This window comes from Rhinopithecus roxellana, chromosome 19 (genome assembly GCF_007565055.1).
Source record: "Rhinopithecus roxellana isolate Shanxi Qingling chromosome 19, ASM756505v1, whole genome shotgun sequence".
Lineage (NCBI taxonomy): Eukaryota > Metazoa > Chordata > Mammalia > Primates > Cercopithecidae > Rhinopithecus > Rhinopithecus roxellana.
The window spans coordinates 19,222,919-19,357,400 of NC_044567.1; the positions used below are offsets into that span (position 1 = coordinate 19,222,919).

General features: G+C 44.1%; 2 protein-coding genes across 2 annotated transcripts; one reads left to right on the forward strand and one right to left on the reverse strand.

Annotated features, from left to right (window-relative positions):
- Positions 1-58,857: 58,857 nt before the first annotated feature.
- CRYBA1 (crystallin beta A1) lies at positions 58,858-68,238 on the forward strand. Its single transcript, XM_030924082.1, has 7 exons — positions 58,858-58,972; positions 61,146-61,316; positions 62,566-62,630; positions 63,955-64,073; positions 65,824-65,965; positions 67,400-67,542; positions 67,959-68,238. Exons 1-7 carry the CDS (start codon positions 58,858-58,860, stop codon positions 68,104-68,106), a joined length of 903 nt encoding a protein of 300 aa, XP_030779942.1. The 3' UTR covers positions 68,107-68,238.
- A 1,348-nt stretch (positions 68,239-69,586) lies between these two features.
- Positions 69,587-108,705, reverse strand: NUFIP2 (nuclear FMR1 interacting protein 2). The gene is made up of 4 exons (XM_010378343.2): positions 108,197-108,705; positions 99,875-101,602; positions 81,668-81,700; positions 69,587-78,325 (listed from the first exon to the last, which is right to left on the reverse strand). Exons 1-4 carry the CDS (start codon positions 108,471-108,473, stop codon positions 78,273-78,275), a joined length of 2,091 nt encoding a protein of 696 aa, XP_010376645.1. The 5' UTR covers positions 108,474-108,705; the 3' UTR covers positions 69,587-78,272.
- Positions 108,706-134,482: the final 25,777 nt, after the last annotated feature.

Sequence of the window (134,482 nt, forward strand, 5' to 3'; positions counted from 1 at the left end):
ATTAGCCGGGCATTGTGGTGGGTGCCTGTAGTCCCAGCTACTTGGGAGGCTGAGGCAGGAGAATGGCATGAACCTGGGAGGCACAGCTTGCAGTGAGCCAAGTTCCCGCCACTGCACTCCAGCCTGGGGAACAGAGCGAGACTCTGTCTCAAAAAAAAATAAAAATAATATTAATATTGCCTACCTTGTAAGAGTGTGAGAGAATAAAATAAGCAAATTCATTTAAAGCAATTAGCCCAGTGCTCAAAACATAGTAAGTGGTTAACACGTGTTAGAAATTATTAATCTCTCTGAACCTCTATTTCTTCATCTGTAAAACAGAGGCTGATAATAATATGTAGAGTTACTGTGAGGCTTAGAAGAAATAGCAAATGTAAAGTGTGTAAGATGATGCCTGTCATGTGATAAGTTACCATGATATGACTCTCCAAAAAGAATTGAAAATAAGCAAGTCTGCTTTTTTAAAAGTCCACAGAATTGCAAATATGCCTGATAGCTGGTGTTGTTCAAACGTCAAAAGCACACTTTTAAATGTTGTTCCTCAAACATTTATTAGCTTATTGCATTTATTAGCTTAAGATCCTTTACCCTTTGTGCAGAAACTTGGAGTGTGGGTGGAAAATGCTCTCCAGGAAACTTAAAGCTAAATTCTTAGAGTATCGGCTGAAGATCAGTCCAAAATGAAGAAACACGTCTCTGAAATGAAGTAAAAAAGCTACTAACAGGAAGTCAAACACATACATAAGTAAACAAAATAATACAATAAACTCCCAAGTAGCCAGCATACAACTTCAATAGTTATCAACTCACAGAGTTGTTTAAGTATCACAGAGTTGTTTAAGTATCACAGAGTTGTTTAAATACTGTTTCAAGTATCTTTCTACCCACTCCCCAACCCCCACACTGAGTATAATTTTGAGCCTAATGCCAGATATCAAATAATTTTATATAAAAATATTTCAGGCTGGGCCGGGCGCGGTGGCTCAAGCCTGTAATCCCAGCACTTTGGGAGGCCGAGATGGGCGGATCACGAGGTCAGGAGATCGAGACTATCCTGGCTAACACGGTGAAACCCCGTCTCTACTAAAAATGTATAAAATTAGCCGGGCATGGTGGCAGGGGCCTGTAGTCCCAGCTACTCAGGAGGCTAAGGCAGGAGAATGGCGTGAACCTGGGAGGCGGAGCTTGCAGTGAGCCGAGATCATGCCACTGCACTCCAGCCTGGGCGACAGAGCAAGACTCTGTCTCAAAAAACTAAAAAATTTAAAAATTAAATAAATAAAATATTTCAGGCCGGTTGTGGTGGATCATACCTGTAGTCCCAGCACTTTGGGAAGCTGAGGCATGCAGATTACTTGAGGCCAGGAGTTCGAGACCAGCCTGGCTGACATGGTGAAACCCTGTTTCTACTAAAAATACAAAAAAACACAAAACAAAAAAATTAGCCTGGCATGAAGTGTGTCTGTAGTCCCAGCTACTTGGGAGACTGAGGCAGGAGGATCACTTGAGCCAGGGACACGGAGGTTGCAGTGAGCCAAGATCACACCACTGTATTCCAGCTTGAGCAACAGAGTGAGACCCTGTATCAAAATAAGATGACAGGCTGGGCACGGTGGCTCATGCCTGTAATCCCAGCACTTTGGGAGGCTGAGGCGGGTGGATCACTTGAGGTCAGGAGTTTGAGACCAGTCTGACCGACATGGTGGAACCCTGTCTGTTAAAAAAAAAAAAATACAAAAATTAGCCAGGCATGGTGGCACACACCTGTAATCTCAGCTATTTGGGAGACTGAGGCAGGAGAATCCTGTGAACCCGGGAGGTGGAGGTTGCAGTGAGCTGAGATCGTACCACTGAACTCCAGCCTAGGCAACAGAGAGACTCTGTCAAGAAAGAAAGAAAGGAAAGAAAGGGAAAGAAAGAATTTCATTGTGTATCTCTAAAAGATAAGGGTTTGTTTTTGTTTTTTGTTTTTCTTGAGACAATGTCTGGCTCTATCACCAAGGCTGGAGTGCAGTGGCATGATCTTGGCTCACTGCAACCTCTGCCTCTGAGGCTTAAGTGATTCTCCTGCCTCTGCTTCCCAAGTAATTGGGACTACAGGTGCACACCACCATGCCCAGGTAAATTTTTGCTTGTTTGTTTTTTTGTTTTGTAGAAACAGGGTTTCACCACGTTGCCCAGTCTGGTCTCCAACTCATGAGCTCAAGCAAACCGTCCACCTCAACCTCCCAAAGTGCTGGGGTCACAGACATGAGCCACCGCCCCGGCCAGGATAATTTTTTAAACAAAACCACAATACAATGGTCATACCAATTTTTAAACAATTTTTTTTTTTTTTTTTTGAGGCAGAGTCTCACTCTGTCGCCAGGGCTGGAGTGCAGTGACCGGATCTCAGCTCACTGCAAGCTCCGCCTCCCGGGTTTACGCTATTCTCCTGTCTCAGCCTCCCGAGTAGCTGGGACTACAGGCGCCCGCCACTTCGCCCGGCTAGTTTTTGTATTTTTAGTAGAGACGGGGTTTCACCGTGTTAGCCAGGATGGTCTCGATCTCCTGACCTCGTGATCCGCCCGTCTCGGCCTCCCAAAGTGCTGGGATTACAGGCTTGAGCCACCGCGCCCAGCCTTTTTTGAGATGGAGTTTCACTCTTGTTGCCCAGGCTGGAGTGCAATGGTGCAATCTCAGTTCACTGCAACCTCTGCCTCCCAGGTTCAAGTGATTCTCCTGCCTCAGCCTCCCAAGTAGCTGGAATTACAGGCATGCGCCACCACGCCCGGTTAATTTTGTATTTTTAGCAGAGATAGGGTTTCTCCATGTTGGTCAGGCTGGTCTCTAACTCCCAACTTCAGGTGATCCACTCGCCTCAGCCTCCCAAAGTGCTGGGATTACAGGCATGAGCCACCATGCCCGGCCTTAAACAATAATTTTTTAATATCATCAAACATTCCGTTATCTCCATTATGGAATGATCTCCATTGTCTCCATAAATGTCTTTTTTAAAAAATGTGTGTTTGAATCAAGATCCACACATTGCAGTGAGTTGACATGACTTTTAAGTATCTTTTAATCGACAGGTTTCCCTTCTATCTTTTTCTGTTTTCCCCCTGCAACTTCTTTGTTGAAGAAACATGGTCATTTATCCTATAGATTTTCTCACAGTCAGGATTTTTCTTATTGCATCCATGTAGTGTAATTTGATATCCTATCATTGGTAGATAGATCTAGAGGCTTGATCAGCTTTGAGTCTGATTTTTTTTCTTTTTTGGCAAGAATATTTCTTATATCTGGAAGCACACAGAATCTAGTTGTCTCTGAAATTATACTCTATCAGAAATGTATGATTGTCTTCACTTGAAATATAAGAATATAAAAAGAGTCTATCCAGCAACAGATAAATGGATAAACAAAACATGGCATATACATACAACGTATGCACTTTTTTATTCAGCCATAAAAAGGAATGAAATTTTAATACAGGCTGCAACATGGATGGCCCTTTAAAATGTTGTGCTAAGTGAAAGAACAGACCCAGAAGAACAAATATTGTTTGATTCTCCTTATATGAGCTACCTAGAATATGTAAATTCATAGAGACAGAAAATAGAATAGAAGTTACCATGGACTAGGGGCGGGGGGAATTGGGAGTCATTGTTTAATGGGTATGGAGTTTCTACTGGGGATTATTTAAAGTTCTGGAAATGGATAGTGGTGATGGTTATACAATATTTTGAATCTACTTAATGCCACTGAATTGTACACATAAAATAGCTAAAATATGGGGATTAACTATTTTATACATAAAATAATTAAGCCCAGGAGTTCGAGGCTGCAGTGGGCTGTGAGCACATCACTGCACTCCAGCCTGGGTGACAGAGCAAGACCCTGTCTTTAAAAAAGAAAAGGTAAATTTTAGGTTATGCATATTTTACCACAAGAAAAATTTGTTTAAGAGCTGGCTATTGCATAGAATATGGCCCCTCTTACAAACCCCTGGTGGCATAAGTTTATGTAGTGGCCTTTCTATGAACCTACAGCCTTACTCTTGCACTGATCTGCACATAGCTGTGGGGCTTCTTCTACACTTCCAAGAATTTCCTGACCTCTGCCTAATTCTAGAGTGAGCAGCGGATCCATAGCCCTGCCAGTCAGGAGCCCAGCACCCCAGACTATGGACATCTACAACCAGGAGGCAGCCAGGCAAATGCTTCTGGAGTCAAAAGGCTGAGGTTGAGCCCTGCCTTTGCCACTTACACGGCACAGGTACTTCATCAAATGCCAACCTCTCCATCTCCACTCCTGCGCAATTGCAGCTACAAACTTCTACCTCGCAGGGTTATCGTAAGGATCAAATGAGGTCATACAATGGTCAAGTGCCGTACAAAAAGAGCTTTTTGTTATTACGGTTGGAGTGATTCAGAAAGGATCAACCTAGTCACTTGAGCCCTGGAGTTTGAGACCAGCCTGGGCAACATAGTGAGATACCATCTCTACAAAAAATCGAAATGAACCAGGTGTGCCTGTAGTCCCAGCTACTGGGGAGGCTGAGGTGAAAGGATTGCTTGAGAGTGGGAGGTCAAGGCTGCAGTGAGGTGTGATTGCGCCACTGCACTCCAGCCTGGGCGACAGAACAAGACTCTGTCTCAAAAAAAAAAAGTTCAACTTAGGACTTAGGTCATCGGCTTAATGGAAAATCGATACCTTCAGAAGCTAGCTCTTTGCAAGCTAAACTTTTCTTGACATCACTCATGGCAAGGTCAGCAGTAGGATGACCAACTCTACTAGTTTGCCCGAGACTCAGGGCATTCCCAGGATGGGAGTTTTCAGTGCTAAAACTGAGAAAGTTCCAGGTATGAGTTGGTCACCCAAGCAGTAACTGCCCAATTGCTAATTCTAGGGCCTGCCTCCCTGGCCTGCTAATCAATGCCTATTCGACCTGCCTTCCTCTAGAACTTGGCCTCCAGAAGTACTTGTGGATCGCCTGGCTAGATATACTTGCTCTGTTTGACTTTCATTGCTGACACTTCTCAGTATTTCTTCCTTTGCCTTTTGCTCTTATGATCCTACACTCCCTCCTTGGTAGATCTTGTTCATTCTCAGGACACCCAAACACCTCCCACACAATGGATAACTCCCAAATCTCCACGCAGACATTACTCTAGAGGCCAGCCTGGTATTTCCACCATCACTTACAAATACCCCAAGTTGTATCCAAAGTGAAATGTATAACCTTCACCACAGACTTTTTCCTTTTGGTTAAAGACCCTAACCCTCTTTTGCTGGGGCCAGAAGTCCACTTTCCCTGCCTCCTTCCTCTCCTTCAGCCACCATCCACTCAGGCACCAAGTCCTATTGATCTAATCCCTAAATATCTCAAATCTAGGTTGAGTGCAGTGACTCACGCCTGTAATCCCAACACTTTGGGAGGCCGAGGCAGGCAGATCACTTGAGGTCAGGAGTTTGAGACCAGCCTGACTAACATGGTGAAACCCTGTCTCTACTAAAAATTAGCTACGTGTGGTGGCGTATACCTGTAATCTCAGCTACTCTGGAGGCTGAGGTATGAGAATCGCTTGAACCCTGGAGGTGGAGATTGCAGTGAGCCATGATCATGCCACTGCACTCCAGCCTGGGTGACAGAGCAAGACTCCATCTCAAACAACAACAACAACAAAAATCTCTCAGATCTCCATCATCCACTCATTCTTACTGCCATCGCCTCAATTCAGGCCTTGTCAGCCTTAGCTGGACAATAGCAACAGCCTTCTTGTGGTCACCTGCTTCCACTTCATCCCCTCTAACTTGTCCTCCATGTGGCTGCCAGAGTCATCTTTCCATAATACAAATATGATCACGTCACTTCCTGGCTTGGGATTCCTCAAAGGTTCCCAATGGCCCAGCTCAGGGGTCAGCACACTTTCTGCAAAGGACTTGATGGTCAATAGTTTAGGCTTTGGGGACCAGATGGTCTCTGTCTCAACTACTCAACTCTTATTGTGGCACAAAAGCAGCCATGTGGCACAAAAGCAATACGTAAATGAATGGGCATGACTGTAGTCCAGTAAAACTTTATTTACTTAGCCAGGTGTGGTGGTGTGTGCCTGCGCTCCCAGCTATTCGGGAGGCTGAGGTGGGAGGATTACCTGAGCCCGGGAGTCGGAGGTTGCAGTGAGTCAAGATCATGCCACAGCACTCCAGCCTGGGCCACAGAGTGAGAGGCTGTCTCAAAAAAAAAAAAAAAAAAAAAAAAAAAAAAAAAATACTTAATTTACAAAAACATGTAGCATAACAGCCACCTCTTTCTTTGTTTGACCCGAGGGCTGTAGTTTGCTGACCCTTGGCCTCGGGAATAGAATCCAAGCTTCTTTTTCTTTCTTTTTTTGAGACAGTGTCTGACTCTGTCACCCAGGCCGGAGTGCAATGGTGCAATCTTGGCTCACTGCAAGCTCTGCCTCCTGGGTTCAAGCTGTCCTCCCTCCCACCTCAGTCTCCCAAGTAGCTGAGACCACCAGTGCGTGCCACCACTCCCAGCTAATTTTTGTATTTTTTGTAGAGACAGAGTTTCACCATGCTGCCCAGGCTGGTCTCAAACTCCTGGGCTCAAGTGATCTGCCTGCCTAGGCCTCCCAAAGTGCTGGGATTACAAGTGTGAGCCACCATGCCTGGCAGAATCCAAGCTTCTTAGCATAACCAAAAAGACTGTTTACATGCAACAGCCATGGGAAATGCCTTGCTGTCCCCGGAACGTACCACCATGCCTTTGTATGTGCTGCCCCTCAATTTGAAACATCCTTCCCCATCTCCCAAGTTGAGGGAGTCCACCAGTTCTTCAAGGTGTATTCCAAATGTTAGCTTCTCTGTGGAGCTGCCCCACAGCTCCTTCGGGAGGAGTTGGTCGCCCCTTACTGACTCCAGCACTTTCTATCTCTTTTACCACATTTATCATTCCATGAGTGTATATGGTATTTATCTGTCATCATGTCTTTTGACTGTGATGCTTCAAGACCAGTCTTGTTTATACTTCTTCCTCCCCACGGTCCCAAGTACATTGCTGGGATTATGATAGGGTAATAATAGCTACTGCTAAACACCATACATGTGTTCTCATTTAATACTCTCAGCAAAGCCCATGGAGGTAGGCAATGTTATCCCCATTATACAGATAAGGAAATGAGGTATAGACAGTAGAAGTAACTTGCCCAGGTCACACAACTAGTAAATGGCATAGCCAAGACTAGCACTCAGATCTCTGACCCTGAAGGCTAAAGTTTGATTACCATATTATACTGACCAGTAGTTATTTGCTTAATGAATAGATGTATTAAGAGAATAAATGTATTAATTATTTCCATGGCACAAGATATCAACATTACATGGAAAGTGGCTTTCCCTTCAGTCCAGAGCCCTGATTATAGTCAGGGAGAAGAGTTGGCTAAATTCCCTGAGAACAGGTGGGGCCCAGGAGAAGAAGGTCACTGACTAGATGATTATGAGCATGGGAAAAAGGACCTGAGTTACATTTCCACCATGTACCAAACCAGAGCAAGGTGGACCACTCCCATTTTAATCCTTCCAACAACCCTGCAAACTCGATGTTGTTATCTTCCTATTTAAATGAGGAACTGGGCCGGGCGCGGTGGCTCAAGCCTGTAATCCCAGCACTTTGGGAGGCCGAGACGGGCGGATCACGAGGTCAGGAGATCAAGATCATCCTGGCTAACACTGTGAAACCCTGTCTCTACTAAAAAAAAATACAAAAAACTAGCCGGGCGAGGTGGCGGGCGCCTGTAGTCCCAGCTACTCGGGAGGCTGAGGCAGGAGAATGGCGGGAACCCGGGAGGCGGAGCTTGCAGTGAGCTGAGATCCGGCCACTGCACTCCAGCCCAGGCGACAGAGCGAGACTCCAGTCTCAAAAAAAATAAATAAATAAATGAGGAACTAAGGCTTTAAAAGGTCAGAGATTGGCCAAGACCACACAGCTGTTATAGATAATGTGAGAGGCAGGATTAAAACTCAAGTCTCAATGGCTCTAAAAACACAAGTAATTTCCACAAATCCAGTTTGTTCCACAGAAAGAGGAACCAGCAGTGTCTCCTGATTTTCCACATAGCATCCAGCAAATCCTGCCACCAATCTCCAGCTCAGAGTTCCCACTTATAGAGGGAGGCTATAATCCTCCCAGCAGAGACAGAAGGAACAAAACCAGATTATGTCTCCATTATTCTTTCCTTGGAAAATGGCTCTACATAAAAATCTATTTAGGCTGGGTGCGGTGGCTCACGCCTATAATCCCAGCACTTTAGGAGGCCAAGACAGGAGGATCGCTTGATCTCAGGAGTTCAAGACGAGTCTGGGCACATAGGGAGACCCCATTTCTACAAAAAAATTAAAAAATTAAACAATAGCCAGGTGTGGTAGCTCACGCCTGTAATCCCAGCACTTTGGGAGGCCAAGGTAGGCAGATCACTTGAAGTCAGGAGTTCAAGACCAGCCTGACCAACATGGAGAAACCCTGTCTCTACTAGAAATACAAAATTAGCCAGCTAGATGGCACATGCCTGTAATCCCAGCTACTTGGGAGGCTGAGGCAGGAGAATCGCTTGAACCCAGGAGGCAGAGGTTGCAGTGAGCTGAGATCGTGCCATTGCACTCCAGCCTGGGCAACAAGAGTGAAACTCTGTCCCAAAAAAGGAAGGAAGGAAGGAAAAAAGGAAGGAAGGAAGGGAGGAAGAGAGGGAGGGAGAGAGATAAAGAAAGAAAGAAAGAATTACTCAAACTTAGTTTGAACACTCAGTACCACACTGCATTATCCTCCCCCTTCCCAGGGGCAGCCACTATTCTGAATTGGATGTTTGTTATTCTCATGCACTTCCACATGCTTTTATTTTATAACATATATCCTCAAACAATACAAAATATTATTTTACCTAGTTTGTAAAAATAATACCACACTATCATTACTCTTCTGAAACTTGCTCTTTTTGCTCATCGTCAAAAGATTCCTATTATTAAAAAAAAAGAAAAGAAATAAGGGATCTAATTAAACTGAAGAGCTTCTGCACATCAAAAGAAACTACCATCAGAGTGAACAAACCTACAGAATGGGAGAAATTTTTGCAATCTACCCATCTGACAAAGGGCTAATATCCAGAATCTACAAAGAACTTAAACAAATTTACAACAAAAAAAAACCCCATTAAAAAGTAGGCGAAGGATATGAACAGACACTTCTCAAAAGAAGACATTTATGCAGCCAACAGACACATGAAAAAATGCTCATCATCACTGGCCATCAGAGAAATGCAAATCAAAACCATAATGAGATACCATCTCACACCAGTTAGAACGGCGATCATTAAAAAGTCAGGAAACAACAGGTACTGGAGAGGATGTGGAGAAATAGGAACACTTTTACACTGTTGATGGGACTGTAAACTAGTTCAACCATTGTGGAAGACAGTGTGGTGATTCCTCAAGGATCTAGAACTAGAAATACCATTTGACCCAGCCATCCCATTACTGGGTATATACCCAAAGGATTATAAATCATGCTGCTATAAAGACACATGCACGCATATGTTTATTGTGGCACTATTCACAATAGCAAAGACTTGGAACCAACCCAAATGCCTATCAGTGATAGACTGGATTAAGAAAATGTGGCACATATACACCATGAAATACTATGCAGCCATAAAAAAGGATGAGTTCATGTCCTTTGTAGGGACATGGATGAAGCTGGAAACCATCATTCTCAGCAAACTATTGCAAGGACAGAAAACCAAATACTGCATGTTCTCACTCATAGGTGGGAACTGAACAATGAGAACACCTGGACACAGGAAGGGGAACATCACACACTGGGGCCTGTTGTGGGGTGGGGTGAGGGGGGAGGGATAGCACTAGGAGATATACCTAATGTAAATGACCAGTTAATGGGTACAGCACACCAACATGGCACATGTATACATATGTAACAAATCTGCACGTTGTGCACATGTACCCTAGAACTTACAGTATTATTAAAAAATATATAAAATAAAAAAACAAAAATAAAATAAAAAAGATTCCTATTAATATGCTTAGCTCTAATTTATTCATTTCACTGTTGTATAATATTCCATGATGTGAATATAATGCAATCTATCTATTCTTCTGTTGATAAATATTCATGGTTATTTCTGGTTTTTGTTATTACAAAACAATGCTGCTATGAACATTTTAAGACACATCTTCAGGCGCTAACGGTGCAAGATATCTTCTGGTGCATATATTTAGGAATAGAATTGCTGGGTCACAGGAGGTTTACATCTCCAATTATCCTAGATATTGTCCCTCTCACTTTTTTTTTTTTTTTTTTTTAGACAGAGTCTTGCTCTGTCTCCCAAGCTGGAGTTCAGTGGCATGATCTTGGCTCACTGCAACCTCCGCCTCCTGGGTTCAAGTGATTCTCCTGCCTCAGCCTCCTGAGTAGCAAGGACTACAGGCGTGCGCCACCATGCCTGGCTAATTTTTTTATTTTTAGTAGAGACAGGGTTTCACCATGTTGGCCAGACTGGTCTCGAACTCCTGACCTCAGGCAATCTGCCCACCTTGGCCTCCCAAAGTGCTGGGATTACAGGCGTGAGCCACTGTGCCTGCCCCCTTCCCCCACACACACACTTTTTAGGACCTAGACATCAATAATATGAGTCTGAAAAGCAGCTTCAATTGCAGCAAGTAGGACTCAAATTAGACCCTGCAAAGAACTTTTTTGGTTGTTAAAGGATTGTTAGAAATCGGCCCAAGTTGTGGAAGACAGTGGAAGAATGTCTGTCACTCTGCTTTTCTGACATGCCTCAAGTACAGCTCAGTTTGGACTCAGTTCTAATTGTAGCCTAAAGATTTCAAAATTAATTAAATTGGCATACATGAGTTGAGCTCCTATTCCATGCAAAGTGCTAAGCTGGGAGCAGAAGCGTGTGTCCTCTTCCTGCAAAGCACATCATCACCACCCCTCCTTGCAACTGAGATGAAAGACCAACGACAGACATGTGCAAATTTATAGAGCAGGATGGGATTTAAATAACTGCTGAAGACCACAGTAAAGGGGAAGTCACAAAACACTGAGTGACTAATTGTTAAGTGAAATTGCCTTGGAGGCTCTGAGGAAAAAAGATCAGAGGAGTGGTCAAGGAATGTTGCACAGAAAAAGGTAGTATCTGAGCAATAATAGTAGAATGTAGGTGATAATCATGGCATCTACTACTCGATGAACATTGTGTGCCTTGCAATTTACTTAGAGTATCTTGTTTAATCCTCACAATGACCCTGTGAAGAAAGTATAATTAGTCTCTTTTGACACAGCAAGCAACTGATCGCCAGAGGACCAAGTAGCCTGCGCAAGCTCACACAACCACCAAGTGGCAGGGCAGGATTTGATCTCAGTCCTGAAGCCTCCCAGGTCAGAGGTCCCCGGGAGAGAACACAAGCAAAGAGTGAGAGGTAGGGGAGGGAGCCTGTGAAGTCCCCGGGCACAGCTTCTGGTATGGTTAGAATGGAGGGCTTCTTTGGAAAAAGTAGGTGATCAGGCGAGAAAAGGAGGTCCGGGCTAGCTCATGGAAGATGCTGGTTTCCAGGCACAGGAGCTTTAAGTGATTAATTCAAGGAGATTCCACAGCGAGGCAGGTGTACTTTGGAATGGAGGGAAGGGCAGTGCAGGCAGAGAGGTGCTAGGCAGGTTCAGCAACAGCAGTGCAGGGTGGGCGAGAATACAAACTTGAACAAGGAAGATGACTTGGAGACCCAATGGAAGGGACAGGTGTAGGAGAGACTTGCAAGGAAGAATGTGTGGGGACTTGGCTTCCAACAGCCGTAAGAGCAACTGAGGGAGGAATTGACAACTGATTCCACGATTGTGGGTGGCCCAGGAAGCTAGGCAAGGCAAAAGCAATGCTGTAGGCAGCTGAGGTTAATACAATGGCTAATGTTTGTTACCAGCTATTATCTGTAAGCACTTTAGATGTACAAACTCATTTCACCCTCACAGCATTCCTATGAGGTAGGATCTATTATGATTTCCATTTTTCAGGTAGAGAAGCTGGGGTAGAGAGAAGTTAAGCAGCTTGTCCAAGGTTACACAGCTGGTAAATGGCAGAGCTGGGATTTGAATCTGGGTTCCAGAGGCCTCACTCTTCACCACTTCACTAAACTGTGTCTGTTGAGGAATGTCTTTAGGGAGAAGCAGGGTTTCCCTCTCCCACTCCACATTCCCCACCCTCAAAGACCAAGTAGGATGGCAGGATTTTTTGCTGGGTGGCATTGTTGCGGGGGAGTGTCAGGTCTCTGCTGTTACCCTAAGCCAGCTGCTTCTCACCACCAGGCAGTGAGCCTGGGATGTGCGGTGCTCGGGCCTGCACTGCCCAGGCACTCACCAACAGGAGGGCACCTGGAGCACAATCCTTCCTCATCACAGTGGAGCAGAAGTAGCACTAGCTGGTGCAGGCCACAGAGCGTGCCTGGCAAGGGAAGACCCAGTCCAGGTAGCACAACTCCACCAGGTTTGGGAGGAAGCAGCCCAACCCCACCTGCACAGGAAGTTCAGGAAGGTTTTCTTCCTCATGGTCCTGGACACAAAGCAGTCAGGACTGGAGGGACAGGGAAGGAGTAGCAGTGAAGCAACTATGGCACATCACACCCAGACAGTAGACCCCACCAGGAAGGCCAGCTCCATGCAGGCCCGCAGCACCACGTGGGCAGTGAAGACGGCCAGGACCCTGTATGACTGCAGGCTGCGGTACCAGGCAGCAGCCCCAAGGCATTTGGGGAAAAACCTCCTCTCCTACTAAGAGCTGCCCCTCTAGGAAGTAAGAAGTCCCAAGGGGCCCCAACCTGGGTCCAGGGAGAGCCCCTCCAGCTGCCAGCTCTTACACGGTTTCCAGCAGGTACCCCCTCTCCACACCCACTGTCTCCCCTTCACCATCTAGTGCAGCACACAGACAACCAAGAAGATGGAGGATACAGCCACCAGCGCAATCTGGAAAGCCCCAGCGGAAGTGGGAGAAGCGGTCATTGGTGCAACCAGGCTGCAGGGTATTGCAGGATGAACTTGCAGTGCTCATCCTACAGACAGCATTTGTCACCAGCAGGGCGACAGGCAGGATGTGCAAGACCAGGACAGTGAGCCATACCTTGCCAACCACAGTGGAATCGTTCTGCACTCAGGTCAGGAGCCAGCGCAGGAATGACCAGTCACTCATCTGTGGACACAGAAATCACAAGAAATTGAAGTGAGGGGACAGGGAGGGAAGGGGACGAAAACATAATGCCCCCACAGCCAGATATTTGCAAAGCTATTTCTGGCCCCCAGCAAGAGCTCCAGCTCCATCTGTGCCTGACGCCCAGGCTTGCCACTCGCTGCCTGACAAGGATAGGAAGAACAAGCTGGCAGAGAAAAGGACACTGCAGAAGAAAAGATGGAAGCAGTGACTCCCAGAAGGAGCCCAACGCAGCCAACATTCACCAAGACAGGCTGCATACTTCTATTACAGTTAGGCTTCCATTGAACTCTTCCCAACTCAACAGGCTTTCGGGCCTCCGAACTGTCCTCGCATTTTCTTCAGATCGACATAGTACCAGGCATATTTCTCCCAAGATGCCACGGTGGAAATTCATGACCTAGACTGTGTTTCTTTCCCAAGTCCAGGGTAACATGTTTTTTTTTTTTTTTTTTTGAGACGGAGTCTTGCTCTGCCGCCCAGGCTGGAGTGCAGTGGCCGGCTCTCAGCTCACTGCAAGCTCCGCCTCCCGGGTTCACGCCATTCTCCTGTCTCAGCCTCCCGAGTAGCTGGGACTACAGGCGCCCGCCTCGTCGCCCGGCTAGTTTTTTTTGTATTTTTTAGTAGAGACGGGGTTTCACCGTATTAGCCAGGATGGTCTCGATCTCCTGACCTCATGATCCGCCCGTCTCGGCCTCCCAAAGTGCTGGGATTACAGGCTTGAGCCACCGCGCCCGGCCGGTAACATGTTTTTTGACTACTGTGTCAGGGTTTGAAAGAGACAGGCCTTATATCCTCCTGTCTCTGTCCACTGGATTCTCCTTAAGGCCTCATATTGCAACAATCTCATTTTACTTTACATTTCTGCAGCTTCTGACCCTGAAAATTACTGAAAAAATTCCCAAGTGTATAGCTTGTGGGGCATTTACACCTATTATTTCTGTCAACACTCTCCCTTCTGCCTCTCAGATAAACATGTAGTTAATTTACTTATTGTATTTGTTTAGCGACAAGGTCCTACTCTGTCACCCAGGCTGGATGCAGTAACATGAACATAGTTCACTGTAACCTCAAACTCCTGGGCTCAAGTGGTCCTCCCGCCTCAGCCTCCTGAGTAGCTAGGAGTATAGGTGTGTCCCACATGCCCAGGTAATTAAAAAAAATTTTTTTTTGCTGGGCACTGTGGCTCATGCCTATAACCCCAGCACTTTGGGAGGCTGAGGCATGCAGATAACTTGAGGCCAGGAATTCGAGACCAGCCTGGCAAACATAGCAAAACCCCAACTCCCGACTCTACTAAAAATACAAAAATTAGCCAGATGTGGTGGCACGTGCCTGTAATCCCAGCTACTTGGGAGGCTGAGGCAGGAGAATCGCTTGAACCCAGCAAGCGGAGGCTGCAGTGAGCCAAGATCATCACGCCACTGTACTCCAGCCTGAGCGACAGAGTGAGACTCCATCTCAAAAAATATGTACGTGAGTGTATATATACATATATTTTTTGTAGAGGCATGGGGGAAGTCTTCTTATCTCACTCAGGCTGGTCTCGAACTCCTGGCCTCAAGCAATCCTCCCACCTCAGCCTCCCAAAGTCCTGGGTTTACGGTCGTGAGCCGCTGCACCCAGCTGACACAGTATGTAGCCTGCTTACTACACAGCAGTACGTAGCATGCTTACTATACAAACTCAGGGTAAAGACCAGACCCCAGCTTTCCCTGTAACTGATTGCCTTCCCTAACTCCCTCCTAAACAGAATCCTGGAGATCCTACTGAGACCCCTCCCTCTTCCTCCTTAACTTTCAGGAAGCCAAGTTCTCTTGACTCTTATCTCCCTGGCTGCTCCGTTTGAGTCAATGTGCTGTTCTTCTCTCCACTCTGTAGACATTAATGTTCCTCAAGATACTTCAAGCCTCTTACTGGTCCTGGAGGATGCAGTCTGCTAGGATGGCCACAGGCATCTCCAACTCACATTAAACGTACTCTCCTGGGCCAGGTGCGGTGGCTCACGCCTGTAATTCCAGCACTTTGGGAGGCTGAGGCAGGCAGATCGTCTGAGGTCAGGAGTTTTTGAGACCAGCCTGGCCAACATGGTGAAACTCCAGCTCTACTAAAAATACAAAAACTAGCTGGGTGTGGTGGCAGGTGCCTGTAATCCCAGCCACTCAGGAGGCTGGAGCAGGAGAATCGCTTGAACCCGGGAGGCAGAGGTTGCAGTGAGCCAAGATCGTGCCACTTCACTCCAGCCTGGGTGACAGCGTGAGACTCTGTCTCAAAACAAACAAACAAAAAAAACGCACTCTCCTGGAAAGGAGTGTTATGGTGGCTATGAACTTGCACTTAGATACCCAGAGCTGTGTAACCTTGAGCAAGTTGCTTAACCTGTCTATGCTTCTGTTTCTTCTTCTGTGTAATGGAGATTTTAAGGGGATTTACCTCATAGAGTTGTATGGGTTACTTGAGTTAATATATGTAAAGGACTTAGAAAAGTGCTTGGCCCATGGTAAGATAATATTAAGTATTATTATCTCTCCTCCAAACCTACTCCTCTTGCTGTCTTGGTGAATAGCACCGTCATCCAAGTTGCCCAAATCCTGATCACTATCCATCATTTCTCCCTCTCGCTTCTCCTCATCTAATTGGTAACCAAGTCCCCACAGTACTACTTCCTTAATATCTCTCACACCCACTGCCTTCTCATCAGTCCATGGCATAGACTTAGTCCAGACCTTCCTCTTTCTCTTGCTGGCATTATTACGTTGACCTCCTAGTAACTTGCTCTGCCTCCAGTTTTGTCCCTTTGATCTACCCTCAATGGTTGCATTCCTATAGTTTTCTTTTTCTTTTTCTTTTTTTTTTTTTTTTTTTTTGAGATGAAGTCTTGCTCTTTTGCCCAGGCTGGAGAGCAGTGGCGTGATCTCAGTTCACTATAACCTCCACCTCCCAGGTTCAAGCGATTCTCCTGCCTGCGCCTCCTGAGTAGCTGGGACTACAGGCATGTGCCACCACACCTGGCTAAATGGCTGCATTCCTAAAATGCATATCTGGTTATCTGGTCATTTCGTCTCCCTCCTTAAAACTCTCAGCTGCGTGCAGAGGCTCACGCCTGTAATTCCAACTCTTTGAAAGGCCAAGGTGGGTGTATCACTTGATCTCAGAAGTTGAGACCAGTCTGGGCAACATAGTGAAGCCCAGTCTCTGCAAAAAATACAAAAAAATAGCTGGCTGTGGTGGTGCATGCCTGTAATCCCAGCTACTTGGAAGGCTGAGGTGGGAGGATCACTTGAGGCTGGGAGGTAGAGGTTGCAGTGAGCCAAGATCGTGCCACTGCACTCCAGCCTTGGTGACAGAATGAGACCCTGTCTCAGAAAAAATAAGTAAATAAATAAATAACTCTCTAATGGCTTCCATTGTCCTCAGGATAAAGCCTAACTCCCCAAGATGGCATGTAAGCCCCTCTGTAATCTAGCCTCTGCCTACACCTCCAGCCCCATCTGTGCCCTCTTTACCCTCCAGCTCTCAGAATTCCTGGAAGCCCTACACATCTTCAGGCAACTTTATGCTCCTGAGCAGTCACTCACACTCTTCCTTTGCCTGTCCAGCCCCACTGCCCTTCCAGCCAATTCTTACTTACCTCCCAACATTCAGTTCAAGCAGTACTTTCTCCAAGGAAGATTCCTGATCCTATCCCAGAAAGGACTGACCATTCCAATGGTGGTCTCCTGCTTAGTGCATTGTCTGCTAAACATAATGTCTGTAATTTCCATTTGTACACAAATTTCATTTAAAACATAAGAATTATCTCCATTACTTGACTGTGAATCATTCAATGGCAGAAACTGTATCATATTTGTCACTACTGTTATTATTATTATTTTTTTGAGATAGGGTCTCACTCTGTTAGTTAGGCTAGAATGCAGTGGCACAATCTGGACTCACCACAACCTCTGCCTCACAGGCTCAAGTGATCCTCCCACCTCAGCCTCCCAAGTAGCTGGAACTACAGGTGTGCATCACAATGCCTGCCTAATTTTTGTATTTTTTGTAGAGATGAGATTTCACCATGTTGCCCAAGCTGGTCTCAAACTCCTGGGCTCAAGCGATCCACCCGCCTCTATCTCCCAAAGTGCAGATTATAGGTGTGAGCCACTGCACCCGGCCATCACCACTCTAAATATGAAATAGGTGTTTAATATATGTTTATTTAACGAATGAGTGAAAGAATGAATGGGTAGATGATAGAATTCCTCCATCATTGGGGTTCCCAGAGCTCCAGAGAGAGGTGTACTCTTCAAGACTTCTGAATTGTTCCCACCTCCAAGAACCCTCTTTGCTTTTTCTTTCATCCCAACCCTACCCACCCCTTGAGACCCACTTCCTGTAGGAATTCTCCCCTGACTACTTCAACCCACCCTGAATGCCTGCATCCCTGAATTCCTTATGCTGACTGCTACGCAGGATCCCTGTGCACATTCTGGCTGGCCTCGTTCCCTGTTATCAGGCCTTATCTTGTTGTTGTGCCCTACAGAGCAGCCAGCACAAGGGAGCTGCTCAGATAGACTCACACACTGGTCAACTTGTCCAGGAACAGAAAGGCCTGAGAGGAGGGAGGTTCCGGAGGAAGCTCTGCCAGATTTTACTCAGAGCGCAGAGTTCAAATTTCCCCCACTGCTAGCTCCTCCTTACCATAGCTAGGAAGGACGTTAGATAAAATTGGGGAAACAGAGGCACCAGGCAGGAAAGAAACCCACCTGTTCTCATTCAAACCTTCAGGCCTGAATTAGGTAGGTCAGAGAGAGAGGCACACCTGGTCAGCGTTCCTGAACGAGCTGTCAGCGGAAGGCAAAGAAAGAAAACACAAGCCTCCTCCATTCCTCACCGGTACCTCGCTTCAGGCAGCTCCTCCATTCTCCCTCCTTGCCCCTTCTTTCTCTGGCCTTTGGAGCCAGACAGACCTGGGTTCAAATCCTGGTTCTGCCACGTGCTAGTTGTGTGACTGTGGGGCCAATTACTCAACTCCTCTGGGCCTGTTTTCCCATCTGTGAAGTAGATTTTTAACATAGAATGACAAAGACATATTGACAATGAGAGATAATGTATTACTAAAAACTCTGCCCCAAATTCATAGAGGCAGGAAGTAGAACAGAGGTTCCCAGGGGCTAGGAGAGGGGGAATGGGGAGTTATTATTTAATGGGTGCAGAGTTTGTTTGGGATGATGAGAAAGTGCTGGGTGTGGAGAGTGATAACAGCTGTGCCACACTGTGGAGCTACTTAATGCTGATGAAGGATACAGCAAAAAATGGCTAGAATGGTAAATTTTTATTTTACTTTAACTATTTATTTATTTATTTATTTATTTATTTATTTATTTATTGAGACGGAGTCTCGCTTTATTGCCCAGGCTGGAGTGCAGTGGTGTGATCTCAGCTCACTGCAACCTCTGTCTCCTGGATTCAAGTGATTCTCCTGCCTCAGTCTCCCGAGTAGCTGGAATTACAGGCGCATACCACCATGCCTGGCTAATTTTTGTATTTTTAGTAGAGATGGGGTTTCCCCATGTTGGCCAGGCTGGTCTTAAACTCCTGATCTCAGGTGATCCGCCCATCTCGGCCTCCCAAAGTGTTGGGATTACAGGCATGAGCCACTGCACCTGGCCAGAATGGTAAATTTTATATGTATATTTTACTACAAAAAATATATATAATCGGCCGGGCACAGTGGCTCACGACTGTAATCCCAGCACTTTGGGAGGCCAAGGTGGGCAGATCACTTGAGGTCAGGAGTTCCAGACCAGCCTGGCCAACATGGTGAAATGCTGTCTCTACTAAAAATGCAAAAATTAGCCGGGCATGGTGGCACACGACTGTAGTCCCAGCTACCCGGGAGGCTGAGGCACAAGAATCGCTTGAACCTGGGAGGTGGAGGTTGCTGTGAGCCAAGATCACGCCATTGAGCTCCAGCCTGGGGGACAGAGTGACTCTCTTGTGAAAAAAACAAAATGGCTTGGCGTGGTGTCTCATGCCTGTAATCCCAGCACTTTGGGAGGCCAAGGTGGGCGGATCACTTGAGGTCAGGAGTTCAAGACCGGCCTGGCCAACATGGTGAAACCTCATCTCTACTAAAAATATAAAAATTAGCTGGGCATGGTGGTGCGTGTCTGTAATCCCAGCTACTTGGGAGGCTGAAGCATGAGAATCACTTGAACCTAGGAGGCGGAGGTTGCAGTGAGCCAAGATCACACCACTGCACTCCAGCCTGGGCAACAGAGTGAGACTCTGTCTCAAAAACGAAACAAAACAAAAAAACACACCAAAAAACTTATATAACCAAATGGGGGGGGTGGGCAGGACCTTCCTCAGTATGGGACACCTGGTAGGGGTGCTTGGTCATAAATAGAAGCTATTATTATTGCTCTTAGCAGCTCCTCTCCTGCTGCCCCAAACCCCTACTCTTCACTCTTCAGGAAGAAAATACTAGAAACCCCCAGTCTGAGTGTTTAAAGTGCTCACTACCACCATTAAGGAAGTAGAAGTTCCTGCAGGGCTGGAAGTTTATGTATGCCTCCTTGGTCAGGCAGTAGGCACTTGGGAGATGGAGGTCTCTGGGCATTTTCTTTCCTCCCCCGCCCACTTTAAAAAAATTTTTTTTTGAGATAGGATCTCACTCTGTTGCCCAGGCTGGAGTGCAGTAGTGCGATCACAGCTCACTGCAGCCTCAACCTCCCTGGTCTCAGGTGGTCCACCCACCTCAACCTCCCAAGTAGCTGGGACCACAGGTGTGTGCCACCACACCCAGCTAATTTTTGTGTTTGTGTGTGTGTGTGTGTGTGTGTGTGTGTTTATGAAGAAGGGTTTTCACCAGGTTGCCCAGGCTGGTCTGGAGCTCCTGGGATCAAGCAATCCATTTGCCACAGCCTCCCAAAGTGCTGGGATTACAGGCATGAGCCACCACGCCTGGCCTTCTTTTCTGGCCAAGCAAAGATATCTAGGAGTGGGTGGCAAAAGGAAACTACCTGCCTCCCATGGTTCAAATATTTATTAATCATGTGGTGAGCTCCCTGTTCATCCTTGTCAGCTCCTGTCACCCTGGCCTGCCTCTCCACAGAGCAGAGGCTGGGGCTCCTTCTCAAACCCAAAAAGCCAGAGCTGAGCCCCTGCTTCTCTTGATTTGAGCCCTGATGGGAGAAGAGTGGAAAAGAAAGAAATCAACAAGGCATAGAATAGCAAGGGGGAAATGCCAGTTCGCCCCAGAAGACAGTGAGGATTGAGGAACTTATTTTCTATTACCCTTGAAATTAGAAGAGGAAAAAGTTATAAAATAACAATAGGAGTGAATGAGTTAGAAGTTTCTGGTTGCCAGAGCTTTAAGGCAATGGAAGAGAATATAGTCTCCCAGGAGAACTTTGAAAATGGGGTAGGGATCTATCTTTATAGGCCAGGGATTCCTAACTTCAGCTTTAACCTCAGCATATTGACATTTTGAACTAGATAATTCTACAGTGTAGGGAACTGCCCTGGGCAGTGTAGGATGGTTAGCAGCATTCCTGGCCTCTACTCAGTAGATGCTATTAGCACCCCTGCTCCCAGCCACGACAACCAAAAATGCCTTTATTGTCAAATGTCTTCTGATGGACAAAATTCACCCCACCCTTACTTGAGAACCACTGATCTATGCTAAGCAAAGCGTTTTTCTGCTTGGAAACCAGGGAGTAAAGAATTGACCTTTATATTCTAGGATGTAAAATGTAAAACTTGGCCAGGCATGGTGGCTCATGCCTGTAATCCCAGCACTTTGGGAAGCCAAGGCCGGGGGATCACTTGAGGCCAGGAGTTCAAGACCAACCTGGCCAATATGGTGAAACTCCATCTCTTCTAAAAGTACAAAAATTAGCCGGGCGTGGTGGTGCACACCTGTAATCCCAGCTATTTGGGAAGCTGAGGCAGGAGAATCACTTGAACCTGGGAGATGGCAGTTGCAATGAGCCGAGATGGTGCCATTGCACTACAGCCTAGGTGACAGAGTGAGACTCCATCTCAAAAAAAAAAAAAAAAAAGGAATGAGTTCATGTCCTTGGCAAGGACAGGGATGAAGCTGGAAGCCATCATTCTCAGCAAACTAACTTAGGAACAGAAAACCAAAGACTGCATGTTCTCACTCATAAGAAGGAGCTGAACAATGAGAACACATGGACACAGGGAGGGGAACATCACACACCGGGGTCTGTGGCGGGGTGGGGGGCAAGGGGAGGGAGAGCATTAGGACAAATACCTAATGCATGCGGGGCTTAAAACCTAGTTGACGGCCGGGCGCGGTGGCTCATGCCTGTAATCCCAGCACTTTGGGAGGCCGAGGCGGGTGGATCATGAGGTCAGGAGATAGAGACCATCCTGGCTAACATGGTGAAACCCCGTCTCTACTAAAAATCCAAAAAAATTAGCCGGGCATGGTGGCGGGCGCCTGTAGTTCCAGCTACTCAGGAGACTGAGGCAGGAGAATGGCATGAACCTGGGAGGCGGAACTTGCAGTAAGCCGAGATGGTGCCACTGCACTCCAGCCTGGGCGACAGGGCGAGACTCTGTCTCAAAAAAATAAAAATTAAAAAAAAAACCTAGATGACGGGCTGGTAGGAGCAGTAAACCACCATGGCACATGTACACCTACGTAACAAACCTGCATGTTCTGCACATGTATTCCAGAACTTAAAGTAAAATTTAAAAAAAAAGAAAAAAGAAAAAGGAAAAAGAAAAAAAAATGCAACGTCAAACTCCACAAGGGGTAAACAAGATGTTGTGACTGGCTGGAAGTCAGGGAGAATAACATAGGCCCCACATCCTAGGAAATTGTGAAGCTCCAGTCAGCTGCGCAAAGTCAAACAGCAAGGACCTTGCAGTGTGGACCTGGGGAGTCACCACTTGTCAGCAATGACAAGCCCTGTCATGCAAATCAGCTCCACTGTGGATGGATTCCTCTCCTCCTCTAAACTCAGATCTGGGGTTGGGGCGGTGGCTGAGCAAGCATTCTCTGGGCCTTCCTAGAAGCCACATGGAAAACAAAAGCCTTCAAGAAGAGCCAAGGCCGGAAGGAAGTTTCCCGGCTTCAAATCTTAAATATCCCCGCCCTCCCTAAAGCCCTAGAACACTGGGCCGGAGAATGGCACTGATGGTGCCATTAAGCTCCATTAACAAGTGCACATTAAGCTCTTCAGTCCCAAATCAGTATTATGGACTTTTCCTTTTGCCTCAGGCTCCAGTGTGCCCTGGCATGATACTGTTACTGATTATCTTTATTGAAAATATTGTTTTGAGGCCGGGCGCGGTGACTCAAGCCTGTAATCCCAGCACTTTGGGAGGCCGAGACGGGCGGATCACGAGGTCAGGAGATCAAGACCATCCTGGCTAATATGGTGAAACCCCGTCTCTACTAAAAAATACAAAAAACTAGCCAGGCGAGGTGGCGGGCGCCTGTAGTCCCAGCCACTCGGGAGGCTGAGGCAGAAGAATGGCGTAAACCCGGGAGGCGGAGCTTGCAGTGAGCTGAGATCCGGCCACTGCACTCCAGCCTGGGTGACAGAGCGAGACTCCGTCTCAAAAAAAAAAAAAAAAAAAGAAAATATTGTTTTGTTCAATATGGATTTTTCTGCATTAATTTGATTGCTAAAAAATATGGCATTGGCCAGGCACAGTAGGGTGCACCTATAGTGTCAGCTACTCGGGAGGCTGAGGTGGGAGGATTGTGTGAGCCTAGAAATTCGAATCCAGCTGGGGCAACACAGCAAGACCCCACCCCTAAAACAATCTTTTAATATGGCATTAAAATGTTATTTATTTTGATTACTGAGTTTTTTGAATCCCATTAAGTACTATGACTGAGGTGAGTGCCTCACTCCCCTCACTCCAGTCCTGGCCCTGCTCACTGGGTCCCTAACAGGAGAGCTCATGAGGCATATGTGAAGGCAGAGGGGGACCCACAGGCTACATTCTGCACACAAATAGGTTTTGTTTGGCTTGCACTACCCTTACAAAAATGTCTTCACTTGTTGCCAATTTTCTTAAATCAACAGAATCACATAAAAACTCCGATTTCTGGGAGAGAAAATTGGATAATCTGACAACCCTACACATGATGGGCAATAGCTTTTGGGACCAGGTTAGTGGCTTCGCATTTAGGAAAAGGGGGTGCTGCCCAATTTCCCTTAGCCACACCCACCCAACTTCTCCCATTTATAAGACCCACCTTATCTCCTGAGCACTGGTGAGCTGCAGCCAGCTTGCGCCATTTCACAAGAGCTGACTGTCAAATTTTCAGAGTCGGTTAAGTACAGTCATTATAAAAAATTAAATTATACGGGCCGGGCGCGGTGGCTCAAGCCTGTAATCCCAGCACTTTGGGAGGCCGAGACGGGCGGATCACGAGGTCAGGAGATCGAGACCATCCTGGCTAATACAGTGAAACCCTGTCTCTACTTAAAAATACAAAAAACTAGCCAGGTGACGAGGCGGGCGCCTGTAGTCCCAGCTACTCGGGAGGCTGAGGCAGGAGAATGGCGTAAACCCGGGAGGCGGAGCTTGCAGTGAGCTGAGATCCAGCCACTGCACTCCAGCCTGGGTGACAGAGCGAGACTCCATCTCAAAAAAAAAAAAAAAAAAATTAAATTATATAAACTTATAATTAAATACTTTATCTTCAAAACAAAACTCATAACTTCCTAATTATTTTACTACATTTTCCTGTTATCTGTGTTCTTGAGATGATTAATGTCTATTACATCTGTATGGTGGAAGTGCAATACTGTGGTGCGCTGCTGTAAATCTCCTCCCAACTCCGTGCTCAGTGATGTCACATTGGTAGCATGAATTTGGCCATGGTAAGAGTATGGAAATCAGCAAAACTGCAAAAAAGGGCTTGATCTATTGTTTCGTTGATTGTTGAGACTTAAAATATTGATGGAGGCCGGGCGCGGTGGCTCATGTCTGTCATCTCAGCACTTTGGGAGGCTGAGGTGGGCAGATCACCTGAGGTCGGGAGCTCGAGATCAGCCTGACCAACACAGAGAAACCCCGTCTCTACTAAAAATACAAAATTAGCTGGACATGGTGGCGCATGCCTGTAATCCCAGCTACTCAGGAGGCTGTGGAAGGAGAATCGCTTGAACCCAGGAGACAGAGGTTGTGGTGAGCCGAGATGGCACCATTGCACTCCAGCCTGGGCAACAAGAGCGAAACTCCATCTCAAAAAACAAAACAAAATAAAACAAATAAACAGACAAAAAAACTGATCGAGAAATTGTTAATCATGTAGATTAAACTTAATAGTGTGGCTTGTCTGTAGCCATTGCATTATGAATAGCACAAGAATTCAAGGAAATATTCTTCCAGTATTTGTAAACTACTATCTGATTCACCAAAGAGGTTGTTCCTGTCATTGAATAAGGAATGAAGTTCAGGACAAAAGTCTTCATTGTTTCACGTTCATCTTACTCATTAACTTAAATGAGAGTATCAACCAACATTCATGTCAAAACTACAGTTGTCTATCATTCACAACCTTAGGCTGGTTACTGGTACAAGTATTCCTCAAAAATCAATGAAAGCATTTTGAATGAATGGCTATATGGAATTGATAATAAGGATATATATAGTTATTCTATATATATAATTATATATAGTTTTTCCCATTTACAGAGGAGAAAACTGAATGTCAGAGCTGGATTTCAATCTAGGTCTGCTGTCTCCAAAGCCTGTGCCCTTTGTGCTCTGCAGCCTTCAAAGGAGAGATGGTAGGGCATGAAAGGCCTGTACATCTCATGATCCCAGAAGACAAAATAAAAAAGGGAAAACATTGAACCAAACCCACAGACAAAACCTGCTCCAGAGCCTCATTCTCCTCCCCATCAGCAAGATGCTCCTTCAGTCTATCCTAAGTCCCTCTGAGTATGGTTCTGCCTTCTGGAGACCCCCAGAGCAAGGCCCACCATTCTCTTACCTGAGAGGGAATCGTTGTCTGTGAGAGCTGGAGGTCCAAATAAATCTGCTGCCTGCTTAGGGGTACCGAAGACCAGCGAATGTGCAGAATGTGGGCTGTTTATCCCCAGGCCTTGGGGGCCCTGCAGGAGGAAAACTCAGAAAACGCTGGGACAAAAGCTGGGAGACACAATGGGCATCCCTCGTGCTGAAAATCCTGCCCACTCGGCACAACAGAAGCCACGAGAATCCCCCCACTGCCAGCACTCAGGACCTAGCTGTGCCCATGGCCTGCCAGATTTGTTAAATTTGTTCCACAGGTGTGAATGCCCTGAGGGTCCTGTGTGGTCACCCGTGTGGAAGAGCAGATGAGGCATGGCTTGGAAACCACCTGGCCCCCAAGACATCTTGGTCTACACTGGCAGGAGTGAATCAGGAGCTGTGGCTTATCCCTCCCCAAAGCAGCTCTTCCTCATGAAGTCTTTTTCTCCCATTTTGGTGGAAGGGGCAGGGAAGCTTGGGAGTGACGTTTAGGGGCACCTTCCCAAGAGAGGGTCCCCTTCTCCAGAAAGCCTGCCCAGCTTCTCTGGTCTTCCTGACCTCTCTCAGCATCCAACCCTGAAACCAAGGGCCTAGGATTCTATGGCTTCCTGTGTGACTTTGGGCAACTCACTCTACATCTCTGGTCTTCATTTGTGTAAGAGAACCAACAAATAATTGAGTGGCTTTTCAGTACTAAACACATAAAAAGTTTACATCCCTTTCCTTATTCAAATCCTCCTTCCAACTCTATGAGATTGATATTAGGATCCTCACATTGTAGCAGAGGAAACTGAGGAACAGAGAGGTTAGGTAACTTACCTTGGGTCACACAGCTGGAATTCAAACTCAGATCTGGTTGACTCAAACTCTATGGCTTCACATCATAAATTATACAGTACTTGACACAAGTGTAGCAGGAACGACTCCACCCTCAATGACAGGGTATAGGAAATAGGTATTAACTTTTGTATAACTCAGTTTAATCCCAGTCAATTTTAGTTTCCCCCTCCTTCTGCACCAGAAGCCATAATTTTTCAAAGTGTCCCAAGGCAGGGGTGGAAGCACTCTGCCTCTGTGTCATCTGCCGCTGATTAGTATCATTGTGTCATCCACTGTTCAGCTAGTCATGGGCTCACACATGGGTGTTTTTCTGTTTTTTGTTTTAGAGACAGTGTCTCGCTCTGTCACCCAGGCTGGAGTGCAGTACCATGATTGCAGCTCACTGTAGCCTTGAACTCCTGGGCTAAAGCCATCCTCCCGTCTCAGTCTCCTGAGTAGTTAGGACTACAGGTCTGTGCCACCACGCCTGCCTTCTGGTGGCTTTTTTTACTACATTCGTGCCAGGCTTGATGTTCCAGGATGCCAGGGGGCCAAGTTCCCATTTGCCCAGCCTCACAATGGCGCCATTCTCTTTCTGCTTGCCTGGGCTGTGGCCCAAACACACAGTAGTGTTCTTCTTGCTGGAAGTCAAGTCCACCTACATAGTCATCCCTTTTCCTCTGCCACCAGCCTGGAGGAAGCTTCTTTAGTTTCTAAAGGGAAGCCCACTCCCCTTAAACCTACCACATCCAGCTTTCACTTAAGGTATTTCCTTCAAATATGCGGCCTATGTTCAGAAACCTCTCCATTCCCCTAAGGCTAGGAACTAGGCCAGGAAGCAACTTTATTTCTGCAGCATCATCTTCTGAGGCAATGAGCACAGGACAGTCCAGCTCCTAGAAAAGGGGCCAGTGGTGGCCATGAAGTGTTAAAATGCCAGTAAGGAAAAAATGGGTAAGGTCTGCAAAATATCACATCAAGTTCGGGCACAGCGGCTCACTCCTGTAATCCCAGCATTTTGTGGGGCCAAGGTGGAAGGATCACATGAACTCAGGAATTCAAGGCCAACAGAATGACACCTTGTCTCCACAAAAAGTAAAAAAAAGTAGCTAGACATGGTGATGTGCTCCTGTGGTCCCAGTTACTTGGGAGACTGAGGCGGGAGAATCACTTGAGCCCAGAAGGTTGAGGCTACAGTGAGCCAAGATTACTCTACTGCACTCCAGCCTCAATCCAGAGGGAGACTCTGTCTTTAATAATAATAATAATAATAATCAAAAACTATATCTGAACTTATTTTTATTATTATTTCTTCCAATTTCCTTTTTCTTAGAGCCAGAGATATTATAGCCTGGCAGGACTTACGAGCGGTAATAATAATAATAATGGCTAATATGTGTTAAGTGCTTGTTATGGCCAGGCACTGTGATAAGCGCTTTACCTTATCATTTATTTATTTATTTATTTTTATTTTTATTTTTATTTTTTAGACAGAGTCTTGCTCTGTCTCTCAGGCTGGAGTCCAGTGGCACAATCTCGGCTCACAGGTGATCTGCCCACCTTGGCCTCCTCCCAAAATGCTGGAATTACAGGCATGAGCCACCACGCCCAGCCGATATTATTTCATTTAATGGTCGTAAAAATCCTACAAGGCACTTATGATCCTCATTTTAAGAGGAAGCTGATCCTCAGAGGGCAAAATCATCTTGCATGAGGTCATCCAATCACCGAGCCACACCGTTCAGATGCACCACAAAGACTCACCAGTGTCCCTCAGGCTGCCCAGTCACCAGCATCGAGAACTGCTGTCCATGAGCAAGTCAGATGGGACAGGTGCCTCCCTGGATGAGGATGTGATGAAATGTTGGCGTGAACTGGTTTCGCCATGCAGAAGCAGGAAGATGACTAGGTAAGACATAAGTCTTGCCTGGGCTGTGGCCCAAATACACAGTAGTGTTCTTCTTGCTGGAACTCATGGCCACCTACATAGTCATCCCTTAGGTAAGACTTATGTCTTACCTAGCCATCTTCCTTCCAAGGATCAAAAGATCCAACTGTAGGTCCTTCAACCAGGTTGGCCCACTTGTCAATGGCTTCCCAGGCCACACTCAGAAGTGTTGCCCAGGGTTCTAGGCTGGAGCCACCTCCTGCCTGTCTTCCCTCTTTTCTGGAAGATGCTAGGAAAGTACTGCCCTAATCCAGAGTCCCCTCATCCACCCAGAAGTGAGTATGGGTACAAGGAAGTGGGTGCCAGGTGGAACAGGTGCCAGTAGTATAGTCCTGGGAGGTGACGGGGCAGGCCTGGGACCGGAAGCTGCAAATTCCTAGTCTGTCTACTGCCTGGCTGCTTCTGAGCTGATATTAGAGGCCCAGGGCACTATCACTTCCTGTGTGACTTTGGGTAGCTCACTCTACCTCTCTGGTCCTCATTTGTGTAACAGAACCAACAAATATTGAATGACTTTCCAGTGCTAAACACATAGAAACTTTACATTACACACACACACACACACACACACACACACACACATGCTGTGACAGAACTAACCTTCCTCTAATATGAGATTCCTCTTCTTCTATAGTGATTGGACTTTTATTTGTAGCTGAGCAATGTCCACCCAGAATAAAGACTTTATTTTTTCCAGGCTTCTTTTCAGCTAGGTGTGGCCATGTGACTACTCCCTGGTCAACAAGGATAAACATTGTGTTGGTAAGTGCATCTTCCAGGCAAGGCTCGGGTGGATAACTTTTTTACTCCTTGTGCCATTGACTGAGGTCACTCGGTGGAGTTCAGCTGGTACACGGGTTGGCTTGGAGGGTCCATGACGGCCTCACTCATGTCTGACATGCTGTCAGGGGCAGCTGGAAGGCTCAGCCAGAACTGCGAATTGGAACATCCACATGTGGCCTCTCCAGTTCTCAGGAGAGTTGGACTTTCTTACATGGCAGCCCAGGCTCCAGGAGCAAGTTTTTCAGTGATCAAAGTAGATGCTCTATGGTCTGTTACAACTGAACCTCAGAAGGTACTTGCCATCACTTCTGCCTACGCTAATATACCTACTGTTTGGGTCAAAGCAGTCACAAGTCCACTAACATTCAAGGAGAAGGGACAGAGAACACTTAGAAACTTTATACACACACACACACGCTGTGACAGAGACTACTAACCTTCCCCTAAATATGAAATTCTTTTTCTTCCATACTAATTGAACCTTTTATTTATAACTCAGTGAGGCTGAATCTCTCACTGACCAACTGCTCAATGAGAGAAGTGTCAAAGAATTTGCAACCTGCTGGGTGCAGTGGCTCATGCTTGTAGTCCTAGCACTTTGGAAGGCCAAGGCAGGAGGATCGCTTGAGGCCAGGAAGTCAAGACTAGCCTGGACAACCAACAAGATGGCAAGACCCCATCTCCACCAAAAATAAGCAAATGAGTCATGTGTGGTGGCGCGAACCTGTAGTTGCAGGTACTCGGGGACTGAGGCGGGAGGATGGCTTGAGCCCAGGAGTTTGAGACTGCAGTGAGCTGGATTATTCTGCTGCACTCCAGCCTGGGTGACACAGCGAGTCCCTCTCTCAAAAAGAGAAACACACGGCTGGGCGCCGTGACTCACGCCTGTAATCCCAGCACTTTGGGAGGCCGAGGCAGGCAGATCACGAGGTCAGGAGATGGAGACCATCCTGGCTAACACAATGAAACCCCGTCTCTACTAAAAATACAAAAAATTAGCCGGGTGTGGTGGCGGGCGCCTGTAGTCCCAGCTACTCGGGAGGCTGAGGCAGGAGAATGGTGTGAATCCACGAGGCGGAGCTTGCAGTGAGCCGAGATTGCACCACTGCACTCCAGCTTGGGTGACAGAGCGAGACTCCATCTCAAAAAAAAAAAAAAAAGAAAGAAACACACACAAAAAAAGACACCCCAGCAATCCTGGACCACTTGGATCAGAGAAAAATAAACTTCCATTTTGTTGAAGGCACCACTCTTTTGGTTGTCTGTCACTCACAGCCAAATGCAATCCCAATAGAAACACACATATGCACAGACATGCACATGCATACACACATACTCTCAATGACAGTGCACGCAGCCCGCAAGACACAGGGAGAGAAGCAAATGTTAAAATCTCATGGGGTTCAGAGTATTCATCTACTCACATGAACTCATTCCACACACCAGCTTCAGGAGCTGTCCTTCCCCGAGGTTCGCATCTCACTCCGCACTTCCCCTGCCACAACCCTCACTGTGGTATATTATAATTAGAATATACTTGTCCATATCACCCTTGCCCTGGTCAACCCTTGGACCCCACCTGTCTTGTTCATCATCGTTCATTGAGCACCAAGCACAGGACTTCAATCAACATTTGACCAGGTTTGTATTTTACAAATAGCCTGCAGGTAACACTTTGAGCTGCTGGGGACTGGAGTCTGAGTGTAGTGAGACTGATGAGGAGCCTGCCTGGACGTGATGAAATCCTGAACTGGAGCCTCAGTACTGGAGACGGGGGTGAAATGGAGAGAGCAGGAGGTGGGATTGACAGGCATTGGTAGTGACTGGGGGGCGAGGGAGAAGTAGGAGTCAAGGAGCGCACCCAGATTTCTAATCTGGATGATGCAATAACAAATGGTGGCACCCTTTGCTGAAAGCAGAAACAGGAGGGAAGCAGAAGACTCAGGAGAAGGTAACAAGCTCAGTTTTGCCTATCTGTACTTCAAATGCCCTGGGGGCCATCCAGGTGGACTCAAGTAGGAGGCAGCTAGATGGTTGGACAGAACCAGACTAGTGAAGACGTGACCACACCTTCCGAAACATTCCCAATGCAAGTCATTCATTGTTCAGCCAAAGTATTGGAGGAAGCGGGGTGCAGGGCAGGGCCCTGGGTTGGAAGTTGACAGACCCACATTCCCTTCGCCACTACTACCTGATGCATCATCTTGATGGGCAAGAGACACCGCTTTCTGGCTTGTAGTTTTCTACTTAGTTGTAAAAATGAGAAGCCCGCCTCAAACCTCTGTGTTTCCTTCTAGCTCTCAGATGCTATGACTCTTGGCTAAATATTTGAAATATTTGCAGGCCTACCCTCTGCAGGCTACTGGGCTGGGCCCTGACCCCATTTCTGCTTCTCTCAAAAAAAAAAAAAACAAAAAAAACAAAAAGCAGGTCAACTGCAGGAGGAACCTGGGAGGCGAAACACACGGAAAGCTTCTCTGCTCTGAGCTGCTCTTCCATGTCCCCATTCCCTGCACGAAGGTCTCTGGCCACCCAAGACTCCAGAATGCCCTCCTTAGGTCTCCAGGCCCATCTAGCTACTCCCAACAACTATTTCCCAAAAGACCAACTAGGAATAAAAATTATCCCCATTCCTTCACTTTGTGTCACACTTTATATTTCCACTTTCTCCAGTATAAATGATATTTCACTGCATAGGAACCATATGGTAGGCACCATGCCAGGCTCTGAGGTGCTGGGATGAAGATGACACAGACCCTACCCTTAAAAAAGCAGGAAGAGAGTTAGCAATGTAATTCGGGGTGAATGAACCACACAGGGGCTGTAGGAACAGAGATGAAGGGAAGTGGGGTGTGTGTGTGTGTATTCAGGAGGATCCTCAAACCCTGTGAAGTTTGGGGTTTTTGTTTGTTTGCTTGTTCATTTAAGATAGAGTCTTGCTTTGTTGGCCAGCCTGGAGTGCAGTGGCACAATCTCAGCTCACTGCAACCTCCACCTCCCGGGTTCAAGCAATTCTCGTGCCTCAGCCTCCTGAGTAGCCAGGATTACAGGTACACGCCACCATGCCTAGCTAATTTTTGTATTTTCAGTGGAGACAGGGTTTTGCCTTGTTGGCCAGGCTGGTCATGAACTCCTGACCTCAAGTGAGCCACCTGCCTCAGCCTCCCAAAGTGCTGGGATTATAGGCATGAGCCACCACGCTCAGCGATTTGTTTGTTTTTTTGATACAGGGTCTTGCTCTGTTGCCCAGGTGGGAGTGCACTGGTACAATCATGGCTCACTGCAACCTTGACTTCCCAAGCTCAAGTGATCCTCCCACCTTAGCCTCCCTGGTAGCTGGAACCACAGATGTCTGCCACCATGCCCAGCTAATTTTTTTTTATTTTTTGTAAGGACAGGATCTTGCTGTGTTGTCCAGGTTGGCCTCAAACTCCTGAGTTCAAGCAATCCTCCCAATTCTGCCTCCTACAAGTGCTGGGGATTACAGGTGTAAGCCACTGTACTTGGCCCCTGTAAAGCTTTTATAAAACATTAGCACTGGAAAGGATCTCACAGACCAATTAGTCCCACTCCCTCATTTTATATGTGTAGAAACTGAGGCCCAGACTGGCCAGGCATGGTGGCTTACACCTGTAATTCCAACACTTTGGGAGGCTGAGGCAGGAGGATCACTTGAGCCCAGCAGTTCAAGACCAGCCTGGACAGCATAACAAGAACCATCTCTACAAAAAAAAATTAAAAATTAGCTGGGTGTGGCAGGGTGTGGTGGCTCATGCCTTTGGGAGACCAAGATGGGTGGCTTACTTGAGGGAAGGAGTTCAAGACCAGCCTGGCCAACATGGCAACACACCGTCTGTACTAAAAATACAAAAAATTAGCCAGGCGTGGTGGCGGGTACCTGTAATCCCAGCTACTCGGGAGACTGAGGCAGGAGAATCGCTTGAACCCAGGAGGCAGAGGTTGCAGTGAGCCAAGATCATGCCACTGCACTCCAGCCTGGATGACAGAGCGAGACTTTGTCTCAAAGAAAAATAAAGTAAGTTAGCTGGTGTGGTGGCAGGTAGCTGTGGTCCCAGATATTCAGGAGGCTGAGGTGGGAGGATCACTTGAGCCCAGGGGTTCATTCAAGCCTGCAGTGAGCTATAATTGTGCCACTGCACTCCAGCCTGGGCAACAGAGTGTGACCCTGTCCTTCCTCCCACCAAAAAAAAAGGAAAAAAGAAAGAAACTGAGGCCCAGGGAAGTTAACTGACTTGCCCAAGATCATAGTTGATAAGAGTAGCATAGCCCAGACTGGAATCACACATCTCAGACTTTCAGTTCTCATCCACCATGCTCTTGTCCCTTAGCAGGCTCCATCCTATGCTTATTCAATAATAATCGTATCTTAAGAGGTATAAGAGCTAAGATGCTTCCAGGTGTCATTCTAAGCTCTCTAGATGGATTGATTCATTTACTACTCACAACATACCTAAGAGTTAGGTTTTTATGTTCCCCTAATATGACAATATTGAGTCTTAGGTTAATTGACTTGCCTGAGGTCACACAGTTTACACAATATTGAATACAGGTAGTCCAAATAAAGAGCCATGCGCAGGGGGGAAATTGCCTGGAGGCTTTAACATGTAATTAATTCCTACACCCTACCCTCAGAAAGTCTGATTATCTCGGCCTGAAGTAAACAAGCTGGAGTTTGCATTTTAGCCATGCACCCTAGGTGATTATGGTTTGATGGCTATCGGACCACTCTGAAAAAAACCCAATTCGAATGTATCTTTTTTCAATTCAGAGTTTTCTGGCAGAATCCCTCCCTTCCTTGGGACTCCCTGTCCTCAAAGGACCCCGCTTTCCGGAGTCTGCTGGGAATAAGGGTACTCTGGGAACGGACGTGTGCCCCCTGGTGGTCAGAAATTAGAGGCTAGGCGCTGCAGCCAGCAGGGTCCCGTCAACCGCACAAACGCGAACTTTTCTAGAATTTCGTTCAGCCAGTATTACTGAGGTGCCACTATGGGTCAGCACAGAGCCATTATAATACACAGCACACTGGAGAGAAACAAGACTTCTGGTGAATTCTTCAAGGTGACTGCTCACCTATTTTCATCCGTGGATACAAAGGCCCCAGTTTCAAGCTGCAACTGGACAAATTTCACCTGGTCTAAGTATTCGTATCTGGCAACGTATAGCTCTGATCTTAAGTCTTTAGGAGGCTGAAAAAGAGGTGTTTGAAAAAGGCTGAGTCCACACTCGGGAAGGAAACACAGAAGCAAATATATTTGCAGTGCAGTGAGAAGAGCCCAAGGCTTTGGAGTCAGGCTGTTCCAGCTCTGTTACTTCAGGCTCTGGGACCCGGGGGCAGTTATTTCATCTTTCTAAGCTGCAGCTGCTTCACCTGAACCATGTGAATAATAATAATACCTATCTCAAAGGTTTGTGTGATGAGATGGTCTCTTAGAACAGTGCCTGGCACAAGATAAACATTCAAATAACTTGTAGGTATTTTGAAATATAATATTTTGTAGTTATATACCATAAAGTATAAACTGTATATACCAGGGTTCTAACATCAGCCTTCATTCATTCATCTTTTTTTTTTTTTTTTTGAGACTGAGTCTCGCTCTGCTGCCCAGGCTGGAGTGCAGTGGCCGGATCTCAGCTCACTGCAAGCCCCGCCTCCCGGGTTTACGCCATTCTCCTGCCTCAGCCTCCCAAGTAGCTGGGACTACAGGCGCCCGCCACCTCGCCCGGCTAGGTTTTTGGATTTTTTAGTAGAGACGGGGTTTCACCGTGTTTGCCAGGATGGTCTCGATCTCCTGACCTCGTGATCCGCCCGTCTTGGCCTCCCAAAGTGCTGGGATTACAGGCTTGAGCCACCGCGCCCGGCCCATTCATTCATCTTAAAAAGGAACACAAATAATTCTCGAGGCCAGGCACAGTAGCTCACTCGTGTAATCCCAGCACTTTGGGAAGCCAAGGTGGGAGAATCACTTGAGGCCAGGAGTTGGAGACCAGCCTGGACAACATAGTGAGACCCCTGTCTCTACAAAAAAAAAAAAAAAAAATTAGCCAGACATGGTGTCATGAACCGGTAGTCCCAGCTATACAGGAAGCTGTGGTAGAAGGATCTCTTGAGCCCAGTAGTTGGAGGCAGCAGTGAGCCATGATTGCACCAGGGCACTCCAGCCTGGGTGACAGACAAAGACCCCATCTAAAAAAAAGAAAAAATTCTTGATCCAGTGTAGCTGAGAGACAAGATTTCCTCCAGTTTTGAATCCTCTAATATGTGACGCATAGACATCAAAACTATTCCACACTGTTGGTGGGACTGCAAGTTAGTACAACTTTGAAAAATTGTTTGATAGTATCTGTTAAAACTGAGCATATTTATGGCCCAGCAATTTCATTCTTAGGTATATTCCCAAAAGGAATGTTTACATATGTTACCCAGAAAACATATACAAGCATGTTTATAGCAATACTAGTTATAATAGCCTCCAAGTGGTGAAATACCTAAGTATCTATCAACACTACAATAGGTTTTTGTGTGTGTTTATTTGTTTGTTTGTTTGAGATGAAGTTTCGCTCTTGTTTCCCAGGCTGGAGTACAAAGGCGAAATCTTAGCTCACTACAACCTCCGCCTCCCAGGTTCAAGCAATTGTCCTGCCTCAGCCTCCTGAGTAGCTGGGATTACAGGCGCCCACCACTACACCAATACAAAAAAATACACCTAATTTTTGTATTTTAGTAGAGACAGGTTTTCACCATGTTGGCCAGGCTGGTCTTGAACTCCTGACCTCAAGTAATCCATCTGCCTCAGCCTCCCAAAGTGCCGCGATTACAGACATGAGATATGGTGCCTGGCTTAGATGTTTATTTTTTATTTTATTTTATTTGAGACAGAGTTTACTCTTGTCACCCAGGCTGCAGTGCAATGGCACAATCTTGGCTCACTGCAACCTCCACTTCCCGGGTTCATGCAATTCTCCTGACTCAGCCTCCTGAGTAGGTGGGATTACAGGTGCATGCCACCGTGCTCAGCTAAATTTTGTGTTTTAGTGGAAATGGGGTTTCACCATGCTGACCAAGCTGGTCTTGAACTCCTGAATTCCAGTGATCCGTCTGCCTCGGCCTCTCAAAGTGCTGGGATTTCAGGCGTGAGCCACCATGCCTGACCCCAGCTAGATTTTTAAATTGTGGTATTTTCATAGACTAGAACACTACACACAGTATGATGAGTAAATTTCACAAATACAATGACAAAAGAAGCCAGACACACAAGAGTACATACCATATGATTTCATTTATATAAAGTACCACATGGTTGAAATGAACTGCCATTAGAAAATGGAATACTAATTGCCTTTAGGTGCAGAGTGGTGATTAGAGGGGGTCTAAAGGGGTTTCAGGGAGGAGATTGCAAATAATGTTCTATATCATGATCTGTGTGGCAGTTATACAAAGTGTCTGGACTTTATAAAAACTAATCAGACTGATTGCTCATGATTTGTGCGCTTTTCTATGGTATGAATTCATAGATTTCAATGAAACGTTAGATTTCAATAAAAAGTTTACCTAAAAAATTATTTGTGAGTCCCTCATGACCAATCACAGAACACATCCAGGCCTCATGATAAGCCCAGAGTCCCCCAGGGTATCAGAATCAGAAATTTAATGCCCTCTGGAGATGGGAGATGTGGCCTCAGGCCCATGAGCTGCAACCAGGTTTCCTGCTAAAAGTCAAGAACAAAAGGGTTGTCTTGTAGATAAAGCAGGTTCCAGAAAAACTGCACCAGGGCAAAGAGCTAGGTGTCTGCCTGGAGCCTGTGGGTGAAAAAAATCACACCTCCAACACTGTGCCAATCAGAAGGGTGGCACCTGAGTACACACCAGACTTGCTGTTTGAGAACCCCAGGGCAAGAAATTAGTAAAAACCGCCCAGAGGCAGTGAAACTGCATAAAATACTTGCATAGAGAAACACAAAATATCCTCACAGGAGTTCGTCCAAAACCTGGAGAAAGACCTGCTCCCTTAGGAAATGAACAAAGAAGCAAATGCCATCATAAACAGGTGACAGATGCAAGGAATCGGTAAATATATGCGCCAGAAATCACAGATAAAAGGACAGTTTGAAACAAATGTTTCAATTCATGAAACACAAATGCTAATTTAAAAGAAATGTGTTTCAGACTGGGTGCAGTGGCTCACACCTGTAATCCCAATATTGTGGAAGGCTGAGGTAGCAGGATCGCGTGAGGACAGGAGTTTGAGACCAGCCTGGGCAACACAGTGAGAGCCTATCTCTATTTTAAAAAGAAAAAAAACTTTTTTTTTTTTTTTTTTTTTTTTTTTTTTGAGATGGAATCTTGCTCTGTCGCCAGGCCAGAGTGCAGTGGTGCCATCTCGGCTCACTACAACCTCCACCTCCCAGGTTCAAGCGATTCTCCTGCCTCAGCCTCCCAAGTAGCTGGGATTACAGGCACCTGCCATCAAGCCTGGCTAACTTTTATATTTTTAGTAGCTATGGGGTTTCACTATGTTGGCCAGGATGGTCTTGATCTCTTGACCTTGTGATTTACCTGCCTCGGCCTCCCAAAGTGCTGGGATTACAGGCATAAGCCACCTCACTGGGCCCTTTTTTTTGATACGGCATCTCACTCTGTCATCCAGGCTGGAGTGCGGTGGCACCACCTTGACTCACTGCAACCTCCACCTCCTGGGTTTGAGCAATTCTCCTGCCTCAGCCTCCCAAGTAGCAGGGATTACAGGTGTGCACCACCACACCCGGCTAATTTTTGTGTTTTTAGTAGATACAGGGTTTCACCATGTTGGTGAACAGGCTGATCTTGAACTCCTGACCTCAAGTGATCTGCCCGCCTTGGCCTCCCAAAGTGCTAGCATTACAGGTGTGAGCCACCACGCCAGGCCAAAAAGAAAAAAAAAAAAAAAAAATTAAGTAAAAGTTTTGTCAAAAAAAAAAAAAAAAAAAAAAAAAAAAAAAAAAACCTGGGCATGGCGGCTCACGCCTGTAATCCTAGCACTTTGGGAGTCTCAGGTGGGCAGATCATCTGAGGTCAGGAGTTCAAGACCAGCCTGACTAACATGGTAAAACCTTGTCTCTACTAAAAATAGAAAAATTAGCCAAGTGTGGTGGCACATGCCTGTAATCCCAGCTGCCTGACAGGCTCAGCCAAGATTGTGTCACTGCACTCTAGCTTGGGTGACAGAGTGAGACTCTGTCTCAAAAAAACAAAACAAAAGGAAAAAACCTAAACGTCTATACGTTTTTCATTTCTAAAATTTCTTTTTTTTTTTTTTTTTTTTTGAGACGGAGTCTTGCTCTGTCGCCCGGCTGGACTGCAGTGGCCGGATCTCAGCTCACTGCAAGCTCCGCCTCCCGGGTTTACGCCATTCTCCTGCCTCAGCCTCCCGAGTAGCTGGGACTACAGGCGCCCGCCATCTCGCCCGGCTAGCTTTTTGTATTTTTAGTAGAGACGGGGTTTCACCGTGTTAGCCAGGATGGTCTCGAACTCCTGACCTCGTGATCCGCCCGTCTCGGCCTCCCAAAGTGCTGGGATTACAGGCTTGAGCCACCGCGCCCGGCCTAAAATTTCTTTTCAGTTCTTTTTCAAACCCACCTTTCCTCCCATAATATCTCACTCTCATCGTATTTTCAAACCCACCTTTTCCCCCATAATATCTCACTCTCATCATATACATTCTACTTCTTCCTTTAAATATTTGAACATTTTAAACATCTTTTATATTTTATTTGATTTTAAGAGACGGGGTTGCCAGGCGTGGTGGATCATGCCTGTAATCCTGGCACTTTGGGAGACCGAGGGGGCGCAAATTGTTTGAGTCCCGGAGTTCAAGACCAGCTTGGGCAACATGGCGAAACCCCATCTCTGCAAAACACACAAAAATGAGCTTGGCATGGTGGCGCACACCTGTGGTGCCAGCTACTTGGGAGGCTGAGGTGGGAGGATCTCTTGAGCTTGGGAGGTCGAGGTTGCAGTAAGCAGAAATCATGCCACTGCACTGTAGTCCCAGCAACAGAGCAAGACCCTGTCTCAAAAAAAAAAAAAAAAAAAAAAAAAAACAACCCAGGTTGGAGTACAGTGGTGTGATCATGGCTCACTGCACCCTTGTACTACCAAGCTCAAGTTATCCTCCCACCTCAGCCTCCTAAGTAGCTGAGATTACATGTGTGCATTACTACATCCAGCTAAACAAAACTTACTAAAGTTAACTAGATCCTGCTATACAGTGAATTAATGAATTAGAATATGAGGAACTACATTTAAAATGAAAGTATAATTTTACAAATACTAGAAATAGAATGTATACCTTTCAAATTATTGGAGGGGAAAAAAAGAGAATAAAAAGAAACACCAGCAAAGGCAGGAATAGAGGGCAAGAAGCACAAAAAGTCACGAAAAAGGTCAGGTGCAGCGGCTCACGCCTGTAACCCCAGCACTTTGAGAGGCCAAGCTGGGAGGATTGCTTGATCCCAGGAGTTTGAGATCAGCCTGAGCAACATAACTATAACCTGTCTCTTAAAAAAGAAGAAAAGAGATTGGGCGCGATGGCTCACGTCTGTAATCCCAGCACTTTGGGAGGCCAAAGTGGAAGGACCACCCTAGGTCAGGAGTTCAGTTCAAGACCAGCCTGGTCAACATGGTGAAACCACGTCTCTACTAAAAACACACACACACACACACACACACACACACACACACAAAATAGCAGGGTGTGGTGGTGAGTGCCTGTGATTCCAACTACTCAGGAGGCTGAGGCAGGAGAATCCCTTGAACCTGGGAGGCAGAGGTTGCAGTGAGCTGAGATTGCGCCATTGCACTCCAGCCTGGGCAACAGAGCTAGACTCTGTCTCAAAAACAAAAACAAAAGAAGAAGAAGAAAATAAAAGAAAAGAAAGAGAGGTTGGGGTGGGGGTGAAGGCGGGGGAGGGAGGGAGAAAAAGAAAGAAAGAAGAAAATAATGAAATACGGGAGATACAAAGTAAGATTATAAATTATAGCATATTCATGCTGTGGAGTACTACACAGCTCATAAAATGAGTCAACATGATCTACACGTACCCACATGGACAGATTTCAAAAATATAATGTTGAAGGGAGAAAGTGATTTGCAGATTTTTTTTTTTAGACAGAGTCTCACTCTGTTGCCCAGGCTGGAGTGCAGTGGCACAATCTCGGCTCACTGCAAGCTCCATCTCCCGGGTTCACGCCATTCTCCTGCCTCGGCCTCCCAAGTAGCTGGGACTACAGGCATGCGCCACCACACCCAGTTAATTTTTGTATTTTTTAGTAGAGATGAAGCTTCGCTCTGTTGGCCAGGCTGGTCTTGAACTCCTGACCTCAGGTGATCCGCCTGCCTCCACCTCCCAAAGTGCTGGGATTACAGGCGTGAGCCACCGCGCCTGGCCTACAGGTACTTTTTTTTATTTTTTTTGTTTGTTTTGCTTTTCTGTTTTTGGTTTTGTTTTGTTTTGTTTTGTTTTTTTAAATGGAGTCTCACTCTGTCGCCAGGCTAGAGGGCAGTGGCGCGATCTCAGCTCACTGCAACCTCCGCCTCCCGGGTTCAAGCAATTTCTCCTGCCTCAGTCTCCTGAGTACTTGGGATTACAGCCACGTGCCACCACGCCCAGCTAATTTTTGTATTTTTAGTAGAGACGGGGTTTCACCATGTTGGCCAGACTGGTCTCGAACTCCGGAACTGAAGTGATCCACCCGCCTCAGCCTCCCAAAGTGCTGGGATTGCAGGCGTGAGCCACCGTGCCCGGCCCTTCCTTGCTCTTTCAAAACACACGGGAGCTGGGAGCCGTGGCTCAGTCCTGTAATTCCAGTGCTTTGGGAGGCTGAGGTGGGCGGATCACTTGAGACCAGGAGTTCATGACCAACCTGGGCAACACAGTGAAACCTGGTCTCTACAAAAATATAAAACATTAGCTAGGCATGGCAGCACACTCCTGTGGTCTCAGCTGCTTTGCTTGGGAAGCTGAGGTAGGAGGATCTGCTTGAGCCCAGGAGGTCGAAGCTGTAGTGAGCTGTGATCACACCACTGCTCTCCAGCTTGCAGGCCACTGCACTCCAGCTTGGGTGGCATGGCCAGACCTTGTCCAAGGGAAAAAAAAAAAAAAAAAATAGAAAGCCTCAGGAAACTCCCCTTCTGCTCCCCCACCATGGATGTGAACAATGAAGAACACAGCCCCAATTGCTACTGGAAAACACCCAACAATGATGAAAGCAATCAGCCTTAGGATGAAGTCAACAATGAAGTCAGTAGAACGGAGATGGAAAAAACCCAAGTCATGGAAACATCACTGGATCAACAAGCATGAGGCTTACCTTACTGTGTATTTTCTGTTAACTAAATAATTTTCTTTTTTTGGCGGGGGGAGGGGATGGAGTCTCGCTCTGTCGCCCAGGCTGGAGTGCAGTGGCGCGATCTGGGCTCACTGCAAGCTCCGCCTCCCGGGTTCACGCCATTCTCCTGCCTCAGCCTCCCCAGTAGCTGGGACTACAGGCGCCCGCCACCTCGCCCGGCTAGTTTTTTGTATTTTTTTTAGTAGAGACAGGGTTTCACCGTGTTAGCCAGGATGGTCTCGATCTCCTGACCTCGTGATGCGCCTGTCTCGGCCTCCCAAAGTGCTGGGATTACAGGCTTGAGTCACCGCACCCAACCATTTCTGCTGTTTTAAGCCAAGTTTGTAGCAGTTTGTTACAGTAGCCCTAGGAAACTATACAAAAAGAGACGTGTGAATTTGAAATATAGATCTGGGAGCCACCAGCACAAAGTAGTTATTGAACTCTTGGGAGTAGATTTAGATTACCTCAGGAGATATAGAATGAGAAGCGAAAAGAAGGCCAAAAACAAATCCTGAGCAAGACTGACATTGATAGAACCGGAAGAAGAAAAGGCGTGGACAAAAAGCATTGAGGAGGAGCAGCAGAGAGAGGTGATTTGGGAGTCAAGGGGAAAGAGGTTTCTAAAGAAAGAAGCGTTCAATAGTCCCAGTGGTGCAGAGATATTCCATATAAGAAAAACTGAAAAAGAGTCCATTGGGTGTGGCAATGGAAGCCACTTGTCTTCCCTACCAAAGCAGTTTCAGAATAGTGGGAAGGATAGAGATTGAAGACTGAGTGGCTGATAGACATTGAAATGGCCACCATTCTTTTAAAGTCTGGGGCTGGCTGGGCACAGTGGCTCAAGCCTGTAATCCCAGCACTTTGGGAGGCCGAGAGGGGCGGATCACGAGGTCGGGAGATCGAGACGATCCTGGCTAACACAGTGAAACCCCGTCTCTACTAAAAAATACAAAAAAAAAAAAGAAAAACTAGCCGGGCGTGGTGGCGGGCACCTGTAGTCCCAGCTACTCGGGAGGCTGAGGCAGGAGAATGGCCTAGGCGGAGCTTGCAGTGAGCTGAGATCCTGCCACTGCACTCCAGCCTGGGCGACAGAGGAGACTCCATCTCAAAAAAAAAAAAAAAAAAAAAAAAGCCTGGGGCTATGAAAGGCAGAGTGAGAATGGGTTTTCTCCAGAATCAACTTCCAGAAAGGGAAGTAGAGTCTTTGGTGGGTTTTGTGTTTTGTTTTAAGATAAAAGAGATTTAAGCATGTTTACAGGCTGAAGAAAAGGATCAGTAGAGGAAAGTTTAAAATTACAGGAGACCAAAAAACAGAAATTCAAACTAGTAGATATAACTTCTTACATCTTTAAGACAAAAAGCAAATTAGAGTCTTTAAGGAGGGACTGTAACTCACCATTCCCTAAGTGGGGACTGTGCATGGTGTCTTTCTTCCAAAGAAGGCAGTATAAAAAGGAAGAAAATAAAGTAACTTTTTATTTATTTATTTATTTTTGAGACAGAGTCTCACTCTGTCACCCAGGCTGGAGTGCAGTGGCGTGATCTCAGCTCACTGTAAGCTCCGCCTCCCGGGTTCACGCCATTCTCTTGCCTCAGCCTCCCAAGTAGCTGGGACTACAGGCGCCCGCTACCACGCCCAGCTAATTTTTTTTTGTATTTTTAATAGAAACAGGGTTTCACCATTTTAGCCAGGATGGTCTCGATCTCCTGACCTCGTGATCTGCACACCTCGGCCTCCCAAAGTGCTGAGATTACAGGTGTGAGCCACTGCGCCCGGCAATAAAGTAACTTTTTAACTGGAGAAACCTCACAAACTACTTCACACCAGCAATAAGTCAGATAAGTCACTTGATAGTACGTATCCTTGACATGATGTGATGTGATGAGAATGGCTCTTTCTACCATCTTCCAAAAACATATTACCCTAGTCTAATCATGAGGAAAACAATAGTCAAATCTTAATTGAGAGATATAAATATACCTGACCAGACCAGGTGCGATGGCTCATGTCTGTAATCCCAGCACTTTGGGAGACTGAGGTGGGAGGATCACTTGAGGCCAGGAGTTCAAGACAAGCCTGGGCAACACACTATTACAACATAAAAACAGGCCGGGCACAGTGGCTCATGCCGGTAATCCCAGCACTTTGGGAGGCCAAGGAGGGCAGATCACTTGAGGTCAGAAGTTCAAGACCAGCCTGGACAACATGGTAAAACCCCAGCTCTACTAAAAATACAAAAATTAGCCAGGCATGGTGGCGACACCTGAGGTTTCAGCTACTCAGGAGGCTGAGGCACGAGAATCCCTTGAACTTGGGAGGCAGGGGTTGCAGTGAGCCAAGATCATGCCACTGCACTCCAGCCTGGGCAACAGAGTGAGACTCCATCTCAAAAAAGAAAACAACAACAAAAAAATAAAAACAATTAGCCCGCCATGGTGATGTGCGCCTATAGTCCCAGCCACTTGAGAGGCTGAGGCAGGAGGATCACTTGAGCCCAGGAGTTCAAGACTGCAGTGAGCCAAGCTTGTGCCACTGCACTCCAGCCTGTGTCTCAAAATAAATAAAATAGGCCAGGCGCGGTGGCTCACGCCTGTAATCCCAGCACTTTGGGAGGCCGAGACGGGTGGATCACGAGGTCAGGAGATCAAGACTATCTTGGCTAACAAGGCGAAACCCCGTCTCTACTAAAAATACAAAAAAAGTAGCCAGGCGTGGTGGCGGGCACCTGCAGTCCCAGCTACTCAGGAGGCTGAGGCAGGAAAATAGCATGAACTCGGGACGCAGAGCTTGCAGTGAGCCGAGATCGCACCACTGCACTCCAGCCTGGGTGAATGAGTGAGACTCTGTCTCGGAAAAAAATATATAAATAAATAAATAAATAGACAAATACAATACAATAAAATAACAGACTGGCAAAAGAGTTTGTGGCAGAGAGAATTATGGCCCTCTAGAGATGTTCACATCCTAATCCCTAGAATTTGTAAATATGTTCTTATATGGCAAAAAGACTTTCCAGATGTGATTAAGAAACTTGAGGGCCGGGCGCGGTGGCTCAAGCCTGTAATCCCAGCACTTTGGGAGGCCGAGATGGGCGGATCACGAGGTCAGCAGATCGAGACCATCCTGGCTAACACGGTGAAACCCCGTCTCTACTAAAAAATACAAAAAACTAGCCGGGCGAGGTGGCGGGCGCCTGTAGTCCCAGCTACTCGGAAGGCTGAGGCAGGAGAATGGCGTGAACCCAGGAGGCGGAGCTTGCAGTGAGCTGAGATCCGGCCACTGCACTCCAGCCTGTGCGACAGAGCGAGACTCCGTCTCAAAAAAAAAAAAAAAAAAGAAAGAAACTTGAGATAGCAAGATTGTCCAAAATTATCTGAATATGTAATCACAAAGATCCTTATGAGGGAGGCAAGAAGAAAGGTCAGAGTCAAAGAGATTGAAATTTGAAGATGTTGTGCTGCTGCCTTTGGAGGTGGAGGAAAAGGCCATGAGCCAAGGAATGCAGGCTGCTTCTAAAACCAGATAAAGGCAAAGAAATAGATTCTCCCCTAGAACCTCCAGAAGAAAATGCAGTCCTACTTCCAGAATTGTAAGATAATAAATTTGTGGGGCTTCTTGTGTTTCTTTGTTTGTTTGAGACAGAGTCTCACTCTGTTGCCCAGGCTGGAGCACAGTGCTTGGCGCTATCTTGGCTCACTGCCACCTCTGCCTCCTGGGTTCACATGATTCTCCTGCCTCAACCTCCCAAGTAGCTGGGACTACAGGCTTCTGCCACCACACCCGGCTAATTTTTATATTTTTAGTAGAGGCAGGGTTTCACAATGTTGGCCAGGGTGGTCTTGAACTCCTGACCTCAAATGATCCACCCACCTCGGCCTTCCAAAGTGCTGGGATTACAGGCATGAGCCACTGTGCCTAGCCAATTTGTGTTGTTTTAAGCCAACAGAAATTTGTGGTAATTTGCTTTTCAATTGCTTTTGATTTTTTTTGAGACAGGGTCTCACTATGCTCCCCAGGCTGGAGTGCAATGGTGCAATCTCAGCTCACTGCAGTCTCGACCTCCCAGGCTCAAGCAGTTCTCCCACCCCAGAATTCTAAATAGCTGGGACCACAGGCATGCACCACCACACTTGGCTAATTTTTTTTTTATGTTTTTGCTTTTTTTTTTTTTAGTTAAGTCTTGCTCTATCGCCCGGGCTGGAGCGCAGTGGCGTAATCTCAGCCTACTGCAGTCTTGACCTCCCAGGCTCAAGCAATCTTCTCATCTCAGTCTCTCAAATAGCTGGGATTACAGGTGCGAGCCACCACAACTGGCTTTTTTAATTTTTGTTTTTAATTTTTTTTAGTAGAGACAGGTCTTGCTGTGTTACCCAGGATGGTCTCAACCTCCTGAGCTCAAGCAGTCCTCCCACCTCAGCCTCTGAAAGTGTTACGATTATAGGTGTGAGCCACCATGTCCAGCCATTTTTTTAATTAAAAAAAATTTTTTAATTTGAATAGCTTTTAAGGTACAAGTGATTTTTGGCTACATGGATTAATTGTAGAGTGGTGAAGTCTGGGATTTGAGTGCACACATCACTCGAGTAGTGTACATGGGAGCTTAGCTCCCACTTCTAAGCAAGAACATACAGTATTTGGTTTTCCATTCCTGAGATACTCGACTTAGAATAATGTCCTCCAGCTCCATCCAAATTGCTGCAAAATACATTATTTTGTTCTTTTTTATGACTGAGCAGTATTCCATGGCTGTGTGTGGTGGCTCATGCCTGCAATCCCAGCATTTTGGGAGGCTGAGGCAGGAGGACTGCTTGAGGTCAGGAGTTCGAGACCAGTGTGGCCAACATGGTGAAACCCTGTCTCTACTAAAAATACAAAACAATTAGCTGGGTGAGGTGGTGTGTGCCCATAATCCCAGCTACTCGGGAGGCTGAGGCAGGAGAATTGCTTGAACCAAGGAGGTGGGGATTGCAGTGAGCCAAGATAGCGCCACTACACTCCAGTGTGGGTGACAGAGTGAGACTCCCGTCTCAAAAAAAAAAAAAAGGAAAGAAAAGAAAAAGGAAATCTCCATACTGTTTTCTATAGAGATTATACTAATTTACATTCCACCAACAGTGTATATGTGTTCCCTTTTTATGGGGCAATTTGTTTTAGCAGCAGTAGGAAATTAATAGGAGTTAAAAGTTAAATCAAGGAAATCGCTTAGAAGTCAGAAAAAAAGGTTGAATGTAGTGGCTCATGCCTGTGATCCCAGCACTTTGGGAGGCCCAGGCAGGAGGATCCCTTGAGCCCAGGAGTTCAAGACCAGTTTGGGCAACATGGCAATACCCCAATCTCTACCAAAAAAAAAAAAATTAGCCAGGCATAGTGGCGTGCACCTGTGGGTCCAGCTACTCAGGAAGCTGAGGTAGGAAGATTGCTTGAGCCTGGAAGTGGAGGGGGCAGTGAGCCAGATTGTGCCACTGCACTCCACCCTGGGCAACAGAGCAAGACTCTGTCTTAAAAAAAAAAAAAAGGCCGGGCGCGGTGGCTCAAGCCTGTAATCCCAGCACTTTGGGAGGCCGAGACGGGCGGATCACGAGGTCAGGAGATCGAGACCATCCTGGCTAACACGGTGAAACCCCGTCCCTACTAAAAAATACAAAAAACTAGCCGGGCGAGGTGGCGGGTGCCTGTAGTCCCAGCTACTTGGGAGGCTGAGGCAGGAGAATGGCGTAAACCCGGGAGGCGGAGTTTGCAGTGAGCTGAGATCTGGCCACTGCACTCCAGCCTGGGTGACAGAGCAAGACTCCTTCTCAAAAAAAAAAAAAAAAAAAAAGTCACAAAAAAGGCAAAGAAACATGAAATAGAAGTGACATGTAAGAAAACTAGAATATCAATTCAGGAGGTCCAACATCCAACCAATAGAAGTTGCAGAAAAAAACAATAAATACAAGGGAGAAAATGATTTTTAAAAAAATTACAGGAATTTTTCCAAGAATTGAAGAACACAGATTTCCTAAGGTTGGAAAAGTCTACTAAATGCCCGGAAAAATAAAGAAAATAAGATTTTCACCAAAGCATAGCCTCAGGAAATTCAGATCTTTAGGGATTAAAAAAAAAAAAAAAAAAAAAAAATCCAAAAGCTTTAGAAAGAAAAAAGAAAATCTTATACAAAGAATCAGCAATGAAAATGGCATGGTAGGCCGGGCGCGGTGGCTCAAGCCTGTAATCCCAGCACTTTGGGGGGCCGAGACGGGCGGATCACAAGGTCAGGAGATGGAGACCATCCTGGCTAATACGGTGAAACCCCGTCTCTACTAAAGAATACAAAAGGCCGGGTGCGGTGGCTCAAGCCTGTAATCCCAGCACTTTGGGAGGCCGAGACGGGCGGATCACGAGGTCAGGAGATCGAGACCATCCTGGCTAACATGGTGAAACCCCGTCTCTACTAAAAAAAAAATACAAAAACTAGCCGGGCGAGGTGGCGGGCACCTGTAGTCCCAGCTACTCGGGAGGCTGAGGCAGGAGAATGGCGTAAACCCGGGAGGCGGAGCTTGCAGTGAGCTGAGATCCCGCCACTGCATTCCAGTCCGGGCGACAGAGCGAGACTCCGCCTCAAAAAAAAAAAAAAAAAAAAAAAAAAAATACAAAAAACTAGCCAGGCGACGAGGCGGGCGCCTGTAGTCCCAGCTACTTGGGAGGCGGAGGCAGGAGAATGGCGTGAACCTGGGAGGCGGAGCTTGCAGTGAGCTGAGATCCGGCCACTGCACTCCAGCCTGGGCGACCGAGCCAGACTCCGTCTCAAAAAAAAAAAAAAAAAAAAAAGAAAAGAAAATGGCATGGTAGCTCATTCCTATAATCCCAGCTCTTTGGGAGGCTGAGGCAGGGGGATCACCTGAGGTTGGGAGTTTGAGACCAACTTGACCAAAATGGAGAAACTCCGTCTCTACTAAAAATACGAAATTAGCCGGGTATGGTGGCGCATACCTGTAATTCCAGCTACTCGGGAGGCTGAGGCTGGAGAATCGCTTGAACTTGGGAGGCAGAGGTTGCAGTGAGCCAAGGTCACGCCATTGCACTCCAGCCCGGGCAACAACAACAACAACAAAATGGCATCATACTTCCCAATAGCAACACTGCACATAGAAGACAAAGGGGAAGTATTTTCACAATTTGTAGAGTACTGGTACTGTACTCTACCTCCAGCCAAACCTTCAATCAAATGCTACTGTATGAAAATACATTTTTAGACATTCTGATCTCAAAAAAATTATCTCCATGTACCATGTCTCAGGACACTATTAGAGAATGTGCTTTACCAAAACAAGAGGATGAACTATGAAAGAGGAAGATATAGGGTTCAACCCTGAAGGCAAGCAAAGCAAAGGGGATGCCCAGGACATCAGTCAAGAGAAGTCTGTGGGTAGTAGCTATGCATAGGGATTAGCATAGGGAGTAGCATAGGGAGAAACTTCCCCAGACTGGAATGGAACAGAGGCTTCCAGGCTGGGCGTGGTGGCTCACACCTGTAATCCCAGCACTTTGGGAAGCCAAGGTGAGCGGATCACTTGAGCCCAGGAGTTTGAGGCCAGCCTGAGCAGCGTGGCAAATCCCCATCTCCACAAAAAATTCAAAAATTAGCTGGGCATGATGGCATGCATCTGTAGTCTCAACTACTTGGGAGGCTGAGGTGGGAGGCTTCCAGAAAAGAGGTCTCCAGGGGGAAAAATGGAGCTGAGACATGATCTGACAGGTTCAAATGTAGACTATCCTATTAGAAGTATTTTTTTTTACCTTTTTTTTATTATTATACTTTAAGTTCTAGGGTACATGTGCACAACGTGGAGGTTTGTTACATATGCATACATGTGCCATGTTGGTGTGCTGCACCCATTAACTCGTCATTTACATTAGGTGTATCTCCTAATGCTATCCCTCCCCCCTCCCCCAGCCCATGATAGGCCCCGGTGTGTGATGTTCCCCACCCTGTGTTAGAAGTATTTAATGAAGATGCTGGGAAACTGAACCTATGAAAAACATTAGGCATTTTCTTAACTCCAGAAAAAGCAAAACATGGTTCAAGAAAGGAAATGTTATCAAATTTTACTTGGTCAGCAGTGAACAATATTTACAAATTCATAGACATGGAAATGCTGAATATGGATTTAAGTAAAATGTATAATACATCCATAGGACGGTGGGGAGGGGGAGAGGGCCATAAGAAGGATAAAATCTTTTTTTTTTTTTTTTTTTGAGACTGAGTTTCACTCTTGTTGCCCAGGCTGGAGTGCAATGGCGTGATCTTGGCTCACCGCAACCTCTGCCTCCTGGGTTCAAGTGATTCTCCTGTCTCAGCTTCGCGAGTAGCTGGGATTACAGGCATGTGCCATCACATCCAGCTAATTTTTTTGTATTTTCTCTATGTTGGTCAGGCTGGTTTCGAACTCCCAACCTCAGGTGATCTGCCCACCTTGGCCTCCCAAAGTGCTGGGATTACAGGTGTGAGCCACCGTGCCTGGCCCTTTTTTTTTTCTTTTTCTTTTTCTTTTTTTTGAGACAGAGTCTCACTCTGTCACCCAGGCTGGAGTGCAGTAGTGCCATCTCAGCTCACTGCAACCTCTGCTTCCTGGGTTCAAGCAATCCTCCTGCCTCAGCCTCCTGAGTAGCTGGAGCTATAGGAATGAAACACCATGCCCTGCTAATTTTTTTTTTAAATTTGTAGAGATGGGGTCTCACTATGTTGCCCAGGATGGTTTCAAACTCCAGGGCTCAAGCGATTCTCCCACCTCAGCCTCCCAAAGTGCTGGGATTATAAGCATAAGCCACCATGCCTGGCCAGAGGGATAAAATCTTATCTGCCAAAACCTTTAATATATAACGTCAAAATCGATGAATACCAGAAAAAAAGCTAAAAAGTTGAAAATGGTAACCTCTGGGCAGAGTAGCTGCTGGGTTTTAAAAAAATATGTAGGCCAGGTGTGGTGGCTCGCACCTGTAATCCCAACACTGTGGGAGGCTGAGGCTGGTGGAAGATCACTTAAAGTCAGGAGTTTGAGACTAGTCTGGCCAACATGGTGAAACCCTGTCCCTACTAAAAATACAAAAATTAGCTGGGCATGGTGGTGGACGCCTGTAATCCCAGCTACTAGGGAGGCTGAGGCAGGAGAATTGCTTGAACCCAGGAGGCAGAGGTTGCAGTGAACTAAGATCCTGCCATTGCACTCCAGCCTGGGCAAAAAGAGCAAAACTCCATCTCAGAAAAAAAAAAAAAAAAAAAAAAAATATATATATATATATATACACACACATACACACACACACACATATTATATAACTTTGATGCACTAAATATTTATTACGCAAGAAAATATGACCTCTTAGGTTATACATAATTTTCTAACAAACTATAGGAGTTGCTTTTTAAAATACTAGATAAAAGGGGGCTATTGATTAAAAGAAGTTCCTGAGATGGTAAGAGGGTATATAATTCAGGACAGGAAGTGCTGATCATCTGGGGCTGGAGATAAAGAGGTGAGGTGAGTGTGGTAATAGATACTCCTGCAGGTATTGCAGCTTCCAGGGGCAGAAAGCTGAGGAAATCTATGCCTGATAAAATAGGTTATAATGTCACCTGCTGGGAGCAAAGGGAGTCTAGGCGTTAAGCAGCTTGAAGACAGTGTGAAGGAACATACACAAGGAGCAGGATGTTACTGTGGAAATTTCAGGCTGGGCATGGTGGCTCACACCTGTAATCCCAGCACTTTGGGAAGCCAAGGCAAGAGGATCACTTGAAACCAGGAGTTCAAGACCAGCCTGGGCATCACAATGAGATCCTGTCTCACAAACATTTTTTTTTTAATTACTCAGGCATAGTGGTGCACACCTGTATTCTTAGCTGCTCAGGAGGTTAAGGTGAGAGGATCGCTTGAGCCCAAGAGTTCAAGGCTGCAATGAGCCATGATCGCACCACTGCACTTCAACCTGGGCGAGATAGCAAGGTCCTGTCTCTAAAAAAGAACAAAAAAGAAAAATCGGCTGAGTCGCCAAAGTGGTAGATATTAAAAACCAAAGTAGTGAGTTGTGCAACAGACCATTATGCAGAAATTTCTTTTTTTCTTTTTCTTTTTTTTTTTTTTTTTGATACACAGTCCACTCTGTCACCCAGGCTGGAATGCAGTGGCGCAATCTCATCTCACTGCAACCTCCGCTCCCAGATTCAAGTCATTCTCTTGCCTCAGCCTCCCCAGTAGCTAGGATTACAGGTACATGCCACCACACCCTGGCTAATTTTTGTATTTTTAGTAGAAAGAGCGTTTCACCATGTTGGCCAGGCAGGTCTCCAACTCCTGACCTCAAGTGATTGACCGGCCTTGGCCTCCCAAAGTGCTGTGATTACAGGCATGAGCCATACTGCGTGGCCTACACTTTCTACTTATACCAAGAATATAAAAGAGCTGGAGAAATTGGAGACAGAGGCAGAAAGAAAATTCTGGGAGGCAGCTGTGTTGTGAATCCCACTGCCCTTCAGGGGAAGGGGTGAAGAAGCTTCACTGCAAGGCAAAGGAGAAGGCTACGAGGGGCCCACTCTGAAAGCTTAAGATGTATCGCCTGCAGTTTAGAATCTAAAGGTCAGAAGTTAGGCTGGGCAACTGCTGAGGGATGAGGCCAAGCAAAGGAGGCTGATTGAGTAAGAACAAGTCCACATGCCAGAACTGGCCATGGCAAAGCATGTGTGAGTGCTTCCCATGGATAAGAGGGAGGTCATGCCTGAGAGGGAGCTGGAATGGGGCTGTAGCGACTTAGACCTGGAGGACTGATGTGTCCTTAGCAGAATGACACTGTAGGTGACCAGCAGGTGCCTAGGAGCCGTAGAAGGAACAGGTAGCCAGAGTGGAGATGCATAGACCTAGATCAAAGTTACTCCAAGTGGCGGGCTCTCCCAAGAACCATTAAGTGCCCACAAGACTGACAGCTGTGAAGAGTTGCCAGATACAGAGAGTGTGAAGCCATCTAACCACACGACCAGTCAAGTAAGACATTTTCTGCCCTCTTCCTCTCTTGTTCCTTCCGCTTCTGGAAGGGTCAGAAACCAGTGAAACAGTGGGAGAAAGAAAAAAGGGTTCACTTTGCGTGGGTCCAGGGTTTCTGCCTAAAGCATGTCCTGTCTGGGATTACAAACAGACGACTTACTTTTGAATGGAGATTGAAGTTTTGGTTGCTACCACCATACACTGAACATTCGCATTTAACATTGAGATTGTCTTTTTTAGTGATTTAAAGTAATCATCTAGGCCCAGTCGAGGTGGCTCATGCCTATACTCCCAGCACTCTGGGAGGCCGAGGCAGGCAGATCACCTGAGGCCAGGAATTTGAGACCAACCTGGCCAGCATGGCGAAACCCCATCTCTACCAAAAAATACAAAAATTAGCCAGGCGTGATGGCGGGTGCCTGTAATCCCAGCTAATTGGGAGGTTGAGGCACAAGAATCACTTGAACCCGGGAGGTGGAGGTTTCAGTGAGCCAAGATCACACCACTGCACTCCAGCCTGGGTGACAGAGTGAGGCTCGGTCTCAAAAAAATAAAATAGGCCGGGTGCGGTGGCTCACGCCAGTAATCCCAGCACTCTGGGAGGCCAAGGAGGGTGGATCACCTGAGGTCAGGAGTTTGAAACCAGCCTGGCCAGCATGGTGAAACCTATCTCTAATAAAAATACAAAAATTAGCCAGGCGTAGTGGTGGATGCCTATAGTCCCAGCTACTTGGGAGACTGAGGCAAGAGAATCGCTTGAACCCAGGAGGAGGAGATTGCAGTGAGCTGAGATCACGCCATTGCACTCCAGCCTGGGTGACAGAGCAAGACCGTCTCAAATAATAATAATAATAATAATAATAAGAAGAAGAAGAAGAAGAAGAAGAAGAAGAAGAAGAAGAAGAAGAAGAAAAGGTAACCATCTAACTTTTTATTACCAGTAAGTATCCAGAAAAGCCATGAGTCCATCCAAATATACATCCAAGGCAAAGAAGGTAAACTAGCCCCACCAGAAAAATAAATAAATAAAGGGGCCGAAGAGATGAGAATAAAGTTACTTTTCTGGCTACTCTGTTGTTCACACAAGTCAAGAGGAAGAGGGATGCCTATAAGCAACATGATAAAAAAAAAATACAGATTTTTGAAACAAAGAGAATTGAGTTTGTAATGTGGCTCTGCCACTTCTTAGCTATATGGCCTCAGGTTGATAACATAAGTTCTCTGAGTCTGTTTTCTGCATTGGAAAATGGAGCTAGTTAGGCATATCTCCCAGGGTTATTTGGGAGGACTAAACTAGACAACATTTGGAAAAAGACTTAAAAACATATTGGTTTTCTTCCTTTCTCCTCTTTGTTATAGGATGCTGTGGTTGGCTGGTCAGCCTGGGTAAGCCAGGGAAGATTTCCTGCAGGTGGTGACTCTTTACACTGTCTTCTCCAAAGGACAAAAGAGAAGCAGATTGGCAGAGGGGGATCATGGGGTGCTCCAGACAAAAGCAAGATAAGACTAGGGTTGACGGATAAAAAGCAGGATACCCAATTAAAGTTGACTTTCGGATAAACAACAAATAATTTTTAGTAGAAAAAATGTTTGCGATCTACTGATACTAAAAAAAAGCCGTTATTTACCTGAAATTCACATTTAACTTAGTATCCTATATTTTTACTTGCTCAATCTAGCAATCCTGAATGAGACCGAGTTGGACTGCTTAGCTACAGTGGAGAGAGTGGGCTGAGTGTCACACAATAGGACAAGTCCCATCCTTGTATCTACTTCTCTGTTTCTAGGGGTTCTAGTTGAGAGGAAGTGACTAAAGCTGCAGTATTGAGAAGTTAACTTAGACTGAGTTGAATTGAGATGCTCTGAGTCATTTACACACAGAGCAAGCAGGCTGTGGAGGCTGGGCCCTTAGGACAACAGCTCTCCTAGCAGGTTGGCATCCTTTTATGCCTGGAAGCAGAGGAATGGATGACCTCAGAAAGGGTTCAGAAAGAAATGGAGGCACGTTCTCCCCCAGTGCCTGCCCTACTGGCTTTTCAGGCCCCGCCAGGCCCTGGCTCCCCTGTCTGTTTAAAGAGGTATAAAGGCACAGTGCAAAAAAACAAGATCCTGCAGCAGCAGCCCCTCATCGGGGAGGTGGGTCCATGCTGAACGCTGACTGGGCCCTTTGCTTTGTACCCATCCTGCTTATTCCCACACAACAAAAGTGCTGCTCAGCCGCCTGGCCAACTCCATTGTGCACTTACCACAAAGTGCTGAGTCCAAGGGCTTCCCTGGCCCCATGACCTCACTCCCTCTCCCCTGGCCTAGAAGCAAGGCCAGGGAGTCCAAGCCATCCACAAAATTCCATTGAGCATCTACAATGCTTGGCATGTAGCCCTGGTGTCGAGAAGCCCAAGGTTCGAACTGCCCAGGTTGCATTTGGGGAGCTGTCAAGGTCCTCTTAATGTCAGATATCACCCCTAAATCTAACAGCGCACCCCTCTGGACAGCTAGTTTTTTCACTCAGTTGTGCAATGAGTGTGTAGGCTGAGAACAGTTTGCAATCTGTGTCCCCAATAGATCCATGCCCTTTAGAAAACTAGACTGACAAAATACGCTGCTAAAATTTAATAAAGAAAAATATTGGAAAACAAGAAAAATGGAGTGAATTTTCCAAATTCAAAGGAAACTTTTTTATCTTTTTTTTTTTTTCTAAAATCTGTGCTGCAAGGTCAGGAGATCGAGACCACAGTGAAACCCCGTCTTTACTAAAAATACAAAAAATTAGCCGGGCACAGTGGCAGGCGCCTGTAGTCCCAGCTACTCATGAGGCTGAGGCAGGAGAATGGCGTGAACCCGGGAGGCGGAGCTTGCAGTGAGCTGAGATCCGGCCACTGCATTCCAGCCTGGGCGACAGAGCGAGACTCTGTCTCAAAAAAAAAAAAAAAATCTGTGCTGCTTGCTCCCACTTGTCTCTATGAGAATCTGGCAAAAGATGGTATCTGACTTGGCACAATCAGTAATGCAATTACCATATGGTGATGAGTTCTGAGTACCTAGCATTGCCCTAAACCCCTTTATTTCCCTTCCTCTGATAGCAGTGGTTAAGGTAGATATTATCATCCTACTTCGTGCCAGGAAGAAAGAAGATGGGCTTTGCAGTCAGATAGACATGTACTGAAGTCCCTGCTAGGTTCCCTGGCCCAGAACTTCCCTGGCCTCTCAGAACCTCAGTTAGCTCATCTATAAAATGGGTATTATTATTATTATTATTATCTACTTCACGGCATTGTGGTAAGGATTACAAAGGCACTGTCTGGTTTTGCGGTCAGTGCTCAGTAAGCTGTAGTTATTATTAATAAGGATTAGCAGGAGAGACCCAAACCCAGCCTGGGAGAAGGGATTCCAAGCTGGTTGCTCCCTTCATTCCCACTCCTTGAGTGGCTCTGCTTTAACTTTCCTGGAACGAGTTGGGGCTGGGGGCTGCAGCAAGGGAAGCAGCAGTGCCAGACAATGTCAGAGGGGGAATCCTCTAGAACTCTGTTAAAAACTATACTGAGTTGATATTTGGAAGGCTTCGTGGTCAGTACTGGACAGCTGATGATCCTCAATCTTTCGGGACTTAAGGTGATTGAGAAAAGTGGGTTGAGGCCAGACGAAGACTTAGGACTCCACGAATGTTTGATGGATATTTGTAAATTGTTTGCACAATAATCCTGATTCCCACCCGACCCCCACTATAGTTCTGTGCATGTGCATTTGGGCTTTTCAATCAAACATAAAAGCCCCGCTTCTCTGCAAAAATTAAAAATTAGCTAAGTTGGTCTCCATGTACTAGCAATTCAGTAGGATGGAAAGCCCCCATATTACAATGCTGAGAGTGTGTGAAGCACAAGCAGGCCAGTTGTGGTTGGGGTGAGAAGGCCAAACTCAGCTGGGTGCTCCTAACAATAAGGACTATGCCACCAAAATCACAAAACCCATTCATTCATTCATTCATTCATTCATTCATTCATTCATTCAAAATATACTTATTGAGCTAGAAGTTATGCTTAGAGCCGAAGACATAGCAATGAATCAGGCAGGGTGCAGTGTCTCACACTTGTAATCCCAGCACTTTGGGAGGCTGAGGCCAGTGAATCCCTTGAGTCCAGGAGTTCGAAACCTGCCTGGGCAACATGGCAAAACCATGTCTCTACAAACAAATACAAAAATTAGCTGAGCATGATGGCACACACCTATCATCTTAGCTACCTGGGAGGCTGAGGTGGGAGGATTGCTTGAGCCTGGGAGGTGGAGGTTGCAGTGAGCCATGATTGTGCCACTGCACTCTAGCCTGGGCAACAGAGTGAGACCCTGTCTCAATAAAAAAAAAAAAAGAGAAACAAACAAACAAACAAACAAACCCAGTGAACTAGACAGATGAAGCCCCTGCCCTTATACAGCATGGAGCCTAGTGGAAGAATTAGATAGGTAAACAATGTTTTTTTTTTTAAATCACTTTGTTTTAATAGAAAATATGTTCTCAATGTTCAAAATTTAAAGATTACAGAAAAATATATTATGAAAAGTCTTGTCCTTTATCTGAGCCCCAAGTGCCTCAGTTCCCCCGAACCCTTGGAAACCAGTACTTCTAGTTCCTAAAGCAATTTCTGCAGCATGATCAATGTGACCTTGTGTGATTGGAAAAGCACGGGATGCCATGAGGACACACCATGAGGGCCTAAGCCAGCCTAAGAGTGGATGATTGAAAAAATGACTAAATGAGTGTTTCCTGAAGACCCTAATTCTGGAGAGGAAAGGAAAGAAGAAGAGAAGGGAAAGGAAAGAAGAATCACCAACCATAGACAGCTAGTGCTTTAAACCCTTGCACAGCCACCAGGTGGCCAGAGCATGCTATGATACCAAAAGCAACTCTGTCCCCTGCCAGACATCCGTCCAGACATCACGAGTTAATCAAGGCATCAGAAACATCCTTGGGGCGATGTGCCATGCTTAGCATCAGACTTACATGTCTAAGAGCAAGTTTGTCCAACCGGCAGCCTGTAGGTGGTAGGTGGCCCAGGACAGTTTTGAAAGCATCCTAACACAAATTAATAAACTTTCTTAAAACATTATGAGATTTTTTTTTTTTTTGCAATTTTTTTTTTTTTTTTTAGCTCATCAGTTATCGTTAGTGTTAGTATATTTTATGTGTGGGCCAAGATAATTCTTCTTCTAATGTGCCCCAGGGAAGCCAAAACATTGGACACCCCTGGTCTCGAACGTTCTGCCCAAATCTGCAAATACTTGAATACATACCAGACCTCACCCCCTTATTTTTGGTTCTGAAAAAAAAAAGGGGTAGGCCGGGCGCGGTGGCTCAAGCCTGTAATCCCAGCACTTTGGGAGGCCGAGACGGGCGGATCACGAGGTCAGGAGATCGAGACCATCCTGGCTAATACGGCGAAACCCCGTCTCTACTAAAAAAATACAAAAAACTAGCCGGGCGACGAGGCGGGCGCCTGTAGTCCCAGCTACTCGGGAGGCTGAGGCAGGAGAATGGCGTGAACCCGGGAGGCGGAGCTTGCAGTGAGCTGAGAGCTGGCCACTGCACTCCAGCCTGGGCGGCAGAGCAAGACTCCGTCTCAAAAAAAAAAAAAAAAAAAAAAAAAAAAAAAAAAAAAAAGGGGGGCACTGATGAAACTTGAGTCGGGGGCTGCAGAGGAAATGGGAGGACTTTCTTCTCCTCTCCAAGCTACTATGAAATTTTCAATAGTATCTGTCATTAGAAAGAGAGTAGGGTAAGGAATCATAAGCCTACAATGTATCAGGCAGATATTCTCTCTATTTTTGAAGTTGAGAGAGTCTGAGTGACTTGTTCAAATCTCCCAGCCGGGAAACTGGGATTTGAACCCACATCTGCCTGGCTCAAAGACCTCCACATCCATTGCAGCCTCTTGCTTCTCACAATATCTGTGATGCTTGAAGAACACATCTGCCTCTTCAGGGCCCCTGGGGAGGCCCATGATTCCCCTACCTAACCTTCATCAAGTGTCCTGAAGTTTCTGGGGAGAAGTCATTTTACCCTTTAAGGTACTATACACTTAGTAACTTGGGCCTGTGAGATTTCCAAAGACCTAAAACAATACAGTAAAACTTCAAAATTGGCTGGACGTGGTGGCTCACGCCTGTAATCCCAGCACTTTGGGAGGCTGAGGTGGGCAGATCACTTGAGGTCAGGAGTTCATGACCAGCCTGGCCAACACGGTGAAACCCTGTCTCTACTAAAATTGCAAAAAAATTAGCTGGGCATGGTGGTGGGTGCCTGTAATCCCAGTTACTCAGGAGACTGAGGCAGGAGAATCACCTGAACCTGGGGGGCAGAGGTTGCAGTGAGCCAAGATCGCACCACTGCACTACAGCCTGGGCAACAGAGCAACACTCTGTCTCAAAAATACAAAAAAAAAATTGGTTTTGAAGGCATGGATGGCAGGAATTCTCGCCCCTGGCCTGGGTGAGCTAGAGGGGAGAAGTAAGGACATCTAGGTCCCTATCACCACTTGCCTAGACAACTTCACAGGAAGGCCCCTGGGAATCTGAGATGGAGCAGGTGAACCCTTCACATCTAGATGGTGAGTCCAGAGGAGGTATTCAGAGGGTTGCCTTCTTCCCCTTCCTACTGCTGCCCAACGATGGCCTGCAGGCTGAAAGAGCCCTTTCCTCCTGGAACTGACATGGGACCTGTCCTGTTTGGGAGCAGAATGGTGAAAGGAATTAACATTAAAGACAAAGGGACAGGCAGTCAAGGTAATTTGAGGAGGAAAAATTGCTTCATTTCTAGGCTCCTTCCCCTTTTGAAGCAGATAAAGTTGCATCCATTATATGCTCAGTGTTTATATTCAGAATTGCAGTTCTAGCCAGGGAGGTCTCTTTCCTCTCCAGGAATTTTTTGGGCCATTTATGCATTACTCCTGAGGGAGGGCCAGTGCAGGGCAGTGACTTCGGTGTTGGTTAGAACTGGGTTTGAGTCTGGGCTCTGCCATTATAAATATCGTGACCTTAGGCAAGTCACTTGATTGTTCTCTGTCTTAGTTTCTTCATCTGGAAAACAGAGATGAAAATAGCACTGTTGTGGTGGCTGTGGAAAAGTATTTCTTTCTTTTCTTGTGGAAAAGTATTTAATTCAAACCTTTCAAGTAAAGCATTTAACACATGTCTAATATATAGGAGTTATTCAATAAATGGTTTAATTCTTTTTTAAAAACCCCAAAAGTTATAGCTCCAAAATTTTAAAAGAAAATTACAAAAGTAAAAGGAATTTTTAATAGCTACAGAGAGACTCATGTCTGCTAGTCAACTACAGTTGAAGTCAACGCTTACATAGTTATATATAAATACAGCATAAAAAAAATTTCCAAGAATACAACAAACCATTTTTTCTCAATAGAGTTCAGAATTATAATAATTCTTTCACTTTTTTTTTTTTTTTTTTTTTTTTGAGACGGAGTCTCGCTCTGTCGCACAGGCTGGAGTGCAGTGGCCGGATCTCAGCTCACTGCAAGCTCCGCCTCCCGGGTTTACGCCATTCTCCTGCCTCAGCCTCCCGAGTAGCTGGGACTACAGGCGCCCGCCACCTCGCCCGGCTAGGTTTTTGGATTTTTTAGTAGAGACGGGGTTTCACCGTGTTAGCCAGGATGGTCTCGATCTCCTGACCTCGTGATCCGCCCGTCTCAGCCTCCCAAAGTGCTGGGATTACAGGCTTGAGCCACCGCGCCCGGCTCTTTCACATTTTTATACAACAAGAAATGCATATCCTGTATGGAAGTGAGGTACATTTTGATGTGTTTGATATGACATGGGGTCTCCCAGGGTCTTAGGAAGATCCTAAGGTGGTGTGAGGAACCTGGAGAAGGACAAGAGACAAATACTCATGGCAGAGACCTCTGTCCTCACCCCCTAGCTGCTCTAAGATTAAGAAAGACTAGAGCAGCCAAGGCCTGCAGCAGCCAGCCATGCCCACAACAGAGGGGCCTCTCTGGATTTCTGTATCCCTGGTTTAAACAAAGGCCCAAGGGATGCCTGCCCAGCAAGCTGAGCCACCAAAGCTCTGGGGATCAGGGGGAACAAAGGCAGAGGGAGAGCAGAGTGCTGACAGGGCCAGAGGCCAGAGGCCGCAGGGCTATAAAGAGGGGGGCCACAGAGCAAGTGGCACCAGATGGAGACCCAGACTGTGCAGCAGGAGCTGGGTGAGTAAGGCCCTCAGGGTGCCCTTGCCCTTCCTCTCCTTGCCCTGCAGAGACATGCCCAGGAGAGGGCCCAGTTCTCCTGTCTAGTGTGTAGAGCCTTCTAGGGTGGCTGGAGAAGACTGGGGAACTCTGGCAGAAGGTAGCCTTCTCTTGTCATCCCAAGAGGAGTCACTTATATAGCAATAACCACTGCCCTAGCAACCAAGGCTGGGGGGTGGGCATGAGCCCCCAAGAAATGAGCAGGGAGAAAGTATGGGGGCAGGACCTGGGAAATGTTGCTTATTCAGAGATTCAGAATGGAAAGATATATTACAGAGTTTGCACGCATCATTCCTGGGCCCGATACCAGCCAGATGGAGGGCCATGAATATCTGTCCTAAGTCAAGAAACCTAATACACACCTGCCTGTCTTCCTTCTTCCCTTCCTCCCCGCTCTTTTCCTTCCTTTCTTGCTCTGTCGTTCCTTTTTTAAAACTCATCCTACTATCTTTACTGTCTACCTAACCTCTATGAGCCTCAGTATCCTAATTTGTAAAATGGGGATAATGATAATTCTTAATTCATAGGCTTTATGTGAAGATTAAATGCGTGAATGCATGTAAAGCATTTAAAACAGGGCCGGACACGTAGATAGCTATTGTTGAGTGTTAACTATTGTAACTCTTTTCTTCTTCACTTTCCTTCAATTAGTCTTTTTCAATGTCCCCCAATCCCTCATCCCCACATGTGCTCAGCACGATGCTATACCAATCCCCTAGAAGACCCAGGTCTTGCCATTGAGGTGCTCACCAGGACATCCAACCAGAACACAGATTGGTACTGTGATGAGTGCCAGAAATCAAGAAAGAAGGCAAGTGGCTGTGGGCTGGAGAAGGCAGGAAAGCCTCTGAGGAGGCAAGGTCAAGGTTGGGTAGGACCTAGGAGATAGAAACGCAGAAAGGAATGGCCGGGCACGGTGGCTCACGCCTGTAATCCCAGCACTTTGGGAGGCCGAGGCGGGCGGATCACCTGAGGTCAGGAGTTCCAGACCAGCTTGACTAACATAGTGAAACCCCGTCTCTACTAAAAATACAAAAATACTCCGTCTAAAAAAGGAAAGAAAGAAAAGCGAAAGGAGCCAGATAAGGATGAGACCATGAAGGGTTACGAGGGAGTTTGGGGCTTGGGATCCTGGCATGGCTGGCTGTTTGGCCAGTCACATGAGGGGTCTGGCCTAGGTGGTTGCCAAAGAGTTTATATTGCGGACAGAGGCAATACTGTCACCTGAAAGCAAATGAGAGGACAGGGTTACAATGCTTGTCAGTGCTTTACCTGCATTATTGTTTCTGATCCTTTTTTTTTTTTTTTTTGAGATGGAGTCTCACTCTGTTGCCCAAGTTGGAGTGCAGTGGCGAGATCTCAGCTCACTGCAACCTCCGCCTCCTGGGTTCAAGTGATTCTCCTGCCTCAGCCTCCCGAGTAGCTGGGACTACAGGTGTGTGCCATCATACCCGGCTAATTTTTGTATTTTTAGTAGAGACGGTGTTTCACCACATAGGCCAGGCTGGTCTCAAACTCCTGACCTCAGGTAATCCACCCGCTTCAGCCTCCCAAAGTGCTGGGATTACAGGCGTGAACCACCATGCCCAGCCTATTGTTTCTGATCCTTACAATAACTCTGCATGTTGAAGCTTTACCAATGGAAAAACTGAGGCTCAGTCTGGGTGCGGTGGCTCACGCCTGTAATCCCACCACTTTGGGAGGCCGAGGTGGGTGGATCACTTGAGGTCAGGAGATCGAGACCAGCCTGGCGAACATGGTGAAACCCTCATCTCTACTAAAAATACAAAAACTAGCCGGGCATGGTGGTGCATGCCTGTAGTCCCAGCTACATGGGAAGCTGAGGCAGGAGGATCGCCTGAGCCTAGGAGGCAGAGGTTGCAGCGAAGTGAGATTGTGCCACTGCACTCTAGCCTGGATGACAGAGCAAGACCCTGTCTCAAAACAGCAACAACAACAACAAAAAATCCCGAGGCACAGCTAGTGAGCGGCAGAGCCAGAATTCCAACCAAAGTCTGTCTTGCAGACTTCAAGTCTCCTTTACCTTTCGAGGCATTCCCTCACCTCACCCTCCTCCCCAGAGGCCACCTCATTTACGTGTGCTCTGTCTTCCAGAAACCCTTCCAACCACGAAGATGGCTCAGACCAACCCTACGCAGGGGTCCCTGGGGCCATGGAAGGTAAGCCCACCCCCATCACATCCAACAGGGCAGGGGTGAGATGCTGCACAGAGCAGGCCCCAAGCCCGTGCTCATCCATGAAGCAGTGACTGACCAGAAAAAACCCAGTTTGTAGGGGAAAGGTTCACACAAGCTCCAGTGCTGTCGAAGGAAGGATCTCTCAGGATGTCCTGTCGGACAAAGGAAGGATGACTCTGGACGCCAATGATGGGTGGGAGATGATACCTAGTTTCCTAACTCCTCTCTCCTTCCCACTAAAGTCATCTTAAAATACAGCAGCCCAGCAATGATTATATCCATGGAGAAAATGAGGGCCCATAAAGAGATTTACTACTAGATCCCAAATCAATTACAGGACTCAGCCTCCCAGCCTGAGGCTGGCTTTAACCATTGGCCGAAGTGGCTGATCCTCAGGCCTCTCACTGGCCTCTCTCCAACACTCCCCATTCTCCTCATTGGGTCAACTCTGAGGCCAACTCACAGCTTTGGGAGTGGTCCTCTGGCCAGGTCCACAAGCCAGGTTTTAGTTCAAAGTGCAAAAAGGTTGACCATAACTTTCCTTTTTTTTTTTTTTTTTTTTTTTTTTTGAGACGGAGTCTCGCTCTGTTGCCTGGGCTGGAGGGCAGTGGCTGGATCTCAGCTCACTGCAAGCTCCGCCTCCCAGGTTTATGCCATTCTCCTGCTTCAGCCTCCCAAGTAGCTGGGACTACAGGTGCCCGCCACCTCGCCCGGCTAGTTTTTTGTATTTTTTTTTTTTTTTTTTTTTTTTTTTAGTAGAGATGGGGTTTCACCATGTTAGCCAGGATGGTCTCGATCTCCTGACCTCGTGATCCGCCCGTCTCGGCCTCCCAAAGTGCTGGGATTACAGGCTTGAGCCACCGCGCCCGGCCAACCATAACTCTCCTTTACACCCTTGGTTTCTATGGGGGTGTGGCTGGAGAAGCTAAGAATCTGTAAGGAACTCCTGGGACTCCCAGAATCCTGGCCTCTGGGCCATGCTTATGAAGGAACTGTGGTGGAATGGAAGCCCATAAGTCCTTGGCCTGTCCATTGGTCTAGCTAGTATCCTTGGCAGACCATTTCTACAATAAACCAATCCTCCCTCCACATCATCCCTACTCTGGGCAAATGAACACCAACCAGTGGCGTTAATTCAGACCCCTTCCTGCCCTGTCTACACTGGAAGAGACCTCATCAGGCATCCCAGGCTACAGCTGGTAACAGAAAGCACAGAGTCAGATACAAGTTAAGCTGTTGACCTGGGCCTCTGTTTTTCCTGATGTACCAGGTTCTAGCTCTCTTGTGCCATTCAATCTCATTTCAGATAACCATCTATGATCAGGAGAACTTTCAGGGCAAGAGGATGGAGTTCACCAGCTCCTGTCCAAATGTCTCTGAGCGCAGTTTTGATAATGTCCGGTCCCTCAAGGTGGAATGTGGCGCGTGAGTATGGGCCTCTGCAGAACCACAGTCCCTTATTTCAAGTCCTTTCAGACATGGGACCACAGAGTGGGGATAGGGGAAGAAGGATGTCCCCCTAGGCTCTAGTCATTTCTCAGAGAGAGGCCTTGAAAGAAATCACTACATGCATAATTTAGTAAGCCAAAGCTAGAAGGAACATGAGGTTCTTAGTGGCCTGGTACTAGATTTCAGGGGCTGGATAAAGAAATACATACAATGGGGTGGGGCAGTGGCAGTAATCAAATTTTTGCTTCTGGAGTTCACAGGCTGCTACCTAGGGTGCCCTCAGAACAGCCACAAGACCCTTGAGTTTTTCTTGCCTGCAGAAAATTGGTAAAGAAGAAAGTGTCAAGTGGCTGCCTCTATGGCTAACTCTCCTCCTGCATGTCCCAGAGCAGACACTGTTAGCTAATTTCTTTATGAAAAAAAAAAAAAAAAACCTCAACTCCATGACTCCAGAGACATATTAGCTCCTGATTCATCTTTCAGGCAGTTTCTTGTTGATGGTTAATCTTGGTGAGGGAGACCCTCTCATTTTTGTCCTCTGACTCTTGGCAGAGTAGTTGAGGCCTTTATCATTAGCCTGAAAACACCTAAGGAAAAGCCTCGCCCTTGACTAGGCAGAACTGGCCTTGCATGTGGATAGGCTTCCACAAGTTGCTTGCCACCAAAATTAAGCTCTTCAGTCCTTTGAAAGAAGTAACACTTTAAGGTGTCATCACTGAGACCCAATTGTGAAAAACTGAACTGAGTGTTTCAAGTTTTAAGTATAAGTATGGGGCACTAGGAGAAAGAACTTGCAAGTCACAGGAAAAAAGAGACTAGTAATCCATCAGTTGCTTGTTCATCCCTGTGCTTTCTTAAGAATAAGTCAACAGGTTTGGCTTGAGCCAAAGCAATAGTCCAGGGGTGTCTAATCTTTTGGCTTCCCTAGGCCACACTGAAAGAATTGTCTTGGGCCACATATAAAATACAATAACGATAGCTGATGAGCTAACAACAACAACAACAACTCAAAATGTTTTGAGAAAGTTTACAAACTTGTGTTGGGCTGCGTTCAAAGCTGTCCTGAGTTGCATGCAGCCCTTGGGCCACAGGTTGGACAAGCTTGCAATAGTCAGTCACCAGATCCTGAACCAGGTATGGAGAAAAAGAAAAAAAAAAAATTTTTTTTTTTTTTTTTGAGACAAAGTGTTACTCTGTTGCCCAGGCTGGAGTGCAGTGGCACAATCACGGCTTACTGCAGCCTCCACCTCCAAGGCTCAACCCTCAGCCCCCTGAATAGCTGGGACTGCAGTAGTGTGTCACCACGCCTGGCTAATTTTTGAGTTTCGTAGATGGGGTTTTGCCATGTTTCCCAGGCTGGTCTCCAACTCATGGGCTCAAGCGATCTGCTTGCCTTGGCCTCCTGAAGTGTTGAGACTACAGTGAGCCACCACACCCAGCCAGGAAATACAATTTTAGATTGGCTTTGCTAATACACTTCACTCAGACCAGTGAAGTAGACAGAACTTTTCAGTGATAATCCCAAAACAAATATTACATTTATAAACCTGCTTAGTATACCTGTCAACTCATTCCTCACCTCTTGTGATAAATTACTTTGTACAGCTCTACTGGGATTGGCTTGATATCTTACCCCACTATTAACTTATCTAAAACGAAAGATGCCTTCTCCCCAAGGCCATATAGGCTTTGAACACCATGAACAAACACTACATGTCTTTGGCAGCTGGATTGGTTATGAGCATACCAGCTTCTGTGGGCAACAGTTTATCCTGGAGAGAGGAGAATACCCTCGCTGGGATGCCTGGAGTGGGAGTAATGCCTACCACATTGAGCGTCTCATGTCCTTCCGCCCCATCTGTTCAGCTGTGAGTCTCTGAAATTTCCACTTCTGTGCATATGAGGGATGGGACAAGAGGGTGTGGACAGACTGACGTTCATGCTATTTCTCATCAGTTATGCTGAATGTGGCAGGAAAAAAGACAAAAGTAAAAAAAAAAAAGAGAAAACATCACTTTCTCCTCTAAGCCTGCTATTTGATTTTTCTCCACCAGGTGGTATTTCCCTTAAGTTAAAACTAAGGGCCTTACAGGTGGCAATAAGTGGATACTCAAGAGCCCAGTAAACTTGTGAAACACTAGTAAATGAGTGAGTCTTTACCCTGTAGTAAAAAGCAAATCCTTGGCCATCTAAATTTCAATCTGTGCAACATTTTACTGCAGAAACAGGGAAATGCTGAAGTAACCTTTCAGTAAGTGGGAATGACTAAAAAATAGGCAAGTCTTCCATTATCTATCTACATTGATTGATAATCATCTTCTTGTTCTGAACACTTAAGTATTACTCAATAATGCATCAGGCTGGGATGTTTCTGGTCTTTGGAAAGAGTTCAAGCAGAAAGCAGGATGATCTTCAGGGGTGTGTTGAAAAATGATCCCTGTATTAGGAGTTAGGTTGGGCTAGAACCTTTCCAAATATTCAGTCTATATGTGAGTTTCTTGTGATTTTGGTTAATAATCTCACCTTGGTTCAAAGTCTTGCCAAAATTCAACTGATGGAGAAGTTAACCGAAACAGCTCTAATCCAAACAAATAGTTCCCTATCTGGAAATTATTTCAATCTTTTAAAAACATTTCATTTTTCCACCCTAAGGTATAACTGACATACAGTAAAATGCACAGATCCTAAGTGCATATTCTCATGAGTTTTGAAAAATACATGGATCCATGTTACCAACACCCTAACCATATAAAGAACATTCCATCATAGTTCCCTGGTGGCCCTTTCCACTCAATTGCTCCCCTACCACTTTCTATCATCAAACAGTTTTGTCCATTTTTGAAGTTCATACAGGTTGGTCTCTGCCTTTTTAATGCTTGTGTAGTATTCATGTCCCCTACTGGACATACGGGTTATTTCCAACAACACACATACACACGCAAGCACACACATACATATTTGGGCTTACTTTTTGTATTAATTTGTGAGATATTTTTTCACATTAGTGAGTATTCATCCCTTGGTTGGCTGCATTTTGTTAGTACTTTTTCCCACTGTCAAATCCTCTTCATTGTTCCAAAACAGTATATGTTATTTGTACATTCCAAATGTTATGGTATTTAAATTGGAATAAATAAAATTATGGGTAACTTTTTTCTCACATATATGTTGCCTTAATCTTTTTAAAATAAAGTATCATGTGCTTCCTTGTGTAATCCAAAAAAAGTGTTTCAATTTTGAAAAACGTGAATGATAGCCACAGCACTAGTACTGAACATTTTAAAACGATTTATGAATTACAGAATCATAAGGAGTCTAAGATGACCATCTTTGAGAAGGAAAACTTTATTGGACGCCAGTGGGAGATCTCTGACGACTATCCCTCCTTGCAAGCCATGGGTTGGCCCAACAACGAAGTCGGCTCCATGAAGATACAAAGTGGGGCGTAAGTACAACAACAGGATTGGAATACACTTCAAAGTAACTCCTGAAGTTGCATCAATGGTTGTTTTAATCAGATTTCATATGTATTGGTATAGATGTCACATTCTAGTTATACGTAATTTTGAATCACAAGTTCTTTATACCAACTACCACTTAAGGTTGCAGATTTATCTCCCCCAGACATGCCTCTATGGAAGAATTTATGTTGACTACTTACACCTCTTGATGATTAAGGCTAATCAACTAGCTGTAGCCGTATTATGCTTACAAATAGCGCCTGACACATTTAGGATGGCTATGTTTTTCTAAGACTAAAAGCATCCCATACCATTAAGCTGAGGAAAGAGGCTCAGATTTTGGGGTGTTAACCAGATTCCTAATTAGTTTTAATAATGAAATGTACTTTGAATTTCCCAGCTGGGTTTGCTACCAATATCCTGGATATCGTGGGTATCAGTATATCTTGGAATGTGACCATCACGGAGGAGACTATAAACATTGGAGAGAGTGGGGATCTCATGCCCAGACTTCCCAGATCCAATCGATTCGCCGAATCCAACAGTAGCTGATTAAAAGCTCCAAGTACGATAATTCCTCAAGCATGAGACCTTGCTAAGCACTCTAGAATGAGTTTTATGTTCTGCTCACAGACATTGCTTTCAAATGTTAGCTGCTGAAACCCACAATAAACGTCATTAAAAAAAAAAAAAAACTTTGTAGACTGAATTAACTACCATGCTTCACACAAATCACACCTATGTGGATGAGAATTTTTTTTTTCTGAGATGGAGTTTCACTCTTGTTGCCCAGGCTGGAGTGCAATGGCGCTCTCGGCTCACCACAACCTCCGCCTCCTGGGTTCAAGAGATTCTGTCTCAGCCTCCCGAGTAGCTGGGATTACAGGCATGCACCACCACACCCAGCTAATTACTGTATTTTTAGTAGAGACGGGGTTTCTCTATGTTGGTCAGGCTGGTCTCAAACTCCCGACCTCAGGTGATTCTCCCGCCTCGGCCTCCCAAAGTGCTGGGATTACAGGTGTGAGCCACCACGCTCGGCCTGTGGATGAGAATTTTTGTTGAGACAGGGTCTCCCTGTCACCCAGGCTGGAGGGCAGTGGTGCAATCTGGCTTAACTACAGTGTCGATCTCCTGGGCTCAAGTGATCCTCCTGCCTCAGCCTTCTGAGTAGTTTGGACTACAGGTGCCTGCCACTGTGCCTGGCTAATTTTTGTACTTTTTGTAGAGATGAGGTCTCACTATGTTGCCCAGGCTGGTCTTGAACTCTTGGGCTCAAGTGGTCCACCTACTGTGGCCTCCAAAGTGCTGGGATTACAGGTGTTGAGCCACTGCACCTGCCTGGATGAGAATTTTTAGTTAAGCTTCCATAAAACTCCACATTCTCTTTGTGTCCTTGCAAGTCACTTACCAGGCCAAGGACAATTATTCCTTATCTCAAAGAACAATAAAGCTTATGACCTAAATGTTATCAATCTCTATAGTGACTGACACTTTTGGTAAATGTTTTCATGTCCTTTCCTCCCGTCTCCTGCTCTTTCTAATAATGCTGAAGTTGGCATTGATTTTCCTTTCACCTTGTGACAAATCAGTACTATTGAAACAGGAAGTTTCTCCACTGTGTACTGCCACATGTTTCAACATAAAGTTATGAATAAATTCAGAATCTTGGCAGTTTAACATTCTAGTTGCTTAACTGCTTAGCTCAATTTTGATTTATTTCAACTGGAAGAGCATAAGACTTAATGTCCTGCAAAAAGGCAGGATAGCTCTGGATTTTTCAATAAGCAAGCTAATTCTAAGCACTGTAAAAACCTCTATGATTAAAAAAAAAAAAACTCACAGGACCATAGTACACTTAAGACTTAAATTCTTCACATATTTGACCCTTTGAAAAAAATCATTATCAATATCACAAACTCTGCTTTCAGTTTTTTTTTTTTTTTACTTTTTATCAGTTGAATTTAAGATTCGTCAGTAAAGACTTTTTAAAAAATTAAAGCACACAAAAGATAACAAACACCTCAGAAACTTTAAAATTTTTTATTCAACAATGTACACTTATTGTCTCTCAATTTGATCTACAAATTTCTCAAGTTTTTTTTTCTGATAAAATAAGTAAATCTGGGTATGGTTGTAGAGTGTTTGTAATTTATATTTTTAAAACACTGAACATGATGAAGACAACAATAAAGGAAGATCATCACGTAACTGACACTTCCTCAGAATCCATGACATCAGAAACAGCTATAGCAAATACCTAAGCATTTATTAGCAAAAGGGAAAATTTCTGGTCACTGTTCTTATATCTAGAAAAGACCTATATTTTTGACTGGGCAAAACAAACATTGCAACTTTTTTTGAGGGGGGAAGGGAAAACATCCTTTAACGTAACTGTACTCCATTTATCATCCATTCCCCTAGATTAAGATGTAACTCAGCTCCTAAGTGCCTCTGCACAAGACAGAAATTATTTTGCTTTTCCAATAGGTTCTAAGACTGAACATAAGTGAACTACTGACAGATGCGGAAGAGGAACCATAGCCATCTAAGATGATGCTTACTACACTCCTGTATTTCTGCCTTTTAAGGGCATGCAATTAATTATGGGTCACCTTTCGAGTCTTAACTGGATGACTTCGTTTTTAACTGCCACTATCAATGAAGATACATATAGAAGGGTTTTGCTGTGTCCTCAAAGGCAACATACTTGATGAAGAAGTAACCCTCTTCTGTACATTGAAAAAGCTATAAAATGGAAATATTTATTTTATATGTAGGAACACGGGGAAAATACCATCAGTAATATCTTCTACTTAAACATATTAGCCTCTCCTACAAAAGTCCTGAAGCAATTAAAAAAAAAACTTTAAAAAAGATTTGACAAAACCTGGGCAGTACATCTATACATTATAAGTACACATACACACAAAGTAAAGCTATTTAGTACATGCACACTGCAGCACTTGAACCAAATGTACCCAATTTCTAAATTTGTTCTAATCAGCTTGGGCAATTTTTTAAAAGATACATGTTATCTTTAAAACCACCTGTGCTTTGATCTTACAAACAACTGAATAATTCTAATCTCAAGCCAGTCAATTCAGTAAACCAAATTTATGCAAAAGCAATAAAGGTAAAAGGCCATCCTACCTTTAAACCAGCTTTAAGACATAAAATTGTCACCAAGTTCCATGTGACAAAAAAGGGTCTTTCAGTTTGAATTACTTTCCATTTCTATTTGATCAAATAAACCAAAATATTACTAAGGAAAAGCATCCAATGATTTGTAAAGCTGATAAAACTGCCCTGTTTCAAGAAAAGCCCTTTAACAGATACAAGTCAAGCTCTCGTTTAAATTGAACTTTATTAAAATAGGTGCCAGTTTTCCTCTCTCCTAGTTCCACTGATGAGCCAGCCCAGACCTATATAACTTTGAGCCAAGTTTCCAAAGATGGTAAAGCTAAGAACAGCAAAGTAATAAGGACAAATCGGTCACTTTTGGTAATGACACACAAATTAAACTTTCAAAACATGTGCATAGCTTTATTCATCTACTTAGATCTAACCTTTTCACGGAGCTTCGGCAAAATTCGAGTGTGCAAAATGCATTTCTAAAACGTAATGCAAGCAAAGCTTTCACATTTACACTGGCAGGAAATACAGAGAGAAACTAACAAGTCACATTAGGGAGAATTCAGATCTTTTTTTTTTTTTTAATGACAAGAATTGCACAGTTTATTATTTTGAGACAATTGTTGCAGACATAAATATTTTAAATTTTCTAAGCAAGGTGCTTTTAACAAAATTTTTAAAGTTGGAAAGAGCTGATAACTTGGATCATAGCTCACGCAGAATTCCAAATTAAAGTGGACTCCATTATCTCCCTACATTTTGCAAACGATGCTTTGTATAACACTTCTTTAAAACACTAAAAGAGACAGCAAGCTGAAACTTTTTTCAAAGCACAGAAGAAATGTTTACTTGAAGAAGGTGCTGAAGGGAGAAGAAAAGGGAGTGAAGAATCCTTTAACTATTTCCCACTACAGGACAGCCACTAACAGATTAAGAACAAAAAAGATACAACAAAAAAAGTAAATCACTTCCCCAGCTTATAAAATAGTTCCAGTTTGACAAGATCTATAACTTTAAACAGAGAGCACCAGTTGGGCAATAGAATGAGCATTTCATACTGCATAAAAATTAGTGAGGTGGTAAGAACCATCAACTATCTCAGGCATTACATGGCCTTTCCAATTCTTTTTTTTTTAATATACATGCAAGGCACATTGATATAAAAATAGATCTCTGGCCAACAAATATATTAAATAAGCAAATTAAAATTTTGGCTTTGCGATATTGGCAACATCAAAATATAACCCGATAGCTTTGGCCCACACATCTTTCTCATATTCCTCCACCTCATTTGGTGTTTCCCACCCATTATTTTGGGTTCAATCACCACCTTCAAGTTTGGGTATGTGCTTGAGAAAGGACTTTTCTTCTTGTCAAGTAGCATTCTTACTAAAGTTTTCCTTTGCTAAGTAAAAAGACAAGAGAAACAGAATAGTTGGAGTTTTGATTGATTTGATTTAAAATAAATCTGATTGGTTCAGGGCAGCATTATTTCTTCTCTATATACAAACAAAATTAAGTTCCCAGCTTACATAGACAAATGTTTTCTAAAAGATCAGCAACAAATCACTGACACCACATCCTTTAAGCCATTCTTCCCAATTCCTCTTTCTGAGGCAGAGAGAGGGAGTAATAGAAACAAAGCTAAGATTTAAACTATTTTCAGTAGTAGAAGACATTTAAGGCCAAAAAGTGTACTATTAACAGAATTCTTATATTCCTAAGTTATTGTCCTTCATAGGCCAATATCAGCTAAGAATTAGTTACTTCTACTGATTCCCTCCCAAAGAGAATTTTATAATTCACTCACTCTTGTTAGTGGCTGTGCTACAGTAAAGGTATCAAAGCAACCTATGGTATATGTATGGTATATAGTAATGTAAAAAGTGCATCACATTCTTGATTTTCAGTTTCTCATAGCAGCAGCAGGATTAATCTAAGACAGAAAACAGTTGTATTTTCATTCTTAAAATGCAACAATATCTAATGAAATGTATTCAAGATCAAGAAAGGATCCTCCTCTATGAAGGATAAATGAAAACAGACTAATAATAATAGACAAACAGGGTAAACTAAAGGCATTCATTCATATTTACATATTAAAACCACTTTTGTTAACACCAAATCTTTACATCTAGCAAAAGAAATAAGCATTTTAAGAATAAAGCAGACATTACTAAAGCAGTATCCATTTTCAGAGCCTTTGATTAGCACCTGAGGAAAAAAGGGTATATGGAAAGCTATATAATTTGCCCTCAAGTTTGTTGGTCTGAAGAGTATAACTTTGATATGCACTGAAAGTAAAACTAAATTGGAAAATAAATGTTTGTAACTAGTTTAGTAAGGCTGTAGAAAAGGGATACTTGGCCGGGCACGGTGGCTCACACCTGCCTGTAATCCCAGCACAGTGGGAGGCCGAGGCGGGCAGACTGCCTGAGGTCAGGAGTTCGAGACCAGTCTGGCCAACATGGTGAAACCCCATCTCTACTAAGAATACAAATTAACCTGGTATGGTGGTGTGCGCCTGTAATCCCAGCTACTCGGGAGGCTGAGGCAGGGGAATTGCTTGAACCAAGGGAGTGGAGGTTGCAGTGAGCCAAGATTGCACCACTGTACTCCAGTCTGGGCAACAGAGTCCGTCTCAAAACAAAAAAGGGGGGGGGGGATACTGCAGTATTACAAAACGGCTTTAGAACTCTGGACATAACAAAATTGTATGGATAAAAATAGGGAAGTCTGAATCAGCATCCCAGGATGGCTGTTCCATAGTTTCTAGCCCATAACTGATGTACCATTGCCAGTAATGCAAAAGCAATATTCCAGTCATGCTGCACTGGGTGTTTTTATTATGCAGACAACCGAAAATTCTATTCAGACTATTGCTGGCATCCTTTAACTACTTTAAGACCTTTCTTGAGCAGCAAAACGGTGTGAAATTTAAAACTCAGTAAAGCAATGCTTTTGAGTAGAGCCAATGATTCATCACTCTCCCAGGTGGTCCCGGTTCTCACACAGGTGATATATATTTTAAAAGAAACATTTTAAAATACCAAAACAGAAGCCCACCTTTTTCACCATGAAAGAATCTTGGTGCTCTGTTGATTAATTAGTAAAAATAACATCGATATTAAGAACTAATGTTAAGCTATGTGCCTCTGGCAAACTTAGAGCAGCTATTTATGCTTCTAATCTTTTTCTCTGCCTCTCCCTTTTAAACAAATTATCAAAATTTTGTGGGGGTGAAGGGGAGGAGAGCAAATCCTAACTTTTCCTTTCAAATCCAACAGTTAAGTCATGGGTAGGGTTATTAAGATACTGCCCTATCAGACTCTACCTTGACTGGTGTGGCATCAACCGATCTGACCCTAAAGACCATTGTATTTGTCCTATAGCATAACTGTTCTGCACAGTTAACATATTTATACAAGAGGGATCAGCTGTTGTTATCTGAGGATATGGCCCAGTGGCATAACTATACTCATAATACCTGGAAATTGGACTTTTAACCTATTTCTCTGAAGAGACCCTCACAGGAATGACTCCCTCCTTATTTACAGCGGAATTAAAATTGAGTAAAGTCCCTTTCCAATAGCCATTTGATACCTGACAATTTCACACTAAATGGCTTTAACAAGTTTACAGCAATTACAAAAGATAAATCATTAGATGCCTCTGATGTGGGATGCAACAAGTCTAACAACCAAATATGAAATTACCGCTATGTAATGTTTTTTGAAAATTTTGTATTGTGGACAACTCCCATAGTTGAGGTTTTCCCTAAAACTGTTATTTGTAAAACAATGCAGCACTTTTCCTTTATGAAGTTTCTGCAGATGAGTAATGACTAGGTAAGCAGATGACTAAGGAGGACAGCAAAATTCTAAAATGGAGAAACTCTCTGGCCATTTATTTCAAAGAAAAAAAAAGTCTGTTATTAAATTAAATTCCTAGTTATTGGAATTTAATCCCCTCCTAGAAAGTAGAGGAGAAAGGGCTGGCTACCATAGATGCTGTAAATACACTTTATGTGAAGGTTCATTACTAAGGAGGAGAAGGGATATGTAATTAACTTCAGTTCAGCAAAGTGAGGGTGAATAAAAAGAAAAGATAATACACCCTGTGTGTTTTGTGGGAAAAAGGGATTATTGAGGACACCTACAAGAGTGGTATGTGACACAGAAGCCTACAATAATCAAAACAGATTTAAAAAGAAATCTTCACCCATAATTAGTATCTTCATAGCTATTAAAAAAATAGGTCATAATTTCATTCTTAGTGCCATTTTTCAATACTACCCTTTTAAGGATTTAAACCACCTGACTTTTTTCTATGTAATGAAAACAAATGGCACAAAATAAATACAAGTTCATTCTCTGAATACTAATGTCTTATACACATTCATTTACTAATTTTTAATATCTCCATCTTTTCCTCACACCACTCAACACACACATACACATACATACACACACACCCCTTTTTCAGTCTTTATAATGGAGGGATGTTAAAAATCCCCTCTAGACTGTATTTGGTTTATGCTACAGTACTAATACTCTGAGTTGGAGGAAAATTCTTTATACCAAACAATAACACGTTATTTAAATGTGCTAAATTAATCACAGCTGAAGTCTGTTTAGAAGCTTACACAAAATAATCAGAAAACAGATCAACTCTTAAGATTTTTTTTTTAATAAGTGCTCTGTAAGGAATTGTGTGAGGACCTAAGGAGAAGGATTGCAACAAACAGAGTTAAGTGTTACCAAACAGCACAAAGAGATTTGTCCCAAAGTCCTGCTTGTACCTAGGCAATTAAGTCTATCAACCTAATGCCCCCAAAATACTGACAGTTAATATGATGGGGCACTAGGGTTCTCAGAAAGTTAACAGACATTCCTAACTACATACCTCTAACCATATAATCAAGGAAATTTCAGTGGAGAAATCAAAGTGAAATGTTGCATTGTTTCATTTAAAAGTGAGACTCTCAAAAAACCTTTGGACAGACAGAGAAGTGATACATTCTTTTTGGCTTCTCCAAACACTGAGGCCTGAGGGATATGGAAAGAAATTAGAAAAGCAACAACTTTCTAAAGATGTTCAATCAAGCGTTGCTTCTAAGTTAAAAAGCCCAATTCAGGTGGGGGCTGGGTTTGTTTTTTGTTTTTTTCGTTTTCAAATATATATTCATTCAACCTCTGCATGTCACAAACCCAGAGTTTCTTGTGAGTTGTGAGACAGAAGAACTTTAAAATTCCAGGCAAGCAAAATGGACATTTAAAAAGGGGGAGTGGTGAGGGGAATCTGGCCCTAAGGCGACAAGTGGTTACACAAGGCAATTGAACACACAGCAGAACTTTAAAACCTGTAAAACAAACTGGAGCCTTTTTTCCCTTTAATCAACCTTATGTTTTTTTTTTAACTTTTTGAAAATTTTTATTTAAAAAAACACAAAAACACAGACTTTTTTCACTTCAGTTATGTGGTATGTTGCATTTTCCAGTTTGTTCAATGCTTTAAAGCTCAAGGATGCCTCTGCTTTCAATTGTACATGGGCCTGAAGCATCCTAGCTTTTGGCAAGCAGGCAGGAGACTCAACAAAAATCAAAATAGGAACAAGGCAGACTAAATGCAGGGCACATCTGTAAACATATTATACATTTGAAAATTACAATATCAGTAAAAGTGATACAGTTTACAGGTGAAATGAAACTATCTGGAACTGGCCTACCACAAGTTTCTGAACCTGGACTGATACAATAAGTTATTATATATATATATATATATATATATTATGTATAAAAAAAAAGTTTTGTTTACATCAAGTGGAATTGGCAATCCATGCTTATACTTTTAAAATCTAAGCAGGGCAGAAATCCAGACTAAAAAGATAGTTACTCTACTCTATGTTGAGTCCAACAGCTTCTTTCATGAACTACTTGTTTTAAAAGCCTCAAATAATCAACAAAACAAGAAAACCCATCCATACTACAGTCACTCAAAACTGGACATTTCTAGGGGTAGAGCAAAAGTAGTTACTTTCTCCCCAAATACCCCAGGGGATCCAGTCTACTTTTATCAGAAGACTACAACTCTTTATATAAATGCCCTGATATTTTAACCTGTATTTGACATACATGGATATACTAATTTCTGTGTGTGTGATGTGATGCTGTGTCAGGCCAGACAACTTGTTATTATGCTACTAACATCACCCAATCTCAATTGGACCCTTAATTTCTGCACACACACACAAAAATTTATTTTAGCATGCTATACACAAGCTGCAGTGCAACAGGATGGCAATGTAATGATAAGACAGGGCTAATGCTCTTCTCTGCCCCAAAGAAAATTTCCAGAATTTCACATTTTCCTTAAAAACCCATCTTGCTCTAGTAATAAAATATATTTATTAAGATATAATTAGAAGCTAATAAGCTCAGAAGTATAGTTTGCATGAAAACACACCTTCTACAGTCAGGGTTTATTACCTTCTCACTGGCTAAAAACATGAAAAGTTTTAGTTTTCATGGACTTTTTTCTTCCCCTTTTAGATTTTTTTGAGAAATTAAAAAGAATTTACCGAAAGGTCTAAGTTTGTCTTAAATGTTTGATGAAAAACAAGGAAAACAGCACATTTAGTGTTAGTGACAGAGAGCAAGTCTGGAGCACCTACAGTTGAAAAGCAGAATATATTTTTGCTCCCAGTTATACAATTACATTAAAATATGGGCACAGGAATATTTTTCCAGATTGTATATCTAAGCCAATTGCTTGTTCTGCAACTTTTCTTTAAATGACACGCATAGATTCTTCAGTTGTTAAAGTCCAATATGTAACCGAAGCCAAGTTAACTATGTACCATCAACTATTCCAGAATTGTAGAACTTCAATGCCCTCCCCATCCCCAACCCACAAAAAAATAAATGGAAAGAAATAAAGTATTCCCCCAATACCCCACAGAGGCCGCTTAACTCCTGGCAAGACATGCAAATCATATTCGCTAAAAAAATACACCCTGCTAACTTCAAGGCATTTATCCAGCATTCTCGCAGGGCTTAATTAAAGTAAAACCAAAAAGATCAAGGGAGGAGTGGGGGAAAATGTTGAATCATTCTGGGTTCCCCGTGATTAGTGTATCACTTCAGTCACAGAACAAGATACAGAGATCTTTTAAGTGGATTTGCCTTTCCAGTGGGTCATTTGTTGCCCAAGTTGATGACAGCAGGAACTTTAGAACCACACTTGTTAAGTCTGTATTCATTAATCACTTGCATTCACACTTAAAAACAAAAACTAACAGAAGAAAAAAAACCTATTCAGTACCGGAGATTAAATAACCATGTGTAGTCTCTTGAAATAAATTTGATTCCTTAAGAAGTCTAATTACTTTCAGTTGCCTTTTTTTAAATAACTATATATATATATATATATGTATATATATATATTTGTATATATTATCCTGTGATTCTACTTATGGTTCCTCTGCTGCGTTGAAGATCTAGGAGCATAAAAGCCTTGTGTCCCCCATGAACGATGGCTCTAATGCTGCAGAAAGGTTACGAATAGGCAGTCTGGTCCTTCATTGATCTGGACTATCCATGGCTTCATTGTAAGTGATTATCCTTTTGGGATCTAGAAAGGTTAAAAAATAAAAATAAAAATAAGTTCTAGAACATCAAAATACCCATGTTCCAATAACAAATCCCAAATAATCATCATTTAAATCGCCCCTTTTTTTATGAAAACAAAACTTCAAGCCCATTTCCTCTTTGTACTAACACACGTATGATCCAGTTTCTCAACCTGGAAGTAGCTGTTTGGAATTCCAAAGAATTCCAAGTACAGGGTCCTCTAGATAGTGAGGGCCTCAACTCCTACAGATCAGAGATGGTTGAGTTAACTTAATAAGGGTTTTATGTACTTCTACTGATTACAAAAGCAGTGTATTTGAAAACAGCAGCCAAATAAAAAAGCTTGTCACCAATAATCCAATATTAAAAGAAACACTTGGATTTTTCTTTTGCTGTTCTCAGCAAATGAAGTCAAAATTTATTTTAACCAGCGTAGGAACTATCTAAGTAAAACCTGGCACCAAAAACTTGACATTAAATTAATTAGCAAAACTACCAATTCAGTCCTAATCAAGGCTTACTCCATTTCCCACAGTAACACCAGCCTTTATTCTCAGCAGTAACAAAAGCCTATGGATCTTTCAGATTCAAAATATAAAACTGTTAGAATGTGTCTGGACAAAAACTCCAGAGTTATTCTAAATTCTTACTATTTAGCTGCATGCTCCCCTCTTCTGGAGGGGCACTGCTTTCATTATATATATATACTATTATATATATATATACACACACACATATGTAATTTCTACCTATCCTAACAACTTTTTCAAGTATACATGCTTTAAAAAAAAAAAAAAAAAAAAAAGGCAAGTCAATACGACTGGTTACCCAATAGAAAATTTTAAAGGCCTGAAAATAGTATTGGAAAAACTCAAGTCCACTTCAGCCTAACAATCAATCTAGTTTAGTCCAGAGATAATATAATAATAATATCCTTTCTGGGACTCCTAGGGCCACCCACTGGAAACCCTCCATGAAGAACATGCTCATTCCAAAGAGTTAATGGCCATTTTACAGTAAAGACAGGTAGGTCTACTTTTCCAGGTATATTTTCTTTTCCTCTTTTTTTGGGCTAAGTTTCGTTCTTGTTGCCCAGGCTGGAGAGCAATGGCATGATCTCAGCTCACTGCAACCTCCATCTCTCATGTTCAAGCGATTCTCCTGGTTCCGCCTCTCTAGTAGCTGGGATTTACAGGCATGTGTCACCACACCTGGCTAATTTTGTTTTAGTAGAAATGGGGTTTCATCATGCTGGCCAGACTGGTCTTGAACTCCTGAACCTCAGGTGATCCACCTGCCTCCGCCTCCCAAAGTGCTGGGATTACAAGTGTGAGCCACCGTGCCCAGCCTGCAGGGTGTATTTTCTAGTCTACGTTTTTTTTTCATTTGTTTGGTAAGATACACAGAAAGTAACTCCAGAAGAAAGAGCGAAGTTGGGAAATCAGGGGAACCTACATTCTAGTCCTGCCACTTTCTAGTTTATAGGAACCTCACTGGAACTCATTTTCCTAATACGTAAAATAAGAGAATTTCTTACACATTTCAAGTTCTGAAATTCTAGGAATTTCACATCCATCTGAAATGCACTTGTATTAATGAGCAAAGTAAATTGAGGAATAGGATACAATTCAGTTACGTGGTTCAAAAACCCAAATCTATTGTCAGTGACTACTACAAAACTCTCACTTTATTTCATGTATTCCACAATAATCATATTTTAATATATTCAGGAAGAAGGTACACAATAATCAGGATAATCTATTTTAATTTTTAACCATCTTTTCAGAGAATATCCAGCCCAGATAAGGTTCCTATAACAGCTAATATTTTTCTGAACTATGAATTTCAGTTCTTAGGCTATTTGTTGTCTACCACACAAACACAGAGAAAGGCCAGCCAAAGTGGAAATACTTATTCATGTTGGTTTCCCACATTAAAAACATTTATGGCTTGTCTTACTTTCATAACCAGGAGGGGAAAAAAAATCATTCGTATCTTTACCTAGTAGGTAAAGAATACCTTCCTCTGTATTTTTCACTTACAGTATTGTCCCATCCTCACCAGTCGTGGTATGGTAGTATCTTTTTGTCGCTGTTTTTTCTTTTTTCATATTCACTCTTAATACTATCACTTTTTTTTCTCTTTGAGATGGAGTTTCGCTCTTGTTGTCCAGGCTGGAGTGCAATGGTACAATCTCGGCTCACTGCAACCTCCGCCTCCTGGGTTCAAGCGATTCTCCTGCCTCAGCCTCCCGAGTAGCTGTGATTATAGGCACCTGCCACCATGCCCAGCTAACTTTTGTATTTTTAGTAAAGATGGGGTTTAACCATGTTGGCCAGGCTGGTCTTGAACACCTGACCTCGGGTGATCCACCCGCCTCAGCCTCCCAAAGTGTTGGGATCACAGTTGTGAGCCACTGCGCCTGGCCCTACATTTTTTTTTTTTTTTTTTTTTTGAGACAGAGTCTTGCTCTGTTGCCCAGGCTGGAGTGCAGTGGCATGATCTCGGCTCACTGCAAGCTCTGCCTCCCAGGTTCATGTCATTCTCCTGCCTCGGCCTCCCGAGTAGGTGGGACTACAGGCACCCGTCACCACGCCTGGCGAATTTTTTTTTGTATTTTTTGTAGAGGCGGGGTTTCACCGTGTTAGCCAGGATGGTCTTGATCTCCTGACCTTGTGATCCGCCCGCCTTGGCCTCCCAAAGTGCTGGGATTACAGGCGTGAGCCACCACGCCTGGCCTACATTTTTTTTTTTAATTAAAAAATAAGAGCCATCGGCCAGGCACGGTGGCTCACGCCTGTAATCCCAGCACTTTGGGAGGCCGAGGCGGGCAGATCACGAGGTCAGGAGATCGAGACCATCGCATCCCGGGCTCACACAGTGAAACCCCGTCTCTACTAAAAATACAAAAAACTAGCCGGGCGTGATGGCGGGCGCCTGTAGTCCCAGCTACTCAGGAGGCTGAGGCAGGAGAATGGCACGAACCTGGGAGGTGGAGCTTGCAGTGAGACGAGATCGCGCCATTGCACTCCAGCCTGGGCGACAGAGCAAGATTCTGTCTCAAAAAAAAAAAAAAAAAAAAGAGATGGGGTCTGTCTATGCTGCCCCAGGCTGGTCTTGAACTCCTGGACTTCAGCAATCCTCTCACCTTGGCCTCCCAAAGTGTTGGGATTACAGGCATGAGCTGCCCAGCCCAGTTGCTAGTGCCTTTTGATTGCAGTTATTAAATAACTCAAAATACAAAGTCTATTTGGTAAATTACCACCCATCTGTTAATCCCACCCAAAAATAATGTCCAGTGATTACTTATTAGTGACATTTTAAGTAATCTAATCATTCTTACCTTGCTTCTGCAAATTCCAAATAGATTCCATTTCTGCAAAGAAAAAAAGAGAATTACATACTAAGTTTTGGTGAACAAAGTTTGAAGCTATGTTTTTCATTTTAAATCTAAAAATCCTAGGCTGATTTACCGCCAGACCGGAGGTAGGGTTGAAAATGGCAAAATTCTATGAAGCTCAGACAAAGCATTCACATTTTCCTATAATTTTTTTTTTCTAAAGACAGGGTCTTGCTCTGTTACTGCAGCCTCAAACTCCTCCTAGGCTCAAGCTATCCTCCCACCTCAGCCTCTTAACTACAGCTGCATGCCATCACACCCAGCTAATTTTTTTTTTTTTTTTTTTCTGGTAGAGACAGGGTCTGTTGCCCAGGCTGGTCCTCCCGCCTCGGGTGTGAACCTGGCTCCTGTAATTCTTGTTTTTCTTTTGAGACTGAGTTTTGCTCTTTGTTGCCCACGATGGAGTGCAGTGGCCTGATCTCAGCTCACTGCAACCTCTGCCTCCCGGGTTCCAGCGATTCTCCTGTCTCAACCTCCTGAGTAGCTAGGTTTACAGGTGCCCGCCACCACACCCAGCTAATTTTTGTACTTTTAGTAAAGACAGGGTTTCACTGTCTTTACTGGTTGGCCAGGCTGGTCTCGAACTCCTGACCTCAGGTGATCCACCCACCTCAGTCTCCCAAATGCTGGGATCACAGGCGTGAGCCATTGTGCCTGCCCAGCTGGCTCTTATAATTCTTAAAGTGTCATGTAGATTATTATTATCTGAAATCAAACTGCAAGAATAATTTTGTCTTCACAAATTGTAAGGATATGCAAGAAGCATGCTACAGATAAAATAATACTTCTCATAACAGCTCATCATTATTTAAAAAACACCAAGTATTTCTTGGTAATCCATTGACTCCTCAATGAGGTGCCCAAATTTTCTGAACAAAGCATTCATCAAATTTGACTAATTAAAATTGACGCTTAATTAGTTTAACCATTCAGGCAAGTGGTTCTAACCTCTAAACCACACCTTTCTTTTTTTTTTTTGCGACAGAGTTTCACTCTTGTTGCCCAGGCTGGAACACAAGGGCGCGATCTCGGCTCGCGGCAACCTCTGCCTCCCAGGTTCAAGTGATTCTCCTGCCTCAGCCTCCCAAGTAGTTAGGATTACAGGCATGCGCCACCACACCCAGTTAATTTTTTTTTTTTTTTTTTAAGTAGAGACAGTGTTTCTCCTTGTTGGTCTGGCTGGTCCGACCTCAAGTGATCTGCCCACCTCAGCCTCCCAAAGCATGAGCCACCGCGCCCAGCCCTAACCACACCTCTTATTTTAACCTATAAGGTCAAAATGCCAATCCACACCTATTATTAAAGGCACACAATCCCCGTTTGTTCCAATTTCATCCAAAATGTCTACAATGTGCTTAGTTTGGCATCTTAAAATAAGAAAATTATGTACATGTCCAAATTATAGTGACATACAGAGAATGCAGTTAAAAACTCTACCTGTGATACATGAAAGCTTCAGCTATATATAGTCAACAGTAGTTGAATATTACACAAGAACCAAATAATTGGACCTTGAAAGGAAACATTCTATCTGGAGATTAACACAAACTACTTAGCAATAGAAATGAACTATAACAAATGTTAAGGATAAGTAGTCTTTCTGTGGTAATAAAACTATCATTTTGAAACGACAAAAAGATTATTTTAACCCTGCTTAACTATTACGTGTAACTACATTCCAATTTAACAGCAATCAATTATAATTAAAGAAAAATAAAACCGAAACTCATTAAGATGGGATATATCTAGACTTGGGTTACAGTTAAGGCACAACATAATCCCTCCATAGGACTATAAGATACAGATCTAAAATTATTATTTTCTGATTGTATGTGTATAAATAGGGGCAGGGAATGGTGGAATCATATTCCTATCTCTCTCCCCACTCCCCAAACAAAAATTAACACTGTGTGTAAAAACCATTTTTTTTTTGCTTTTTTTTGCACAGGGAGCAGTAAGCAGGGGGACAAGGTCTTGCTCTGCAGCCCAGGCTGGAGTACAGTGGCATAATCATGGCTCACTGCAGCCTCAAACTCCTGGGCTCAAGCGATCCTCCTGCCTCAGCCTCCCAGGTAGCTGGGACCGCAGACACATGCCATTTGTAGAGATGGGGTCTTGCTATGTTGCTCAGGCTGGTCTTTAACTCTTGGGTTCAAGCAATCCTCCCACCTCAGCCTCCCAAAGTGCTGGGATTACAGGCGTGAGCCACTAAGCCTGGCACTTTTTTTTTTGAGACAGAGTCTTGCTCTGTCACCCAGGCCAGAGCGCAGTGGCACGATCTCGGCTCACTGCGAGCTCCGCCTCCCGAGTTCATGCCATTCTCCTGCCTCAGCCTCCCGAGTAGCTGGGACTACGGGCACCCGCCACCACGCCCAGCTAATTGTTTGTATTTTTAGTAGAGACAGGGTTTCACCGTGTTAGCCAGGGTGCTCTCGAACTCCTGACCTCGTGATCCACCCGGCTCAGCCTCCCAAAGTGCTGGGATTACAGGTGTGAGTCACTGCACCCAGCCAAGTCTGGCACTTTTAAAAAGTTTTTTTTTTTTTTTTTTTTTTTTTGAGACGGAGTCTCGCTCTGTTACCCAGGCTGGAGTGCAGTGGCGCGATCTCGGCTCACTGCAAGCTCCGCCTCCCAGGTTCACGCCATTCTCCTGTCTCAGCCTCCTGAGTAGCTGGGACTACAGGCGCCTGCCATCGCTAATTTTTTGTATTTTTTGTATTTTTAGTAGAGAAGGGGTTTCACCGTGGTCTCGATCTCCTGACTTTGTGATCCGCCCGCCTCGGCCTCCCAAAGTGCTGGGATTACAGGCGTGAGCCACCGCGCCCAGCCTTAAAAAGTATTTTTTTACAGTACTCTCAGCCTTTTGAAAATTTGTCAGATCCATATATTGGGATCAATTAATAATTCAGGATGAACAAGATAATTAACCAGATAAAATCCCATTCAATATATCATACTAATTCCCTGATTAAACCAAATCTGGAAGTATGCAGAAAAACTGCCAATTGTCCAAGCTTAGTTGTATGGCATGGTATGTCCATCAAATCTCTGCACAGACACCTATACAAAGAAAGGCAGGAAAATTCCCTTTCTCCTGAGAGGTCTAAAAAGGGGAGAACTATCTAATCTGGAGGAAAAAAAAAAAAGGATGACGCTTGGGAATTCTACTCATAGAAATCACACTTATCACTTCAATATAATTTCTTATTCCATTAGTTTCAAACAATGAGGAACAGTTAAATGGTCTTTATTATCTTACAAATTTCTGGATTTCAGAAGAGCCTATTTTAACAAGTCCAAATATAAGCCTTCTCTTGGCTGACCTACTGCAAAAAAACTGATTCAATACAACCAATATTTTATTTTAGTTAAAGCACAGAATTTTCATATTTTTTAGCCAATAAACTCCTGAAGAATTTTGTATATAGTAATAACTTGATACTCATTTCGTCTACTGCAAAGATAAATCTATATTTAGTTATATGTTGAAAAAAACAGAGATAGTCCGGGTGTAGTGGCTCATGCCTGTAATCCCAGTACTTTGGGGGGCCAAGGCAGGAGGATCAGTTGAGGGACCAGTCTGGGCAACACAGGGAGACCCTGTCTCTATTACTAAAAAATAAATAAAAAAGAAAAAAAAGAAAGAAAAAAAGTTAATCCAACTTTTCATGTTACCCACCTATAAATAACATTTCCTTTTTTCTTCCCCACAGGAAACTCAACCCGTCCCTGCACTTTCCCCCTTTTTTGAGAATACACTTCAGAGTCACAGTAACAACCACACTGCTTTAAAAAACAAAGCAAACATACACATTTTAGAATAAAGAAGACAAAACAACTATTTGCAAACACCCAATTCAACAAGTTGAAGACACTTCTTTACCACAGCTTAAGGTTTTACTCAAATACTATACATTTAAAAATGATTTATGATAAAATGTTATTACCCTTAAATGTGAGCTCTAGAGTAGTGAATTTCATCATGACTTCTGAGGGCGAAATAGGGATGTATGATGTACCTATAAAACTAGCCATGAAGCAAGCCAACTTCTAGCCAAGAAATAAATCAGCATATTCCTAGTGTGGTGGCTCACACCTTTAATCTCAGCATTTTGGGAGGCCGAGGCAGGCAGATCACAAGGTAAGGAGTTCGAGACCAGCCTGGCCAACATGGTGAAACCCCGTCTGCTAAAAATACAAAAATTAGGCATGGTGGCGCATGCTTGTAATCCCAGCTACTGAGGAGGCTGAGGCAGGAGAATCGCTTGAACACAGGAGGCGGAGGTTGCAGTGAGCCGAATTCGCGCCATTGCCCTGCAGCCTGGGCAAAGGAGTGAGACTCCATCTCAAAAAAAAAAAAAAAAGAAAAGAAAAAAAGAAATTAGCATTATCAGAAATGCTGAACTGAGAACTGAATGCAATTTGCCTTCCTGTTACTTAATATTAATTACTTCTTTCCCTACTAGTAACTTCATTTCCTTGATCAAAATTTAAGTTTCCCTGAAACTCAAACAAGGTTAGGATCAGAAAGGGAAAATGAATCAAATAGCATTTACATGATGCTATGCTTAACCTTAACAAAACCAACAAGAAACGACATGGCCGGGCGCGGTGGGTCACGCCTATAATCCCAGCACTTTGTGAGACCAAGGCAGGTGGATCACCTGAGGTCAGGAGTTCAAGACCAGCCTGACCCAATATGGTAAAACCACATGTCTACTAAAAACACAAAAAAGTTAGCTGGGCATGGTGGCAGGCACCTGTAGTCCCAGCTACTTGGGAGGCTGAGACAGGAGAATCACTTGAACATGGGAGGTGGAGATTGCAGTGAGCCCAGATCACGCCACTGCAATCCAGCTTGAGCAACAGAGCATGACTGTCTCCAAAAAAAAAAAAAAAAAAAAAAATGAAATGACATTATTGATAGAACACATAGGAAAGGGCTGACATTACATTCTGTCCTCTTTTAGGTTACCTAAGTCTTAATTCAGAGTTTAAATATGAAATGTGTTTGTGATTTTTTTTTTTTTTTTTTTTTTGAGACAGAGTCTCACTCTGTCACCCAGGCTGGAGTGCAGTGATGCTATCTTGGCTTACTGCAAGCTCTACCTCCAGGGTTCACGCCATTCTCCTGCCTCAGCCTCCCAAGTAGCTGGGACTACAGGTGCCTGCCACCATGTCCAGCTAATTTTTGTATTTTTAGTAGAGATGGGGTTTCACTGTGTTAGCCAGGATGGTCTCTTATCTCCTGACCTTGTGATCCGCCCACCTTGGCCTCCCAAAGTGCTGGGATTACAGGCGTGAGCCCACTGCACCTGGCCCCTCATTTGTGTAATTTAATGTTTTGACTATCCCGAGAAGCAAAGCAAGTGAATAGTATAAAGAAGGCTAAGGAAGGCAATTTGAATTATACAAAATCATCATACACGTACAAGTTCAGTATCCTTATCTGAAATGTTTGGAACCAGAAGTGTTTTAGATTTTGGAATGTTTCCATTATATTATTGGACAAGGAGCATTTCCTTTTTGAACATCATGTCAGTACTGAAAAAATTTCGGATCTCGAAGCATTTTGGATCTTAGATTCTCAGATTTGGGATGCTCCACCTCAGTAACTGATTCTTTGTTTTTCTTTTTTTTTTTTTTTTTTTGAGAGAATCTCACTCTGTCGCCCAGGCTGGAGTGTAATAGTGAGATCTCCGCTCACTGCAACCTCTGCCTCCCGGGTTCAAGTAATTCTTCTGCCTCAGCCTCCCAAGTAGCTGGGACCACAGGCACACGTCACCATACCCAGCTAATTTTTGTAGTTTTAGTGGAGACGGGGTTTTATCATGTTGGCCAGGCTGGTCTTGTAACTCCTGACCTTGTGATCCGTCCGCCTCGGCCTCCCAAAGTGCTGGGATTACAGGCGTGAGCCATCACACCTGGCTAATTTTTGTATTTTTAGTAGAGACAGGTTCCGCCATGTTGGCCAGGCTAGTCTCAAACTCCTGACCTCAGGTGATCCACCCACCTTGGCCTCCCAAAGTGCTGGGACTACAGGCATGAGCCATCACACCCAGCCTTGATCTTTTAACACTGCTCTCTTCTACACACACAGACACAGCACAAAATCTAACTCGCCAGTTCTTTCTGAAGAGTGATCACAGCATTTAATTATGCAAATATTTATTGAGAAATGCCCACAGGGCCAGACCTAATAGAACCTAAGTAAAAGTTTTTGCTCTTAAGATATACCAAGTATATCTTAAGAGCAAAATCCTGTATTTTAAACCACTACCACCATCCAATCTGAAATTTCTTTATATCAAAACTTATATTTAGCTACGCCACTCAAATGAAAAGTTAATGTTCAATTTCCTAGAGCAGACTTTCTACATAATACCACCCTATCACAATGCTTCCTATAGCAAAATGTCCACTTATCCACAAGTTCTTAATTCCAAGTTGATTGAAAAAAAATACTAATCACCAGCTCAGGGTATAGATGCAAAACCAGAAAGAATATGCCCTCTGTGAGCTTATTCTAGTAAGCAACTTCATTGGGAGGGTGGGTTATCGGCAGGAGCATCAGCAATGAACAAAGGTTAGTGGTATGTGTGTGCTTTAACAAGGTGTGTTTGAGCAGGGGTGAACAAACGATTACTATCCACCGTCTGCTTTTGCAAATTAAATTTTAATGAGGGCCTGTGGTGGTTCAGACCTGTAATTGCAGCACTTTGGGAGGCAGAGGCGGGAGGATCACTTGAGACCAACCTTAGCATGATGGTGAGACCCTGTGTCTACAAAACATTTAAAAACTAGCTGGGTGTGCTAACAGCACATGCTTGTAGTCTCAGTTACTCAGGAGGCTGAGGCAAGAGTATTGCTTGAGTCTAAGAATTCAAGGAGACAGTGAGCTATGATCATGCCACTGCACTCCAGCCTGGGCAATATAGTGAGACAACCGTGTCTTAAAAAACAAACAAAAAAAAGTTTTAATGGAACACAGCCACATCCACTGTATATGTACCATCTATGACTGTTTTTGAGCTACAATGTAGAACCAAGCATTGAGTGGTTGCAACAAAGACGCTATGGTTCACAAAGTCACTAAGAATGAGAGATTTAAAAAACATTCAGGGGACAGAGTAAAAAGCTACATATGAAATAAAGTTTATTACAATCATATAGGTGAAGGGAAACCACTGAAGAAATCTAAGGTTATTGTACTAAATAGTGATGATTCTTCCAGGTACTGAACAGAACAGAACAGATGAAGTGACAATATAGAGAGACAGCCCAATAAATGTTAAGAAGAAATGAAGACAGTATCCGAGATAGAAAAGAAAAAAAAGGAGCTCTTAGAGAAATGGTCCATATAATCTAATGACAAAAAATTGGGTTAATGCTAATTCACTAAGGGTAGGAAAGAAAAAGCAGGTTTTGGAAGAGAATGAATTCAATTTAATATATCTAGAATTGCAGTGATGATATGGAATATATATGGTCTGAACTCAAGTTTTTTTTTGTTTTTTTGAGACAGAGTTTCACTCTTGTTACCCAGGCTGGAGTGAAATGGCTTGATCTCGGCTCACTGCAACCTCCACCTCCTGGGTTCAGGTGATTCTCCTGCCCCAGTCTCCCAGCGGCTGGGATTATAGGCATGTGCCACCATACCCGGTTAACTTTTTGTATTTTTTTGTACAAACAGGGTTTCACCATGCTGGCCAGGCTGGTCTCGAACTCCTGACCTCAGGTGATCCACCTGCCTCAGCCTCCCAAAGTGCTGGGATTACAGGCGTGAGCCACCACGCCCGGCCTCTGAAGAAGTCTTAACCCTAGTATATATAGTAACAGAACTGGACGAAATTATCCAGGGAAATTGATGTAACATGAAAAGGGAACTCAAGGAACATTTGAGAAACAGAGAATGACCCGAAGACAGTTATAGTGAAGGTGTAAGATACAAGAGTGGGTGTGTATTCAAATTAAGGAATGTAAACAGAGGCAATGTTCACCTCTGGTAAATCTTAACCAAAGGTAAGACACTTGAAACTTTCTGGTTATCTATCTCTTTTTCTCTAGCCCAATGTCATTGCCCAGGCTCAAGCAGTAGTATCTTCTGAATGTTTATGCAGTTGCCTTTTAACTGGCCTCCTTTACCATTACTCAGGCCTCACTTTCTGTCTTCTACAATCTGGCTAACCATTCTTTTCCTTTAAAAGTATAAATCTGTGAGCCAGGTGCAGTGGCTCATGCCTGTAATCCCAGCACTTCGGGAGGCCGAGGCGGAAGGATCACTTGCGGTCAGGAGTTCAAGGCCAGCCTGACCAACTTGGTGAAACCCTGTCTCTACTAAGAATACAAAAATGAGCCAGACGTGGTGGTGCACACCTGTAATCCCAGCTACTCAGGAGGCTGAGGCAAGAGAAATCACCTGAACCCAGGAGGCAGAGGTTGCAGTGAGCCGAGATCGCGCCACAGCACTCCAGCCTGGGTGACACAGAGAGATTCCGTCTCAAATATAGATATAGAAATCTGAAAGTGACCACACTGCTCAAAATTTTTCAATGGATTCTCACTGCCCACAGCAAAAGCTACTAGCACTGTGAAATTGAATTTGCGTCTCCTAGCACCTGACACAATAGCTAGTACATCAACATATTAATTAGATAACTAAGTTATCTAATTATAAAGGACTTTAAACTTGTACCATTCACCTTCCTTTAAACAAACTGAATGGCTGGCAATCTTCAAACACTATTATTTCCTCCACCTAAAGTAAAGTAATCTTACTATCTGGGCACAATAAACAGACTAACATCCACTTCTTTTTGGAATCCTGACTGCCCTTCCCTCACCCTGCCCCCACCCTTAGGGGTTCCAACTACATTTGGCACAATCTTGGCTCACTGCAACCTCCACCTCTCAGGTTCAAGCGATTCTCCTGCCTTAGTCTCCTGAGTAGCTGGGACTACAGGCACGTGCCACCATGCCCGGCTAATTTTTGTATATTTTTTTAGGAGAGATGGGGGTCTCACCATGTTGGCCAGGGTGGTCTCTAACTCCTGACCTCAAGTGATCCGCCAGCCTTGGCCTCCCAAAGTGCTGGGATTATAGGTGTGAGCCACTGTGCCCAGCCAACAATAGTAATACATTTCTTTCCATGTGTTTCTCTATTAAGACCAAGTTTCTCAATGACACAAACCCTCACCTTTCATCTGTTTATCACTACTGCTTCCCACAGGGCTTGGTGCAATAAGTAAATACTGATTTGAACAAATACTATTCATAAATCAGCCAGGAAGTAATAACATAACTGTAAACAGTATTAGGTAGACCCATTTGGCATTGCTCACACTCAACTTCTGACCTTAAAAACAGCAATTTCATATAATCAAACCAAACAGATCCAGCATTTAATTATTAAATCCCTCATGGAAAACAACTAAAGCTAAAAGGGCTAAAGCTAACGAGAAGCTTATTTTTTGCATTTAAATATGAAGAATGCTATTGTCTCAGCTAATAGAACATTTTGCTTGTTTTTTGAGATAGTCTTGCTCTGACTAGACTAGAGTGCAGCAGCACAATCTCGGTTCACAGCAACCTTGCCTCCTAGGTTCAAGAGATTCTCCTGCCTAAGCCTCCGGAGTAGCTGGGACTACAGGCGCACGCTACTACGCCTGGCTCATTTTTATATTTTTAGTAGAGACCGGGTTTCACCACACTGGTCACGCTGGTCTCAAACTTGTGACCTCAGGGGATCCGCCCACCTCAGCCTCCCAAAGTGCTGGGATTTTCATGTGCCACTGCGCCTGAACCTAGAACATCTTTTAAAAATTAACATCTAAAGTAAATGGCTCCACCAGAGATAGAAAATAAATCAAACATAATGCCAAACTGACTCCCACAACTGAGAACCCCCAAATCAATTTATCACTAATCATGCTTTCCAATCCCTTATTAAGACATTTTAGATCAAATCCTGTACAATTCAGCAAGGATTATGACACGATAAATTAAAATTCTGCTTTTCCCCTTTAATTCAGATTTGCCCATTTTTTGGATGATTACAGGTTATTATACCATGTTTTGCTGTTCTGATTTCCTTTTTCTTAACCAGTCTGCCATACTTGCCTATTCTTTTACAAAGAAGCTTGTCAGAAATTTCTACCACCCTTTTTCAGTTTGACAATACCCAGAGAGAAATATAGCATGTTTTCAGGCCGCGTGCGGTGGCTTACGGCTGTAATCCCAGCACTTTGGGAGGCCAAGGCGGGTGGATCACCTGAGGTCAGGAGTTTTTGAGACCAGCCTGACCAACATGGTGAAACCTCAGTGTCTACTAAAAATACAAAATTAGCCGAGCGTGGTGATGCACTCCTGTAATATCAGCAACTCAGGAGGCTGAGGCAGATCACTTGAGCCCAGGAGGCAGAGGTTGCAGTGAGCCGAGATCACGCCATTGGACTCCAGCCTGGGCAACAACAGTGAAATTCTGTCGAAAAGGGAAAGGGAAAAGGAAAGCGAAAGGAAGAGAAAGAAAGCAAAAGAAAAGAGAGAAGAGAAGAGAAGACAACAGCATGTTTTCAAGTAATTCTGAATTAAGATAGTTAGAAGTCACCACCTTTTCAGTAGACCCCTTAATGAACTCTTCTCTGAAGCGACAACAAACCAGGATAAGAATTATCCAGACTACCCCTAAACAGAAACTCAGAACTCAAGTTGTTTTTTGTTATTTTTCTCTTTTCTACTGCTCTACTTATTCTAATCCCATGTACTTTATAAGGGTAAAAGTTGCTTGGAATGGAACTGCTACTACTATAATAGTAATAAACAATTTCTGGTTTTGCTACTACCATTACAGTAATAGTGTCTGCTCTTCTTACAGCACAGATGGTTATTTCCCTCACACTCAGGACTTAAGCTAGTGAAAACTGGAAGTTAAATTTTAACTTCCGGCCGGGCGCGGTGGCTCAAGCTTGTAATCCCAGCACTTTGGGAGGCCGAGACGGGCGGATCACGAGGTCAGGAGATCGAGACCATCCTGGCTAACACGGTGAAACCCCGTCTCTACTAAAAAACTACAAAAAACTAGCCGGGCGAGGTGGCGGGCGCCTGTAGTCCCAGCTACTCGGGAGGCTGAGGCAGGAGAATGGCGTCAACCCGGGAGGCGGAGCTTGCAGTGAGCTGAGATCTGGCCACTGCACTCCAGCCTGGGCGACAAAGCGAGACTCCGTCTCAAAAAAAAAAAAAAAAAAAAAAAAAAAAATTTTAACTTCCATAAATTCCTTACAATTGATCTTTCACCAGTATCAAGGTGAATTTATTATTACTGTATTCATAAAGCAGACATCATGACACATCAAGAAGCCAGTATGGGTGCTAAACAGCCAGTATGAGTTCTCTCACTGGGAGAAAGGAGACCTTATACCAAATTAGGAATTATTTGTTATATTCATTCCTACATGTCCCACATTATTATATCCTCATAAACAGGGATCCTTTCCAAATCTAGGGAATCCAACCAGGGCTAAAACCAAACCAAACCTTAAAACTGTCAAATTTGCAGGTGCACATTAATAAGATTATTAGGAAGACAGCTGTGATGCCATAGGCATTCAGGTAGCAATTTCAATAAAATGCAGCAAACGTGAAAATACTTATTCACATTGTGTTTAGAAGAGAAAATTTAATATTCAGATCCTTCTGTAAACAAATGTCAACTATGCCTAGTCCCTATCAATTTTATGGATTAATCATAATTTGTCTCTTCATATCCTGTTTCCCAAATCTTGTTGACGTAATCTTATCCATTCCCTTATGCCCTTTCCCAATCTAAAGGCTTTTTTAAAAAATGATTTTTAAAACTTCAGATCATTTACATGGTTGAAAATACAAAGCAGAAAACCTTTATTATACCTCTGCCTGCACTATTCCAAGAAACTGATCTTCTAGTCAACAGAAAAATGGCTTCCAGTCTACCCAAATTGGTGCCATATTAATTTACATGAACATAGATCTGTAAGCAATTGCTTAATACCAACTGTTTTGTTTTTGAGACAGGGTCTCACTCTGTTGCATAACCTTGAGTGCAACAGCATGATTATGGCTCACTGTATCCTTGACCTCTTGGGCTTGGTGATATCCTCCATCTCAGCCTCCACATGCCACCATGCCCAGCTAATGCTTAAAATTTTTTTGTAGCAATCAGGACTCGCTATGTTGCCCAGGTTGATCTCAAACTCCTTGGCTCAAGCAGATCTCTTCCTGCCTCAGCCTTCAAAAATGCTAGGATTATAGGCGAGAGCCACAGTATGCAGACTATTTTTATTTTCATTTTTTGAGATGAAGTCTCGCTCTGTCTCCTAGGCTGGATAGAGTGCAGTGGTGAGATCTCGGCCTCACTTCAACTTCCACCTCCCAGATTCAAGCGATTCTCCCACCTCAGCCCTCCAATTAGCCGAGACTACAGGCCTGCGCCACTATGCCTGGCTAATTTTTTAATTTTCAGTAGAGATGGGGTTTCGCCATGTTGGCCAGGCTGGTCTCAAACTCCTAACCTCAGGTGATCCACCCGCCTCGGCCTCCCAGTGTGCTGGGATTACAGGTGTGAGCCATGTCCGGCCCCAGCCTACTTTAAAACAAATAGACCAAAATGTCAGCATTTCAAATGCTTCATATCCTTCAGTGCCGTAATAGCCATGCAAGACAGATCAACCCAGTTCAAACTGGCACTCTGACCAAACACACAACTCATATCAATTATTATTTCAAAAGACTTGGCTTCAAATGACTGAGATAACAACTTTTAAGAAGGCACAGGCATATGTCCCACATACACTAAGAGCCATCACAAACTAGACATGGCAGCTCATGCCTGTAATCCCAATACTTAAGGAGGCTGAAGCAGAAGGATCACTTGAAGGCAGGAATTCCAGACCAGCCCAGACAACATGGGTGGTGGCATGAACCTCTATGGTCCCAGCTACGCACACAGGAGGCTGAGGAGGGAGGATCCCTTAAGCCCAGGAGTTCAAGGGTGCAGTGAGCTAGGATTGTACCACTGCATTCCAGCCTGAGTCATGGGGTGAGACTTTGTCTCTTAAAAAAGCCATCGGAGCCAGGTGTGATGGCTTATGCCTATAATCCCAGCACTTTGGGAGGCCGAGGCAGGCAGATTACTTGAGGTCAGGTGTTTGTGACAAGTCTGGCCAACATGGTGAAACCCCATTTCTACTAAAAATACAAAAATTAGGCTGGACACAGTGGCTCACGCCTGTAATCCCAGCACTTTCAGAGGTGAAGGCAGACGAATCATTTGAAGTCAAGAGTTCAAGAACAGTCTGGCCAACATGGCGAAACCCCATCTCTACTAAAAATACAAAAAATTAGCCAGGCACGGTGGTACACGCCTGTAATCCTCATTACTTGGGAGGCTGAGGCAGAATCACTTGAACCCAGGAGGCAGAGGTTGCAGGGAGCCAAGATCGCACCATTGTACTCCATCCAGGGGGGACAGAGTGACGCTCTGTCTTAAAAAAAAAAAGAAAAGAAAAGTTAGGACAGGCATGGTGGCCCACACCTATAATTGTAGCACTTTGGGAGGCTGAGGCAGGAGGATCCCTTGTGGCCAGGAGTTCAAGACCAGCCTAGGTAAAATACAGAGACACCGTCACTATATACATATATACACACACAAAACTTAGCTGGGCGGCCGGGCACAGTGGCTCATGCGTGTAATCTCAGCTACTAGGGAGGCTGAGGCAGGATAAATCTCTTGAACCTGCGAGGCAGAGGTTGCAGTGAGCTGAGATCACGCCACTGCACTCCAGCCAGGGCAACAGTGCGAGACTTTGTCTCAAAAAATAAAAATAAAAAAATTAGCGAGGCACTGCAGTGCACACCTGCTGTCCCAGCTATTCAGGAGGCTGAGGCAGGAGGATCACCTGAGCCCAGGAGTTCAAGGCTACAGTGAGCTATGACCGCACCACTGTACTCCAGCCTCAACAACACACAGCAACACCCTGTCTCAAAAAACAACAACAACAACAAAAAAAAAAAAAAAAAGAAAAAAAAAGAAAGCAAAGTTAATAGCATAACAGATATAAAAAGCTAAAAGAGGCCAGGCATGGCGGTACACACCTGTAGTACCAGTTACTCAGGAGGCTGACGAAGGAGGAGAGATTGAGCCCAGTTCCAGGATGCAATGAGCTATGATAGTGCCACTGCACTCCAGCCTGGGTGACAATGAGATCCTGTCTCTTTAATTAAAAAAAAAAAAAAAAAAAAAAAAAAAAAAGGCTAAAAGGAAAATCCCAAGAATCAGAATCCACACAAATCCCTTTTATGCTCTACTGTATCTTTACTTCATACCCTCAACTGTACTTAACATCAAATTTTTAAAAATCCATATTACACTTAATCTAAAAAGTTCCTGTATTTAAAAAAAAAAAAAAAAAAGCCCTTGCCAGAAGCCGCCGCCATGCACTTGGACTTCCCAGCTGCCAAAACCTTGAGTCAAATAAACACCTTTCTTTGTTGGGTGCAGTGGCTCACACCTGTAATCCCAGCACTTTTGGGAGGCCAAGGCAGGTGGATCCATGAGGTCAGGAGACCAGCCTGACCAACATGGTAAAACCTCATCTCTACTAAAAATACAAAATTAGCCAGGCATGGTGGTGTGCACCTGTAATCCCAGCTACTCAAGAGGCTGAGGCAGGAGAATCACTTGAACCCAGGCAGCAGAGGTTGCAGTGAGCCGAGATTGCAACACTGCACTCCAGACTGGGCAACAGACTAAGACCCTATCTCAAAACAAACAACAACAACAAAAAAATAAAATAAAATAAAAATAAAAATACCTTCCTTTATATAAATAAATAGCACACCATTCCCAAAGAAGTGACATAATGTACTCTCTTAACCACTATTTTCAAATTAAGTTGCTGAACAGCTTATTTTTTAAGTTTGGAGAAATGCAGAAAACTTCCAATTCTAAGCCCAACTTCAACTCACTTAGAGATTACTACTGAATATTTGAAGACTACACTAAAGCACGAAGAAAATACAGATGTTCTTAAAGGATATTCCAGTAGCCCAACTGATTATGACTTCTTCTAGAGTTTAACTTAAAAAAAAAAAAAAAGCCTTCACTTATAAAAGATCTTCAAATCTAATTCAAGTAAAGAAAAATGAGTGGGCCAATGGACCACTCATGGACCAATCAACATTTGGCAGGAATTCAAAGAACTTGCTACTCTGGAACCTAATTGAACTGAATATTATTCATTGTTCTAGAGGGGTAAAAATTTTGATGCCAATCTGATTAATTTCCAATCATGTCCAAATACAAAACTCAAGATGACACACTTTACCTAAAGCAAATTTTTTCATTAACACCAGCAAAACTAAATATAACTGCACCCATATAGGGGTATTCAGCTTATCTAAAGTTAACATTCCCATTTAAAAACGGCCTGCAATTCCACATAATAGAAATTGTACACAAAACTATTAACCAGTCACCTAAGGGAGCATATCCCACGTTTTGTTGTTTTGTTTTGAAAGACAGGGTCTCACTCTGCTGCCCAGGCTTGAGTGCAGTGGTGCAATCATAGCTCACTGTAGACCTGGATCTCCCAGGCACAAGTGATCCTCCCTCCTAAGCCTCCCAAGTAGCTGGGACTACACATTGTTGCCCAGGCTGGCCTCAAACTCCTCAGCTCAAGTGATCCTCCCACTTCAGCCTCCCAAAGTGCTGGGATTACAGGCATGATCCACCACACTGGGCCTCCCACAATTTTTCTGCAGATGGTAAGAGAACATAACACAACTAAATATCCTCTCAGGCTCACACAATGATCACCAGTGCAAAATACTTGGGTAAACATTTTCTAGTGACAGTCTCTAGAGGGCAGACAGCACAGAAAGCAATACCAAAAAACCCAACTCTCCCGACAGAGGTTAACTAATGTACAATACATGTCTTAAAAAATGAAGCATTTCTTTTTGTCCTAATATTCCTAAAAACAACCAACTCCTGTATTTACCTCCAAAGAGCAGAGCTGGAGAACAAGTGAAATCAGGTAAATGTTATCTGTGAGAATTCCTACACTTAAACTTCCATTAAGCAATTCTACTACTTCCATTTTTAAGGAAGTAAAATAATATTAAAATGACATCTATTTATTATACTCAAGTCTTCTACTTTGCAGATAAGGAAAGGTATGCAGACTAGGAAATTTGCTTAAAAGTCACATAAATTGCTTTGTTATTCATCTCTCAGGCAATATTTCTTCCAGAGAGAATATGGTAATGACCTAATTCCCACAATCTGGTATGGTCCCCCTTCCCTGCAAGTCACTGCCTAAATGAACCACTATTAAAATGGGAATGTGCACTATGTACTAAGTGTGTACATGCATGCATGGAGTATGCATTTCTGTTAGAGAACGGAGGAAGACATAGCCAAGTATGGAAATACTGAAACCCACTGTTCTCAAAAGCAAAAGGATATAAACACCATTCGTTAAACCTTATTATTTGCTCTTAAGATTTAGATTACAGTTATGCCATACAGCAAAATTTTCTTTAAGACACAAACATATCACATTCTAAGAAAGTTATTAACATGAGGCCTGGCACAGTGGCTCACATCTGTAATCCCAGCACTTTGGGAGACCCAGGTGGGTGGATCACCTGGTCAGGAGTTTGAGACCAGCCTGGCCAACACGGTGAAACCCCATCTGTACTAAAAATACAAAAATTAGCCAGGTGTGATGGTGGGCGCCTGTAATCCCAGCTATGTGCGAGGCTGAGGCAGGAGAATCGCTTGAACCCGGGAAGCAGAGGTTGCAGTGAGTCAAGATCACGCCACCGAACTCCAGCCTGGGCGACAAGAGCGAGACTCCATCTCAAAAAAAAAAAAAGAAAAAGAGTTATTAGCATGAAACTTGAAAGATACCTGGTTCCCTTTAAACTTGGGCTTTGGGGCTATGAAAAGAAGACTCCCAAGAGCCTGGTATCGATTATGCTAATCATGCTTGACATTGTAATTTGTCTAACTTATTTTCTAGTTACAAATTGGCATCCATTACTCCTTTTAAGACTTATCAGACTCCTCTTCAAAAATAGTGCTTCTACTCATTTTAAGCAAATTAGTACTACTAAATGAGCTCACTAATAAAGAAGCATATGATACAAAAAGCAAAGAAGTTGGGCACGGTGGCTCACACCTGTAATCCCAGCACTTTGGGAAGCAGAGGCGGGAGGATCACGAGGTCAGGAGTTTGAGACCAGCCTGGCCACCATGTTGAAACCAGTCTCTCAAAATACAAAAATAAGCTGGGCGTGGTGGCACATGGCTATAATCCCAGCTACTCAAGAGGCTGAGGCAGGAAAATCACTTGAACCTAGGAGGCGGAGGTTGCGGTGAGCCGAGATCCCACCACTGCACTCCAGCCTGGGCGAGACTACGTCTCAAAAACAAGGAAGAAGCTGGGCGCGGTGGCGACATACCTGTAATCCCAGCACTTTGGGAGGCCAAGGCAGGTGGATCACAAAGTCAAGAGATCGAGACCATCCTGCCAACATGGTGAAACCCCATCTCTACTAAAAATATAAAAACTAGCCGGGCGTGGTGGCACGTGCCTGTAATCTCAGCTACTCAGGAGGCTGAGGCAGGAGAATCGCTTGAACCTGGGAGGTGGAGGTTGCAGTGAGCCGGGATTACACCACTGCACTCCAGCCTGGCAACAGAGTGAGACTCCCTCTCAAAGAAAAAACAAACAAACAAAAAGCAAAGGAGAAACAAAAAAGCAAAGGAAGGAGAACATATGTTCAATAAAAATTTTTTTTAAGCACTCGGTCAAGAGAAAATATAACATCAACACCTTTAAGCAAGTTCTCCTCACTTCTTTGAACCAGGTAGGTCAACTATGTTTGTATTTTTAAAAATCATTTTAAGTTGGAAAAGTGAACATTTCTTCTAAATTTTAATCATACTAGTTCCAAAGACCCTGAATCAGTTTGATGTTAGCTGCTTATCCACATTGTCATTCTCTTAAAATACTCTTAATATGAACAACTAATTCTCTTAAAATTCTCTTAATATAAATATACTAAATTTGCCAATAAAAATCTTTGCATAGGAAACAAATGAGTTACCTTTAGTGTGATATACAATAGCAGCCCTCAGGTCAAATGAACCCCAGCTATCATTCCTTTCTAGGCCTCTCTGGTATCTCTGTTCTTTGGCAGAGCCTAACAAAGTGTTCGTAGGAGAGGCCAGAGGATTTTGATTTTCTATCTCGTAGTCCTTTGAGAGAAACACTAAAGCACCTTGACTACTGGTGTCTGCTTTCTGCAGGTCACCTATATGACTGGGTTCCAAGGATAAGGCTCCACTCTCACTAGTAGTCCCAGATTTTAGAATGCTACCCAGAACTTGAGGACTAGTCCGTTTCTCCAGCTCATAAGCCTTGGGAAACACAGGATGCTCAGTTCCTGAGGGAATTATTTCAGCACCCTGTGAAACCAAAGTGGCAGGATATTCTCCTTGAAATGTCACCTCCATCACTTTATGCTCTGATGACTTCCCAATACCAGTCTCAGGGCCAGCACTGGGCTCATTTATAAATGATAAACCCCACTGATTCTGGAAGATATCCCCCAGGTTTTGCTGATCTGTCTGAGAGGGCAGATCCACTTGTGCTGTGCTCAACAGCATAGTTTGCATATTTGAAGGATAGATAAAAAGGCTAGTCTTAATTTGTTCAACAGCTGCTGAAGTTAGACTCATGTCCTGGAGAACTGAATCTGTCCCAGAAGAGATGGGTGTTAGAGTATTAGCAGCAGTAGTTAGCAGTGGCTGACCCCCTGGAGGATAAACATTTGCATCAGTTCCTGCTAAAACAGGCCCATTAGAAAAGTTGGCAGAAGTAACAGATTTCAGCGCTGACATAGGGACCTGGGACAAGCGACTTGATGATTGGGTCTGAGTTTCCCCAGTAGATGATGATGATGATGATGAAGATGAAGTTGGTGACACAGAAGAGTTCTGTATAGTTTTGTTGAGGTTTTCCTTAACTTTGCTTGCATAACTTATTTTAGGAACTATTTTAGCACTGCTATTGTCCACTGGAAAAACGGGGGGTGGTTTAAATAGGGTCCATGAGTCCTCTTTGGAGGCAACAGCTGAAGCATGCTTTCCTTTGGGCCGATCATCAAACTTTTTGCTGCTCACACCAGGTTTACTATCTGAGTTTTTCCGAAGCATATCACCCACAGCAGGTTTTCCTCGACTTGTTCCTCCAGGCCCAGTTTCATACTTCCAAATGGGCTTCGAACCATCTACTCGATTTCCCTTTTGTTCACTATAGTCAGGCTTGAAAGTTTCAAGTCCCTGTTTTAAGGTTGGGACACTGGTCTCTTGTTGCATTATTTTGTCCTGTACTATATTAAGGTTTTCACAACCCTTGGCACTATTGCGCCTAGCTTTCCTTTTTTTAGGAGTTGTATATCCACTCTCAGATCCACTACCATCATTATCTGCTCCTTTACCCATATAACCATTAGTAATATAGCCAGAATTATTTGTTACCACACCATTTGGAATTGGTATAGTATCAGACTTATCTACAGACTGGTTCTCTCCAGATTTATTTTCATAAGACTTCCCATTCTTTTTGTCCATACTGTTTTTCTGAATGAAATTCTTCGTTTTAATTCCTGCTTTCCCAAAGGTGTTGGCCTTTACAGTCTGCTTCAGGCTAGTGTCTACAACTTGCTGGTTGCCATTGAGGACCCTGGAAATAGGGTTGGTGGCTTCATCAGAATTCAGGTTCTTTAAAGATATTTCTCTTTCTCCAGCATTACCGTTTAGTTCACCATAGCCTAGGGGAGGGAAAAAAACGGTTTATTAAAAAAAAACAAAATCACAACATGTAAATTACACTAATACCTAACATTTAAGAACTGTTTATTTACTGTATGCTAGACACTATGCTATGAACTGTAGCTTTATATTATTTCACATCTCTATGAGAAGACACTTGTCAGCCCCATTTTACAGACTAGGAAATGCAATCTACTGCTAAGCAAAGCAAGAGGTAGAACTGAGCCAAGATTCAAAGCAAAGTCTGAGGCCAGAAAAAACAAGACCTCTTAAGCAGTATGCCAAATACCTCTCATCTAACAGAATCAATCTACCCATCACTCTCACAAGGCTGTTATAAAATTTTCTTTTTTTTTGAGACGCAGTCTCGTTCTGTCGCCCAGGCTGGAGTGCAGTGGCGTGATCTCGGTTCACTGCAACCTTCGCCTCCCGGGTTCACGCCATTCTCCTGCCTCAGCCTCCAGAGTAGCTGGGACTACAGGTGCCCGCCACCACGCCCGGCTATGTTTTTTGGATTTTTAGTAGAGATGGGGTTTCACCGTGTTAGCCAGGATGGTCTTGATCTCCTGACCTCGTGATTCGCCAGCCTCGGCCTCCCAAAATGCTGGGATTACAGGCGTGAGTCACGCACCAGGCCTAAAATTTTCTTTACAATTCAGAGCAGAGATACCCTCTGGGCAAAAATCAAGTTTTATTGAAACAGTAATTATTAAAAGGAAATTAAAGGCTTCATTTCTACAAAACCATAAATAGCTGGTAGTCACTATCAGCAGTTTCCAATGCATCTATCAGACAACTATCTAAAACGTGTTAACTTTTTCTAAAGTATTCTTAAATTTCATTTTGACATTTCCCAGATATTGGATCACACCATTAATACGTGAAACTAAAATATCTATGCCCCAATGTTTCTAACCTTTATAAAACATATTTTCTTCATTTTACATTTAGATAAACAGACTTTGAGAGATGAAGTAAACTGTCAATCCTGACAACTGACAGAATTCCAGTTCTGTCCGTGGAAATCTGACCTCCAGTCTATCTGCAATCCATGGTTTCCTACCACTATGCAATACTGCCTTAACTCAAAAGATGCGATGAGAAAATATTTAACAAAACTACAATAAAAAGGATCTAATTTTTTAGTGTTATGGTATTCAGGTTTAATTAAAAACCGTCAACTGGCAGTGGCTCATGTCTGTAATCCTAGCACTTTGGAAGGCCAAGGCAGGCAGACTGCTTGAGTTCAGGAGTTCAAGACCAGCCTGGGCAACATGGAGAAACCCTGTCTCTACTAAAAACACAAAAATTAGCTGGGCGTGGGGCATGTGTCTATACTCCCAGCTGGGGCTGCTAAGGGAGAAGGATAGCTTGAACCTCGGAGGTCGAGGCTGCAGTGAGCAGGTACTGAGATGGCACCACTGCCTTCTAGCCTGGGTAACAAAGTGAGACCCTCTCTCAAGGAAAAAAAAAAAAACCTTCAACCACCATAAAAAGTCAATTATATTATAGCTAATGCAAATAGTTTTCCACTATAACAAAATGGTGCTATTAGTTATCTACCTTTTTATGAAATGTTCACAAAAGTATCTTGAGGTCAACTCATTAGAAACAGATATACAGGCTAGGTGCAGTGGCTAATGCCTATAATCCCAGCACTTTGGGAGGCCAAGGTGGGTGCATCATTTGAGGTCAGGAGTTCGAGACCAGCCTGATCAACATGGTGAAACCCCGTCTCTAAAATACAAAACTACAAATACAAAGCTAAAAATACAAAATTAGCCAGGCATGGTGGTGCACGCCTGTAATCCCAGCTACTTGGAGGGCTGAGGCAGGAGAATAGCTTGAATCCGGGAGGCGGAGGTTGCAGTGAGCCCAGATTGGGCCATTGCATTCCAGCCTGGACAACAAGAGCAAAACTCTGTTTCAAAAAACAAAAAACAAAAAACAAAAAAACACAATAGGATACTCCACATATTTAAGGCAGCAGAAATGAGGAGTCTAATAGAAATACTGCTATTTTTATAAGTCTGAGAATCATTGTTCCAAAATAACTTAATGTATAAGTCTATTAGATTCACAACAAGACTTACTCATTCTACATTAGAAAAAAAGGTACAATGGCCAGGTGCGGTGGCTCAGCCTCCTCTGGGAGGCTGAGGCGGGAGGATCATGAGGTCAGGAGATCGAGACCATCCTGGCTAACACAGTGAAACCCCATCTCTACTAAAAATCCAAAAAAATTAGCCGGGCGTGGTGGCAGGCGCCTGTAGTCCCAGCTACTTGGGAGGCTGAGGCAGGAGAATGGCGTGAACCTGGGAGGCAGAGCTTGCAGTGAGCCCAGATCACGCCACTGCACTCCAGCCTGGGCGACAGAGCGAGACGCCGTCTCAAAAAAAAAAAAAAAGAAAAAAAGAAAAAAGGTACAAATACTAAAACTTAACAAATGAAGGCATTTTCTTCTACTGTATTAAAGTAACCCAAGAAAACATATTCAAGGCATAATCATTCCTAAAACAGACTGGCACAAAACTTTTACCACGAGATAATATATCTTGTAAGAGTTATTTTTTTCCTTTTTTTTTTTTTGAGACAGAGTCTCACTCTGTGGCCCAGGCTGGAGTGCAATGGTGTGATCCCGGGTCACCACAACCTCTGCCTCCCAGGTTCAAGATACTCTCCTGACTCAGCCTCCCAAGTAGATGGGATTACAGGCATGCACCACAATGCCTGGTTTTGCCACGTTGGCCTGGCTGGTTTCAAACTCTTGACCTCAAGTGATCCACCTGCCTTGGCCTCCCAAAGTGCTGGGATTACAGGTGAGAGCCACCACACCAACCTCTTAAGATTTCTCAGAACTCTTTAAGAGTTCTTAGATTCCACAGGGTTACATTTTTTAAAATTTTTTGGCTGCTGGAAAAGCTGATAGCTGATCAAATCAAATTTTTGGTGGCACAATTTTAACTATGAAACAGGAAGAAAGAGATTATTGCTTAGGATGTTTTCTAAAAGCTTATTTTTTCCTCAGAAAAATGCCAGGAGCAGTGGCTCACATCTGTAATCCCAGCACTTTGGGATCCCAGGCAGGTGAATCATTTGAGGTCAGGAATTTGAGAACAGTCTGGCCAATATGGTGAAGTCCCACCTCTACTAAAAAAAAAAAAAAAAAAAAAAAAAATTAGCTGGGCATGGTAGCGTACTCCTGTAATCTCGGCTACTCAGGGGGCTGAGGCAGGAGAGTCGCTTGAACCTGGGACGCAGAGGTTGCAGTGAGCTGAGATCATGCCACTGCACTCCAGCCTAGGCCACAGAGTGAGACTCCGCCTCAAAAAAAAAAAAAAAAAAAAAAAAAAAGAAACAAAAGCAGAAAGTCCCCTAAACAAAGGCTGTCATCATTTTTAACAGATACAACTTGGAAACAGTTGGAAACCAGCTGTTATGTTTTAAATAAGCTTTTGCATTGACATTCATTAATTTCATAGCATAACTTTTTGCTTTTAAGCTTCTTGTTCCTTTAATGTTGTCCTGTTGCAGGAATTCAAGCCACACTTAAAAAATTCAAAAATGTAACATACATTACCTAACTCTGGAGGGAATACAAGACTACCTATATCATTTAACATACCAACAGGTTAAACAAAGGTTTGTATCATTGGGTCCATTAGTCACAACTTTTCAGATTTCAATTAAAGATGAGCAACCTGAAATAGCAAAAAATCCAATCTCCAAACTGAGCTGAACCAAAACTAACTAGAATAATTCTTCCTAAGATTCTAGTTTGTAGTGACTCAGCTATTAGAATTCACCAAACAATGAAAAAACGGCTTAGAAGCCACTGTGCTCCCACCTGCAAGTTTTAATAACAAAAAAAAGAAAGAAAATCTCGTTTAACTACATAAAACTTTCCTCATGACAACCTTGTTGATATGTATAAAGTATGCCAGAAAGAAATTTTTTTATATCTTAAGAAAAATGTAAACATTATAGAATAAATTTAAGAAATTAAAGGACTCCTAGCGCTTTTATTATTTAGGGCTGCTTATACATACTAATCCTACTTTCAAAAGACTCAGCAAAACTTGAGTCCTGATAAATCTAGCTTTTCAATTAGAAAACAAATTACTCAACACATTTTGCCTTCTCTTGCGCCCTCTTCTGGATAAACAAAAAATAACTGTTTCTCTTTAGGTTTGTGAGTAATGCGTTACAAAAGCCTACCTCAACATGTTACAGATAAATTTCAAAAATATTGTAATGTTTTCTTAATTAGCATAATGCATGTCAAAGCAACAGTACTGTGACCAAACCATACACTCGCCCCAAATTGTTTATACTGTCAAAACTCCTAATTCCAGTTTCCTCCTCTTTATCCACGTCTTCCAAGATAAGAAATATTTGGAGGAATACCACCTTGAATGGTTTAGGGGCTGCTTCTACATGTAGAGAGAAGTCTTGCAAAAGTATATTAACCTGACCGATGAAATACAATTTTTCGGTCTCAACAGTAATATTGCCTTATGCAGCCATAATACGGTAGTATTTTCTCATTTTTGAACAAGATCTAATGCTAAAAAAATCTAGTTATGTAGTCCCTAACAGTTTTTAAACTGCTCCAAATCTTTAGGATTAAACACCTAACTCGTGTGTTATGTGTTCACTTCTGTTGCATACCATCGGGTCCCTAACGAACTCCCAAAATGGAAAATCTGACATTCTAATTTCAGTCTTCAAGTTACAATCTGCAACAAAAAAAAGCACTTAGTTTTTCTCCAGCTCTCAACAATTCCTTCTATCAAATTTGATACGCTGGGTTTAACATACGCTTTATGCTTCCTTTCTCTTCGATTTATAAAGAGCCCTTATTTTTTAAAATCTGTGTGGGTTATAAACTTTTAAACTTACTTCTCGTGAAATACTTTCTTACATGACTTTTACCCTCAATTTCTCGTTTGTTAATATTAGTTTGGGGATCAATATCGATTTTAAAATACGAAAAAACACCTTTCTTTTTAACATGGAGAGAAGCCTCATCCGAGGCAAGATGGTAGTAATCTAACCTCATGGATGAGCCACTTGGGTTCACCCTTAAGGACAAGAAAGGGGGTCAAAAAGCTCGCCCTCTTCCTCATCCTAACATTTAAAAAAATCCCTCACCTCAAAGACACTAAGAAGCTCAGAAGGTAAGTGCAGGGTGGGGAGGGGAATGGAACAAGGTTTTTGGTTTTTTTTTTGTAGAAAATGAGCTGCTAGAAGGAAAAGGCCCAAGTGAAAGCCTCAGAGGCGGAGTCGTGAGCGAACCTGGCAGAAGACGAGGTTCCTGTGGCAGAGAAACTCGTGACCGGGGAGCTGGGTTCCCGCTGGGTACCCCACCCGGCCTCAGGCACCGCCTCTACCCAAAATGAATCCCCCCGCCGCCCCCGCAGGCCTCCTGCCCCTAGGAGAGCCGCGGCCGCCGCCGCCGCCCGCGGCCTCCTTCCCCCTCAGCTCCGCTTCGAGGCCGGCTCCCCGCCCCGACTGCCCGCGCCGCCCGCCGCACCCGGGAGCGGGAAACGCGGCCGCTGGCGCGCGGGGCCCTGCGCAGGCCGCTCCCCTCGTGGCCGCTTCCCTCCCCCACCCCAACCGCCCCCGCCCCTCACCCCAGGGACCCGCCCGGGGCCTCGCGCCGCCACCGGGTTACACAACCCCGGCCGGTGACGGGGGAGGGGCGGCCGCGGAGCGGGGGGGCGGCGGCGCCCCCGCAGTGCAGGGGGCGAGGCGGCGGCCGGTGGTGATGCCGGGTCACCCAGCTCCGACGCGCCGTGTGGCCCTCGACACCCTTCCCCCTCCGCTCCTCAGTGGGCCGGAGTCGGTGACAGGAATCGGCTTCCAACATGGCGGACAGGAAGCGGCCCCGCGAGGAGGAGAGAACATTCCAGCCGCGCCGGCTCTGGGGGGAGCGGGCCCGGGGCACCAGCCTCGGGAGAAGCCGCTGGGCAAGCCTGCGGGGTTCGGCGCCCAAAAAGGGGGTTTAGTGGTGGAAACGACCCGTGAGATGAGGGGTCCCAACAACCCCCCCCAACAAGATGGGGGCCCCAAGGCCACAGGTGGGCTTGGGGTGGCGGGTGAGGGGCACTTCCTCAACTCAGCCTACCTACCCACCCCTCGCCGCCTGCAAAAGGGTCTCGCGACACCATCCGAGGCGGGATTCGCTAGGCCTTCCTGAGTTACACCTCGAGGGATTTTTTTGGGGGTAGGTTTACCCCATCTCAGGGCCCCCATATTGAGGTAACTCCAGGGACGCAGGGAGGTGAATGGGAAAAGAATAAAGAGGTTGGACTTGCAAGGCCGACCAGTGGGTCTCCCTTCAGCCGGGGCGGGGGCCGGGAAGGTCACGCTGGCCTGGCTGGGCCTCTCCCATGCTGGAGGGAAGGAGAGGGCGCTGCAAACCCCATTGCTCAGCCCGAGCCCTAGAATGAAAGGGGCATCCCCAGAGCCGGAGGGCACACACACACACACATCCCGACCCCGTCCGCGCTTTTCGGATCCAGCCCCACCCCCATCTCCCCTGTCCTCCACCCCCAACCCCCTTCCCCCACCCGTCCTCCCTCCCAGACCTGTTTTCTTCTTCGGCGTTTCCTGGTGCTGCTGGAGGGTGTGTTTCTGCTCATGTTTCAGCGGCTTTGGCTGGGCCTTGGGGCTGCCCTCGGCTCCATGCTGCAGGTATTGGTGAGGCTGCTGGTGATGGTGGTGGTGGTGGTGGTTGTGGCTGTGGTTGTAGAAATAATAATGGTGGTGGTGGTGCGGCTGCTGCTGCTGCTGCTGAGGGTGATGGTGCGGATGGTGGTGGCTGTGATGGTGCTGAGGCTGTGGCTGGCCGGGCTTCTCCTCCATTGAAAGCGGCTGGGACTCCCTGGCTGAGGCTGCGGGCTGCTGCACCGTCAGGATCTGAGACTGCTTCTCAGGGCTCACTCAGTATATCTGAGCGCGTCTCGCCAGCGCACTGGTTAACCGAGCGATTCTGCGAGATTGGCAGCCGCGCTCCAACAATCAGGAGCCACGCTGTACCGCAAGCCCCGCCCCCAGCTCAAATCCTCTTTCCTTCCCCTTCGCCGCTGCCGCCTGGCTAACGCCACTTACCCTGTGCAACCTCACAGGGCCGGGCCTTCAACGTCAGCACTATGGCTCTCTCTTCTGTCGCTTTCTCTCCTTCACCACGCAGTCTGCGAACAGCACTTTCTACACTCCTCACCGGCAAGCAAGCTCGTGTCGAGGGTAGCAGATTCCACTGGCGATTCCACTGGCGCTGGGAGCCATCTGTTGGTTTTGCACCTATTAGAATCTGGTGGTTTTTTTGTTTTTTTGTTTTTGTTTTTTGTTTTTAATCCTTTTCCGGGTAACCAGAAAGGGAAGCTCAATTCCCTTAACCCTGAGACCACTAAAGGGGCAATACAAAAAGAGGAAATAAATACATTTTTAAGAATACAAGAGCTTCACAATCCAGTAGATCATTTTGTATTCTGGATTCATTTTGCTTTGTATTCATATGCTAATCTCTTCCTTTCCACGAAGGGATTATAGGGTTCCACAATGGGGTATCTGTGTAATTTTCTAAAAGGGCACAAAGGGTTTAAATCATTGTTTCTTTGTAGTTGGAGGGAAGGGAGAGCGGGAGGAATGAAAATCTACACTGAAGGTTGTGGGTTTTTTTTTTCTTAATTAAACTCTGCAGGTGAGGTCAACTATGGCACCAAAATAGGTTTTAGAATATGAAGTTTGAAGAGCAAAGGAAGGGGAGAAAGAGCACTTGAAAGTTATTAAGTGGGATTTTTTTTGGCACTTATGGAAAAAATGAAATTTAAAGAAATATTCTGTAGCGTGTTGTAGTGTAGATTTAACTTATCCTGCATTACCACATCACAGTATGATTTTCAAAAGCAAATATTAGAGCCATGATAGTGGTTACTCAGGAAGGAAAAGGGTTGTGATGCGGAGGGAACAGGTTACTCTGATAATATTTTATTTTGGGGGCTAGGTGGTAATTATACATATATTTGGTGGTGATTATTTGTTAAACTGAATATACAGGTAAAATGTACTTTTCCCAATGTATGTTATAGGTTGGGGGATTTTTTTAATTGCAAAATATTCATAATATAAAACTTACCATCTTAATATTAAGTGTAGAGTTCAGGAGCATTAGGTACATTCATATTGTTGTAGAACCATGACCATCATCCATCTCCAGAACTTTTTCATCATTCCAAACTGAAACTTCATACCCAATAAAAATAACTGTCCTTTCCCTCCTCCTTCCATCCCTTGATAACCGCTGTTCTGTTTTCTGTCTCTACTAACTTGACTATTCTAGGTACCTCATTTAAGTGGGATTGTACCGTATTTGTCTTTTTGTGACTAGCGTTTTTGCGTAATGTCTTCAGAGTACCATATATCAGAATTTCCCTCTTTTTTAAGGCTAATATTCCGTTATATGTGTATACCACATTTTGTTTATTCACTCAGCAGCGGACATATGGACTGTTTCCTCAATGTATGTTAAATTTTTGAATTTTTAAAATGTGGCTTGAATTCCTACAACAGGACAACATTAAAGGAACAAGAAGCTTAAAAGCAAAAAGTTTATGCTATGAAATTAATGAATGTCAATGCAAAAGCTTATTTAAAACATAACAGCTGGTTTCCAACAATAAATGTCATTGAGTCCTGAAAACCATGACCAAATTTTGGCATGTTCTGTATAGTGAAGATTTGTATTGCCTTGCTAAAATTGTATTTTATTTTATTTTATTTTGAGACGGAGTTTTGCCCTTGTTGCCCAGGCTGGAGTGTAATGACGTGGTCTCGGCTCATCGCAAGCTCCGCCTCCCGAGTTCAAGCGATATACTGCCTCAGCCCCCGAGTAGCTGGGATTACAGGCACGCGCCACGGTGCCAGGCTAATTTTGTATTTTTAGTAGAGATGGGGTTTCTCCATGTTGGCCAGGCTGGTCTCAAACTCCTGACCTCAGGTGATCCATCAGCCTCCACCTCCCAAAGTGCTGGGATTATAGGCGTGAGCCACTGCGCCCAGCCTGATTTTTGTATTTTTTTTTTTTAGAGACAGGGTTTTGCCATGTTGCCGAGGCTAATACTAAATATTAAATGTTTGTGATACTGAGTTATTAAATATTAGGTATATAAAGCTAACCTTTCAGATATTTCATTAAGGAAACTGAGTTTTAAAGAAATCAATTATCTATTTAACCAAGGATAGAGTGTTTTCCCAAATTTTGAAAGGACAGGCAGATGCTGTCAACTGAAATTCAAGAGCACATTCAGGCCGGGCACGGTGGCTCCTGCCTGTCATCCCTCCCTTTGGGAGGCCGAGGCAGGCAGATCACCTGAGGTCATGAGTTCAAGATCAGCCTGGCCAACATGGTGAAATCCCATCTCTACTAAAAATACAAAAAATTAGCTGGGCATGGTGGTAACACCTATAATCCCTCCCACTTGAGAGGCTGAAGCAAGAGAATCACTTGAGCCCAAGAGGTGGAGGCTGCAGTGAGCTAAGATCATGCCACTGCACTCCAGCCTGAGTGACAGAGTGAGACTCCATCTCAAAAAAAAAAAAACACACAAAAAACAAAAACAAAAAAAGTACATTCAATCTCAATAGCAGTCCTCTCTAAGTGTCAGATTCCAAAGTGACTTTTGGCCAGGCACAATGGCTCACACCTGTAATCCCAGCACTTTGGGAGGCCAAGGTGGGTGGATCACCTGAGGTCAGGAGTTTGAGACCATCCTGGCCAACATGGTGAAACCCTGTCTCCACTAAAAATACAAAAAATTAGCCGGGCATGGTGGTGGGCCCCTGTAATTCCAGCTACTCGAGAGGCTGAAGCAGGAGAATCACTTGAACCCAGGAGGTGGGGGTTGTGGTGATCTGAGATCACACCATTGCACTCCAGCCTGGGCAGCAAGAGTGAAACCCCATCCCCCCCAAAAAAAGTGACTTTCGCTTTCTTCTTTCTGTTTATTTCTCTAAATGTTGAACATTAAATATGTATTTCCTGTAAAAGGAAAAAATCGTTGTTTTTAAAGAATGAATTCAGCTTTCAACTGTCTTATAAACATTAATCTAAAATAAAGACCAAGGGGCTGGGCGTGGTAGCTCACACCTGTAATCCCAGCGTTTGGCAAGGCTGAGGTGAGAGGATCACATGAGACGAAGAGTTCAAGACTAGCCTGGGCAACATAGTGAGATTCTTCTCTACAAAAAACTTTTTTTTAGCCAGATGTGGCGGCCTGTACCTGTAGTTCTAGCTACTTGAGAGACTGAGGTGGGAGGATCACTTGAGCCCGTGAGTTCAAGGCTGCAGCAAGCTATGATCGTGCCAGCCTGGTGCACTCCAGCCTGGGTGACGAGCAAAAACCTGCAAATAAAGTAAAGACCAAGGAAATTAGTATGCCATTTTGGATGCCATTTTAAATCTCTAGAAGACATGATGAATTTATGTATGAATGAATCAATAAATATTTAGTTGTCAGTAGGTGTATGCGGTATGTTAGAATCAATAGTTAGATGCATCCAGAAGTTTGTCTAAAGGTGATCCCTGAAAGTAAAACTAGTAAGACTCAACATAAACTGGATTAAATTAGCCACTAATAAGAATCTAGTCAGTATGATTTGATGTCTAAGAAGCTATAAAAAAATTACAACCTATTGGCCAGGCATGGCGGCTCACACTTGTAATCCCACACTTTGGGAGATGGAGGCAGGTGGATTGCTTGAGCCTAACTGTTCAAGACCAGCATGGGCAACGTGGTGAAAACTTATCTCTTAAAAAAAAAAAAAAAAAAAATTAGCTGGGCATAGTGGTGTGTGCTTGTAGTCCCAGCTACTTAGGAGGCTGAGGTAGGAGGATCACTTGAGCCCATGAGATGGAGGCTGCAGTGACCCATGATCACACCACTGTACTCTAGCCTGGGTGACAGAATGAGACCATGTCTCAAAACAAAAAACAAAAAACAAAAAAAAACCAAACCCACAAAACTACAGTCTATTGATTTTATTTCCTTCCTCTATTCTATTTTAATGCTTCAAATTAGTATTTCACATCGTATGATTGGTATTGTTAGTTATTGCTACTAACAATTTACCCCAAAACTTAGTGCCTTAAAACAACACTGATTGTCTCACAGTTTCTGTGAGTCAGGAATCTGGGTGCTGATTAGCTGGATGCCTCTAGCTCAGGGTCACTCATGAAATCAGTGGGAGATCTACTTCCAAGCTCACCCATTGTTAGAAGGACTTAGTTGAGGTGTCGGACTGAATAACTCAGTTCCTCACGACTTTTCACTGAAAGTTTCTCCATAGGGCAGCTCACAACATACCAATTGTCTTTCCTCAGAGCAAAGAACAAGAGTAGAAGCTACTGTCTTTTTGTAACCTAATCTCTGAAGTGGCATAGTGTTATTAATACTTCTACATCCATTTGGTAGAAGTGAGTTATTTAGGCTGGGCACGGTGGCTCATGCCTGTAATCCCAGCACTTTGGGAGGCCAAGGCAGGTGGATTGCTTGAGGCCAGGAGTTCGAGACCAGCCTGGCCAACATGGTAAAACCCTGTCTCTACCAAAATACAAAAATCAGCTGGGCATGGTGGCGCATGTCTGTAATCTCAGCTACTTGGGAGGCTGAGGCTGGGGAATCACTGGAACGTGGGAGGCAGAGGTTTCAGTGAGCTGAGATCTCACCACTGTACTCCAACCTGGGCGACAGAGCGAGACTCCCTCTTGGGGGGAAAAAAATTGAGTCAGTCCAACCTATATACAAGGGGAAGGGATCACACAAGCTGTAAATAGTCGAAGGCAGGGATCACTGGGGGTCATCTCACAGGGGTCATACCCTACTACAGGTATAAAAACATTCATCAAACTTACTCTGCTTGCTCTGATGTCATCACTATATTCTGAATGTAATTTTATTTCATATATGAGTTATCTACAAGGAGAGAAAGTATACTAACCAGCACACAGGTATTCCTCATCATTTATTACATTAATAAATATTTTTATATGCTTGAATTTTGTCATTTGCTAGACTTGTGATTTGGGTTACTGTGATTCCATGTCCCTGATGCTAGTCAGTATCCGAACCTGAACTTATGACCAGACCCAGGACTATAGTTCTGCCTTGAGATGGCCTACCTGAGAAGTTAGGAGGCTGCTCTGGGCAGCAGAAGTGACAATATAGAATGCATACTTGAAAAAAAATGCATACATGGGCCAGGCAGATAACTTGGGCTACGTTACTTGTGTATAAGCAAATTTTGGTGTAAGAAGCATTTCTCCCAACACAGCATCAAATTCTATAGTTCTATTAAAATACATACCTGTGTACCTTAAGAACTAGATGACTTAAAAAAAAAGAAAGAAAAAGAAAAAGAACTAGATGACTTAATTTCTCAGTGCAGTATCTGCAAAAAGATAATGCACACACAGACACAGACACAGACACACAAATAAGTGCATGTGTAACAGGTAAAATCTGAATAAGCTCTATGGATTATACCAGTCTCAACTGCCTGATTTTAATATTGTGTTATAGCTGTGTAAAATGTCAACATTTGGCTGGGCACGGTGGCTCATGCCTGTAATCCCATCACTTTGGGTGGCCATGGTGGGCCGATCACTTGAGGTCAGGAGTTCGAGACCAGCCTGGCCAACATGATGAGACCCCTCATCTCTATTAAAAATAAAATAAAATAAAATAATAAAAAAAGCCGGGCATGGTAGCATACACCTGTAAACCCAGTTACTCGGGAGGCGGAGGTAGGAGAATTGCTTGAACCCGGGAGACAGAGGTTGCAGTGAGCCAAGGTAGTGCCACTGCACTCCAGCCTGGGCGACAGAGGGAGACCACGTCTCAAAAAAAAAAAAAAAAAAAAAAAAGTCAACATTTGCAGAGGCTGGAGGAAGGGTACGTAGGAATTCCCTATATGTTTCTTTGCAACCTCCTGTGAACATGTAACTTTTTTTTTTTTTTCCCAAGATATACTCTCGTTCTGTCACCCAGGCTGGAGTGCAGTGGCTGGATCTCGGCTCGTTGTAACCTCCATCTCCCAGGTTCAAGCAATTCTGCTTCAGCCTCCTGAGTAGCTGGGATTACAGGCACAAGCCACCACGCCTGGCTATTTTTTGTATTTTTAGTGCAGACAGGGTTTCACCATGTTGGCCAGCCTGGTCTTGATCTCCTGACCTCGTGATCCAATTGCCTCAGCCTCCCAAAATGAAAAGTTTTTTTTTTGACAGATAATCTGTTCCCAAAGTAAATTTAGCCCTCAGCCTCTTCTGTAATTTATTTATTTATCTTTCAATGTAATTATATTGTAAAGCCTTATTTGCTGCTAGACGCAGTGGCTCACGCCTGTAATCCCAGCACTTTGGGAGGCCAAGGCGGGTGGACCACGAGGTCAGGAGTTCAAGACCAGCGTGGCCAACATGGTGAAACCCCGTCTCTACTAAAAATACAAAAGTTACCCTGGCGTGGTGGCGGGCGCCTGTAATCCCATCTACTTGGGAGGCTGAGGCAGAGAATTGCTTGAACCTGGGAGGTGGAGTTTGCAGTGAGCCAAGATCACTCCAGTGCACTCCAGCCTGGGTGACAGAGCAAGACTCCACCTCAAAAAAAAAAAAAAAAAAAAAAAAAAAAAAAAAAATTCTTACTTGCATAATATTGACTTAAAACTAAAAAGTATTAATAAGAAAAGAGGCCAGGCACAGTGGCCCATGCCAGAAATCTCAACACTTTGGGAGGCTGAGGTGGGCAGATCACAAAGTCAGGAGAGTGAGACCATCCTGGCCAACATGGTGAAGCCCCGTCTCCACTAAAAATACAAAAATTAACTGGGCATGGTGGCACACACCTGTAGTCCCAGCTACTCAGGAGGTTGAGGCAGGAGAATCGCTTGAACCAGGGAGGCAGAGGTTGCAGTGAGCCGAGATCACGCCACTGCACTCCAGCCTGGCAATAGAGGGAGACTCTGTCTCAATAAATAAATAAGAGGCCAGACACAGTAGCACATGCCTGTAATCACAACTCTTTTGGAGGCTGAGGCAGGAGGATTGCTTAAGCTCAGAAGTTCGAGACCCAGCCTGAATAACATAGTGAGACCCTGTCTCTGAAAAGAAAAATCTTTTTTAATTAGCCAGGCATGGTGTTGCATGCCTGTGGTCCCAACTACTCAGGAGGTTGAGGTGGGAGGATTGCTTGAGTCCAGGGATCACTTGTGCCTGGGAGATCAAGGCTGCAGTGAGCTATGATCGCACCACAGCACTCCAGCCTGGGCAAAGAGCAAGGCCCTGTCTCAAAAATTAATTAATTAATTAATATTTAAAAAATAAAATATCCGGCCGAGCACGGTGGCTCACCCCTGTAATCCCAGCACTTCGGGAGGCCGAGGCGGGTAGATCATGAGGTCAAGAGATCCAGGCCGGGTGCGGTGGCTCATGCCTGTAATCCCAGCACTTTGGGAGGCTGAGGTGGGCAGATCATGAGGTCAGGAGATCGAGACCATCCTGGCTAACGTTGAAACTCTGTCTCTACTAAAAATACAAAAAAATTAGCTGGGCGTGGTGGCTGGTGCCTGCAGTACCAGCTATTCAGGAGGCTGAGGCAGGAGAATGGCATGAAACCGGGAGGCAGAGCTTGCAGTGAGCTGTGATAGTGCCACTGCGCTCCAGCCTGGGCGACAGCGTGAGACTCCGTCTCAGAAAAGAAAAAAGGGATCGAGACCATCCTGGCCAACATAGTGAAATCCTGTCTCTACTAAAAATACAAAAAATTAGCTGGGCGTGGTGGCGTGCGCCTGTAGTCCCAGCTACTTGGGAGGCTGAGGCAGGAGAATCGCTTGAACCCGGGAGGCAGAGGTTGCCGTGATCCGAGATTGCGCCACTGCACTCCAGTGTGGCAACAGAGTGAGACTCCGTCTCAAAAATAAAATAAGGCCGGGCGCGGTGGCTCACACCTGTAATCCCAGCACTTTAGGAGGCCGAGGCGGGCAGATCACGAGGTCAGGAGATCGAGACCATCCTGGCTAACACGGTGAAACCCTGTCTCTACTGAAAATACAAAAAATTAGCCGGCGCGGTGTCGGGCGCCTGTAGTCCCAGCTACTAGGGAGGCTGAGGCAGGAGAATGGCGTGAACCCGGGAGGCGGAGCTTGCAGTGAGCTGAGATCCGGCCACTGCACTCCAGCCTGGGTGACAGAGCGAGACTCCATCTCAAAAAATAAATAAATAAATAAATAAAAATTAAATAAAATATGCCTCTCCTTAAAAAATTTATTTTAAGACAAAGTAAAGAGATATGAATACTTATGGAGCATTTTGTCAAGCATGAAAGTTATGTCTAAAAGGTAAAATGAAACTGTTTAGATCAAAGTCACTGTTATGTATCAAAAGAAAAATCATGGTTAACTTAGCAGTACAGCATGGAAATTTCCACAGCCGCTTGGTAAAAACAGATTTACCATTTGTCAGTTATTTAGTAAATGTTCCTCCCTCTATATATCCATCTATCCTTCCATCCATCCATTCATCCAACCATGTCCTCTATCTTGAATTTGCAGACCATTGTCACTTCTTCTGTCCATCAGATCTCCCTCTGACTCACTCTTACAGACACTTGTCATTGAATTTAAGGACCACCCAGATAATCCAGGACAAGCTCCTATTCTAAAAGTCCCTCATCACATCTTTTCACATAAGGTGGTATTAACTCTTTTGCCATATGACGTGACATCCATAGGTTTGCGGGATTAGGACATGGACATATCTTCCTAGGTGCCAACATTCAGCCCACTATAAAGTCATTATCTATAGAGAATTTTAGAATAATAGCAAAACTGACTGAAAGTCCACCTATTTTATTATCACCATGTGCAGCCAATTTTATTTATATTTATATTTTATTTATTTATTTAGAGACAGAGTTTCACTCTTGTTGCCCAGGCTGGAGTGCAATGGCATGATCTCGGCTTACTGCAACCTCCACCTCCTGGGTTCAAGTGATTCTCCTGCCTCAGCCTCCCAGGTAGCTAATTTTTGTATTTTTAGTAGAGACGGGGTGTCTCCATGTTGGTCAGGCTGGTCTCAAACTCCCGATCTCAAGTGATCTGCCCACCTCACCTCCCAAAGTGCTGGGATTACAGGCATGAGCCACCACACCTGGACTATTTTATTTATTTTTATTATTTATTTATTTATTTGGAGACAGGCTGTTCTTCCTCTGTCACCCAGGCTGGAGTGCAGTGGTGCAGTCTTGGCACACTGCAGCCTCAATCTTACAGGCTCAAGTGATCCTCCCATCTCAGCCTCCCAAAGAGCTGGGACTACAGGCATGGGGCACTGTGCCTGGCTAATTTCTGATTTTTTTGTTTGTTTGTTTGCTTTTGGAGAGACAAGGTCTCACTATGTTGCCCTGTCTGGTCTTAAACTCCTGAGCTCAAGCAATCTTCTTGCCTCGGCCTCCCAAAGTGCTGAGATTACAGGTGTGTGCCACCTGCCCAGCTGGCAATTTTATTTATTTATTTATTTATTTATATTATTATTATTATTATTATTTGAAACAGAGTCAGCGAGATGGAGTCTTTCTCTGTCACCTAGGCTGGAGGGCAGCGGCAGGATCTCAATCTCTGCTCACAGCAACCTCTGCCTCCCAGGTTCAAGTGATTCTCCTGCCTCAGCCTCCCTAGTAGCTGGGATTACAGGCATGCTCCACGATGTCTGGTTGATTTTTGTATTTTTAGTTGAGATGGGGTTTCGCCATGTTGGCCAGGTTGGTCTCAAACTCTTGACCTCAAGTGATCCTCCGGCCTTGGCCTCCCAATGTGCTGGGTTTATAGGCCTGGGCCACCATGCCCAGCCTCCAGCTGGTAATTTTAATTGTCAGTGATGATAAAATACTCCCCATGGGAGCAGGCCACTCCCAGCCACCCGCCTTCTTGGTGCGCCACTACTGAATATTCCAATGCAAGCTATTTGGCCTGCCTTAACTTTTCAGGGCCAAATACTCCAAAAGACAATTTGGTTGCTCATCACCCCCTAATCTTGGCATGACTGACTCCCCATCCTTCAGGAATCAGTAAATGTCACCTCCTCAAGGAAAGTTGCCCTAAATATCCTATCCAGCAAGGCTGGTTCAACATACGCAAATCAATAAACGTAATCCAGCATATAAACAGAACCAAAGACAAAAATCGCATGATTATCTCAATAGATACAGAAAAGGCCTTTGACAAAATTCAACAGCCTTCATGCTAAAAACTCTCAATAAATTGAGTATTGATGGGACGTATCTCAAAATAATAAGAGCTATTTATGACAAACCCACAGCCAATATCATACTGAATGGGCAAAAACTGGAAGCATTCCCTTTGAAAACTGGCACAAGACAGCGATGCCCTCTCTCACCACTCCTATTCAACATAGTGTTGGAAGTTTTGGCCAGGGCAATCAGGCAGTAGAAAGAAATAAAGGGTATTCAATTAGGAAAAGAGGAAGTCAAATTGCCCCTGTTTGCAGATGACATGATTGTATATTTAGAAAACCCCATCGTCTCAGCCCAAAATCTCCTTAAACTGATAAGCAACTTCAGCAAAGTCTCAGGATACAAAATCAATGTGCAAAAATCACAAGCATTCTTCTACACCAATAACAGAAAAACAGAGAGCCAAATCATGAGTGAACTCCCCTTCACAATTGCTTCAAAGAGAATAAAATACCTAGGAATCCAACTTACAAGGGATGAGAAGGACCTCTTCAAGGAGAGCTACGAACCACTGCTCAACGAAATAAAAGAGGACACAAACAAATGGAAGAACATTACATGCTCATGGATAGGAAGAATCAATATTGTGAAAATGGCCATGCTGCCCAAGGTAATTTATAGATTCAATGCCATCCCCATCAAGCTACCAATGACTTTCTTTACAGAATTGGAAAAAACTACTTTAAAGTTCATATGGAACCAAAAAAGAGCCCCCATTGCCAAGACAATCCTAAGCCAAAAGAACAAAGCTGGAGGCATCATGCTACCTGACTTCAAACTATGCTATAAGGCTATAGTAACCAAAACAGTGTGGTACTGTTACCAAACCAGAGATATAGACCAATGGAACAAAACAGAGCCCTCAGAAATGATACCACACATCTACAACCATCTGATCTTTGACAAACCTGACAAAAACAAGAAATGGGGAAAGGAGTCCCTATTTAATAAATGGTGCTGAGAAAACTGGCTAGCCATATGTAGAAAGCTGAAACTGGATCCCTTCCTTACACCTTATACAAAAATTAATACAAGATGGATTAAAGACATAAATGTTAGTCCTAAAACCATAAAAACCCTAGAAGAAAACCTAGGTAATACCATTCAGGACATAGGCATGGGCAAGAACTTCATGTCTAAAATACCAAAAGCAATGGCAACAAAAGCCAAAATTGACAAATGGGATCTAATTAAACTAAAGTGCTTCTGCATAGCAAAAGAAACTACCATCAGAGTGAACAGGCAACCTACAGAATGGGAGAAAATTTTTGCAATCTACTCATCTGACAAAGGGCTAATATCCAGAATCTACAAAGAACTCAAACAAATTTACAAGAAAAAAACAAACAACCCCATCAAAAAGTGGGCAAAGGATATGAACAGACACTTCTCAAAAGAAGACATTTATGCAGCCAATAGACACATGAAAAAATGCTCATCATCACTGGCCATCAGAGAAATGCAAATCAAAACCACAATGAGATACCATCTCACACCAGTTAGAATGGCGATCATTAAAAAGTCAGGAAAGATCAGGTGCTGGAGAGGATGTGGAGAAATAGGAACACTTTTACACTGTTGATGGGACTGTAAACTAGTTCAACCATTGTGGAAGACAGTGTGGTGATTCCTCAAGGATCTAGAACTAGAAATACCATTTGACCCAGCCATCCCATTACTGGGTATATACCCAAAGGATTATAAATCATGCTGCTATAAAGACACATGCACGCATATGTTTATTGTGGCACTGTTCACAATAGCAAAGACTTGGAACCAACCCAAATGTCCATCAGTGATAGACTGGATTAAGAAAATATGGCACATATACACCATGGAATACTATGCAGCCATAAAAAAGGATGAGTTCATGTCATCTGTAGGGACATGGCTGCAGCTGGAAACCATCATTCTCAGCAAACCATTGCAAGGACAAAATACCAAACACTTCATGTTCTCACTCATAGGTGGGAATTGAACAATGAGAACACTTGGACACAGGGTGGGGAGCATCACACACTGGGGCGTGTCGTGGGGTGTGGGGAGTGGGGAGGGATAGCAATAGGAGATATGCCTAATGTAAATGATGAGTTAATGGGTACAGCACACCAGCATGGCACATGTATACATATGTAACAAATCTGCACGTTGTGCACATGTACCCTAGAACTTAAAGTATAACTTAAAAAAAAAAAAAAAAAAAAACCTATCCAAACCCTAAGTACCATCCCCCGGTTATTTCCTGTATTTCTTTCACTCCACTCACCAAAATTTGTAGTTATTTTATTTGTAAGTTAACTTTTTCCATCTCCCTTACTAGTCTGTAAGCTCCTATACTTGTCTGTCATGTTCTAAATTATCCCCAGAGCCTAGCACAGTGCCTGGCACACGGTAGATGCTCAATATATGTCTATTACCACTGTGTTCTCCTCAGTTTCTGTGCTGCCAGCAAAGTGCATTTGCTCAACATTGGACAAATCCTTCATTCTTCATCTCATGTCCATTACTAAAATAAAATAGCTGCTTGTTGTCTAAGATTGGTGAAATAGAGAGCCATTTAGCAGCATAATTCAGAAACAGCTGCAGCGTCATGGATCTTAGTAAAGTTGTTTTCTCTCATTCCAAACTCCAACTCAGGAGTGATTAGGGATGTTTTATTCTGAAAATTCATGGAGATACAATAAGACTGAATCATAAAATAAACTATAAATGTAGCATGAACATTTGAAAAGGGACCTATATATTTTGCTCAGGCACCGTATTAGGAACAATGGGAACCCAGTTAGGACCCCAAACTTGTCAAGTTCCAAACATAAATCATCAACTTCCTCTCTAAACCACGTGCTCCTCTTAATTTCTTTCAGCATTTCTTTTCAGTAACGTAACTGTTCACCTGGTTAGTTCTCCAGGCTCAATTCTGGGATTTCTTTTCTTTCCTTTTTTCCCCTACCCTCTCATTGGTGCTGGTATGCACTCTCTTTTCTACTCTCTACATTGTCTTCCTAGGAGATCTTACCCATTTCCAGGGCTAAAATATTATCCCAGTAGTGTTCACTCCTAGTATATGTCCCCAGTCCTCTCCTCTGAGCTCCAGACATGCACCTGTCCAGCTGTGATATCTTTTTAGATACATCACAAGCATTTCAAATTTATCATGTCCAAAACCAAACTCTGGCCAGCTGCCGTGGCTCATGCCTATGATCCCAGCACTTTGGGAGGCTGAGGTGGGCAGACCACTTGAGGTCAGGATTTGAGACCAGCCTGGCCAACATGGTGAAACCCCGTCTCTACTAAAAATACAAAAATTAGCCCAGCTTAGTGTCACGCGCCGGTAGTTCCAGCTACTCAGGAGGCTGAGGCAGGAGAATCACTTGAACCCGGGAGACAGAGGTTGCAGTGAACCAAGATCGTGCTACTGTACTCCAGCCTGGGTGACAAGAGCAAAACTCCATCTCAAAACAAAACAAAACAAAACAAAACCACCAAACAAACAAAAAACTCTTAGTTTTTCTTCTCCAAATCCCTTTCTCTCTGATCTTCACCATCTGTAATGATACCACCATTCCCCAGTGACTTGCTCCAGAAAGTTGGGAGTCATATTTGTTTCTTCTTTTTCTTCCACCCCTTCAACTAGTTCATTGATAAGATCTATCAACTCTACTTACAAATATATACTAATTGGATTTTCTTCCTTCTACCTCCTCTACATCCTAGTCTAAGCTACAATAGTCTCCCAATAGGTCTCTCTACTTTCATTCTTTTGTTCCCCCCTCAATCTTGGTGTCATCCTATCTACCTTCATTCTCCAACTCCTACCCATTCCCCCACAAAACACATGGAGTAATCTTAAAACATGAATCTAATCACTCCATTCCACTCTAACCTTATTTTATCTCACTCTCTGCTCAACCACTGTGTCACCACCATTCATCATGACTTTTACGTCTTTGCACAAGTCAGAGCCTTAGCACATTCTGTTTATTCTGCTCTTCCCATAGTACATTCCTCCTCTTCTTAAGGCTTGATTTAAGTGCCACTTCAAATAATCTTTTCCTTCCTGTCTTGTCAAAGTATTTCTTGCCTCTCCTACTCTTATTTGCATTTATTGTATCCTATACATTTTCTTCATAACACCTTATGTAATTAATATATTTGATTAATTTTCCTCCCTGGAAACTATGTGTTGTCTGTTTATGTATATCTAGCTCCTAGTGCAGTGTCTAGCATACAACAGGTATTTAATCACTTGTTGAACAATTAAGTTGCCCTATTCTGTTTTGGCCTGTAGGTTACAAGTGTGATGCATTTGCACAACGTTGCGTAGAGGAAGAAAAAATAATTTTTTGAGACAGGGTCTCACTCTGTTGTCCAGGCTGGAGTGCAGTGGGGCAGTCACAGCTCACTGCAACCTCCACCTCCCCAGGCTCAGGTGATCCTCACACCTCAGCCTCCTGAGTAGCGGGGACTAGAGGCACATGCCACCATGCCTGGCTGATTTTTTCTATTTTTGTAGAGATGAGATCTCTCTACGTTGCCCAGGCTGATTGCAAACTCCTGGAGTCAAATGATCCACCCGCCTCGGCCTCCCAGAGTGCTGTGCTGATAGGCGTGGGCCACTGAGCCTAGCTATAAGGAAGAAATTCTTATTCCTTCATTTCATGTCCATCACTTCTAAAAAGTCACATGTCTAAGACTAATGACAGAGAGAGCCACTTATCTCCATAGTGCAGAAATAGCTGCAGTGTCATGGATCTTAGTGAAGATAATATCTTTTCCCATGATTAGGAAAATTCCATACTGAATCTTACAGAAATTTCATTTAACAACTGAATCATAAAATACAGGAAGGATTAATAGCATAAGGGGGGTAGAACAGAAAAGTTTTACCTGGCACAATAAGATATTTTCTTTAAACTAACTTCTGAGATAACTATACAGATGTTTCTTTTTGCACACTTTCAAATCATCTCACAAAAATAGACAACATCTGTGGCCTGTGCTGGTCAGAAGTACGAAAGTTGTTTACAGAGGCATAATTAACCCACCAAGAGACCTTCATTTCCATAAAGAGGGGAGGCAAACTAATTTCAAATAAATCTGGTATAGTAATTTCACCTAACAAAAAAGTGAGACTACATTTACCACTCTCTTGAATCTTATACAAGATGACAGTGTCCAAAGCAGTGTCTCTACCCCAACTATACTTCAGAGCTGTTTTGCATACCAGGGCTTCCCAGCAACCAGGCCTCATCTACTATCCCTCAGGCACACACTCTTTGGGCTAGCTTGAAAGTGCTCAAAGCTATAATAGCATTCGAACAATAACAAAAAGTCCTCAGATTTCCTTATTGTCTATCTTTGAACAGTTCAAAGAGCTTCCACATTTATTTTTTTCGTAATGCTTTCTCTGTCACACTATGACGTAACAAAATCTAAGATTAGAGAATCTAAAGTTCAAATGGTTTGTTCAAAGCTGCAGTGAAATTACATACCACAATCAGAATCCATTCTCTCAGTTCCCACTAGACCATGTAGCTTCCCAAGGGATTTGAAACCTTTTATGAAAAAATGTTAAAACTACATATAATTATGAGTCTTGAGCATTTTTTTCTAACTTTCTTCACACAGAAAAAAATGTTATTTTGTGGTTTAAATAAAATGGCTTTGTGAGGACAGACTTCTAAATTGCCTCATTCTAAATTCACATTGAAATGATCAAAGGAATAAAAATAGAGGGAAAATTTTCCATATGCCAGAAACTTTGAGGAATTTCTGCTAGTTAGAATGTGGAAGGTCCCAATTAGAAGGAGAGGTCAGCTCAAGATTCTACTTCTATAAAATATCTTATCACCCCATTAGAGTTCTATGAACACCCCATTACTCAGGGTTGAAGACTAGGTGAGGGCAGTGGAAAGGGAAGATAGGGGATATACTAAGACCCATTCCAGTTCTTTTTTTTTTAGACAGTCTTGCTCTGTTGCCCAAGCTGGAGTGCAGTGGCACAGTCTCAGCTCACTGCAACCTCCACCTCCCAGGTTCCAGCAATTCTCCTGCTTCAGCCTCCTGAGTAGCTGGGATTAACAGGCATGCGCCACCACGCATGGCTATTTTTGTGTTTTTAGTGGAGACTAGGTTTCACCATGCTGGTCAGACTGGTCTCGAACTCCTGGCCTCAAAAGATCAGCCCTCCAAAGTGCTGGGATTACAGGCGTGCACCACCACGTCCAGTCACATTCCAGTTTCATACAGAACTCTCCGCAATCCTCATTTAAGTATTATCGAAAGGTGGACAAGCATAGACCTCTTTATGTTAAGATGAGCAAATGGTAGTCAGGCTCAGTGGTTCATGTCTGTAATCCCAGCATTTTGGGAGGCTGAGGCAGGAGGATCACTTGAGGCCAGGAATTCTAGACCATCCTGGGCAAGATAACGACACTCTGTCTCTACATCCCAGCTACTTAGAAGGCTGAGGTGGGAGGATCACTTGAGCCAGGAAGGTAGAGGCCACAACGAATCATGATTGTGTCACTGCACTACAGCCTGGGTGACAAAGTGAGACTGTCTCAAAAAAAAAAAAAAAAAAGAACAAAGTAGAAAAATCATAGGACTATGAAAAGATGCTATAGGCCGGGCACAGTGGCTCACATCTGTAATCCCAGCACTTGGGAGGCCGAGGTGGGCAGATCACTTGAGGCCAGGATTTTGAGACCAGCCGGCCAACATGGTGAAAACCATCTCTATTAAAAATACAAAAATTAGCCCGGCATAGTGGTGCGCGCCTGTAGTCTCAGCTACTCAGGTGACTGAGGCATGAGAATCGCTGAACCCAGGAGGCGGACTGCAGTGAGCCAAGATCGTGCCAGGTGACAGAGCAAGACTGTCTCAAAAAAAAAAAAAAAAAATTATCTCTAAGGAACAAAAGTCAAGCTGGCCTCTGAATTCTGCAACTCTGTTTTTTTATTTTATTTATTTTTTTGAGATGGAGTCTCCCTCTGTCGCTCAGGCTGGATTGCAGTGGTGTGATCTCGGTTCAATGCAACCTCCACTTCCTGAGTTCAAGTGATTCTCCTACCTCAGCCTCCTGAGTAGCTGGGACTACAGGCACCTACCACCACGCCCAGCTAATTTTTGTATTTTTAGTAGAAAGGGGGTTTCACCATGTTGACCAGGCTGGACTTGAACTCCTGACATCAGATTATCCGCCCATCTCAGCCTCCCAAAGTGCTGAGATTACAGGTGTGAGCTACCAGTCCAGGCAGAATTCTGCAACTCTGTGAGCCACAAGTCAATAAAGCATATCGTATAGAATTCTGAGGGTAAATGTTTATAATTTAAGAATTCTACATTCAGCTAAGTTGTCATGCAATTGTGAAGACCTCAGAAATGAGTACTCAGATATAAAAGACTCAAAAATAGGCCGGGCGCGGTGACTCAAGCCTGTAATCCCAGCACGTTGGGAGGCCGAGACGGGCGGATCACGAGGTCAGGAGATGGAGACCATCCTGGCTAACACAGTGAAACCCCGTCTCTACTAAAAATACACACACGGCCGGGCGCGGTGGCTCAAGCCTGTAATCCCAGCACTTTGGGAGGCCGAGACGGGCGGATCACGAGGTCCGGAGATCGAGACCATCCTGGCTAACACGGTGAAACCCCGTCTCTACTAAAAAATACAAAAAATTAGCCGGGCGTGGTGGCGGGCGCCTGTGGTCCCAGCTACTTGGGAGGCTGAGGCAGGAGAATGGCGTGAACCCGGGAGGCAGAGCTTGCAGTGAGCTGAGATCCGGCCACTGTACTCCAGCCTGGGCCACAGAGCAAGACTCTGTCTCAAAAAAAAAAAACAAAAAAAACACACACACACACACACACAAAAACTAGCCGGGCGTGGTGGCGGGCACATGTAGTCCCAGCTACTCCGGAGGCTGAGGCAGGAGAATGGCGTAAACCCGGGAGGCGGAGCTTGCAGTGAGATGAGATCCGGCCACTGTACTCCAGCCTGGGCGGCAGAGCGAGACTCCGTCTCAAAAAAAAAAAAAAAAAAAAAAAAAAAAAAAGACTCAAAAATGATACCACCCAGGTTATCTGTTCTGAAAGAAGACTGCTCAAAGACATACTTCTGTTGAATGAGAAATTAAGAATAAAAAAGAACTATAAAAGGACTTATACATAATAGAACTTTATTTAAATGTCCAAAATAACTTTTGTAAGAACAAATTGTAATGTAAAATAAGAAATGTCTTTTTCCAAGAGGGATAATAAAGGTTTAAAAGGACAAATAACATTAATAAAACCAAGCTGGGAGGGTTGGGAGTGGGAGGTAAAAATGAGGGAAAATAAAAGTGTCCTAAATATCCCAATCATATACAGGATAAATGAAGAGGTGCTATTTCATTTTAATACTGAAAATAGATGGGGTTTTTTAAAATTTAAAGGTAAGCACTTTTAGAATAAAACCAAGATGATTATCTTTTGAAGCAGTAGACAGCATTTTAAAGACAAAGAAAACAGTTCATATAGAAAGAGCCAAAAGGCTGGGTGCAGCGGCTCACGAGGCCCAGGCAGGTGGATCACGAGGTCAGGAGATTGAGACCATCCTGGCTAACACAGTGAAACCTGTCTCTTCCAAAAATACAAAAAATTAGCTGGGCGTGGTGGCTCGCACCAGTAGTCCCAGCTACTTGGGGGGGCTGAGGCAGGAGAGTTGCTTGAACTTGGGAGGCAGAGGTTGCAGTGAGCCAAGATCGCACCACTGCACTCCAGCCTGGGTGACAGAGCGAGACTCTATCTCAAAAAAAAAAAAAAAAAAAAGAGAGAGACAAGAAAAAGAGAAAGTCACACAGAATATAAAAAAAATTAAGATGATTAAAATAGTCTCAAACATCAGAACATCTATTCAATCTAAGCTTTACCAGTGTGTGTGCATGATAAACAATATCCTATTCATTCATTTATTATTTCCTTAATCTTATAGATAATAAAATCATGAAAATTAAGTTAGTAAAACATGTGAAATGCTGTAAGAGCCAGACGCGGTGGCTCACACCTGTAATTTCAGCACTTTGGGAGGCTGAGACAAGCGGATTGCTTGAGCCCAGGAGTTCCAGCATCTCTAGAAAAAAATACAAAAAATTAGCCAGGCATGGTGGTGTGTGCCTACAGTTCCAGCTACTCAGGAGACTGTTTTTTTGTTTGCTTGTTTGTTTGTTTTGGAGAGGGAGTCTCGCTCTGTCGCCCAGGCTGGAGTGCAATGGTGTGATCTCTGCTCACTGCAACCTCCGCCTCCCAGATTCAAGCAATTCTCCTGCAATGGTGTGATCTCTGCTCACTGCAACCTCCACCTCCCAGATTCAAGCAATTCTCCTGCCTCAGCCTCACAGGTAGCTGGGATTACAGGCGCCCACCACTACACTCGGCTAATTTTTGTATTTTTAGTAGAGACGGGGTTTCACCATGTTTGTCAGACTCGTCTCTAACTCTGCACCTCAGGTGATCTGCCCACCTTGGCCTCCCAAAGTATTGGGATTACAGGCATGAGCCACCACGCCCGGCCTACTTGGGAAATTGAGGTGTGAGGATTGCTTGAGCCCAGGAGGTTGAGGCTGCAGTGACCTGTGACTGCATCACTTCACTCTAGCCTGGGCAACAGAGCAAGACCCCATCTAAAAACAAAACAAAACAAAACTATTTCTATGGTAATTCCAGTTTGATTTAAAACATGGAAATGTACACGCAGCTATATAGCATAATGATTGAGATTATAGACTTTTAGATCTAGATTTACATCTCAGATCTACCATTTACTAATGACATGATCTTAAGCAAATAAATGGATACTTTCAGCCTCCGTTTACTCATTTGTAAAGTAAGAATAAAAACATCTTCCCATATAACTATTGAGAGGATTACAAGAGGTAACATGTTTAAAAAGGAAATGAAGTTTCCTGGCATATTCAGTAAATAACTAGTATATCCTTATGTATGTGATTATTATTATTATTTTTTTTTTTGAGACAGAGCCTCACTCTGTCACCCAGGCTGGGAGTGCAATGGTGTGATCTCGGTTCACTGCAACCTCCACCTCCCTGGTTCAAGAGATTCTCGTGCCTCAACTTCCTGAGTAACTGGAATTACAGGCATGTGTCACCATGCCCGGCTAATTCTTTGTATTTTTAGGAGAGATGGGGTTTCACCATGTTGGCGAGGCTGGTCTCCAACTTCTAGCCTCAAACAATCCGCCCACTTTGGCCTCCCAAAGTGCTGGAATTACAGGTGATAACTATTATAAATATACGTGTGCACCTATCCAAACATACACATAGAAATAAGGCTGAGCTGGCCAGGCACAGTGGCTCACACCAGCACTTTAAGAGGCTGATTTGGGCAAACTGCTTGAGCACAGGAGTTTGAGACCAGTCTGGGCAACATGGTGAAACTGTGTCTCTACAAACAATGTAAAAAATTAGCCAGGCACCTGGGCATGGTGACTCATGCTTGTAATCCCAGCATTTTGGGAGGCCAAGGTAGGGGGATCACTTGAGGTCAGGAGTTCGAGACCAGGCTGGCCAACATGGTGAAACCCCATCTTTACTAAAAATACAAAAATCAGCCAGGCGTGGTGGCATGCGCCTAGAATTCCAGCTACTCAGGTGGCTGAGGCATGAGAATCACTTGAACCCTGGAGATGGAAGTTGCAGTGAGCTGAGATGGTTGCCACTGCACTCCAACCTGGGAGATAGAGTGAGACTCTGTCTCAAAAAAAAAAAAAAAAAAAAAAAAGATTAGTCAGGCATGGTGGCATGTGCCTGCATTCCCAGTTACTCAGGAGGCTGAGTGGAGAGGATCGCTTGTGCCTAGGAGATTGAGGCTGCAGTGAGCCATGATTGCACCACTGTACTCTAGCCTGGGTGACAAAGCAAGACCCTGTCTCAAAAAAACAAAAGACAGAGAGACAGAAAAGAAAAGAAAAGAAATAAGGCTGAGAGAAACTATACCAAAATGTTAGCAAGGATAATCTCTAATGATGAGATTCTGAGTGATATTTTTTGTTTCTTTCTACTTTTTGCTTCTCCTTCATGCTTTTCTGCATCTTCTAAAATTTCTACAAAGAGCATACTTGTTTTTACAATTAGAAAAAATACATTATTAGTTAAACTATATAATACAAAGTTGGTACGATATATGTACAAATAGAAATAATATATTATTTAGGCCAGGCGCGGTGGCTCACACCTGTAATCCCAGCACTTTGGGAGCCTGAGGTGGGTGGATCTTGAGGTCAGGAGTTCAAGACCAGCCTGGCCAACATGGTGAAACCCTGTCTCCACTAAAAATATAAAAATTAGCCAGGCATGGTGGCGCATGCCTGTAGTCCCAGCTACTCGGGAGGCTGAGGCAGGAAAATCGCTTGAACCCAGGAGCTGGAGGTTGCAGTGAGCCGAGATCATGCCACTGCTCTCCAGCTTGGGCAACAGAGTCACACTTCATCTCAAAAAATAAATAAATAAATAAATAAAATAAAATAAAAATTATGTCCATCCAAAAATAATGCCCACTCTTGGATACCTAAAATGCACAAAATTATCTATAAATGCAGCTGTGTCTTTCATATAGTTTAAGTTCAGTTTTAGCAAAACAAAACAAATGTCTTTTCCTTTGCATGGTGAATGCCTTAGAGTTACTCCAGAACAACATTGAATTATTCACATTGAATGGTGAATGCCTGGAGTTAATCCAGAATAATATGAAATCAAACTTTATTTAAGTAAGAACCTCTAAGCCTAAAATCCTGTAAACTGAATCAGTCTCGGTACATGTATCTATTCCAAAAACTAGTCTCTAAATATACGGAGATTAGGGCTTGGCACTAGGAGATTAGATGTGGTAGACAAATGCTACTTAATGGTGAGGGTAGAGATGGGGTGACAGTAGAGGATGCTTAAACCCAACATCAATCATTTAAATATTGTTAGTAATATTTATTTCCACCCCAAGCTATCCTTTACCAGAGTAGCATGTGATAAACAACATTTCATTCATTCATTCATCCTCTCAATTAATATGTATTTAAAAGCCTGGTATACATGCAGCATGCAGCAATGTGTTAGGCACTGGGTTAACATGAAGAACAAAGCAGATAGGGGGCCGGGCGCAGTGGCTCACACCTGTAATCCCAGCACTTTGGGAGACCGAGGCGGGTGGATCACTTGAGCTCATCAGTTTGAGACTAGCCTGGGCAACAGGGTGAGATCCTACTAAAAATACAAAAAAAATAGGCCGAGTGCAGTGTCTCACACCTGTAATCCCAGCACTTTGGGAGGCTGAGGCAGTGGATCACCTGAGGTCATGAATTCGAGATCAGCCTGGCCAACATGGCAAAATCCCATCTCTGCTAAAAATACAAAAAATTAGCTGGGCATGGTGGCAGGTGCCTGTAATCCCACCTACTCGGGAGACTGAAGCAGGAGAATTGCTTGAACCTGAGAGGTGGAGGCTGCAATGAGCTAGGATCATTCCACTGCACTCCAGCCTGGGTGACAGAGTGAGACTCCATCTCAAAACAAAAACAAAAACAAAAAAATCGCCAGATATGGTGGTGTGGTGGTGCACACCTGTGGTCCCAGATACTCAGGAGGCTAAGGTGAGGTGGGAGGATCACTGGAGCTCATGGAGTGTGGGTGTGGAGGTTGTAGTAAGCTGAGATCACGCCACTGCACTCCAGCCTGGGTAAGAGAGCAAGACCCTGTCTCAAAACAAACAAACAAACAACAACAGAAAAAAACAGACAAAAAAAAAAAAAGAAAAAAACACAGATGGTATCCCTGTCTGCATAGGGCTAAGAGCCTGGTAGAGAAGACAAATACACACACAAGTAGACATATAATTGCAAATTGTGATGAGTACTCTGGAGGAAAGTATAAAATACTGTGAAAGAGAATGAGGGAGGTAGAGCAGGAGAGGGATACCAAAACAGTCTCCCTGAGTAAGTGACAACTCAACCAGGACCCAAAAGATAAGAGTTAGGGGAGGGACCAGGCGCGGTAGCTCCCAGCACTTTGGGAGACCGAGGCAGGTGGATCATGAGGTCAGGAGTTCAAGAACAGCCTGGCCAAGATGATGAAACCCTGTGTGTACTAAAAATACAAAAATTAGCCAGGCGTGGTGGTGGGCGCCTGTAATCCCAGCTACTTGGGAGGCTGAGGCAGAGAACTGGTTGAACCCAGGAGGCAGAGGTTGCAGTGAGCCAAGATCACACTACTGCACTCCAGCCTGGGTGACAGAGTGAGACTCCGTATAAAAAAAAAAAAAAAAAAAAAAAAAAAAAAAAAAGGAGAGTTAGGGGAAGGATGGAGAAGAGGATTCCAGGAAGAGAAATGGCATATACAAAGGCCATTAAGATAGAAAAAAAGCTTGGAGCCTTGGGGTAACTGAGAGAAGACCAGTGCAACCTCTTATGGAAAGGCATGTCTAGGCTTCCCAATAAGAACAGAACAGAGCACAGTGCAATGATACAAAGCACAGATGGCAGCAGCACAGGTCTTTCTCAGGTCTGACACTTAACTGTTTAACTTGATTGCTGGGCCTTGTTTCAGCATCGTCAAAATGACAATAATGGATTTCCTTCCTGAACCCCTTGTGAAAATTCATTCTATTTCATATGTACAATACTTGCCCTTTTTATGATATTACATAAGCATATATGTCATGTAACAATCAACAAAATGTGGCATTTTTACTATTAAAATGCACATTCTGAAGAAGAAGAATAGAAACTCCCCACCAGTATAGGAAAGTGAAAGGAGAGAATTATATTCGCGCATTAGCAATTGTCATTCAATTCCAGAGGGCTAATTATGATCATGAGCTAGGTCACCTATTTTTGTGAAAGTAAACTGTTATTTGCAAGGAAATGGTCTGCTTGAAGCTTTCTCAGCGGGAATCCACTGGCTTAGCCTGAGAGTTTTCTTGTAAGGTTTCTAGATCTCATGGCTTTCACTTAAACTCTTGCTTTGAGCCATGTGGTACCTGGATAAGTGTCAGAATCAAACTGACAAGAATATATCCAGAGCGAGTCTCACCCCAACCTCTACTACAATTCTGCATTGGTCCTTAACTCCCATTTGCCAGGCACAGTGCTGAACACTTGCATGCAATAGTTTAGTTAAGCCCTGCAACAACACTATGTATGAGATAGTGAATGATTGTTAATGTTTAGTAGTTGTATTTTTTGTTTGTTTGTTTGTTTGTTTTGAGACAGAGTCTCATTCTATTGTCCAGGCTGGAGTGCAATGGCGCGATCTCGGCTCACTGCAACCTCTGCCTCTTGGGTTCAAGCAATTCTCCTGCCTCCGCCTCGCAAGTAGCTGGGATTGCAGGCGCCTGCCACCATGCCCGGCTCATTTTTTGTATTTTTATTGGAGACCGGGTTTCGCCATGTTGGCCAGGCTGGTCTCAACTCCTGACCTCAGGTGATCCACCTGCCTCAGCCTCCCAAAGTGCTGGGATTACAGGCGTGAGACACTGCGCCCGGCCTATTTTTAGTAGTTGTATTTTATTTTATTTTATTTTGAGACGGAGTCTCACTCTGTCGCCCAGGCTGGAGTGCAGTGGCGCGATCTCAGCTCACTGCAAGCTCCGCCTCCCGGGTTCACGCCATTCTCCTGCCTCAGCCTCCGGTGTAGCTGGGACTGCAGGCACCCGTCACCACGCCTGGCTAATGTTTTGTATTTTTAGTAGAGACGGGGTTTCACTGTGTTAGCCAGGATGGTCTTAATCTCCTGACCTCGTGATCCGCCCGCCTCAGCCTCCCAAAGTGCTGGGATTACAGGCGTGAGCCACGGCTCCTGGCAGTAGTTGTATTTTATAAAGTATCCATGAACACTGAATTAGTGAATAGCAAGCCATTGCTCCTAAGGGATACACAGGGTTAGGTTCCTTCGAGCCTCTGATCACAATATTTTCATCAGCCAATGAAAGACATTATGTTCAATACATACTGTTGATTCCTTAACATGAAACCCATAGCTGGGTGTGGGGGCTCATGCCTGTAATCCCAGCACTTTGGGAGGCTGAGGCAGGAGGATCCCTTAAGCTCAGGAGTTTGAGACCCGCCTAGGCAATATAGTGATACCTCATCTCTAAAAAAATTAAAATTAAAATTAAAATTAAAAAATAAAAACATTGAACTCATGGCCAGCAGCATTATAACTCATGGGTGAATGAAGCTTATCTAACACATATTTTTTTCCATCTTTTCTCCATTACAATTTTCTTGCACTTAAGAACTGTAGACAGAACTTCAGCAATACACTTGGGGGCCATTTTAAACAGTGAAATCACCAGTAAAAAGCACAGAAATATAAAAAGCATGGCACTAAATAGACCACAAAGAGTATACTCGTTACAGTGTGAGAGCTAAAACAAGAAGGCAAAGCATTGCCTTGTTCCACCTTGGCTAGGGACATGCATTATGGGCAGCTCAAATGTTTTCCTCTTCTGTAGTGTCAAGCAATGAGTGCAAAAACGTCATGAGTATTGATTTTGGGATTACAAATAAATTTTGGCATGTAAGCAAAT

Bases quoted from the DNA above. Each gene is read 5' to 3' on its own strand.
- CRYBA1 (XM_030924082.1), top strand. From the start codon at position 58,858: ATGGCCTGCAGGCTGAAAGAGCCCTTTCCTCCTGGAACTGACATGGGA. The intron at 61,317-62,565 runs GTTGGGTAGGAC...TCTGTCTTCCAG, and splicing joins TCTGAGGAGGCAAGGTCAAG to AAACCCTTCCAACCACGAAG. The intron at 65,966-67,399 runs GTGAGTCTCTGA...TATGAATTACAG, and splicing joins TCCGCCCCATCTGTTCAGCT to AATCATAAGGAGTCTAAGAT.
- NUFIP2 (XM_010378343.2), bottom strand. From the start codon at position 108,473: ATGGAGGAGAAGCCCGGCCAGCCACAGCCTCAGCACCATCACAGCCAC. The intron at 101,603-108,196 runs GTCTGGGAGGGA...TCCCTCCCCTAG, and splicing joins AACGCCGAAGAAGAAAACAG to GCTATGGTGAACTAAACGGT. The intron at 78,326-81,667 runs GTAAGAATGATT...TAACCTTTCTAG, and splicing joins TTGGAATTTGCAGAAGCAAG to ATCCCAAAAGGATAATCACT.